Source organism: Cydia strobilella, chromosome 11, assembly GCF_947568885.1.
Source record: "Cydia strobilella chromosome 11, ilCydStro3.1, whole genome shotgun sequence".
Classification (NCBI taxonomy): Eukaryota; Metazoa; Arthropoda; class Insecta; order Lepidoptera; family Tortricidae; genus Cydia; species Cydia strobilella.
The window spans coordinates 5,879,961-6,024,139 of NC_086051.1; the positions used below are offsets into that span (position 1 = coordinate 5,879,961).

Sequence of the window (144,179 nt, forward strand, 5' to 3'; positions counted from 1 at the left end):
GTTGGATATCTTATCTTATCTTATAGTTTCGGGGGCCGTTGCGGATACACTTCGACCCATAGGGATCTTTTGTGCAGTTACCCCCTAGGAAAGATCCGTCCGCTTAGGTTGGATAACGGTCCCAAGGTTTTTAGGGTGCAACTGAAAAAGCGCTATGAGAAGAAATGGATAAGAAAAAACATAACGCTAATCATTAAAGGTTAACTGAAAGCGATCCCTTAAAAGGATATTTCCGTTCGCCTTTATGCTGAGTATTCAGTTCCATATATATGAATTTGAGTGTTCTATGCAATACAGTATTAAAACATACATACACACATATATTATATAATTTAGCTTCATCTTTAATGAGTAACATCTTTAAGTCGCACTCAAACTAGCACTTTTTTACTCACTATTATTTTTAGTCGCTTTTGGCGACATGTTTCGGATTCTTTGGGAATCCTTCCTCACATCTCACCTCAACATCTTTAAGTGTTATAATATTAAAGTAAATATACAAGTATATTGTTGTATCAAACCTTGCCTTTGCATGTAACTGGCATATGCTCAAATACATATTAATTATAATGATATTTTATTAAAACATCCCTAATTAGAACATTATTATTCATATGTTGGCAGTAAAATCCTACTGCCAATTGTACTTTCCATTGTAAAACCCAATGTCTAAGAGTACTTAGTTCGCCTGTCACCTATACTTTTTGTCAAAGTCAGATTAATGGTACTGTATTCTTTAATTGTAACTTAATGTTGTAGAGCAACGTTTAGCTCATGCAGATATCACCGTATATCGCCGTGCTTTTACTAGAAAAAAAACTCGGTTCGCGCACGAAGGGTTCCGTATCATTACGCAAAAAAGGCAAAAAAATCACGTTTGTTGTATGGGAGCCCCACTTTAAATATTTATTTTATTCTGTTTCTAGTATTTGTTTTATAGCGGCAACAGAAATAGATCATGATTGAAAATTTTAACTATCTAGCTATCACGGTTCGTGAGATACAGGCTGGTGGCAGACGGACAGACAGTCCCGTTTTTACCCTTTGGGTACGGAACCCTAAAAATGATTAGAAATGGTTCTAAAGTTGTAAAATGGTTTGAATATTTTGAATTAAGCCACAAACTTATATTGTTATGTACAAAGGGTCCCATTATATAGGTACGACTATGAAGTGAATGGTTTGCGGCTTTTAAACAAAAGGTACCCAAAAACATTTACGTTCTAATATTTGACACATATTTATATACATTGCCCTTGCCAACATGTTTAATAGATGGTGCTATTGGCGGTTTAACCCATACCAAATCAGTATCTGAATGCTGATTGAAACTATTGGAAGTTTTACATAAAGCCAATTACAGGAAGCCAATTCGAACGTACAGGCCAATTCGAGTTTTAGGTATTTGATTTGTTTCCGATATGATACTGATGTGTCAGTGTCATAAGTGACATTTTTTCAAAACGTAATTTTTGACACTGACAGATAAGTAACATATCGGAAACAGATCGAATAACTAAAACTCGAATTGGTCTGTTACACTAACATCAAAATAATATCTAAATGATGTCATTTTAATTATCATTTGCGCGTGCATTCGCTCATACTTGTCCGTACATGTACTGGCGCAAGCTTGACGCACGGGTGAATGATAACAAAATTACATATCTTAGATATTATTTTCATGTCAAAATGTAAATTTGAATTGGCCTCCATGACTAAATCGCGTTTCAATTGTCCTCACGGTCTCAAAGAAATACTAAAACTTGATTATACGCGAATAAGTACCGTTTAAGTAAATAACAATGTGTACAAATTGAGACATTTAAATAATTGTTCTATTGGAAGTTATTGAAATAACTAAACTGCAGAACAATAAAAAAAATTGAAAAATACAGGTACAACTCTAAAGGTTAATTCTGACGTATTTAATAATACTTCTTGCGAAAGACATAACTATATTTTTTACGATTTATTCGTAGGTATCTTCTTTGTGATCCTGGGCGGAATGTTTAAGAAACTTAGGTATCCTTTCTAGAGCTATATTATTCGTTCGTGTCAATCGCGCCATCAGATTCACCGTTTGTAGGAGTTTTTTTAAATATAATAAATAATAAAAAACGGCAGCCATTATAACTAAATAAACTAGCTAAATTAATATAGGCAATTGAAAATATGTTGCGGAATCTAAAGACCAATTAATAATTTCTTTCGTCCTTGATCGATCCAAATAACCAAATAAATATAACGTTTACTAAGAACAAACAAAGGATAAAAATCGTTAAAAATAAACTAACACATTTGGCAAAAATCCGAAAACTGCAATAACGCACCTGCACTGTGCGCTAGTGTTCGGGTCAATGGATATTTAAAATATTTGCTCTACGAGAGAATTGTGAAAAGCTATTTTGGGAGCAATTGAAATGAAATTTTACGTAGAATTTTACAGTAGGTAATATTCATTTCTATTCTAGATAATCTGGCAAAAAGAAATTGACAACAATAAGCATGAGAATCTTTTATGTAAATTTTTACATAATTTATAAGCATTATAGTGCCAAATACCCTACGAAACAAAAATCCGGTAGCAGTATTATTAGGGATCGATCAAACTCCCTCTTTATCTCGTATTAGCGCTTATCCCAGTTCTACCCTCAACTACAGTACTGCATTACAGTCCAGTTGCGTTTCGGTTTTTTGTTATCCACTTCAGCGTCTTTCTTGATAGAACACAAAATAGGTACTATGATTGCACAGCTGATAAAAATGATAAATTCCATTATAATATATATCATATTTTTTCGTTTTGAATTTGTTTTAGAAGAATATTATTTTAGCTGCATTATTTCTATATTTATAATAACGTTCACAAAATTAATTGAGCAAAAGGAGAATAACAAATTTCCCATAAAAAATAATACAACATGTGCTCGAGCGAGCGAAAAATTCGATACAAAGACAACATGGTTCACCCCGTTTACGATTCGTATTATTATTACACGCATATTTCTGTTTTATTACTTCCTGATTGTTATTTGTTTAATGTGGTTTTTATTGTTTTTCAATGGATATAGAAAACAAGCACTGCGTTGTTATTCCCTCATGGAATGATGATTTAATAACCCTGATAAATATTTGATATTTATAGCACCTAATCATGCGATTGAGGTTATCATCATCATCATCATGTCAGCCGATAGACGTCCACTGCTGGACATAGGCCTATCCTTGAGGTTATGCTTATCCGTTAACATTTTTTGATGAAATTTAGTTTCATTTTATCAATTATAAAAATCAATATTCACACATTTTGTTTTTTTAAGTAGGCCTCAAGGACGCTACATAAATCGTTCACCGTTATACATGCGTAACATGCTAGCTATATAATTATGAAACAAGCAAAATTATTTACTTTAAAGACTATAAAAATAAAACAGGTATACCTACACACATACATAATATGTATAAAGCCAGCGTCATTTTGTTTAATGAGCACTAGGTCTTTCTTTAGGTTTTCGTCTTTGTATTTGGCAAAAAATAGCATGAGTAGTTTTAAATAGACATAATACATAAGGCGTAGATTTGAAATCATTATACTAAGGCATTCAACTGGAATAACAAATAATACAAAAGAATATACGGGCAAAGTTAAATAAAGAAAAACTGACAAACGTCGCGCGGTGATATTCCCTAGTTGGTTTTCAAACACGCAAGTACTTCAAATAATACAACTACTTGACACACGCCAGTTATAGGGCTATTGTATATTATTGTTCCTATACCTAGTTATCAAGTGCCTGAAAATCATTGAAATTGTAACTATACACTGAAAAATGTCTAACCTTTGTCTCATTAAATTTTATTAAAAATGACAGCGAGACGAAGACTGTTAAGTAACTGTTAGCTTAGGGAATAACTGCGTATTATAGAAAGTCCAAATACATTATTTATAATCTGAAAATAGAGATTGCGATACTGGATCGCCGATATTTGTTTATCCGCTGTTTATTGAAAAACTTGGGCGTTAAAACTAAAAAGAAACACGATATTTTATTCGGATATATGCCTGGATATGTTAATAATGAATAACAAATGAATAAATGTACTAGTTTTTTACTAATCATAATAAATTTTGTTTTTAAAAAACAAGTAATAGGTGACTGAATATTTTAATTAGCACTACGGAGCACTAAAAATACATTTTTATATCAAAATTTCCACCCATTCCCAAGAGACCCGTTCCCATTGTTTTTAAGTTTGTCTAAAAAAATATCACCTATTTCTTCCAACAGCAATCGATACATAATGACGTAAAGTCAAACAACAATCATTAGTGAATTTTCAACGAGCTATTAAATGAAAGTCCTAGGTAATAATAGTATGCCTACTTACATTAGCTATTATACCTACCTGCGTAAAACCATCCGCATTTCTATAAATATGTAATTATGGCTGTATTTTCAGTTTCTTCTTTCCTTCATAATTTTGTGTAAGATATTTGGCACAAAGACAACGAACAACTAAGCTATATACTAATATTAACGGGTCCTTTGTTTCAAGCTTTAATTTAATATTAGTGTGAAAATGTTCCTATAAAGCTCATAATAATATATAAATATTCACCTAAATTTATAAATATTTGGCAAACGTTTAATATTTAATTCAAATACAAAATGTCAACCAAATAGCCCGTAATTCATGATTCGTCAGTGAAGTATTTTTTATACCACGTCGGTGGCAAATAAGCATACGGCCCACCTGATTAAGATTTTAGGTGAAAATCAGCAACAAGACTGTAGTATGTTTTGTAAAACTGTTTAAGTAATAAACTATTCTATTCATTCTATTCTAAATGACGATGTGTGAACTCTGGGGTCTCTATTGTTTGACATAATTATTGAAAGTCATAATGTAATGATTGTCATATTATCATTAGTCATAATTTGGTTTTTCTCAGAAACGCGTAACTTTTCAGGATTGCCATAAAACAAACCTAACCTAACCTAACCTATATATAGGATAACCCGAGGAAAATCCTGAAAAGTTAACGGTTTCGGAAGTATAACTAATGATAATATGACAATCATTACATTATGAATTTCAATAATAATGTCAAACAAAGGGACCCCGTGCTCTTTTTGATGTTGAGCTCCCTCTTATCGCGAAGTTGCACTTAACGTACTTGCCGTTTGGCACCCTAAGTAGCTCAATAGAATACTGTACGGTGAACGTCTGTATGTTTGGTGTTGATGTTTAAGCATATCTGTTTGTGAGAGGTTTGAAGGGGGTTCGGGTTAAAATAGAAATTTGAGCCTAAAGTTCCCGGTAAGCTCGGCCAAATTTCGTCTTCCCATACAAACGGAGTTTATTTCTCATTTTAAAACTACGTATTGACTGACATGAGGTATATTTAGGTCTGTAATTAGTTTATATAGTTCCAGTTTATAAAACAAACGAAATAGAGCAAAAACAAGTTTTTGTATGAAAAACTTAAATTCGCTGTATTTTTTAACTATGGTATCTGAAGTTACATAAACTAATTACAGACAATAGATATACCTTATCCTATTGTAAGTATAAATTTTCAGAGCAAACTAGCTACTCGTATTAAAATGAGAGCGTAACTGCGTTTGTACGGAGAACCGAGCTTGCCGGGGACCCTTAATGTTTTGATTTGTATCTGGACTGTGTCGCAAAGTAGCAGTAACATAATATTTCCACTATAACGTTAGATCGATTAGATTTTCATTACTTAAAAACTTTATTCTCAAAATACAACTGGACATCATATTATACAATGCTACCATATTTATTGCTAATTTTCCGTTGCAATAATTTATACGATATTGAATGTACCTAAATGTGTATTGTATGTACACAGCCATATTATTATACAGTTGTATTTTATCAAGTGGACCTAACTCCACCCTTCAGAATACAAAATATACATTTCAAGCCGGTTTTTGTTCCCCTCATCCAGTAATATCTGTCACGTAAAACAGATTACACCGCGAATAAACCCGAATGCCTGTCATAATATCCGCGGTTTATAAAAACACACCTCATAACAGTTTAAGGACAGAAATCCGCCAGATTTTCCTGCGAACGACCCTTCAAAGTAAGAACACTGAGTGCTTAATTATTTAACTTTGAGTGCTTTTGACATTTTACTGTTACCGTTTTCTTCGAGATGGTTATTTTATAAGCTTAATGACTGGTGTCGCGTTAGTTACCTGGTCTCTTTTATTCTTTTTTTTGCATTTTTTTTATTTATCTTTATTTTAAAATTAAAGGTAATTTTAAGGTTAAAATGTTTTTAGTACTCTTTTGTTTGCTGCAATAATAATAATATTTTATCAACCGTTAGCCTATTTGATGAGTTGAGTACCTATAGGTCATACTGAGCAACTTTTTTTATGGGACTAACTTCTTAACCGCGAAATAAAATTGTCTGTTTCATACATATGCCTTGTCTGAGCAGAGGTGAGCAGTTTTTCCCTCATGGGGAAACAAAATTTTGTTCACGATTTCAGGATTAATCACATAGCAAGAGAAGGCCTTTACCCGGCAGTGTGATATTAAATCAGGCAAAAAAGAAACCGGAAAATACGATAAGGAGCCGGTAACTTGACCCTGACGTCACTTGTTATGTGTCTCATATAGATTCCATAGAGGCTGATCGTTTTGACGGTCCTAAAAAAATAACTGATTTGACAAGTCAATCAAATACCTTATTCACCTTGCAAAATTTAGCTAAGGATTAAAAATAAACCGAATTATGATACTAAATTGCTATTTTTTTTTTAATTTGATTTGATTTGAACCTAAGCTAATTCTTAAATATTTTTTCTAAATATAAACATGTTATTAAATCCCTCCAGTTTGGTATTTATAAAGGCATCAAGTTTTATTCAGCGGTGAGTCTTTATCACTCGCGGCTAAGTGCAGGATATCCTATCGCGAACTTCGTAAACTTTGAGAGGAAACGTTAGCCGCAAAGTAACTTTGTCTTTCAAATAGAATGGAATCCCGTAATCGGTGTAATAAAATATTTGACACTACGGAAATAAATTATCAGAATAGCTGTTTTTCTTGATTCAAACGTGTGTTTTCAAAAATACAATAAAAAAATTACTAAGCTATTCTATATTTTTAAGGTTGAATTTCATTTTTGACTAAGTAGTAGAATAGAATAGAATATAGAGTATATATAGCAACGGGAACTATAATCCTTCGAATGAAATCCTTTTTAGGGTTCCGTACCCAAAGGGTAAAAACGGGACCCTATTACTAAGACTCCGCTCTGTCTGTCTGTCTGTCCGTCTGTAACCAGGCTGTATCTCATTAATCGTGATAGCTTATATTTTCACAGATGATGTATTTCTGTTGCCGCTATAACAACAAATACTAAAAAGAGAATAAAATAAATATGGGGCTCCCATTTAACAAACGTGATTTTTTTTGCCGTTTTTTGTGTAAGTAATGGTACGGAACCCTTCGTGCGCGAGTCCGACTCGCACTTGGCCGGTTTTTTAAGAAATTAAATATCATTTAAAACAGTATTTACTTTTCCTTGAATTAACGTATTCAACTGTTTCAGTCACAATTATTGCAATAATTAATTGGAATAATCAAATTAACGGCTTTTGATGACAATACTTGCAAAACGTGTAAACCGTGATTAAAGCTACAGGCATTTTATATTGTTATAGATAAAGAATAATAAAAATATTAGTCTGTCTGAAAATGTTATCCGTTTTCGTTGCGCATGACACACGTTTTAGAAAATGATCATTACTCACAAACAACATTATAAATAATAAAATACAAAAATATATTTTATTCTAAAATATATGACGGCGGGACGGCCAAAAGCGGAGGGCGCAGTACCTCGATGTATTAACTTCACAGTTTAAGTGTACGCTAGCAGTTCATGAAATAAGCATTCGGAAATATTAACTAGCAATATCAAGAAAATACTGCTTATAATTTTATTATTGAGGTAAATTCGAACAACTTAATTTTAATCACAAGTCAAGATCAACTAGGTAGTTCTAACGAAACACGGTACAGTTCCTAAGAGACTAACGCACTGTTCCACTGCTGGAAGTAGAATGACCTCTCGCCATTCTCGTGCCCCCTCTCATAGACTCCGTACAACGCCACAGATGGCGCTGGCGTTCCGCAGCAACTTCCGACGAGTCATGAGTACGGACTGATGACCATTTCAGTCATTTGACTATCCGTAATCATGACTAGGATGCGACATATATTTTTTAATTATCATTTTAGTAACATATTATTAAGCTAAACCTATACAGTATTAAGTTAACACGGTAAGCTACTACAGGCTTGCCAGAAAACCTCATGTACTCTATCCGTTACTCGTGCCGTTATTATATCCGTGTTCATCATACATTGACTGGATTGAAAACCCATACTACCAATTAGTATAGGCAGAAAGGAGCACTGCCACTAATAAAACTGGCTGCTAAAGGCAGGGCAAATTTGGGTAGTGGTGGCGTAGTGAAAGTAATTACGCATATAGTTAACGCTATCTCTACTGAACTCGTTCACGTACGTACTAACAATGGCAATCTGTTAAACAAAAGCCATTATTTCTTTTGTGTGAGCGCGTGGCCTTTTTGTGCCTGAGGCTCACAAACAATGGCCACGCGCTCAGGCACAAAGGCCACGCGTTCACTGAAAAGAAATAATGGCTTTTGTTTAACAGAATGCCATTGTTAGTACAGGTAAGTGAACAAGCTCAGTAGAGATAGCGTTAACTTTACCTTATCTTATTTCGCTCAGGAACAACTAGAAATCAATTACAAACGTAGATACCGGTTTTAGAAGCGTTTAACAAGGAATCGCATTAATCATTGCCAAACAGTCCAAACAGAATATAAACTTGGTAAAAACGGACAAAATTCAAGATCTAAATTCACATTACCATCCGCAGCCCTACTCCCAACAATCCGTTCAAAATTTGCATCGTCCAATTCTTCGCGAAAATGCCCCTATTTCCAAGAGAAGCACTCGTAATCCCAAGTACGGATAGCATCCAAGACGCTGGAAGGATCGGGCTAGAGATAAGAAAGTAAATTATAGCCACACTGTTGACCGTAATGATCCTTGCCACCAATCGATTTTCCGAATGGTGTCGAATTTTACGAGTTCCCTGTTTGTGTTGATGACAGTTTTAGGGTCCATGTTGGAGGGTCAGCAATGCTGACACATCGTTTTTGTCTTGTTCAGAGATGTCGTTTTCTTTCGTACCACTTTGCTCAACTAAAAATGTTTAGGATCGACTCAATGTTAGATTATAACTCAGAATTTGTCAAAATAGTTCTTTATAGCATTGTGACCAAATTCAATTTAAAAATAGCTATCTACTTTTCCTTTCAGTTTATCGCCTTTTTTGGCATAGTTTTTGTAATTGCTACGAAACCATAATTTTCTTGTAATAAATATAAAAGCTTCGGTAGCAACTACTATTTTGGAGTTAAAAGTCTAGGTCCATGGGGTCTGGTTGACGTAACTGGTGACCGAAGAGCTTGCGGCACAACGTATCAGCATTGCGATACAACGAGGAAATGCCGCCAGCATCCTTGGTACAATGCCTTAAGGGCCTATTTTAGATTTAAAAGCTAGTTATTAATTTAGTTTATTAATTGTACTGTAGAACCTCTGTATAATTATACCTATTATGTAAATAAATGTTTAATCCATTGTCCTGTTAGTTCTCAGATACAAACGAAATTGTTTCCAACCTTCCTGCAAATCTGATATCTAAAGCCGTGAAAACGGAATAAACAAATGACTAAACTCAAATATAACAGAGGTATTGGCGCACCCAACTAATACCAATTAGTTAGCTCTGCAGCCTACAACCGTGTGCATATACATCGAAGCACACTTAAAATGAATTGTGACATCCGTTTCTACTGTGAACGAATGCGTGCTTTTGAGCCAATATTTTTACAAAAAGTTAATAGGGTAGTCGATTAGGTTTGTTTTGAGGATCAAATGTCTGTATGGGACCCATTGTCTTAAAGCAATACAAAGGCATTGCCACTTGACGAACGCTCCAACACAAATGGCAACACATCGTGACGTCACTGTGTCACTGCTTAGAAACCGTTCTGATGTATGGAAAACAAGGAAATTGCGATTTTGTCGGTGAAATGTTGCGTTTATGTATATTGTTTCTATGTATATATTTTTTTAAATAAAATGTAAGGAATCGAATGGTCCCGTTATTTCTAACCGGAATCTTCTTAAAACTAATTTCACCCGTTTCTTTATAAAGTCTTATTATTGTATGTATACAGTTTGTCTAGCTTTTACTTGAAGAAAGTGTTTTACTATATTTTTTTAGTATGAAACTCGTAAAATTAAGGCTACAGTTTAACTGACGCGGTTAAATTGAAATTATCATAGTCAGCTACGGTACGAGTATAAGTTAAAGGCCTGGATATATTATAAAGCTGTAATATTTAAACTAGTTTCTATTCCAAAAACGAGGTATATTTTACTAGATCTCGCAGCGGAACTTCATGACCAGCCACTTGAGATAAGTGGGAGAGAGGTTTGCTTTAATTTTATTTTAATCCTATGGTGTTTGGACTCTTTTAAAGATAATCTTTTTCATCACATTGGTACAAGGTATGTTGATACAAAAGTTACATGTTTACACAATGCTTACTAATTTCACGGAAATGAATCTTTTAAATTGTTCGTTTCCCTGAATTTCTAGTTCAGGTGGAATTCCTGACGACCAAATCCAATCCACTCTAGAATTTTATTTGGTTTCGTTGTGCAAACAAACAAATAACGGCCAAGTCTATATAAACAACTGTATTCATTGAAGAAAAACGTAGGGTCATGCAATACTATATCGTCCCATATTTTTTCCATTCGAGTTAAAAATATAGTCTTATAAATGCATACATTTATGAGAAACATTGGTATTTGAAACTTATCCTAGTAGACAGTAGCACTACACAGCAAATTACATAAATAAACATACTAGAAAATTTACTCATTATAGATATTTTACGATTGAAACTGCAAAGATAAAATTACTTTTGTAGTAACTTTCTATAATTATAACTACTATTGACGCCCGTGGTCATCACTATCATCAAACATTATAAAGAGCACCTCACGCTTCACATGGATATAGGTAAAAAACGGCTAGACGTGTTAATGTTTTGTAAGTTTATTTTTTTAAATTAATTTATTTATTTAGGGACTTTTAATCTTAAGATTACGCCAGTCCCATCGTAACTTAATCTAAATTACACTCATCTACGGCCTGACGTGTAAAAGTTTGTGATGATAAATATGCTTCATAAGATATAATAATGAAACGTATATTTCATATATATTTACAACTCACATCTTGTATTCAAAACAAGAACAAAGCCGTTAAACAAATACAAAGAACGATTAGGCACTGGTTACAATAAGCCACAAATAAAAAGACGAGACAAAAGAGCAGTAACACCAGCCTAAGTAATACAGAAAGCTATAATAACCACTGCTTATGAAGAAATATTCTCAAAGGCCCCGCTTTATTCTTAATCCCGCGCAAAAACTGTCCTTTATATTTTACTTTACTGTGTTAACGCATGGAACAAGTCGCATAAAATAGATTATGGCGGTGTTTTCATGTTTTTGGGCGTTATTGGATGGCGTGTTTGTCGCTGTAATGTTAGGTACGAGTATTGGGGGCCATGAGCATAGCAGTAGTTACTGTGGTTTTTTTTTATATTCCAATAGAAAAGAAGTTTTTGATACGAAAAAAAAAATCTACAGCCTTTTAAACATATCTTATTGATAGGTACATATTTTAAGGCCTGGTCAAAACGTTATTGACTTAAAGATAAAGAAAGGAACTTTGTATTTGTATTTATTTATTGCGTATGGTAATTCAGGTTACAATAGCAGGTACAATATTGCATATTACAATATTACTTTAAGAAGGCTTGAATTAAATAACGTAGAAAAGCGATACCGCTTATTCAAGCATAGGTACACTTTTATATTTTTATTCATATTTTAAGGCCTTAATAGGCCTTGTTCTATTATTAGGTAACAAATTAGACGCGAGAACTCTAAATTTCATAGTAACCCATTGTAAGAATATTTTTTCTTTACTGTTATTTAGTATAAAATATTTTATTTACCACCATCACGGTAAACAAACAATAAAAAAATACAATGAAAATAAAATTGGGAGTGAAAACACGACGCCTTAATAAAAGTAAACTTAACTGGAAGTAGGTTTCATAAAAGGAAAACAAATGTTTTCTCTCCCTGCAGATTTTTCTAGGGCAATCGGAAGCTGTCTGTGAGCGTTTCAAGTTTTTGCGTTTGCTAAATTATATAAAAATCATGCAGGGATCAGCTAACTTGAAACGCAAACGCAGGTAGGTAATACGCTCCAATGATTTAGCAGCTCAAGTTTGGATTTCCCTGTTTGAAAACGTTTGTAGATTTGAGATTGAGAAGTTACTTAAGGCGGTTCCCTGAGCCAGAAGGTGATAAATCTCCTTATATGATCAAGTTTTTCTAATAGGCGTTGATAATCGTAGACGTGGAAAAAATATATGTTCTTGACTATATTATCTTTAACAACATAGCTTCCGATACACGAATTATGACACTTCGCTCGATACAATTAATTCCCAAAGTAACCTCTAACTCGGACTTTTAATCCTACTTTACTCGGTTATTTATTATGTGATACTATAAACAAAAAAATAAGAAAAAACAATCTTAATTTAAATAGTAATTATATATATATATATTGTAAGGTAACGTTTTTAAAATAAATAAAAATCGACAAAATTCGATCCAAATTGACACTTGGCGCGTATGATCTTTCCCGTTCTTTCTTGCGAAATGTGACAGTGACAGCGCCCAGCGGCAAACCGATGGAACGGCCTTAAGATACTCGTATCTAAGCCGAGTAATCTTGTCATCTCTAAGACCCTCGAAAAGTTTTTAAGCTAATTGTATTTTATTAAAGATGTATGTAAACTAGTTCTCGATTTCAAGTAATGATTGTATACAGGGTGGAAAACATTTATGGGCCCTAGAGGGAAAGTGCCTAAAAACCTTAAGTTAGCTCATTTTTCTTTTGTTTTTCATTTTTAATGCATTTACCAATTTTTTTAATTTGCTTCGCAGTCCACAGTCTAAAAGTATATGACCAAAGAGAATAGATATTATACAGGGTTATTGTCATAGTAAATTTTGTAGCCACGGTAAATGTACTGACATATATCGAAACATGATTAAAACTAATAAAAAGCCGGCCAAGTGCGAGTCGGACTCCGTTTCCGTACTTTTTAGTATTTGTTGTTATAGCGGCAACAGAAATACATCATCTGTGAAAATTTCAACTGTCTAGCTATCACCGTTCATGAGATACAGCCTGGTCACAGACAGACGGACAGCGGAGTCTCAGTAATAGGGTCCCGTTTTTACCCTTTGGGTACGGAACCCTAAAAATCAAAATGTACAAAAATAAAATATAATATATACATATAGTATGGATAAATGTTTTTTTTTTGGAACGCCATATGACTTTGACCCATGTTCTTTCACTGATATGTGTTAAAATTGTTAAATATATCAAAAGGTGTCGACAACGCCATCTACCCGAGTACAGGCCAAAGGTGTGGCGCCATCTATTCGAGTATCACTTTTTCTTGATATTCCGAGGCACGTTTTTTCCTTAGACTTTATTTATCTTATACGGAGTTACATATATCTTTGATATGACTAATCTACGTATATTTTTTGTTATTTTGTTACTCGTGCCTTTGCCATTTTCCAGGTATCAGTGTCGTCACGCGTCATATAATTTCCCGGCCTAATTAGCTTTATTAAGCCCAAGATAACGTTTTGTAAAATCCCTTCTACCGCGATAACATAAACGTACGAGCTCTTTTGAGAATAACATCATACCTATATTATAGGTACCTACATAATATCGATTGGTTGAAGTTATGTTTTCTTAGGAGATAGGTAGCTTAATTCTTCTAATGTTATAAATTATGATGTGTGTTTGCACATTTAAATTAAAATAAGATTAAAAGTGAATACGAGTATTAAACGATTAGATGTAGACGACATTTGTAACATGAATTAATTATTACACGCGGTAGGTACTTTTTATTTCTTATGAGGAATGTTAAAAGTTGCAACGTACAGCCTGATTCTAATTTTAATAAACGTCAAAAATTAGATCTAGATATCGGATCTGTCAGTTCCAAAAGTGGCGTTTTTGTTTGAAGAAACGTCTCTTTTGACAATGGCGGATTCGATCCACATCGTATCTAGATCTAATTTTTGATGTATATTAAAATTAGAATCAGGTTAATAACTTTTACGTGGGAGATGTTTTCAGTTTTACATAAATAGCAGATAACGCTGACGAAATTAGATTAGTACAACAAAATTAAGTATATATGAGTCATTTCGTTCAAAAGCTAAATTTTCATTGAATGTACTTTAATTACTAGTTCCTAAGTTTTTCCTTCACAAATGTAATTATATCTGGAAATTTCAATTTCAACCACACCTTTTAATGGTAAAATTCCTTACTAATCCAACAAAATCCATTGCGAGCCTTCTGTTTTAAATACCTAAACAGTTTTGATACCATTTTACGATTGGGATTTCGTTAAGTTTTTATATAAATATTAATTACAAAAGTAGATAGCGTATTCCTATAAAAAATATAATCCGTTTGCATCTTAGTCCCACTGAAATATTAACCGAACCGAAGCCAATATTATTAAAAAGTTTGTTTCATATTTCAACCTCAGACTCATGGCGTTAATCTACACGTTACGTAAAGCAAAATGAGAAGACTGATAAACCATTATCTATAAAAACGGTCACCCATCCAAGTACTGACCCCGCCCGACGTTGCTTAACTTCGGTTAAAAATCACGTTTGTTGTATGGGAGCCCCACTTAATCTCTATTTTATTCTGTTTTTAGTATTTGTTGTTATAGCGGCAACCGAAATACATCATCTGTGAAAATTTCAGCTGTTTAGCTATCACAGATCACGAGATACAGCCTGCTGACAGACGGACAGACGTACAGACGGACAGAAGGACAGCGGAGTCTTAGTAATAGGGTCCCGTTTTTACCCTTTGGGTACGGAACCCTAACAATTCGTATAATAAAAGTGAAATATTGTATTTCTGTTGAGTGCGACAGCTCAACATTCAATTTTATTAATGAAAGTTAACAAGCGACGCAAATTACACCATCACTATGAGTGAAACAAATCAAAGCAGATGAGGGTTTTCAATTAATCATTTCTCATGAAACCAAAGCGCTTACAGACAATAACACCCCTGTCGACCGAGCTTATGAAATACAATCAGAAACAATGGTTTCTCTTACCAGGGGTTATTATGTATCATACAATTACATCGCATAGAGACGTCTTCTTTGTCACGTTTAAACGCCTATTTACTCTTTATAATGTGTATCTGGGTTATCGTATTTCTTGCTTGCATTCAATAGCTCGACGTCAGCTCTGTCCTTCTTCCGGCCTCCTTTGTATTGGTACGCAAACAGTGAGGTCGTTCAGGACTTTGCATAAAACAATTTAACAGAAATAGAAATAGAACGGGTCATACAAAGTATATAAACAAAAAAAATCCTTCCTGTTCATAGAGGTTATGATCCTTTGATATATTTAGCTTTGAAGTCATCGGCAACTGTCGAAGACAGGAAAACCCCAATAAGAGCAAGGAAGTTTATGCCTTTGTTGTGTATTAGCTTAGAAAAAAAAAGCAGATTATTTAAAATAAAGTAGATAAGTACCTACGGGAAACATTTCAGATGTCTTTAACGGCCTTCGGCCTTTTCAGATGTAATCCTTAGAAAAACAACCAATAAGTGTTCCTTCAAAACAAGTGACCAAAATGCCAAAAACAAAATAGTGCGAACTTAAGTCCCAAGATTGAACTAGAATCAAATAATGACGTTGAGGTGATAAGTGCTCTTCAAAATGGCTATGGTGATATCTCAAGCGACGAAAGCAGCGATTGGGGGGTTTTTGGCGCTGATGGTGTTGGGCGCTGTGCTAGTGGTGGGGGCTGCGTTTGGCTGGTTCGACCCTAGGAGGGAAGATGAGGATTCTCCGGCGAAGATCAGTGCGAGGCTGCAGGGCAGAACATCTTATGTCACGCATCGTGCTGTAAGTATTCATTGTTACTAAGTTTAAAAACTTAAAAGGGCGTTTGAATGATATTAAAGAACGTATTATTCACCAAGATTGACATGAAATTACAGTATGTAAATATGTACGAAATATGTGACGGCTACGTGTTCTTCGTACTGTATCTTAAAAACAGTTAAATATTTGAAAAAATATTTTATTGCAATAGTTGCATTCAAGAAACACGTAGAAACCAGCACTAGCGTCAGTACAACGGACGTTGTAAATGACAAAACTTGAAATTGTGTGGATTTCAAAATGCTGTAAATGCAATGGTTTAAATTATTGAGTTATGTTATCTACTGCGTCTTTGCTGGGTACATTTTAAGAAAAACGAGAAAATTTGTGTTTCTATATTACCCATTTTTCATCGTATGTTCATTGCAGAAAAAATTGGAGATTTCAAAAATGCAATAAAAAAAATATCTTGTGTGGGTTACTACGTATTTGCTTTCCGGCCTCGATATGTACTATAATAATATGTAGGTAACATAATGTACAGATCGGATGATAAAAACACAATCTTAACCCGTGGAGCGCCCCAGTATTTTTCACAGTAGTGTGGAGTATCACACGTATCATATTATACCTGCAAGACTGTATGAGCAAGGCCTCCGCTGCAACTATTTAATTAGTGTTAGATTATTTAATTTTAGTTTAGTTTAGTTTAGAATATTATTTTATATAGATTAGCATGTATAAATGAGATTAATAATAATTATTATCTTAATGTAATGGGTTGATACCTAAATAAATAAAATTTTTATTTATTTATTTTTTATTATAGCGCTCCACAGGTTAAAGATTGATATTTTAAACACAACAATTGCGATTTTATTATAAAATGTGTTTTTCTTGCTTCTTTATGAAAATTATCTCCCAATATTTATTGAATGTCATAATATCTTATATTCGACGTCATTCAAGCTCATGTAACATAAACAACACAAACTGAACTCTTTTGTTTTCACTTCGTCTTTGACAAACAGAAATGCACCATTTAAACCAGCATACGACTTTGTGTGTGTCAAATTACACACTTATTTTTCCGTCACCAACTCTAAACTACGAGCGAGTCTCACTTTGAAAGTAGTGAACCCTTTGAAATGCAGATCTTGCGAAAATAAAGTTGCAAACTATAAAGAGTAATAAAAAATCCAACATGGTACTCCAAGCTGTAGCCACGCTAAGACGAGTGCCTAAGCAACGAAACAAATTCATGTTAGTTTATACCTCTAGTATAACGTGTCTCTTTTTTGCCCACACTTCATTTCCTTTTTGTCGCACCGCGGGAATTTATAGCTTATACTGTTGCTGGAAAAAAGCAGTCTAGGAGAATTTCTGAAATAATTTCAGCTTTCTGCTCAAAGAGAAAAATATGCGTTAGTTTAAGAAGATCAATATTATGCGGCATGATCACGTTTCTGTATTTTAACTAATTTTTATATGAAGATTTGTAGAGTCTCATTACAAAATGTAACAAGTTGAGTCAATTAAAACATTTTACGGTTTAGACTCACTTGTTTTAGTTACTCGCGCGACATGTTTCGGAGTGTACGCAACACACGGTCGTCGTGAATGCTGCTCGCACTGTTAGTGCTTGAGAAAGGAGACCTAGGCTCTCGGAAGCATGTCGCGCGAGTGACTAAAAACAAGTGTCTAAACCGTTAAAATATTTAATGTTAGTATGTCTCAAAACAGTTTAAATTCGAAGTTGAGTCAATAGTTAAAATGTAAATGTATATTTGTTTGTACGACTTTCAGTTACCTAACGGTGGTTGTTTAAAAAAGAACTGTTCCGCCGCAAAAATACTGTCTTGATCAAGGAGCACTTGGCACCTCGTGATAGTCATGATATTCCGAACTTAGTAAACGTTGTAAAGTTCTTTTTGCGTTCGTTATTTCGCTACCATCATTTTATTGCTCATGGCTAGGATATTCTCCTGACCTGACTGACAGCGTAAACAACCAAAAGCAACGAGCCTGGCGGTCTAAAGCGATAAGTTTGCTGCCAAATAATAAACGTTGGCACATTGGCAAGGCATGCAACCCACTGGGATTATGTATTCTGAACATTGATGCTTAAAAATTCGGATGGAATTTTAGCCAGCCGCTGTCTAAAAATTTAACCAGCAGTATGATAGCACAAGAGAAAAAGTATAATGGAAAATGGAGGCCGCGGTATTACGGATATGAATTCAAAGTGGTGTTTTTGTGCTTCCTTTGGCTATTTTTGTGATTATAAATAGCTTATCAACCAATGAAAAGTACAAAATATAGTTGTATTCAACTTTTCTTACTTACATTGGTAATTTAATCTCCGTTTATACTGGGCCTCATTAGAACTGCGTAATTATTTTTTTTATAATTTAATATTATTTAAATTTGTTAATAATGTTTTATTTATGATTTTTTTGGAAATTCTATACAAATAAAACTGCAAAATATATCAAATATCGTTAATTGTTTTTTTTTTTATAGTCGTATTGGCAGAATGTCATTCCGAACCAAAAAGCAAATATTGGTTATAGTTTTTTTTTACGGCTGAATGCCATGATGCTGTGTTACAAATATATGTGAAATGAGATAAGATAAGATAAGATAAGATAAGATAATCTTTATTGGTAGCATACTGATACACGTCAAATACAGTTTTGTACAATAAACATACAAATTCCACATTACAGAGTAGGTACATAAGTACGAAATATACACAGCATAGTAATGTCAGTTTTTCTGAGTAAAAAATAAAATAAAATTATTACATAGTCAGTGGCAATTCCATCATTTCATTAAGAGTATAAAAGGTTTTTGTGAGTAGCCACGATTCCAAATTACTTTTAAAGGATTGGTGAGATGGTGCATCTCTTATGTTATCTGGGAGGCGGTTGTATATCGCTGGGCCTATGACGTACACAGACTGCTCTGACCTTGTGAGTTTGTGAAGCGGTGCGACTAGACGGTCTCGATGTGCGTTGCTTCGTAAGTTATGTGAGGTTACTATGCCTTTGCGTTTAAATTTATTTATATTTGTGTGGGTAAAGGTTGCAATTTGGAGGATTACTAAGCTTGGTAGTGTTAGAATGCGTAGGTTTTTGAAGTGGTCGCGGACTGATTCGTCACTGCGGATACCCAGCATGCCTCGCACTGCGCGCTTCTGCATTCGAAAGGCACGGTCAAAATCTGATGCTCGGCCCCACAGCTCAGTGCCGTATGATAGTATCGAATGAATGGTGGCAAAATAACATGATCTCACTGTGTTTCTGCTGGCCGTCGATGCAAGGCGTCGCAGTGCGTAGCATGCTCGACCTAGTCGTGCACATACACCGTCGATGTGTTCCCGCCAAGATAACGAGTTGTCCAGCACAAAGCCGAGGAGTTTGGTGGTCACAACTTGTTCAATTTTTGTGCCCCCCGCGTGGATCTTAAGGTTGGTGTTAGGGTGGCCATTTAGACTGACTCGTAGGAAGCAGGTTTTTTCGGTGTTAAGCGCTAGACCGTTTTGCGCAAACCAAATATGCAATCGATCAACGGTGTCATTTAAAGCCTCTTCGAGTAATTGTTCGTTCGGAGCTGTGATCACTACGGTCACATCGTCAGCATACATAAACACATCGGCCTCATCGAGGGCCCCCGGTAAATCGTTGAGAAGTATTGTGAACAGTGTATTAGATAAACAGGAGCCCTGCGGGACCCCCATTATGCTGCTTTGTTCTGCAGATCGTACTCTTCCTCGATCCCCTACTACGGTTTGGGTTCTGTTCCTCATGAAGGACACAAGTATACTGAGCGCGGGTCCACGAAAACCGTAGTGATCAAGCTTGGCCTCGACGAGACTGTGGTCCGCGGTGTCGAAGGCGCGCGAGAGGTCGCAGCACAGCACGGCCGTCTGCTGCCCGGCCTCGCGCGCCCTCAACACCGCCCACACCACCTCACGGACCAAGTCCGTTGAATTGCGTCCTCTTTGGTACGCATATTGCCGGTCCGACATCGCGTTTTGGGACAACCAGAAGGACAACATACGCTGGTTGAGACCGACTTCGATAACTTTGCTGAGGGCTGGTACTAAAGAGATCGGACGATACGACTTACTAGCGCTTTTTTGTCCTTTTCCTTTATACAGAGGTGATATTTTCACTTTTTTAAGTGATTCTGGGAAAGTGCCATTTTTAATACAGATGTTAAAGAGATGCGACAGCGGATGGCTAATTATCGGGCTAATAAATTTAAGAATGCTCGGTGATAGTTCGTATATATCCTGACTATTCTTCGGTGCTATCTTAATCTGCATTATCTTGGCTATTTCATCGGGAGTAAACAATTGGAGTCGAGTAAACAAATGGAAATTAAAAAAAGCCACTTCCCGGCCTAGGCCTGCAACTTAGTATGAAATTTCATTATAGATCTCTCGTCTAGCCGCGCCTGAGACGTGATACTTCCCAGCCTAATAATAATAATAAATAATAATAATAAATCATTTATTTCAGACCGAGCTGATCCATAGTTAGTTAGTTACAGAGTATCTTAATAACTATGTTAGTGGCACAATACAAAAACAACAATAATTAAAATTAAACAAATATATAAAGAACGTAATATCAATATTACATAGCATGTTTGAGAAAAAATATTTCACTAATAAGTGCCATGTTTAATTTTACGTTTACTTCAGAACGAAATTAATATTCGTTTGTTATAAAATATAATTTAAGAGTAAAAATATACACTTTAGGGCTTTTAGATTGTAAATGTTACAGCCTAACTCAATTAAAAAGTCTTTGTTTTCCGTTGTAATAAATCACCGTTAAAAACTGATAATACCTGCTTAGTTAAGGTTAATTTTCCTCGAGTCAGTTAGCACGTCAGCCTTTAAGAATGTATTCGAAGTTAAATAAAAGTTTTAACTTTCGTGAAACTGGACTTAAAAATGTACAGGTACTATTTGTATTAAAGTATAAACCAACTTGTTTCAGTTAACTGCTTAAACAGCAGCAAAATGAAGATGCAATTTTATACCAAAATCAAATTGAGCCTTAAGTTTTGAATACAAATAATAAACTTCGTGAGTCCAGTTAATTAAAATACGCTATTACACGAACGAGTTTTACCCAGATTGCGGCCAGCGTACAAATTTTACTTTTTAGGGTTCAACACGAAAGGAAACACTTATTCCGCTTTACCTTATCTTTTTTATAATCTGTGCAATGCCTCGAGAGAAAATTCATGGAAGTTTCTGTGTTTTTAGTTAATATTGCAATTTGTTCAACATCAGGCTAAGTTTGATCATGCAAAAGAAAAGGCTTACAAAATTGTTACGTGGGTTATAAGTTGGTGAAGTGAGTGATATTTTAAATGAGCAGTGGGAGATGAAATGAGTGAAAGTGTCGTTACACAAACAAAATTAAAGGGAGAATTCAAAAAATATATATTTAGTATTGCGTGACAGCATTGACAACAGATTACGGTGGCTAATAAGAGCACTGTGTGATGTGATGTGTGATACACTTAAAGTCAAATTGTTACTATAGGTATGATATAACAGAGGTACACCTAGCTGCAAAACTGTGTGGTAACTATGTGAATGAATTCCATTAATTATAAGTAGGTACTCATTCTTACTAATATTTAAATGCAAAAGTATATGTTCTTTTGGCCTTAATATTTTTATTGTCAGTGTTTTTTCATTTTTGATATCTATCAATGAAACCTAATATTTATAGACGTCACTATCTCAACAGTCGCGGCAAAAGAACGACTTAACACGAGCAAAATCCATTTATATCGGATTTCGGTTAAGATATCCCTTACCACAAGGCGCATTATCTTCGAGAAGGCCATTGAAAGCAGACCTTTCCCAAACTGGCTAGCAGATCGATTATACACTTTATACGTACGCATTGTACAGGGTTGGGCAGAATAAAGTGGCCCACTGATTATCAGTCTGCCGGACGATATCAACCTGTCAGTTAGTACAAAAATTTGACAGTTCCGAACAACTGACAGGCCGATATCGTCCGGCGGACTGGTAACCAGTAAGCCCCTTAAGTGTCCTAGTTTTGTACTGCCATTTTACTTACATATAGAGGAACTCTTTTTAACTAGGTATATTATTTTTTATTAATCGAGAATGTATGCATCTTTATTATTTCTAGAAGTGAGCTTGATTCAATAATTTGAAAAATACAATTGATTTTACGGTACTAATTTTTGTAATACAAATTACACAAAATTCTAATCATTCAAAAACACGTGTACAAAAAGATCATTAACGGTAGAATACTACTAATTTCTTAAAATCAGTGTGATTTTACTAATTTTAGTGTAGCGACTTTCGTGACTGGCATCGTTAAGTTTCCAATAATACCAATCCAAGTACCAATTTTTGTAATACAAATTACACAAAATTCTAATCATTCAAAAACACGTGTACAAAAAAAGATCATTAACGGTAGAATACTACTAATTTATTAAAATCAGTGTGATTTTACTAATTTTAGTGTAGGGACTTTCGTGACTGGCATCGTTAAGTTTCCTTTTTGTGTATCACTCAGAATTGAACGTTGTTCTACGGTCCAAGATATAAGGGGTCGCGACTATTTTAATCTACTTGAAAAGATTATTTGACGTAATGTACCTATATCATTACGCCAAGTGGGTTATTTCTATGATATCTATGATGATGAGAAAATTGGTCACGTAAATGATGATTTATGAAAATAGCGCGCTAAGTTTTAAGCGCTTACCAATTTCAATTTATTTTGAGTTAGTATTGTGTTGATATTGTATTTTTTATATATGATCATATTTAATATATAAGTTGAACAATAAAACAATCATCAACAATTTGATCTTACTTGTTATAAAATATTTGTACAAGTAACGGCAAAAAGTAAACAAATAGACTCATACTTTCGGGCTCAGTTATACATGATTATAAAGAGATTCATTCGTTATAATTTAACGTGATAATTTTATCACGTTGCTCCTTTCAATGAAATATTTACTATTAGCCAAACAAAAATATGGTCAAAACACTATTTAAAGTAACTAAGGTTACGGCCATGTTACGACTCACCCGCCTTGGTTGCCCTGAAAATCAGCGCCATGGCTATCTTAGTCATCGGCATATATTATGCTGAGTGGCATCCATTTTGGTGTTAGAATAGTTATATTAGAATAACATGTAATAGGTTAAGTTTTATATTATACACCAAATAAAGTATTTCTATTTCTATCAAAATGGCGGGCGCCGCATATACTGCTGTCAGATAGCAGGATGCTCTCAGCTAGCCGCCATATGAATATGATGTTGATGATGAAGATGATAAACTTACCTCTTTAGAAAACATTCTACCCTATGAGTTATCGAGTCCTCATAATAGTTAATTGATATCTGATTACCACCACAACGACTATGTACTATTATTCTAAGGTCAGACTTAACCTTACAAAATTTGTAGTTGTTAAGTGTTAAAAGATCTATCTATCAATCTGTCCGTTGGTCAAATATAACAAACTATTTATTTTATACGCTTCCATTTTATCACTCAAATAAAACAGACATCACTTAGTTGCCATAAGCGTTAGAAGGCAATATCTATAGTTTATATTGTTACATCTACAAGGAACTTATAAATAGATGACAAGTGATGAATTATCTATATACACGTATATATAGGTATATAAATGCGTATGTCTGACTGACTCATCAACGCAGAACCGAAACTACAAAAGCTAGAAAGTAAAATTTTGCACATTAGGTTATATTTATAATAAGGAATAGGGAAAGACAATTATTTTAAGTAGCTAAGTAGCTTGAAACTTCGTAAATAAACATATTAGAAAAAAGTAAATTAAAGTGGTTTTAGCGTTTTTTTCATAACTCATATATTCTTGTAGAATATACTCGTACCAACCAAAAGTCTACACAGTTAGTGGTAGTGTTTAATGACAATGACTGAATTGATTAATACTAGCGACAAACTTTTCCAATCATTACGTATTCACGTTTTATACATAATTTCCATCGCTAATTACATACATTTAGTATTGGTAGGTATTTGTTTTATTTATGAGCCTAATATTTATATGTGCTTTACGCCTCTTTCCCTCCACCATTTCATTGCTTGTGCGTGTTAAAGTAGATCTATGAATAATTATATTAGAATAAGATGTAATAGGTGGTGTGTAGAAGTAGTTACTCTACTACGACAAAGAAAATGTTTTTATTTTTGCAATGGATGTACTTAAGTTCGCATTTATATATTATAAGGTGAACTGCAGAATGTGTGAAAAAAATACATTTTGTGTTATAGATTTCTTGCATATAGATACTTATGATTTCTCTGAGATTATGGTTATTTACAGGAAACTATGCTATTTGAAAATCTCGTAAATGAGAGATTGGCTAGTTCATTACACTTGCCGCATAATAAATCAGCCGGAAACGATCCGGCAAACGGCCGGAAGCTAATCAGCATGGTATTTGCAATGCATGTTTATATAGGTGATGTGTATAATTATAATGTTTGTTACATTCATGTATTTCTGATAGTACTCGAAATAGGTACTGGTTTTTCAACATTATCAAGAAAATATTAAAAGTCAGAACATCTGCATAGCTAGCAAATCCCTGACTTGTAACCCTTTTAACCCTTAGGGGTTATTTTAAGAACTTCTTTTGTGCGCAGCTCTTTTTAATAAAAAATATACGTAACTGTGTTTGGAAATTCAGGTGTTTATTAATAAAAGGCTTTACGTTTTCAAATTTAGTAATCTTGGATTGATTACATATTTTATCGTTCTTCAATGATAATGTAAAGCATAAATGTCTTTAACGTCGCTCGATAGTAAGATACGTAAATAGACGGATACTCTTCCTCTTTCTTCTCACACTTCTCTCTTCTGCTATAATTGTTTATGGCTATTTTATATCACGACTGCAGGCATATTTTATCTACCAATAAAAATCGTAGGTGCTATGTGCACCTACGGTGCATTAGATAGACAATTTATTGATTAAAAAAAAATTACATGTCAATTTAACATTCCTATTCTATACTATAGGTACATTATTATTAGGTACATTAGGCAATATCATACAATTACAATAATAGGTACATCACAGATTCGACAATTTTGTAGATGGGTCAGTGACTTGTAGCAGGGAACGAATTCGTCGACACTGTAGCATGTCCAACAATATCTGTAAGTTTTTTCTCGAACATCGAGTCCGAAGTACATTTTAACTGTTTGTCTAGAGCATTGTACACTTGTACAGTTTTATGCCTACTATGTGTAAGGATTTCCGTTGTTAGCATATACACTGTATACCTTCAATAACCATAGATATCCCACTTAAGCTACACAGCCTACACAGAAAAACTCATCCCCCACTTCAAACCGAAGTTGACATAGGAATCTTTTGGCGAAACTTGGTTATCCCTTCAGCCCGAGCATTTTCACGAAAAATAAACAACTATGCTGTATAATGTAATACGGCGTGAAATCGTTGATAGGAAGCAAATGTTTGGGTCTGGGGGATATTCTAGATATTAAAGGGGAGTGCTTAATGTTGGCCTTCCAATAAAGTAGAACGAAAAAATAAGATCGATCACCTCGGTTGGAGATGAATCGTGTGTTCTTGGGGCGTTTGAGTAATTGGATAAGAAAAAAGTGCTACTTCTTATGTTGTATTAAAGGCAACGTCAATTGTGCTAAATGATAAAAATAATAATACTCTTAAATCATAAACAAAAAAAAACAAATCTAGATATGACTAGTACCTAATTTCAAAATATTTAGATCAGTACGGTTTCACTCACTATTATTTTTAGCCGCTTTTGGCGACATGTTTCGGATTCTTTGGGAATCCTTCCTTCTTTTATTTTCTTATTTTGAAATATGTCTCACGATAGTTTAAGTTCGATTAGTTCCTAATTTATTAGTAATAAGTGTAATAGCATATAAGTAGGCATATTTTCTCATTTTTTTGCTTAAACAATTGTATTGTTTGCAAGCTGTTTGTGGAAAGGTAAATAAGGAGGACAACAACAAACGTGAATATCTGTAACTGTACCCTTTTCAAACAAATAAGTGATTTATGATTTAATCTATACGTTTCAGTAAATAGGCCGTTTAAATACCACTTTTATAAAATATATCCAATGAAACGTGGAAATCCAATTCAATTCTATCGATACTCCTTACATGAGAATAAGATCGCTTTCCCGCATATCACGGATTCACTCGCTTCTCCTTAATCCGAAACACCCGAAAAGGCATATTCGAGCGGATTGTTTATATATCGACACGGCCTGAATGAATTATTTATATGTTTCGCGACTATCTAGGCTTGAACAGAGTGCTCGGGAGCGTGTGCCTCGCCTACAAGCCGAGATAAGAATATCAAGAAACTATTCAAATGAGTCTTGCATTAAATATGAAAGCAGGTTCGTTCACCTGCCGCGGAATGATTGAGGCCTGTAGCCAACCCCTCGATGTTATTTGCGGATTGATATCCTATATCAATTTATTGTGAGGAACTCTTACTAAAACTGTTTGGAGAATATAGTTTGGCGTTGCCGAAATGTATGGTAAACTAATACTATTAAATATAATCTAATATTATAATTTGTACCTATAGTATGTTTTTTCACATTTTTATGTCATCTCTTTTACAAGAATAATTTCAATACTGTTCAAAACATGTAAAATTGCTGGGAGTGCATAGTGTAAGCTACAACATGATCAAATATGCAAATATTATTTACTTATAGACTAAAAACTTTATTAAATTTAGTAAATATAAAATCGATACGGTATTTCTCTTAATAATAACTTACCTAGTTAAAAAACGCCAAACACACTCAATGAAAATCTTCAATATTCAACTTTTTCAAAATTGCCGCCATCTTTTTTATAAATGCTTGTAACTTTTTTTAATACAGTTTTGACATCAAATGAGTAATTAATATAAAAATACGTTAGTTTCTCTTTTTGAATCACTTTTAAGACCAAAATAAATATATCTAGTTTTCGAAAATTAATCACTTTTAGTCATGTTGGTTGCATTTTTCATATATTTAATAATTCTGGTTTACCCCAAATTATACTTCCTGCAACCCTGTTAACATTTTAGACAATTTTAATTAAAGTATAGATGGCATCCTCCTTCTTGATTTTCATACAACATTTAAAAAAATAAAATTAAAATATTTGAGAGCTAGAGGTGAAATTGAATTGTAAAATTGAAATGTCCAAGGCTTCACAAATGTAGAAACTGGAATTAAATCCTTTGAAAGCTAAGCCGTACTTAAGCCTAACTTACTACTAAAATGTTTTAACGAAGCACTTACAACTTTTACTCGGATTGGCGAATAAACATTACTTACTTATAGTCATTGTTTTACGAATAGGTACCTAACTGTAGCGCGAAAAGTGCGAAACAACTAACAATATCAAAAACGGCTCTCATTTTCTTAACGTAGTCGCAATTATTTGAAATTATGGGTTTTTGGTTTCTGCATTCTTGCTTTATTTATAGCACAGACTAAACAGACACCGCATTATGAGGCGTTTAATAAAGAGCATTGCTCACAATACAGGATGCTACAATTCGAGCAGCACAACTAAATTGTATTCAACACAATTTTATACTATTTTAATAGCACAGGTACACTCTAAAGTTTAACTTTTGTGATATGATTGTTGGTTACCGAATGCAGTACCATTGTTGTGGTTTGTTTTATGGAGAAAAGGCAGCCGATCTAGACTTAGAGTTATGCCCTTCAACAATACTACTTTTTTTAACTGCTAGCAGAAGGACATATGTCTCAAAGAACAGAGAAACAAAACAAATTTAGCTCACCGGTTAAACTGAAAATATACGAGTTGCTGGAGGTTTTGGTTTCTTATCAAGAAGTAAATACTGTGCGCAAAATACATGCTTTCTTTTGTATCCACGACAGAAACCTTTTAAGCTGCCTGCAGCCGGCATAACAAATTGATTTTTGCCTCTGAGAGCGTACTTTTTGCTGTGGTGGTTTAAACGGGTTAAAACGAGAATATTTAACAGGCAATGGCTATTTATGTTTACACTAAATCAATAGTCTCAGGTACGGTAGTCGGTAGCTTTATTGATGATAATTTAGTTCGGTGCTGCACTACATAAATTAAATATAACACCTCTCTAAACTTAAATAATTTCACGGTTTAGACTCACTTGTTTTTAGCCACTCGCGCGACATGTTTCGGAGAGCCTAGGTCTCTTTTCTCAAGCACTAACAGCGCAGTACGCGATACACGGCCGTCGTAAATGCAGCTCGCACTGTTAGTGCTTGAGAAAGGAGACCTAGGCTCTCGGAAACATGTCGCGCGAGTGACTAAAAACAAGTGTCTAAACCGTTAAAATATTTAATGTTAGTATGTCTCAAAACAGTTTAAATTCGATTACCTCTCTAAACTGTTGATATAATTCATCATATTCAATACACGCCTGCCAGCAATTAACGCTCCGATGATCCGCACACAACACGAATAATCCCAAATATCGATTGTTCTCGCGCCCGTGTCAAATGCTGCAAGTCGACTGCGGAATTGGTTGCACTGCATCGCTTTACAGCCACTTGACTGGAGTGTTATGTGATGTAACGGTGAATGCTACATTGTTTTAAGTGTAACTTCTGCTCTTAGGTATGTTCACGGTATAATATGCGTTGTTATCTTTACAGTTGTAATATGTAATGATTTGGTAGTAATTTTTAGGGTTCCGTACCCAAAGGGTAAAAACGAGGCCCTATTACAAGATTATTGTAAGACTCCAATTTTCGTCTGTGTAACGAAAAGGGCCACGTGCACGTAAACTTTATTCTTTTAGGGTTCTGTAGTACCTCCTCTACAAAGTCTTTACTTGGGGATGAATTATTTTTTTCGCTTTAACCCTATGGTGTGTGGTGTCGTTGGATAGGTCTTTGAAAACGAATGCAGGTACCTAACAACCATTTTTTGATAAAGTGAATATTTTCGGAAATAATCGCTCTGAAATAAAAAGCAAACAATCGGATATGATGCGGTTTTTGAGTTATTTTTTTGTCGGTGGCAAACTAGCATACAGCCCGCGCGATGGTAAGCAGTCCCCGTAGCCTATGTTTTTTTATACGACGTCGGTAGCAAACAAGCATACGGCTCGCCTACAAGGCGCACGATCTCAAGTGAATATAAGATCAAGGCGTGCGCTCGTCTCCCCCCGCTCCCTCACCATAGAGACGGCATTCATCCGTAGCGTGGACAGCGTGGGTCGCAGTCGCAATTTGGGAACTTGGGTAATCGTGGTTGGACCTAAGTAAAGTCATTTTTTGCGTATAACGTGTTCGTTCACTGCTGTGGAAGTATGTGTAGTACCTACATTTTGATACGAAGCGTGTTTGTGTTTTTGCCACAGCTAACTTGGAGTTTCTGGGATCACTCGTTCCTGATAGGCAACCTAATCCCAAGAATTAGCACATGCACTGGTTTCTACGAACGCGACTCGAATTGGTCTTACAGCCAACAGGCTTATTGAGATTATTCCCATTTCTCCACTATGTTTTCCTTTACCAAAATGCGATTGATAAACGTCACATAATATCATAAGTTCTAATAAACTTAAAGAACGAATAATAGAACTAACATTTCGTGTATGGAAGTAGATTATATAGTTTCCTTTTATTTCGTAATAACTACCCTGTACACTATTTTTTAAATTGAAGGTGTACGAGAGTTCAATATTCATTAAAAGAATTTCCAAAGTGAGCATCAATAAAGATATCTCATTTCATTCATTACGACTGGGATCAAAGAAAATTGAGACTTTAAAGCAGCTTCATAATTAATCGTTCAGATTGATTGGAGAGGAATTATGCCTGTTTACTAATACCAACATTTCAAGTAAATATACAGTTATGGAAGTTAAGAAATGAGACAAATATTCTGCTCTTGACGATAGTTAATTATTTAATAACTATACCTATTGCTTTTACTGGTAGATGGGGAGGGGGGAGGTATATCATGAAGAAGTGGGGCACCGAATTAGGGATATGAACGGCCGTTTCTTACCTTATGCAAAGGTCTATATCATCATCCGACTTGGTGATGCAGGAGCTTGATAGGTAATAGTATATTTGCTTCCGTTAAAACTCGTGGGAGCTATTGGACTAACTTATTTATAGAAAATAAGCAAAAAATCAAGGTCAATATAGCCCATAAATAGTTTCAGGCTTAAGCGACAGTGGGCGGGACACGTTTTTCGTAGTAACACATGGTTGCTGAGACTGAAATGAGGAAATGCGCAGAAAAAATCAAGGTCGTTGATATAGCTCAGAAATAGTTTCAGGCTTAAGTGACATTGGATGGGCCACGTATTTTGAAGAACCGATGTCTGTTTGGGCAGAAAACTTCTCGCATTGCAACCTGTATACCGGATAACGAGCCTTATTCTGATTGTAATAACTGGTTATTAATGATCTGTCAACAGTGCCACTGTTAACAGCTAGAAGATCATATCAAAATCAAATCAAAATCAAAATTCATAACCAGTTATTATCGAATTTAAACTGGCTTGAGACATACTAACATTAAACTAATTTTACGGTTTAAACTCGTGTTTTTAGTCACTCGTCGCGCGACATGTTTCGGAGAGCCTAGGTCTCCTTTCTTAAGCACTTAACAGTGCGAGTAGCGTTCGCGACCGGTTATTATAATCAAAATAAGACTCCTATTCGAAATCAAGTAAACTGTTAGGTTTACCTTGTGAATATTCTCAGAGGGAGTCTTTATCTAGAAGTACTAAGTTAAGTCATAGAGTAACTTATACTAGAGCGGTACTGTCATAGTAAATTTTGTAACCCCAGTAAATTCACTGCCATCTGTCGACACACTTTAAAACTAAAAATGAAGATTTATAAAAATACGATAGAATGTATTTAAATATAGATAAATGATTTTTATTATTTGCATTAATTATTTTTATGATTTTCACCAATGTTCTTTCACTGATATGCGTTAAAATTGTTAAATAACAAACGAAACCGTCAACGCCATCTATACGACTATAGGCCAAAACTAGTAGCGCCCTCTGAACGAGAATCAAATTTTCTTGATTTTCGAGGCACGTTTTTTCCTTAGACTGTATCCGTCTATCACGGAGTTATATCTATCTTTGGTTAAGTAGAATGTACTTCTGGTACGAATTGTAACAATATTCAAGAGTATTGATTAGGTTTTTAAGCACAAAAATACCGAGTAAACACACAAATCTATGGTTTAAGTGCCTACGTCTATCATACATAGGTACACACAGTTCTACACGTCTGTGTAGATAGCCTATATAGCACAAGGATATCCCACCTTCTGAGAATCCTTAGCATTATAGTGAGCTTAAGCAAGACAATAGTTCATAGAAACTGTACATCATATTGTACGGTCCATTATGCAGACAATAGGGCTGCATAGTATATGTATTTTGATACGTACATATAGTGTTCAACATGTGACTTGAACTTATATGTAAGTATGTATTTATTCAGAAAATAACTGGGTTATCATTGTATATGTGGCAGGGAGTCTTCTTTTCTTCTTATTATTTTAATGAAATAATCTGTAAAAAGCAGATTTAATTCGACATTATGACCAAAATATTTCCTCAAATTCATGTCTAGTAACATCAAATTGAAATTAAGTATGGACAAGTATGATGGTACTTTTTTCAAAAAAGGTGAATGATTGCTGCACAAAATTTACTCATGCGAGTAGCTAAGACTCCTACGTGTACACATTGTAATTAACATCTACATGTTAATGAATAAAAAATTAATAAGGATTTGTTATTTCACAGGTAAACCCCGATGAAAACCGATTACCCGTCGTATCCCATCCGTCTCCACGTAAGTAAATCGTTTCATTTTTCTATCCACTAAGAATTAGTTACCCCACTCAATCTAACCTGGCATAGCGCGAATAGGTACAAGTTGTACATAAAGTGAAAATAGGCATGAACACAATATGCGACCATATAGACCCATTTAACAGCACGTCAAATCGTTACTGGTGTTCATTTAATATATAAAAGAAAATTATATACCTATACAGGAAGGTATAATTATATCGATCAAAGAAATTGGGTCGAGGGTATTGGTAGAAAGATACATGTAAATATAATTTAATGGATATGTAAAACGTTTCCATCAATAATGTGTCGTTTATTTGAAAATTATTATGCCGCTGTCAAATTACTGCTTGAGCTTTAATAAAATATTTATTTGCTGGGCACACTAATTAAAATCACTCATATTACCTTGAAATATTTACTACTCATATTACCTTATAATAATTCAACTAAAATTATATTTAATTTGTATAGCTGTAGTATTATATATATATTTATTTATTTTATATTTGATTCGTATAGCTGTTGTAATTATATTTAAGTTGTATTTGTTGCGCTCTCTCGGAAGGGTTTTCACGGAAGACCAGCGTCGGGGGCCTCATAGGTTCCTTGACATGAAGCTGAGTGGAGACCATTTCAGGAACGCTATAACCAGCAATCTATGTCAGTGTTATTAGTTAAGATTTAAATTAAGCGTTTTTGAATAAAGCATCTTCTATTCTATTCTAAATAAAATCACATACAATTCTCACGTTAAATGTCATTTATAATACATAATATTATGGAATAGAGTGGAATAGATGCTACCAGCACAGAATCACTAATAGTACTGCTACCAGTCAATGGTTCTAGACTCATTGGCATGTCAGAGCTCCCGCTAGTATGTTATTGGCTTCGTACGTACAGTCAGGTCCGTCAGGTATTTAAGTTGAGCACTTACTGTAGGTGCAGTTAGATTTTTAAGATATTCAAATCATAGGAAGAACTTCTGAGTATCTTTTTAACCTGTTGATTTTTTTTAAATAGACGTGCTACTGACTAGCGTCATTGAGCAGTAGAGTAATGAAATGCCTCCATTGATCGGCATCTTATAAATCAGCCTTTAGACTCAGAAAAAAGAGAGTAATAAAATGCTTCCTCGAATAAAGGATTTATTAATTTTACAGACTTCGTGGAAACCGGGGAGAAAGGAGCTCCTGTAAGTAACAAATTGTAAATACCTATGTAGTATTACTTTCATACAATTCTCTAATATAAATAATATTCAATCTTATCTACACAGAGATCAAAGATGGTTATAATAAACGACGTTACAATTTAATTAATTCTTTTATATCTATTATTAAAAAAAAGAGAAATTGTATTCTAAAATTAGTAACAATTGCGGCAATATAATTGCATTTGTGTATTTGCTTTCCGCTCCCTAGTATACATTTTACAGTAATATATTCTGTCTGTCTATGCATATTAAACTAATCTCCTTTGGACGACCTTAACCCACATAATATATATAACTGTTTCAATGGGTTTCTAGAAATTGTATTGTTATGCTAATTAAATATTATTATTTATTATTATTCAGAGCCCACTGTGTCCCACTGCTGGGCAAAGGCCTCCCCCCTCTTTTTCCACTCGTCTCTGTTTAATGCTATATCCGGCCAGCCTGTCAAGAAGGAGTCCAAGTTATACCGCCATCGCCGACGAGGTCTGCCGGATCCCCGGTTAGACTCGTGGGGCTCCCACTCCGTGGTTAACTTGGCCCACAAGTCATCCGGCATTCGGCAGACATGACCACATGACATGATTAAATATGCTGAACTGAACTGAACATGCTGAACAATTTCCTGGAATGATATAATTATTTACTTTATGAGTAGTTTCTATCCTAAACCTAATCAATTAATTATATTTTCGATCAACATTTTAATAAGAAAGGCAGTAACGACAATAGTTGTTACTTAATAGTGAATAAGAGTACTATCTCTTACTTCTTATATTCTCTTACTAATTATACCTAAAAAAAGGTAGGTACAATTAGTCAACATACATATATTTATTACAATATTCTTTATCCGTTACCGTCCAAACAACAAAATAACTAGTTTGTCTTATGCCAAATATCAAAGACCATTGTAAATATACCACATTATAACCTCGGATAAATAATTTCTTTGGGAAAATGTCCAGTATCTGTGTCCAGTTTAATGTAGTTTAGTATACATACATGTGATTCTTATAATTTTTCAAACATCAGAATAACTAGTTCGTCTTATGCCAAATATATCAAAGACCATTATAAAATATACCACATCATAACCTCGGATAAATATTTTTTGGGAAGATGTCCAGTATAAATATGTGTCAAGTTTAATGTAGTTTAGTATACACACGTACGATCCTTATATATTTTTTTCAATGTCATAATATATTTAAACCAGATCCCCTTGTCCGGCCAATGCAAGTGCACAGTTAATGACCTGTCACTGCTACTGTCGACGGTGCCGGGCCTAAAGGGCGCCCCGGGCCCTCAAGGGCCAACAGGCGTGGATGGCACCACCGGCGCATCGGGTAAAACGGTAAGATTATCATTGATTTATTTGTAATTACTAATACAATTATTACACTATTTATATAAACTTATTTATACGCGATTAATAGCGTACAAATAATCTTTATAATTAGGTACCTTAGTGACAAATGTATTTAATTCCTTGACAGGGACAAATGGGTGATCCAGGTCCTCCCGGCCCAATAGGGCCAAAAGGTGACAGAGGAGAGAGAGGAGACATTGGCACTTCTGGGCCAGAAGGTCAGCCCGGGCCAAAAGGGGAGCCAGGAGTGGATGGAACCGCCGGTCCACAAGGACCCCCTGGCCCTCCTGGACCCCCAGCAGCTATCATGGTAATAAAAATAATATTCGAATTTAAACTGTTGTGAGACATACTAACATTAGCGAGTGACTAAAACAAGTGTCTAAACCGTAAAATAATTTAAAAATAATATGTTATTTATTGATATAGTATTTTCTAATACAAAAATTAAATGTTTAAAACAGTACAACGCATATTTAAATATAAACTTAACTGAAAAAATATTACATAATTTACATTTTTACGGTACCTATTCATTTTTCTAATATTACATCCAGTGTCAATTTTTTATCAGAATAATTCACAAAAGTCACAGTGTCAATTTTTTATCAGAATAATTCACAAAATCGGATAATCACTCTTTTCTTGCGTTGATTGCACTTTTGACAATTCTGTGACCTTACGCAAAAAAAATTAAATCCATATTTTTGGCTTGTGATTTATTCACAATTAGATCTTAGTTAATAATTTCTTTCTTTCTTTGTTAATATTTTCATAATAATTTCTATCCATATTTCACAGGAATCAACTGGATTAACCGTAACCGGTCTACACACCGAGAGAGGGCCTATGGGACCCCCTGGCCCGCAAGGCGACAGGGGTTATCCGGGTAACAAGGGGGAGAGGGGATTACACGGGTCCAAGGGCGACAAAGGAGAACGGGTAAGTGTACTTGTGTGATGATTAAATAATATGAAATCATGTACTTTATGAATACCTGTAGGCTTAACACGAGTACAACACGGGACAATATCTCATGTGCGAGATAGAGTTCCCGTCGTGATTATTACAGGTAGAAAAAAACGGGTAGTCTATCTCGCGCCCGATAACAATACTCTCTCTGTGCACTGGAACGAAGCCTACTGAATAATTGCAGAGCAAACTTTATAAATATTTTTGCAATTAAATTACCGCGGATGTTAAAATAGTGCATTGATGGTATATTATTATTAATCTGTGCACGGATCTCTTGCACTAATACATTATATAATCATACAAAATCAATACAATATAAGTATTAAAAATGCCTAAAATCACAATATTTAATATGTGTTCATCATTAAAATTATGTCAATGAAATGAATTGTATTAACGATGTGATATCACGTAACACTGGTAAATTCTTTTATTTTTTGTTAGGGCTTTGATACAGTAAAATGAAAGCATACCTACTTTTTCAAAAATTTAAATACTTATAGCAATATTATCAAGCTGGCGTTTAGATTCAAGCTCGTAAGAATTCAATAATGTAGCAGTTACTGTTACTTGTGGTACTGTCCATTTACAAGACTACACTTTAATGTCGATTTTGTAAAATAAGATTAACTGGTCCTTCATAAAACACTTTATCACAAGAAGCGAAACCAAAATAAAAATCTCTTACGACCCTCGCTAATTTAGTAGGTACGCGTAGAATAAATTCGGGGCTAACTCAATAAGCGCCGGCTTGACCCTCGTAACAGGACGTTATGTTACTTCAACCCGTGGGCTTATAACTGTGTTACTAGGGTTATGTGGGGCTGAGGGGCCCTCATGGAGCGAAAGGCGAGCGCGGACAGCCCGGTCGCGATGGCACGCCCGGTCTACCTGGCCCTCACGGCCGGCCAGCAGAAAAGGGCGAGAAAGGTAACAAACTAACTCAACCATCAAATTTTATGTTACACTATGACCCTTATTTATGTGTGGAGAACTCGTTTGCAAGATTTTAGGGCTATATTGCAACGATTTGGAAAATCTTTATTTTTTATGCCGGACCTTTTGAAGTGTCAAACGTACAGGTTGCTCGCTTCTTATTGCCTTCGAACGTAATTTTTGCTCTTTTTATTCTACATTTTATTTTTCTGAAAATGAGTTTTGTTATTCCGTAGTTACAAGTTCTATTGCTGTTCGACATAATGTAGTTCACAGGTCGTATTCTTATTCAATTTGTCAAATCTATTTTGCCTTTGTTTACGTTATTTATTTTGAGATTTTTTTTTTACTTGGATGAATTGATAGTACTGTTATTGATATTACTGTTATTTAGTTTACTAGAGTAAATAAACGAGACTGACAATACAACGCCGCAACAATCGTTTTTGATGCAGTAGTCATTAAATATTATTCTTAATTTTAAGTCAGGTATTTGCTGATTAGAAAGATTCCTTTTAATCTACAAGAGCGGCAAAATAACGAGATGCAAATTTTAATTTTAATTAGTTGACTGAATGATTGATATTTAGTATTGTTCATTTGTATTTTTTGTAACATTTTACATTTAGTATTTTCATCGCGTTGGTCTTGTAAACAATTTTGTGTTTCACTCGGTAGCAAAGTTGTTTAACCCTCGTACTTTGAAATCCTCACAACAATCAAGATTTCAATTTTCAAATCTAGCACAAGGATTTTAAAAATAGTTTTTGCCCCCTTATAACTACAAATAACTATTAACATTATAAACTGAAATCGATTTCATAATTATATTACAGAACTGCTCGCCCTTAGAGTGGTCAAAGACACATAGTTTTACTAAAGACTCCGTTTCGAGTCCGGCCTTCGCCACTGGAGGGCTTCGTCACTTTTAATATTTGATAAAAATAATTTTATTTGTTCCCAATTGTGAACTATTAAATTATAAATATTCTTAAATCATTTACTGTTAACAGGTGCCCTTGGAACTCCAGGTCCGCCCGGGCCCCCTGGACCTAGCATTATTGACAATTCAATGGCAACGGGTACTGCAAGTAGTAGTAAGTACATTTACATTTACTTATTCAAGGTGAGAGGAACTTAGCCATGACAAAATTTTCAAAATGTCTGAAAATTGAAAAAAAAAAATGACGGCAACTTCGGCCCACTTAGTTTTAACTAATCAAAATTACTTAAACATGCTATATGCTTAAGTAAAAGATATATTATATTTTTATAGTGTCTAAACTACATAAAAAGCAGATACTCACTAACTTTATTTCCAAAAAAATGTACCATTATATATTAAAACCTATGCAATATTAAATTTTAACAAACATAGGGATGATGGAAATACCTAAATAAGTAAATTATTTGTTGGCTTTATACCTCTTTTCCTTCCATTGATCATGACCATTGATAATCATATCGAATAGAATATAATTAATAATTTGGATAATATAATAGACCAATAGTCGAGCACATTTCACGTGTTATTTACTTATTTGTCAGTTGTAAATCTTTGTTACTATTCAAATATGTAGTAAAGACTCATATACATATATAACAATGAGAGTATCATGAGTCATGACATTCATGACAAATTCATAAAACGGCGGCTTGTATGAATTGTTGATGATTAAAATAAGAGAAAATGTTAATTCGGAACTTTTGTATGACTATCAAATTAGCCCTTTAACTTCAATTGCGTGAAAATTGGATAATAACTACTTATGATTGAATGGAAAATAAATAAATAAAATAAAATGAATTTCCCATCTGTAAATTCTAAGCAAATTTTCACAATAATGTTTACCTACAACCTTATTTTGTCTTTTCTGTGCTCGATGCAATAATGTCCACAGAAAAGTACAATGAATTGTGCAAAAAAACAAGCTAATTTGCGTAAACATAAAAGCATAGGTACTAATAATTCAACTCGTCTACGTCTATGTGCAAAAACAAGTGGAGAGTAGAAAAGCATATTTTTCATAGCATATTTTGTTTCACAGACTGGCAAGAAATGAGAAACTCCTCCCGGTTAACGGCATAACACAACTTGCGCATTTCCTAGATTTTATAAGAGACAAGTTAATTAATATAGTCTGTCTATCTTTAGACAACGAAGTGGTCTTTATACTCGTAACTATTAGCGTAACTACGTAGCAGCGCTTAGCAAAGCTTAGCGTAGTGCTTCTGAGTTTGTAGCAAAATTTTATATCGGTTTGACCTCCCGTTAATATCTAAGTCTATTTATGATACAAAGAAAGAATAAAAATATGTCATTACGTTTTAGGCGCAGGTCAATAGCTTAGCAAAATAGGTATGTAATAAATAAATAAAACTCATAAAATATGATGAATCATTTTCATGATTTTGTGAAGTCCAACTACTAGATATACAAGGATTGCTATATGGGTATTAAAGTATGGTATGTGGTAGCTAGAGGTAACTAATCAAAATGAAACTGATAATAAAGTCGATAGAACATATTACATCTGATAGGCATATCTTTTTACCTTACCTGTCTCTGATTTTATCTTATCTCCTGTTATTGGGTGCATACCGCGTCGTGTAGCCTGCTTTGCAATAGTTTATTTAGTGTCAAAGCTGTCACAGAGTACATATACATAAAAGAGCGCTGGTATGCGAGGCATAGCGATGGATTTACGAGTATTCAAAAGTATGAGGATATTCGGCAAAAATTAAGTCTTCTATTAACTACCTTGAACGTAGCTCAGTTATCTTAACGTAAATTTAATATAACCAATCTATTTATGCTACTTATTTAATATAAATTATGATCGTGATATGAATCGTAAGAACAAGAACGAAATTTGTGATTTCATACCTGACAAGAAACCTTTGAGATAACAGCCAAGCAGGCCATAATTAAGAGGCTTTTCCGTAAAAGATTTTTTTTTTCATTTAGTCTCATTTTACTCAATACAAAATCTTAATTCTGAAATAATTTTGTCAGTTACCGATACAATAGGTTCTTAGGTAACTCTTGTTTATTTAACTAAAACCTTTTTTAGTAAGTCCCGTTTTACTCAATACAAATTCTCATTTTAAAATTCTGAAATAATGATGTCGGTTACCGGTACAATAGGTTCTTAGGTAACTCTTGTTTATGTAACTAATAACTCTCGTTGTATTTTATGCGTTTTCCATAACAGAGCACGACCATTTACTTTGTAAGCCTCTTTTCTTTCTCCATTTTGTTTGTCGGCTGTTTTGTGCTCTGTTTCCACATATTAAGGTTCAATTTTCATTGAAAACATTGAGCACGATACAAGTTTGAGTTTCCTTAGCGGGAATTTCAGATTTCATCTTGATGACTCGTGTTCATACCTTATTAAGTATGCTAGGTTTACTCGTAACTAGCAACGCATTTCAAATACGTCATCTACTTTTACATTCACCTGAATTTATATAAGTAAATAAATGGCGGAACGCGCAAACGTATTAGGACACACATGACTTTTTAACTAAGATCGTCTCAGGAAGTCTTTGCGCATTTCGTGTCAGATTTGATGCCCCCCGTCAATTCTAACTTTTTATTTGTAATTTTCTTATAATTCAACTGCGCGTTTCGCGCGCGCCAATAAACGTACGAACTCGTACGAGCGAAATGCACACGTAAATGATAATATCATGATATCATTATGATATCCTTTGAATTGGCCTCCGTGGCTAATTTATAACCTCTTGAGTTTTACGAATGAGTTTTATATATTATGCACACTGAGTGTTAAACGTTGGCCTTTTGCTATCTAGTGTTAAATAGTGATCTGTGGGCGGAATATAAATTCTTATACGTAATGTTCGCAGGCCCCCGAGAAGTAGCAGCGCTCGTGAAGGCGGTAAAGGGGGAGAGAGGTGAAAAGGTAATTACTTCCTTGTAGATGTAAATATTAGCGTTTTACTAAGTCGTACCAGTTTTATGGTCTTGTATAAAGTAACTAAACCAAAGCAGCTGATGCTAAGTGAGCTCTTAGTATGGATATAAAAACTCCAGATTCTGTGATAACGTAAGTATAAGGTGTTTTTTTTGTCATAGTCACAGGTTAAATAATAATTGTTACGAACAGATACTTTTCTATCAAAGTAAACGCAAATAACTACCGTTTTGATACCTACATAAAAATACAATGCAGTTACTCTCAACACGCCGTTTCCCGCACCGCGCGCGTCGACACAACGCTAGGGTTGCCTACGCTTATTTTAAGTACTTAGGTGTCTTAGATAGATATCTAACTATAAATATGTCGAAAAAAACTTTACCTTCATCTTAAAAAAAATAGTACCTAAGTACGTAGCTCGTAACTATCGTAAACATAATAATAGTAGGTGTATATACCTATATTGAGAATGTCTAGTTACTTTTCCTCATCTGTCGGAAGAGCAAAAAACTATATTTTTTATTTGTTTTGTTGTTTCTACATCAATTACAAGCTGTGTTATTTGTTCGTGGCGAAGTCATTTCTTTCGCATAATGAACGGTGACGTGCGGGCGTGAGTACGTGTGGCAATCACCAGCCAGTGCTGGCTTTTGTACCGCCAGCGGGACGAGATTCGTAGGCATAAATCCAAGCTCGCGCGGGGACAGTTCCATAGGCCTGGCCATAGTGCTGATAAGGTTAACTGAACAACGTTTTGTATAGATTTATAAAAAATGGTAGTTTTTAAAATAAGAAATACCCAATTTCGATTTTACAGGTTTAATAAAATAGTTTAGTATAATTAACCTTACAGAGAAATAGTAACAAGTACCATAACTGATGCGACTACACAATAACTTCAGCAACACAATAACAAGTAATACAGTTTGACGTACTGATTACGTAACTTGACGACAACACCTGACTTATCGGCCTCGGTTCACCTCACCTTGTGAAAATGTGAAACAATGTCGACGGCCTGAACCCCATAATATAAATAAAGCGAAAAGTTACAAATTTTGAGGTGTTAATCGGCTACTTTGACACGATCAACGCACGCAAAAAAGGCTTTTGTTCACTGTTGTTGCCGGAGTAGACTTGTTAAATTGTACAAAATAAAATCGTGTGTGTCTTTATAAAATGAGGCCTTGAACGAGAGCAAGAACCGATAATGTATATTTTGTAGGCAATACAATATATAATTTTATATCACAAGAATAAAATGAAATTCTTAAGTTGTAGGTACCTATATAGGATTCTTTATTTTGCACCACCCGATAACTACCGCTTCGTTCGCCATCGCTCTATCTGAAGGTTGTCTGGAAGAGATCGCTGTTTAGAGCGATAAGTCTGCCTGTTGTTACCTACCAATTTATATCTTTTCTCAATGTCTACAGTGTGCACAATAAAGCATTTTATTATTGTTATTATTGTTTGTATCTCCTTGGATATCACGGGCCTATGCATCCCGGTCTTTTGATAGGCTTGCGTGGGGATATAAATCCAACACGTAGAGGCCCCTTAGAGAGCTTTAATGTCTTGTAGAACGCCTGCTGGAACCCGTTCACAGGCGCAACAATAGACGACCATGAACCGGTCGCAGCAGGCATTGGTACTATTGTAGAAAAAGTGAACAGTATACCGGTCTATGGATATAAGTTTGGGTGGACAATGAGACTGGGCTATTGTAAAGAAGTCCGGACACCTGCCATAACAATGTTAAAACACGTTATCGAGGCAGGTGGTGACTTGCCGCTGACTAGATGGGCCCCTGAAACTGCCGTCGTGAAGACGATCAGGAGCAACACCGGTGTGAGCGGCTCAGGGGTGTCGAGAGGTGTGCGCCGCTTTCTACCCAGTGACTGTTAACAGCCACTGTGCCAACTCGCGTCTTATGCATCTTTCACTTCCACCCCTGGAGCATATAGCTCTTACGACTCCCCTCTGGACGGCCAATGAAGGCAAGCCTGAGCTGAGAGTCCTGCGGGTTCCCTAGGGGTCCACTCCGACCGACGAAGACACGCCGGAGACGGAGACCCTGACCGACTCTCTGGAGCACTCGGGTCCGTGGGGTCGTCACTCCCCAACAGCTCGCCACAAGCTGCCCTGCGGGCTTATTATTATTATTATTATATTTTTATCATCTCGAATAACTGAAATGAAACATTCAATATGCCTCAGTTAAGGTACTGTAGGTATATTATTTCACTTTTATGACTTTTTTTTTGTAATAAGCCATTGCTTTTTATTGCAATTCGTTCACTGAAAGGACTTCCATGTTTAAAGCATTCCAAGCCCTTTAATAAATGAACCCATGCAACTTACGTTTTTATGCCTCTAGTATAATAAAAGTATACAATACCAATAAACTACTTAATGTAGCATTAAAATCCTATTGTTGACAAACAATTGAATTACGTATAACAAACATTTAAAGCGACAGTTTTTTTTTTACAATTATGGACTAAAGCGACAGAAATGTTGGATAGTTTTAACGTCTATGAAAAGTAAAAAAGGAAGAAAGAATATACATTTATTCAACGCCACAACATATTACATATGGAAAAAGGAGACATACAAACATAAAAAAACATTGGACACTAAAATAGAACCCCCCCTGCGGCGCTGGTTTTCAGTGGGGACCTGACTTAAAAATATGAGCTAGTGGCGACACATACGCCAACGACATATAAAAAACAGACATAAATAAGTAAGCACCACACAAACAAAGGAGAAAAAACATACTAATGACATATAAAATACACAATATTGTCAATTTTAATAGTACTTATGACGATTGACGGAAGTCAACAAAGAGTAATAAAATTGTACAAGTAAATAACGCCGCACCAACCCAAGGAACTTCTACAACAGTTGCGCAACATTTGTAAGCACATTACTAAAAATCAAAAACAAAGCGTTATTTTTGCCATCAAATAGTAAAATACGTGTACATGTGTTACTTATATTGCAGTGATGTTTCAATTTGAGTTTGTAATAAGTGTGAACAACATTTTGATTTGAAGCCACTTAATGGCTTTAGCGAACGGATTGGTGGAGGCAGGTCATTCCAACACTTCGTGGCAGCCTACCGAAAACTGCCACAGGCCGCTGAATGGTGAGAAGGGCAAACAAGTTGCAAATACCTGGATGATCTGACCTTTGAGGTTATGAGCCCAGGTTAGCTTCGAATCGAATATATCGAATATATTTGTAAAGATACGAAGGCATGGACCTTTTTATAATGTGGTTTTTATTCAAGTGGGGTGTCACGTGCGAGCGTGGAGGGCTATCAAAACAAAAACGCGCACATGCATTTTGGACTCTCTGTATTAACCTCATAACCGCATAACTTACCCTGAGTTCAACACTAAGGAAATATCTATCTATCTATGGACTGTAGGGTTTAGTGCAAGTGCGTTTGATTGTGACCATCCAGCAATGATGCGCTCGAGATCATCGTTTAACTTACGTATTCCTGAGTCTACGTTACTCGAACTGCACGAAACGTACAACTGTAAGTCGTCAGCATAAATATGGTGATTACAGTGTTTGATTACATGTATTATATCGCTGCTGTATAATATGAATAATATTTGGCCTAAAATGGAACCTTGTGACACGCCTCTAGATACCGGAAAGTGATATCGATTACATCTATTATTTTGTTAGGTCAGCTGTATAAAGCCCGCATTAACAAAAAAACATACGTAACACAAAACAACTATCAGCTCAGGTAGATGATTGTTTTTTAAGTAAAGAGAGTAATTTTCGATGTTATCGGTTTATTCCGGAAAATTATAGCTTAGAACATTGACCTTACAACTGTGTAGGTAACGCGATGACAGCGCATGACTACAAATTTTATATTATGTGCATTATGACTCGCTACGAAATTTACCAAAAAATACATTTTATGAAACTTATCGAGTTTCCAATATTTACATATATTCCCATTAGTAATATTTAGAATTTTTTAACATCATTGTTTTACTTTTTAAGACAAGGTATGGTCAGAACTGATAAGAAGTAGGTTCCCATTTTCTATTTTTCAATCGAGCATACTATGACATCGTGAAAACCTTTAATATTGTCACAAGTTAAAGTTTAGAACTAGTGGTAATATGAAAGAGTAACGCTATAATTTATAGCTCACTTGAAAGAAAATGGAATCAAATATCTTATAACTCCACCTGAATATAACTTGCTTTAAGCTGAGAACAACATATGTTTTATATAAAGTATGAATCGACTATTAAATATTCAAATGTTAGTTCTACATAAAATTAATAATTTGATGGACTATTTGATATTTGGAAATTTTAAATAGGGTGAGAAAGGCACAAGGGGCATGGAAGGCCCACAAGGTTTCCCTGGAAACGACGGGAAACCTGGAGAGCGCGGCGACATCGGACCATCAGGTCTGCCTGGGACGCAAGGACTTCCTGGCCTCTCAGGGCCAAAAGGGGAAAGAGGCGAAGCTGGCCCACCGGGCCCGGTTGCTCTTTCGAAGGAAGAAGCTTCAGTGTGGACAAAGGTAAATAACATCTGGTTTATACCATGTTTCATAGCATTAATTTTTCCAGAATTTTAAATTTGTAATAAATGTTTATTCAGTGAGTTATTCTTTATATACACATTTGATTTACATAGGTTTTTAATTGATATATTTTTTTGAATCAGGCACGGGATTGTATAACATATGATACATTGCCAAATTGTCGCCAAAATAGGTGCGCAAGATTTTTTCGATTTTTATATTTTTATATTTGTAGGGGTCACAAAACATGTTTCAAATATGTCATGTTAGTTACCTATCATATTATTTAGTTATTGAACTTTTTTTTAAGAAGTTCATGTTATTTAACTGTATAATTGTATGATGGTCTTCTTGCTACGCCGTAGATCGTAACTCGGAAAATTATATTTATGGCAAAAAATGCCCCCGAAGTTAAAAAAAAGTTTTTTTTTACTCTTAATTATTTATTTTCTTTTCCTTTCTTACACAACTTTTTATTGACGTGTTTTTTGAACTTCTACGGGATAAATGTTTTCTACCATATGACAGTCATCTCTGATGCTTTAGATTGCGTTTTATTTGCAATCAATGGTGATTTCTGTTGCATTACATGTTTTTTTTTCTACATTTTTCTTTTAAAAAGTAGGTAACTAGTTTGCCGAGGGATTGGCATTGTATCAAATATGATATATATGATTTTCCGAAACTGGAAAACCCTGGATTTTTTTCCTTATTTTTTAATAGTCTAGTATGTTGAATAGGTCACAAAAAACTAAAAAAAATGTTTAAATTAAGGATATTTTGGGCCTTTCCAAGATGAGGGTTAAAAGAGAAGTGAAGGGAGAAATTCTAGGAAGAATCTTTAGAAATCCACAACAGGCGTACACTATTTACTTATTCGAGTTAAAAAATAAATATTTTAAAAGTACTTTCTACTTTTGATAATGTTTTTTATTTTAAATGATACACTTTAATGCTTCTAACACGACATAAAGTTTAGCATTGTAAAAAAAAAACTAATTGAGATAAATTTTAGTACAGCCAACATCAAATAGATAGTAACAGCCACAGTGGCAAATATATCGGAACACATCCTTATTTTTATATTATGTAACAAAAAGTGTTACGATAATATACTTGGGCACTTTGGCCGACTGTAAGTAGTAACGATGTAAACATACCCTTTATGACATCAGGAATGCGCGACTAAAATTATGTTATTAGGTATGTCTCATTGTATATTTGGTACATACATTTAATACGACGTGTTTCATCTCAGGGCGAGAAAGGTGAAACAGGGCCACGAGGCAAGCGAGGACACCCAGGGCCTCCAGGCCCTAGGGGGCCACCGGGAGCCCCAGGGCCTCCGGGTTCTCCCGGCACGGATGGCACCTCAGGCGATATCGGACTACCGGGCTGGACGGTAAGGATAAGAGTAATCAGTCTTTTTGCTGTCCTTATTATTTTCTCTTTTTAAGTATCTCATTTCTTTCATCGTATGGTCCTGTGTATATGTGCTTTAAGGAATAAATGTCTTTCTTCTTCTTCTTCTTCTAATATGGCTTTAGAAATGATGGCATTTAGCACTAGAAAGATAGAAGATAGAAAACAATGGTTAAATTCATGTTTAAAGTAAGATTTTTCTTAGCTCAATTTAAGTATAACATCTTAGTCATGCGTCTGAAATTAAACTTCAACTTTGATATACTAAACGATAAAAAGTTTAGGTACTTTATTCGATAGACAACTTAATCGAATATACCAAAAGTCGCCCTGCGCATATTACGCCGTAAGAGAAATTAATATGCTGCAGGGTACTTCGTTATTAAATTATCTATATTTACTTATGTACACGGCTTAAAGTTCAATACGAGTAATTAAGCATGAAATCATGTTATTTTAAGCTGACCGTGTTGCGCTATAACCTATAACAAATGAATATTTAAATCACTTGCTCATTTCATTATGTTAATTATTATTGTAATCCCTAATAATACTTCAATCATATTGTTATCACTGGAATATTCCCACAGTAGTTATGTACCTATTATGAATTAATTACTAATCTCGCAACATTTTGGTAGATTGAACAATATTAACAGACTAACCGACTCATGCATTAATTTATAGTATTTTTAGGGTTCCGTACCTCAAAAGGAAAAAAACGGAACCCTTATAGGATCACTCGTGCGTCTGTCTGTCCATCTGTCACAGCCTATTTTCTCCGAAACTACTGGACCAATTAAGTTGAAATTTGGTACACATACAGGTTAAGTTTGTGACCCAAAGACGGACATGTAACGTAAACAAATTAATTTTAAACATGGGGGCCACTTTAAAAAAATGAAAATTTGAAAAAATAAAAATTTTCAAACTATATCGTGTTATATATCAAATAAAAGAGCTCATTGTGAGAATCTCAAATATATATTTTTTATAATTTTAGGATAAATAATTTAGAAGTTATTCAAGAAAATAGGCAAAAAATTACCATTCCCCCCCTTTATCCCCGAAACTACTGGTTCTAAAATTTTGAAAAAATACACAAAATAGATCTTTACCTATAGAAAAGAGATTTCTTTACAAGAAAACCTATTAGAAATTGCAGTCAAGCGTGAGTCGGACTTAATTACTTAGTTGAGGTAGATATGTAGGTAGATAATTTATCTCAATTAGTTTTTTTTTTACAATGCTAAACTTTATGTCGTGTTAGAAGCATTAAAGTGTATCATTTAAAATAAAAATCATTATCAAAAGTAGAAAGTACTTTTAAAATATTTATTTTTTAACTCGAATAAGTAACATTTTGGTAGATTGAACAATATTAACAGACTAACCGACTCATGCATTAATTTATAGTATTTTTAGGGTTCCGTACCTCAAAAGGAAAAAAACGGAACCCTTATAGGATCACTCGTGCGTCTGTCTGTCCATCTGTCACAGCCTATTTTCTCCGAAACTACTGGACCAATTAAGTTGAAATTTGGTACACATACAGGTTAAGTTTGTGACCCAAAGACGGACATGTAACGTAAACAAATTAATTTTAAACATGGGGGCCACTTTAAAAAAATGAAAATTTGAAAAAATAAAAATTTTCAAACTATATCGTGTTATATATCAAATAAAAGAGCTCATTGTGAGAATCTCAAATATATATTTTTTATAATTTTAGGATAAATAATTTAGAAGTTATTCAAGAAAATAGGCAAAAAATTACCATTCCCCCCCTTTATCCCCGAAACTACTGGTTCTAAAATTTTGAAAAAATACACAAAATAGATCTTTACCTATAGAAAAGAGATTTCTTTACAAGAAAACCTATTAGAAATTGCAGTCAAGCGTGAGTCGGACTTAATTACTTAGTTTTTGATCCGACCCCTCCGGGTTTTTTAAAGACATTTATTTTCACTCACGTTTCACATAAAAAATACATTGTTTAAATTGTGTAATGTAAGGAACCCCTGGAACGCGAGTCCGACTCGTACGTGACCGGTTTTTTTAGTTTAGTTTTTAACCGATTTAATAAAGAAGGAGTTTCTCAATACGTCGGAATCTTTAATAGTTAATTTTAAAATATTTTCATGCGTATAGGTAGATATAAAATCCTTCGGATTTAGAGAATAACTTCATAATATTACATCGATGGCATTTTCTGTGTTAATAAAATAATTGTAACCGAATTGTTCCGATTAGAACTAGATAACCGTGTCTTAAGAAAACTTTAGAATTTCGCACGGGGTTCAAATTTTAACCAACTTTAAAAAAAGGAGGGCGGTCTGTTTTGTTTTACCTCTCAAATTAATACACTGTTATTTTTTATGAATTTAATGCAATATTCCGGTGTTTCAGGCGTCCATAGGCTACGGTAACTGCTTACCATCAGGCGGGCCGTATGCTTGATTGCCACCGACGTGGTATATAAAAAATATATATATTATTTTTTGGTGAAATTATTCGTAGTTTGCATTATAATTGGCTAGTTGCGACAGATTAATCGCAGAACATAAAACAACAACCTTAAATATTATTTTGATTAATTCGGTATCGGTAAAGCAACGTCCAGCTCTACATTAATGTTAAAACGTCATTTTAGCATCTATGTTATTTATTTTTTATTTTATTAATGGTTTTCGCGGATTAAATGAGGGTTTTTTTCTAATTGTAGAACTTTGTGTCATTTATATATAGGTATAATGTTATAATCTTATATGTGGAATGAATGTATGACTTGTTAATAAATATAAATAAAGTATATTATATGATGTATATATTTATGAGTATAATTATTTTGCCCCGACCTAGAGGGTTAAACAAAAATAAACAGAACAATACTGAGCGGGATAGTGACGCGGACCGTGGCGTTGTACGATCGAGCGACAGAAACCCCGTGATGACTCGGAGGCTAATTATTCTAATATACATTTTGATGCAAAAATTATATCATTTTACGCCTATACATGTACGGACAAGTGCAACATAATGACATTATTTAGGTATAATTTTGACGTCAAAATGTAATTTCGAGTTGGCCTCCGGAAGCTTTGTTGACTCTAAACCGATTTTTATATAATTATGTTACGTACCGTAAAAGCTAGATTTAACTTTACTAGGGAAAACGCATTTTCACTAAAAACGAGTGTTTACGGTAACATATCAGTATATTTACCTAAATGTTCGTATTTGTAAAGCGTTTGTGACCGCCATGTGTTCTGCGCCTCATGTTAGCTTAAATTAGATTCGTCAACCGAGATAATCTTTTCAGGGACCACCTGGCGCCGCGGGCCAGCCAGGACCTCAAGGACAGAAAGGTGAAAAAGGCGACCCTGGCCTCAGCCCGCTCGACCTCGACAAGGTAATCACTCACGACAAATGGCCTAGCGAAACGAAAAACAAAACAATGACGCTCCGCTATTTAGGGACTAAGCCGATTTATGCAACCCTCATATTAAATATTTATTTATTAGTATTTTTGATGGAATTTGTCATCACCACACCTTATAAAACAACGTCCCCCGCCGCGTCTGTATGTCTGTATGTCTGTATGTTCGCGATAAACTCCAAAACTACTGAACGGATTTTCATGCGGTTTTCACCTATCAATTTCTTGAGAAAGGTTTAGCTGTGTATAAATTGTAAACCCGTGCCAAGCCGGGACGGGTCGCTAGACAAATGTAATTTGAAGAAATATACAATTTGGATGATTTTCTTAAGTGAAATGTATACCTACGAGTACCACAATTCCAGAAAATTAAAACTGTTCATCTGCTAAATATACTAACATTTTTATTAGTAACTAATGTATATTAGTTTCAGTTTCCCTGTCACCATAGTACAGTTTAGCATCACGCATTAAACAATTTTACATGCGGTATAAAATTACTTAGAATATCCTGAGCATAATTTGTTTCTAATCTGTGTGTAGAAAATACCAATGCTGCAATTATGTAACCAATCATGCCACATTGTTTTATTTTATTCATATATCCAATAACATATTTCAAATTTCTAAATTTACACAGACATAAAAAACAATCACTAAAAATCCTAAGAACTAAGAAATTTAACCAATTACATCATTAAAGATCAGGCAGGTCCTTATCACTAAAAGTTAAACAAATAAATATAAACTGTTCATGCCAAGCTACAACCTACAACAACCTATTTGTTTTCCTAAAGATAAAAGGTGTAAAAGGCGATCGGGGCTACGACGGGGCCCCTGGCGCGCCGGGCAAAGAGGGTCCGAGAGGTCCAGCGGGGCCCGCCGCCGCGCCGGTCCCTAACACCAAGTACATGCCGGTTCCCGGCCCGCCCGGCCCGCCTGGTCCCCCGGGGCCGCCGGGATATGTGAATGAACTACCTGACATGTTGACCGATAGCCCTGGGATTAATCGCCGGGAACCCGGTACAGGTAAGTGCGATTGCTCTAGAGATGGAATTAGCAATAACGTTCGAATAATTGATGATGATGACGCAATAGGCCTGATATGAACGAAATTAAATGAGGGTTTAATCAAAGATAATAATAGATCGCTCGCTCGCTCTCGCTCGCGATTACTATAGGATTTCTGTGAATTGATCGTAGAAGAAAATTTTATTTCATTGACTGGATTTGATACTTTCTATTCTTTTATTATGGCTCACAACTTCAGCAAGATTTGAATTTATAGTCCCATATAGCAGGAAGCAGGAATCTTAGTACAGTTGTAGCTTTTACACACTTGTCAATGTTCGAAGGCAAGAACCGGTAGGTACAACATATATCGAAAACCAATATAAATAATGGTTTTTGGTATATATTTATTATAGTTTTATAGTTACCGTATTAAAGATATATTAATGGTTATTGGTTAATTATGTCGACGTTGTCTTCAACTAAACTTTTTTACAGGAAAACAGCGTGATTCTCTCCATACACTTAGAATATTGAACCAAATGGGTTTGCAGTACCGGCCAGAGTCATACGGTATGTTATTTAAATTCAAAATTATGATATTATTAAACGCATAATAATAATGTAATAAAAATAATGGATTAGTTTTTAAATTAATAATACTTATTTGATTCTTGCGGATTCCTTTGTGAAACGAAACATCATACACACACATTGAGTAACGTTAGTGTTACACAATAGAATAAAATGAAATTTAGATATGTTTGTGTTTATTTTTGTACATTTTATTTTGAAATCCAGGATGTCCAACCAAATTTAATTGTGTGCTGCATTTTGAAATAAACAGAAAATATAACATGCAACATAGACGTTTTTAAATTTCGCTGTTGTCAAGTAGTATAAAACAACGTACGATATTTACGAGTTTAGAGAAAACATTTTGTACCTCGCAGGCCTTCGTGATGGCTTGGACCCTCTGGGAGACAACGGTGAATTCGAGGACGACGAAGATGGACGAACTATCGTAGGAACTATCATATTTAAGACAACGGAATCTCTTCTGAGAGTAAGTACCTGCAGATTACGATTAACGATACCCTGCTCGTTTTATTAAAATAAAATTTAATTTAAATTAACATATAAATAAAATATTTAAAATATTTTAAATTCATGAAATAAAACTATGAAAACGGATTATATCGCGTATATTGAATTTATAATACATCCCATTATAAATGTATTATAAATTCAATATACGCGATATAATCCGTTTTCATAGTTTTATTTCATGAGTAACTATCGCGGTAACCGAAGACAATATTATTTTAAATTCATTGAAAAATATTGGAAAAAAACTATGAATTTTTATAATGGTTTGGAATCGAATGAAATTAATATTGTTCCATTTTTAGAAAATTTTATGTCGCGTTATCCAATTAATTTTGCTCGTGCCGGCCAGATACATTGCTGTATTTGCTCAAACATCTCGAATATTTCATTTCATTTTCTTTCCTTAATATTGTGAACAAAAGTATTGATAAGAATACAACAGCTAAGAAAGCAGCAGTACCGATATAATAGCTGTGGTTAAGTTTGCTCTAATTGAAGTGATGCATTATTGTGTGAAGTTTAGTCACCCTAAACCCTCACAAGTAGGTATATTAATATCCGTTATATCTAACCTTTAATGTACATAGGCAAACGTGATTGCTTATAGTTTCCTGTCAATTAGGTAAATTAATCAAGGATTTACTTGAGGTTTATTTATAGAAATAATTTGTTATGGCATTACACTAAGTAACAGTAGCGTGTCTTTGATTAGTTTCCATAAACTTTTATTGAAATGTATCACTTTAGTAAATGTTTGTAATGTAAGTAATTTGTTAATTTTTTTCCATTATTGATAGAATTAAAGCGTTAAAATGATTGATGCGCATGCATTATTAATCTGTGAATGAGAGATTGAAATTATGTTCACTAAAAGTTATTTTACCTTTTGCTACAATTTTTCTATATACCTTGAGTATGACCTGACAAATAAAAGAAGAATTTGATTTCAAATATCAATATGGCTCAAAATTGAGTTTCTAGTTTTATTTAAAAGTAGCTGTGACAAATTCCAATTCAAAGCGTATAAAACATGTAACTTTTGAAGCCGTATTTTTAGTGACTGAACCACTGGGCTATTAACTAAGCTTAAACTGCATCACAGCTCTTTTACAAAACATAATCCGTTTTATTTGGTCTCAGTTAGGTAGAAACAGCCAACTGGGCACACTGGCTTACGTCATTCAGGAGCAGGCGTTGCTTGTTCGAGTCAACAATGGATGGCAATATGTAGCGGTAAGTGAGTTTTGACTTGTTAAGAGTCTTAAGAACCTAGCCGATTATAATTATATCGAAGTTACGTTCTGATTTTAAAACGACATGCTGAAATAACATGAAATTTGGTATGAATATTTAAGTAATATTTATATCAGACCTGATGTCTGGTAATTTTAAAACTAACGCGGGACTTAATAGTTTAAAACTTACGTTTATTTATGGCCTGACGTTTCGAATGTGACGTGACGTTCTAAACGTCAGGCCATAAATAAACGTAAGTTATAAGTGAAAATCGTGTTAGTTTAAATCAATATAACTGATGTCTGGTATTAGTAGTCGTTGCTAGACATTTTAATATAACGAAACGAGACAAAATTTTGTATATGAAATATAATTTCTACACGCTGTATTTTCTTTTTTATTACAATTTATTGCAACGAAAAATAGTACTAGACATAGATATGTGTTACTTAAATGTTCATGTCAACTTTTATGTTATTTCAGCATGCCGTTTTAAAATGTGAGCAATCACTGAGCATGGCTTGAGTTGTATGGGAGTGGCCTTTTGGCGACGGGTTCTGGTGACTCTTAATCCACATCACACATGCATTGACATGTTACGACATGTTTTTTGTTATGATTTAGAGTATTAAATGTATTAGTTTATAACTGTTACGATTTCAAGTAATGATCGTTTCACATCGCGTGAATTTCCAGTTCATGCATAACAACTTAGTTTAAATGTTTAAAACCCATTACTACGGTGCTAATACGGTGAAGTGGTAAAAGTGGTTTTAATAAATAGTTAATTAACGCTTGCGGTTATATAATTGGTGAGAGCGGTAGAAATAACGCTGCGACATGTTACATCTACCCTGCTTCATTTCCATTTACAGTAAGCACAAGTAACTCGAACATAATGAAATGTAGAATATCGTAGAAAAAAGTAATAATCACAATTTTGTGAGAATGATGTAAACTATAAGTACATTGAGATTACAGTTCAAATAGTTCAGGGTAATATAAAACAATAAAAATGCACAATTTACTAACACGATGCTGGGCCATGTACGAAAAAGCTTATTCTGACTGTATTATTTTGTGGATAAAAATAAAATAAGAAAAATAATTTTCGGAGGCGGATGCTAAAGGTCCAAATCAGATGTTTTCTATGACTTAATACTTGATAAAAATAGGCTCAATTAGTCGAAACTACACTGAAAAACAAAAAACAACACTTTATTTATTCTATAAAGATCATTATTTCTGTAAGACAATTATCGTAGTATAAAATTGTTTTAGTAACTTGGAATCAGAATAATATAATATAATAATCCACTTTATTTTTAACAATTTTTCCACGTGAATAATTCAAAATTATGGGGTTTGTCAACAGATGGGTTCACTGCTTGCGATACAAGCCCCAATGACGAATGGACCAACCAGAGTGCCACTCCAGAATGTTCTAGAAACATCTAGTTTAGTACACCATAAGAACCCCGCGGGCGAAGGACCAGTTGTGAGTACATATATTTTATGTAGGGAAAATTTGTAGGTATAGTAATTTACTTTATCTTATTTTACCTTACCGTAAGTAAATATGTCAGTAGTGTCCGGAAGGGGAAAAAACTTCGTTGGCAAATCATTTTTGGCACACCATATTTTCAATAGGTATATTCTCAAAAATTCTCATACTCATACTTTATTGGTAATATAAATTACAAGATTTATGTACATTTCGGATATGGATGAATTCAATATTCACCTCACATCCCTGTTTAATGAAGCTTCTAAAGAATAATTAATTGGTTCTTTGCTTTCCGGCTGTTTGGTAAACTATAAAAAAAACATCACAACGGCAGAGTACCTAGGAAGGTATCTTAACCAGGAGTCCTTTTAACCCGAGGTGATTCTTTGGGACAAATTAATAATTACGTTTGTCATTTGAAAAACAATTCTTCAATTCTTAAAATAGTTTTAATTCGTGCTGCTCACTACTCTTGTATGTAATTAGAAACACATGCAAATAATAATATACCTGCCGTTCTTTGAACAAAACGGTCCATTTTTAATTAGAATGGAATATAATTACAATATAGATTGTTAAGGCCGCAATTTAATTTCATGGGAATGAAACGAATGAAGTTATTAAGACAACTACAGAGTATATACATAATTATAAGTATAATAATAATGAGTAACAGAGTATATTAATAATTTTGAATAAAAAATTACACAAACTAATCGTGTTAAAGGCGGGATTCCACCAGTGTGCGGCACTGTGCGGCACAAGCATTTTCAGTGCCGCACGCTGGTGAAATCCCGCCTTAATAAGCCATGCCATTTTGTGCGTGACCTCAACTTACTGCGGGATAGACATTACTAGACATCTAGAAAATAATGTGCTTAATAGGTCATATAATATCATGGACATTGATATAAAAGTGTAATCTTAGCGTAAGATTCAAAATAATCTAAATTCCGTTAAACCGCACTTAAGAGCCCGGTAGCGATTTTGGAGCAAAAAAGTAAAATTGATAAAATTGATTGAAACAGACTCACTAAATTAGTGATGAAAAAAAAACCTTACTAATTTAGTGTGTCTGGTCTGTTTTCAAAAAATTGATGTGTAAAACGGCAAGATGAGAAGACGTGCTAATAGAAACCAGTACTTGTTATTTCTATTATGTATCAAAAGGTGTGAAATTGTACAGCGATTACATCTATCAATTTTACATTTTTGCGACTAAAATCGATAACGGGCTCTTAATCTATGGAAAAAAATATAGAGTTCAGGGTGCGTAGACAAGATGCCAATCGTTCACGCTCCGTAGCGTAGCGTAGTTATCTCTCTCTATCACTTCCCATATTAGTCCGACAGACGTAACTGTTACGTTTCGTTCGCTACGGAGCTTTAACGATTGGCATCTTGTCTACGCACCCAGGTTTGCCACAGACATTAAAATTGAGTGGTTACTTAGCCGCATACGCATAGTACTTTTCATCGTCAACATCAGGGTCGGAAAAACTGTGTAGCGGCGCCAGTGTGTTTTGTAGACATACATAACTCCTTGCGTATATACGACATGTTACGACTTGTTTTGTGACGAGGATAATACAAAAGAACCCTGTTATTTATAATAAGGAAAAAACATCAATAGTAATAATATTGTGAACTTCCTTAGTTGCGACTGGCAGCGCTGAACGAACCTCACACGGGTGACATGCACGGCGTTCGGGGCACCAACTACGAGTGCCTCCGACAAGGCCAGAGGGCCGGGCTCGGCGGCACTTTCACAGCATTCATATCTTCCAGGTATACTAAAATAGTAGATTGTACAAAAAGGGCACAAAGCGATTTATTTTCATACGAGGCAATTTATTGGGCCGAGCGGCAGCGAGGACCAATATAGCCGAGGATAAAAATAGGCGTGTGTGCCTAGTTATACACACTGCTTTTCACTTCGATTGTGAGTAAAATAAAACAATGGCAAACAAATAAAATACATTTTTTCTTTTTTTTTAATTTTTAACACGTCATATTTACCTTAAGCCCACACTCGTGCGCGAATCGCGGCGCAAAGCCGCGAACGCGAACGCGAGTGTGGTGTCGATTTCGCTGATTAGCGAACTAACCACACTCGCGTTCACGGCTTCGCGCCGCAATTCGTTTGGAGGGGGCTTTAAGTCTTTATTCATACTGCCAAATTATAACTACATTTTGTTTTTTTCTATAATAACTATGCTGTATTGAAAGATTTTAATGATTTAGTAATATATAAAACACGGATTATTAAAAAAACGGGCCAAATTAAGTGGAATAATAATATTATCCGATTATGTTTTATTGTGTACTATGGCAGTGATTTGATTGTCTTAGTCTTTAAAAAAATACTTTGTGCACTAGAGCATAAAAGTAGCATTTTGTGCAGCCTACATCTAGCACAAAGGAGAACTTTACGAGCATCAGAAGTGAAAAAATATGTTGTCATGTTTTCTGGCATTTTACCTTCCAATATATAAACTTAAAACAAGATCGAGGAAACCAGTAATAACAAAAAATACTTTGGAATATAAAAACAAGAATCAGCTAAACAGAAAAAAAACTTTAGTAACAATCCCAGCAAATATAAATAATTAAACAATATCTCTATAACAGAAAGCAATTGATACTATTTATAGATTCATTCCAACCGCGGTTAGGGTAACTACAAATCAAGTAGTTAAAACCCCACTGGAAACAATTACACGATTCAATAATTCTGTATCAATTTCACTCGCCGTACGAATATGCAAAATTCTGTAAACGAAAATATTGAATATTCTGAGTTTTGTCCAACATTGTGGCTTCGCTATATAGCCTGTAGGTGTAGTGCTAATGTCTTTTCCACTTTGGATTCGTTTCCTGTCGAAAGAATTAAGGTAGGATAGTAGGCTATATTAATGTTTGTAGGATTTGTTATTCTACAAATCACTTGATTAAGCGTAAATCAGATTAACATAAGTAATATTATTTATTTTGGAATTAAATAATAACAGTAATGGCTCTGTGAGCTGCTTACTTACTTCGTAAGTGCACTTATTGCCGCTTAATTCATTTGGCCAATTTCCGCCATTTTGAATATATTTCAAAAAGTAAAACGACAGAAAAATTATATCTAACTACTGAACCTCCTCGCAAAATTTTACGAGAATCTGTTAAGAAATGCGACTTGCAGAGAGAACATCCGGCCACACGAAAGTATTTTTGCCCAAGTTTTTGACAGTGCACGGACTGGTATTTAATCTATTTATTAATTAATTAATTAATTCATTCATTCATTCATTTACTTATTCACTAACAATATACATTGTGTTTGAATGTCATTCAATTTTACAATCTTAATTAACATTAAATTTTTAAATATAAAAAAATCTAACATACTATTTACAATAAAAAAGTTTTTACAATTCTTACATGTCTAGATTAATGAGATCATCATCATCATTCATAAATCATCATCATCATTTAATAAATTTAATTTCACGAGTAACTATCGCGGTAACCGAAGACAATATTATGAGATCATTTAAGTCATATAGTCAGTTATTATACAAAAAAAAATATTTATGAAATCTATTACGGAATAATAACTTTTTTTAAAGAAACTCCTTGAGTTTTGCATTGAAAACGCGATGGTTGGTAATAGTTTTATATTGTAATGGCAGACTATTTATATTGTTATCAGGAAGACACTGATAACAAGCCGCGCTGCCGTGTCAGACGTATCTCTGCTATCTTTAGATAGCAGAGATACGCCTAACCAGTGCAAAATAAAACTAGACACTATGCTTTATATAATACTTAAACAAAATTTCAAAAAATGTCTTTAGTTACTGAGATATTTCATGTTTTAAGATAGACGTTTTCGAATTTTTGGACATTGAGTTATGCGTATCTCTTCTAACTCAAGTTAGAATAATTATGCGTAACTCTTCGCAGTTTTTTTACGGCAAACTGGATATCTACTATCTCGAGTTATCATAGTTTCGCGTAACCACACGCAGGTAGTACGGCGATAGGCGGCTCGCGGTGAGGCGGGGCGCGGGGCGCGGAGGGAGCGGCTCGTCGCTCCTTGCCACGTGTATTTGTTTATTTGTGTCATTTTCAAGCAAAAGGTACCACATTGTCGCTTATCATAAGGACATTCTGACAGGTTTTTCGTATAAAGATACAAGCAATTTTCGTCCTTATTTTACCTTAATATTTTTACTAGGTATCTTCTAATACCCATAATAAATTTACACCAAACCTGAACCAAAACCTGAGTTCCACTAGGTACAGCCGGGGTTCAGCATCAGCTCTATCTTGGGTACTGCTCTCCCAAGTGCTCATCAAGGCGTGTCGGATGACCAAAACAGCGTTTGCCTACGTTGCACCAAACCTGAGTTCCACTAGGTACAGCCAGGGTTCAGCATCAGCTTTATCTTGGGTACTGCTCCCCCAAGTGCTCATTAAGACGTGTTGGATGACCGAAACAGCGTGTGCCTATGTTACACCAAAACTGAGTTCCACTAGGTACAGCCAGGGTTCAGCATCAGCTCAGCTTTATGTATACTAAAACCTTCTCCAGAATGTAACAAACACTTTTCTGAAAACCGTATCAAAATCGGTTCAGCCAAACGCGAGATAATCGCGGACAAAGATACGGGTCAAACTGAGAACTTTTTTTAAGGCGGTAATTTTTTTTTTGTAACTGACCTGCCGTTAATTCCGCCTTTTACACTTACTGGGATTAAATATTAAATAAAGTACATACAAACAAACACACATTTACATACATACATACATACATACATACATACATACACACTGACATACATACATACATGCAATACATGCATACGCTATTAAACATATTTAAGGCTCTTTCTACCAATCGATTGATCTACTTTATAACCAATGATGTAAGGACTGATGGAAATCGGGCTCCTTGTATGTAATGTGAGTTAGCACATTATAAAATGGATTATCTTGTGTAGTCTGGTTACGCGTTTTACTAGGAGCACTAATACAACGAACTCTTACAACTTAAGATAAAAGAACTACGCGTGACCACCTCAATATTCCCCATGCCCTGGTTACACGTTTTACTAGACGTTGATACAATGTAGTCTTCTAACTTTAGATAAACGAAAACCTCAATAAGCCCGCGAGCCGTGGCCACGCGAAATATTATGAGCGCTCATACAACGAACTCATCTAACTTTAAGTTAACATAGTTACGCGCAACCACCAAATGTATGAAACAGTGGTTACGCCAAACTATGTTTATGCGTTTATTTCAAAAACTATGTACTTTTACAAGAAAAAAGTAAAGAAATATTATTCTTCACGTCTATTGAAACACAAAACACATATTAAAAATGACTTAACTCAATAAACTCACGAAATATATGAGTTTATTAGTTTTCACGCTCACCAAAAACTTTAAAGTCGATTTACTCAAAACTGTGTTTTTTGAGATAGCAGAGATACGTCTGACACGGCAGCGCGTGTTTCCTAATATTTAGTCTTGGCACTATCTTGTTTTGTATGTCTTTCCTTCTAGATGACATTCTGGCTCTATCTGACTTTAGTAGTGTTTTAAGTGCTTGATAAAACCCGTGAGAAGAACAAGAATGTACAAACAGGGCACTGTTAAAATCTTCAGCTGCCTAAAATGTCCCTACAAGACTCATACTGGAATGCGAACTATTGTTCTAATAGCCCTTTTCTGCATTATAAACATAGCTTCCACATTGTATTTGTAGCTGTTTCCCCAGAGTTTTATGCTGTAACGCAACTTAGATTCTACTAATGCATGGTAGACCATCTTTAATTGTTTCGTCTGGACTTCTTCGCGTAGACTGCAAAGCGCATAACAAGCCGAGCCTACTAAATTGCTTAGTTCCTCTCTATCTCATGTATCCAATTGAGTTGGGAGTCTATATATATACACATATATATATATATACCTAGGAATTTGACTACATCTGTTTGTTCTATTTTAACTCCGTTTAAATTGGTATTCAGTGTATCAAACTTGTTTGCGGTCGCTGATAGAAGCATTACATTCGTTTTGGTAGTATTGAGCTTTAGTTGGTTTACCTCAAAGCGTTAACACTGTTGTTGAGATGCATCATGTTATTGGCAGAGATAATGGCATTTGTGTCGTCGGCAAAGACTACTTAACTTGTATTGGGTACAACGTTGTTTATATAAAAAGTCGGGTCATTCAAAAATATAATAAAGAATAATGGACCCAGGATTGATCTCTGGGGCACACCCCGTGTCATAATCCCTAGTCTGGACTTGACAACCTTCTCAACACCGGTTTCACCGATTTAATCTCAATAAACTGTTTAAACCGTAACTGTTTCCTGTTCCTCAAGTATGACTCAAATATTTTCAGGACCTTATTTAGGACTCCATAATGTTCTAGTTTATTTAAAAGAATCGTATGATTAACTGTGTCGAAAGCAGAGCTAAGATCAAGGAATAGGTCTGCTACTTTATTTTTATTATTGATTTCGCTCAGTGTATCATAGATTAATGTGTCAAATGTCAATGGCTTCGCTAGAACTTTGTGCAAATTGAGGTGTCTCTGCACTCATCAATTTTTCAAAAATCTTTGATATTGTTGGTAACAAAGAAATGGGCCTATAATTTCTCGGATCAATTTTATTTCCCTTTTTATATATGGGTAACACGTAACACCTTAGCTATTTTTAATTGTTCTGGGAAAACAATTTGCTCAAAACATTCGTTAACGAAGTTTGCCAAAGGAACCGCTAGCAGATCCCTATTTTCCTTGATTACTGTGATAGCTATTTCATTGTGCCTTACCGATGATTTTGGTGCCATTTCTCTGATTAGCTTTAAAACTTCAAGCGGAGTGACACTTTCGTACTTCATACATTCCTCAGCAACTCTTACTGTGATTTTTTCAAGAAGTTCCGTTGCTGGAAGAAAGTCGCTGGATAAGTTTCCGTTGTTGTGATCGAAGATTTCGGAGAACGTATTCGCCTGCTCTTGTGGATCCGTTATGATTTTATCCAATTTAGGTGCTAAGTATTCTTAAGATTTTGTTTGCACCTTATTTCTGTGTTTGTTGACCACTTTCCAAATTTCCCTACTTGAGTCTCCTGCCCTATTAATCTGTAGCTGTACTGCATTTCTTGTAGCGTTTATTATGACGCGCTTGTAGATTGAAAGGTACTTATTTCTATAATTTTCGATTGATCTGTCACAGTTTCCTTTGTCTATCGTATTTAAGAATTTCTTCATTTTACTCGAGATTCGTATACCATTTGAAATCCAAACAGCAGCTGTTGTATCTCGTTCTCTTATTAGCTTTTTCTTTTTTTTTGAAGCAGGTTCTATAGTTGTCGCTAAATTTCTTAAGAAACGTGTTAATTCCTACGTTGTTACAACTTTGTTCCAGAATCATTTGTCTAAAAGCCGCTTTGTTGGCACTATTCACCACACGACGCTCAACGTAGATCCTCGGTTTATCCCTCCCCCATTTCCTAGTTTCTAAGACCGTGTCGCAAAATATACCCGCATGCTCATCTGCCAGCTCATTGTGGTCAATTTCAATGCCTTTTATACTGTCAGGAGATAAATTAGATTTGTCAATACAAGACTCGGATTGGTTTCTTTTGAAATTACATCGCTAACCAGTGGTTTGACCCTAAAAGGTGGCCAAAATCACTTTTATTTTATTTTAGTTCTTCCCCTTTTTAAGACATTGTTTCTCAATACTAGTATAACCGCTCCAAATATTAACAAAAAAGACATCACGCTAAGGCTATCCAACACGTGTGTAGACTTAGCCGAAAGTTACCGTTCGCCGGGAGTGTCCGTGTGACTGTTTGATGCGCTCAGATTTCATAATTATATTTATTATTCTTTAACTGGACGGTATTGTGTTGGTTTTCACTACGGATTGTTGAGCCCTAGGTATTAAATTTATTTAACACTTAGTTTTAACAAGTTAATCTATTATATTTCTTAATTTGTACCCTTCAGATGTACGCTTTAGAAAGCCTGCTATAAAAAACACATTTTGCAAGATCAAAGGAAGTATAGACCTAGTTTTAGTGACTTTTTGGCACATTCGATACTCCCCCCCCCCCTCTCTAAAAAATTGTGTAACTAAAGCTACTAGCTAGCTAGCTAGAGACTTTCAAGGAAAACTATACAGAATATGATTGGTTGAGTAGTTTTTGCTTTTTTGCAAAAAGTCTATTTTGACGGACGGGTAACTACGGAACCCTACACTGAGAATACGACATGCTCTTGGCTGTTTTTTTTTTACCTTTTCCAAGGTAAAACTAAAATGAAATATTGTTAGGAAGCCATTAGGGCTACAAAATATTTTTGGCCAACTTGCAGTGCATTCATTCTCAATCAATTATGAGAATATTCTGTATGTACATAAAAATGTTGTCAATTTTAGTAAAAATTGTGACATTCATAATATATATAAATACTAGAAATAAATATAAGCTCGCAGTGCCCTTCACTCGGCTCCATAAAATTTAAAAATCATTCATGGGTACGTAAAGCGTAAACTTATTTCTAAAGCTTATTATAGAATAGAATAGAATAGAAATTATTAGGTATGTGATTAATGGTGAGGAAATGGATAATCCAAGCAGCGCTACTCGCTTATAATGGCTACGTAAATTCTCTCTTGCGATATGGACTTGTAGTTTGGGGAAACTGTATTGACAAAGACGCAATATTTATAACACAGAAGCTTTGTATCAGAGCCATATTTGCCTTACACTATATGGGCTCATGTCGCTCTTATTTTATAGAAAACAACATACTCACTTTCCCTAGTATGTACATTTTTGAAGTGTGTGTTTTCGTACACAAATATAAATACTTGTTTGTGGAATTCCAAACAATGGGTCCCCGCGCGACAAGAACACAGTATAAGTTTACGTTACATAGACCTTCTGTTAATTTGGCACTTTCCTCGAGAAACTCTTATATTATGTGCATTCGTATTTATAATAAATTACCTGACATTTTTAAGAATAATAATTTGAATATATTTAAATCACAAGTACATGTTTGGTTAATACAGAGATGTTTTTATAGTATTAGTGAATTTTTAAATAATGAAATAATGATTTAATGAGATTTTATTGTGTTTGACTTCGATTTTATATTATTTTATTTTATTTCATTCTGTTACTGCATGATGTATTAGGTAAGATTTTTGATTATGATTTATGGTTGTATTAATATGAATGCTTGACATCATTCATGTAAGAGTAGCATAGGAAATGTTTGTTTGTACACCTGTAAAGGTAGAGTCTTGGTGAGTCCACATAAAATTGTTACATTAGTAATTACTGTGCAATGTACCCATTTCTCACAGACAATAAAGATTATGATTATGATTATGATTATGTATGTAGTTGTTGTTGTGATTTTTTTGGACATAATTATAAATTTTATTCTAGAAACATTCTAGACTAGTATTTTTTATACATTTTTTTTATATTTAACGATTTTTTTGTGAAATTCTTAGTATTAAACTTGATCTGTATAATAATACAATATTATTATGGAATGATATTAACATAAATAAATTGCTCTGATAATTAGCTTAAGATAACATATATGTACATATTATTCACCATTCATAAGTGCTTGTTCCTAGGCCTACATGAATATAGTATATTTGAACTTTGAACAGGCTGAAACGGAGCTCGCTAACGCTGAGTCAATTAAAAGTTTAGATATCATATTTAAATTATGATTGAATCAAACTTGACTCTTTCGGCGTTGTGGCCCCAGATAAACACTAGTTAAAGTTGACATCAACACTGCACTGTATCTATAACTACGCACCCTTAATACACAATTAAAACAAAATATTTAAATGATGTCAAAAATTAAGCTTTAAATCGTTTCAATATACACATTAAAATGTGTTTTAAATTGATAGAAAACACTAAATGCGTAACTGGAACAAACCTAGTCTATTTTAAAATACATAAAAAGTTCTCTAAATACAAAATTTAATAGCTAATTAATTACTGTTGTTTTCAAACTAAAATAAAACAACAACCCTTAAATAGATGTAGTAAAACAAAGTCCGTTACATCCACACCGTGTAAATATTACTGTCCTTTTTCTCAAACGACATTACGTATGTTACCAATTGGCATATAATACACATGTCGGGCTTTTCGTTTGTTTATGGGCAACAATTTGCCTAATTTCTCTTTTTTTTTGTCAAGGGTTCAAACAATGGATTCGATCGTGAGCTGGGTGGACCGTGGGATCCCAGTAGTGAATACCCGCGGTGACGTGCTCTTCAACTCTTGGGGAGAAATGTTCGACGGCTCTGGTGCTTTGTTTGCCCACGCGCCTAAGATCTACAGCTTCAGTGGAAAAAACGTGCTAATGGACTCTGGCTGGTGAGACTTATAAATATATTTTTATCCAGATCAAGATACATATTTACTGTTCTAAATGCCTTCACCCTGTTTACATTTCAAGCATTCTTTCTTTCCACGTTCATTAAGAATCAAAAGCGGTATTTGAATTGAGAATGCTTTTTTGGCCTGTTCAAATATATTGATTGGCATTTATTCGGTATTCTAAAGCGAGGTTTAGACTAGCAAGAACTTGCATGCAATTTACGTTACATTGCTGACTACTAAGGTAAACTCGACACCCGTCATGGATCTAGCTAGAGACCCTAGAGCTAGACTAACTCGACACTATTACCGAAGATATCCCGGACGTCAGCCTGTACGAGATTAGTATGGCTCTCAAACAGCTTAAGAATGGCAAAGCCCCAGGTGATGACGGAATTACGGCCGAACTCCTGAAGGTGGGTGGTAAACCAGTCCTTAAGGCCCTTCAGACGCTGTTTAGTTCCGTCATGCGCGAAGGAAAAACGCCGCAAGCGTGGAACAGAAGTGTGGTGGTGCTCTTCTTCAAAAAAGGTGATAACAACTTGCTGAAGAATTATAGACCCATCTCACTTCTGAGCCGTTTACAAGCTGTTTTCGAGAGTCATCACGAACCGTCTCGCACGCAGGTTTGACGACTTCCAGCCTCCCGAACAAGCAGATTTCCGTAAAGGCTATAGTACCGTAGACCAAATACATGCGTTGCGGCAGGTTATACAGAAGACTGAGGAGTATAACCTCCCCCTTTGCCTTGCATTTGTGGACTACGAGAAAGCCTTCGATTCGATCGAGACTTGGGCTGTGCTGCAGTCTCTCCAAAGGTGCCAAATTGACTACCGGTATATCGAAGTGCTGAAGTGTTTGTACGAAAACGCCACCATGTCCGTCCGACTACAGGGCCAGAGCTCGAAGCATATTCCATTGCAGCGAGGAGTCAGACAAGGAGATGTAATCTCCCCAAAGCTGTTCACCGCTGCATTGGAGGATGCCTTCAAGGTTCTGCACTGGAAAGGACGAGGCATCAATGTAAATGGCGAGCACATCACTTACCTTCGGTTTGCCGATGATATCGTAGTCATGGCTGAGACCATGGAGGACCTCAGTGCGATGCTCGCTGATCTCAGCAGAGTATCTGAACGTGTTGGTCTGAAAATGAACATGGACAAGACGAAGATCATGTCTAACGTCCATGTTGTGCCAACTTCCGTATTAATCGGAGGCTCTGCGCTCGAAGTTGTTGACGATTATGTATACCTAGGACAAACAGTCCAGTTAGGTAGGTCCAACTTCGAGAAAGAGGTCACTCGTCGAATCCGACTCGGTTGGGCAGCGTTCGGGAAGCTCCACAGTATCTTTTCGTCCAAATTGCCGCAGTGTCTTAAGTCAAAAGTCTTTGACCAGTGTGTGTTGCCAATGATGACATACGGATCTGAGACGTGGACGCTAACGATGGGCCTCATAAGAAGGCTCAAGGTCACACAAAGGGCAATGGAGAGAGCTATGCTCGGGGTTTCTCTGCGTGATAAAGTCAGAAATGATGATATCCGCAGTAGAACTAGGGTCACCGACATATCTCGCAGAATTGCAAACCTTAAGTGGCAGTGGGCGGGGCACATTGCTCGCAGAACTGATGGCCGGTGGGGCCGGAAGGTTCTGGAGTGGCGTCCGCGTACCGGAAGACGAACTGCCGGTAGGCCTCCAACGAGGTGGAGCGACGACCTGGTGAAGGTCGCGGGAATTCGGTGGTTGCGAGCGGCACAGGATCGGTCGGAGTGGCCTTGGGGGAGGCCTATGTCCAGCAGAGGACGTCTATCGGCTGTCATGATGATGATGATGATGATGAGGAAGGTAAACTGCATTCAAAATTTTTATCAGATACCGCAATGTATTGAAAATTGCATGCAAGTTCTTGCTAGTCTAAACCTCGCTTAAGGTTATTCGTTACTTAATTTGTGACTAATATTCAAAATTCAAGAAGAGTAGGCAGAGATTACAACGTTCCACTTGCTAAGATGATTATATATTCTTTGGCTTCATTCTCTTTCAAATATGATCAAAAATATAAATAAATTATTTTTTGTATCTGTAAGTGTATAAGTAGAACAATGTACGTATCATTGTTGATGATAATATGTTAACTAATTTGTGATACTTCATCTCGACGTTTATGTAGATAATTGTACAATTTTATATTGTGCAATTAAGTTAAGGGTTTCTCCTTATGAATCATATTAATGAGCTTGATTTTAGCCAATAATTAAATATAAGAAAAAAAATCACATTCCGTTGCTCTCAGGCCAACCAAAGCTGTGTGGCACGGCGCGAGTCCCAACGGCGAGCCAGCAATGGACGCGTACTGCGACGCCTGGCATAGTGGCAGTCCGGATAAGTTCGGGCTGGCCTCGTCTCTGCGCTCCAACAAACTGCTGGACCAGGAAACGTGAGTTCTTCTAACCTGTCAATGCTCCATATAAGGCCCCTTTCAGACACGGCGGAATTAGCGTGGACGCAAACCGCGCGGAGCTTATTATGATGGCATCATACAACCTAGAATATTTCATACTACACCGCGTCCGTATGACGTATGAATTGCCGTAGTATGAACAATCTAGTGTTGTTGTTGTTTTTCATTGTTCCTTAAAATTGTTTACTTATTGGTTCACATTTTAAAAAAACTGCGAACCATGAGATATGGGGCAAATTAAAAGGAAAATAGGATATCATTACATTACGTAATTTAAGATTTTAATTGCAATTATTCTTAATGAATCAATACCAGGTTACCAATTTCCCTCGATAAACCTTCCAGGACAAGGCATATTGATTCTCTTAATGAACAGTCTGCAATTTCACATTAATGTCTGTACTTCCCTTCCCTGTTGTTGGGGGAATACTTAGCACAGAATCAACTGAAAAATTAAGTTTTTGTATATATTATAATCTTTTTTCTAGTAAAATAACATTTATACCCTTTAATTTTATACTTATACCTACTGAGGTTTACTAATAAGACGAAATCAATATTTTGAATTTTCCTATACTTGCTCTGTATTTTTTATTTCATTAGTATAAATAAAAAAGGGCTTTAATCTTTGTGCTTTGTGTGCTTTGAGATTCAGATTTCAAAAACTTGTTACTCATTTTCAAATGGGTATTAAGTTAACTACTATGAGTAAATACATCTGGCTATCATGCTGAGTAAATTTACGAGCAGGTTGCAAGGGGAAATGTTGTCGAAATAAGATAAAATTGATGGCATTTTTTATGTTCAAATAAGCGCCTACGAAATATTGTTTTGTAAATGCTGCCAGTGTCATGGGAACGTTTGGGCCGGCTACGGTCCGGGGTGGCACCAGTGGGTAGTTTAATTTTGTGGTTAAAATTGACAAAGCCTGTTGCGGATTACATCATTTGTAAGTAGATGACGAAACCTGTTGCTGATTTGCTTTTGTGTCCACTTGACGAAGCCTGCGTTGCCGATCACGATCTATGCATGGACTTTCTATTTACTGTCTTATTTATTGTGACGTGAAAATCTGCATATGCAAGTCATTTTAAATTAGATTCTATGATATAATAATTAAACTAATTTTGAAAATTATAGTAAACATTATAAACAGTCAATGTCACCTTTGTTGACAGATTTACTATTAAAACTGTAAAAATATATTTTAATTGGCCCTTTACAATATTTCAGCGCACCGCTGTTCCTTGTCCTACTTACACAATTTTCTTACAACGCCGCAATATCGTCGTTACTCTTTGTACCTCTCACAATATACCAGAGGCAAACACGAGCTAATTTAATTTTACATCTTCAAACACTTACTATATTTTCGCAACGTAACCTCCCGTCTCGTCTGAAGAGAATTGTAATTTGTAGAACGAAACGATAAGACATATGTACGTATCTTTTGTGAGTCGTTTTCGCTCTTATTTCCGTCATTCGTTCGATACAAGCGAACAGTTGTCTTTTAGGACCCAATAATGTACTTATAGGTTAGTATTACCTACAGGTACATAAACTTTTCTGCTTTTAAAATACTCTCTTAGGGCGGTTATAGACGAGCGTTTTTTTCTGCGTGTATAAGCTCGTTTCGGCGTTATGCGCTTACACGCGCGCTACATTTCGCTACATTTGGTTTCATTTGGAGCCTATAAGCTCATTTTTTGAAGGTACGCGCTTAAAACGCTAGTCTAAAACCGCCCTTTTACCCTTATCTTAGATATCTGAGTTTCATACACATTTTCCGTCTAACACAATGAAGTTCTTCATTTTGAATGCCATACGGAGGTTACCTTATGGGGTAATTTTGATATCAACCGGATTGTATCATTTGGATTTGGAATGAGTGCATCATTTCGCCGTTAAACGCAAGTTTGGCGAACCTAGTATAAGTTTAAAATGTATTATACCTTTTTGAAAAAAAAAAATATTACCTACCTATGTAACGAAAAGAGACTTGTCTCACGCACGTACCTAAAGGTGACAGGTTATTGCAGATATTAGTTAGTTTAAAAAGCTACAATAACGAAAATGTCTAGGACAACACAAAAAAAAATTTAGAATAATTTTACTCAGTCCCATAGTGAGCTCAACAAGGCTAACAAGGCTTGTGTTGTGGGTGGGCATTTTCAATTAACTGGTCGCCCTATAACGGCCGGTTAACAATCGTCACAAAACTGACGGTCAATGTCAAATCCCATACATTTTATCAATGTGACGGTTAGACGTTACTGAAACACGACTTAAGTCGCACTTTAAAATACAAGTTAAAATAAAAATTCCCGGGTACTATACGACGATATAAATATAAAATATAGTAATATATATATAAATACTTACATACATATAAAACATCCATAACTCAGGAACAAATCGAGGGATGGGCGCCGCGGTCAAACCCGATAAGTCTAGATATTTTGTCACATAAATGAGAACTCCACGCACGTCACATATAGTTCTAATTTCAAAAACCCATTTGCACGACTTATCGGGTTACCGTTCACCCCTCGAAATATTTGTGATAAACACAGAAAATAATGCCCTTAACAAGATTCGAACCCTCGAACGTGACTTAGAACTAGGCTAGAAGGCCGTCACAGACACAAAGCTCAACGCAATCTTGCAGGATATAGCTATTATTAAGCATGTGATTTTACGAGACTTTAGTTAAGCCAAAATAATCCGGAAGCATCCGTTTAGTTTTCAGTTTACAATTAACTAATAATATTTTCCTTGCAGTTATTCTTGCAGTTCCAAATTAATCGTGCTGTGTGTCGAGGCAACCCCCGTGGACACGGTGAGAAGAAAAAAACGATCCAAGTAAGTATTAAACATATTTTAAGAAACGATAATCGTAACCGACGGTTAACCACTGGATACTAATCTTGTTTAACCGACCCTGTTATAATGCTACTTAGCAGAAGCGCATGCATGTCTCGTTGCTTATATCTACCCGCTTAGTTTTAACAAATAATATAATAGTTTTCGATTGTTGTATGCTTAGTTGTTTTGGAATTGGCTTTGTATTTATTATTTTGTATAATTATTATTAATTACACTCTCCTTTGTATTAAGTTAAGTGTAAACATGTATTTCTCAGGAAGTGATTATTCTTGTAATCTTTTGAGAAATAAATATCTAAAACCTAAAAAAAACCTAATCTAACGGCCTATATTAACAAACCTGCACCTGTGAGTGCATCGTAATTTTAACTTTACATTGTCGATAATACCTTAATTATATTCAAATTTAGAACATCTCTGAGAAACAAAGAAATTTGATTTGGCTTCTCTAATGTCGAGATGACATTTTATTCGAAATGAAGTGTCATTTGCAAACAATTTTATAATATTTTTCATGTTACTTGATGCCGAACGATATGGCAGTCGACTCTCGACTCTAGTTTGTCATTGAATAATATAAAAACAACGGATGCGCGACATGCGCGAAAAAGTTTGTATTACCGCCATTTGACGTTTAATTAGTTTTACAGTACATATGGTGCTACTTTCTCGCACTAGTGCGTCAAATAGCACTTTTCGTGCATATGTCGAAAGTTTAAAGGGCCATATGTACTGTAAAACGTTGTACGATACACGTGCGAATAGGAAATTCGCAACTCGTGTCGATTTAAAACACTCCCTGCGGTCGTGTTTTAATTTATCGCCACTCGTTTCGAATTTCCTCTTTTCCGCACTTGTATCGTAAATAACTATGTAAGTATAAAATTACTTTGTTTTGTTGAAGCTTATGATATTGATGTAGATAAAGCAGTGTGTGTAACTGTACATAATTAGGCATGAAAATACTCGTGTGATCCTTTTATGAAACTCATTGTATTCGTTTTATAAATCCACACTCGTATGTTAATGCCTTTCATTTTGTAGCAGTCACATAAACTACTATTGTTTACAACTTTTCCCTCTCCCGAAGAATCATCTCTCTTGAAAAGTCAGTATGAAATATGGCTGAAATAAAAATCATTATTTAAGTTCCGCACAGTATGTAGGTACCTATAAAATTGCTCATTTTTACTTTACAAAGCTGAAAAGAATGTTGAATTAAATAACTCGACGCTACAAACATCTGATCCCGACATACCATGTTTACTTTTAAAGTCGACAAACCAACTTTAATTGCTCTACAAAGTTACTCTAAAAAGGTAAAGTCGTTCTTCGTTGAAACTAGAAATTTAGTTAAAGTAAGTTCGTATTTATGTAGCTTCACGAGTACAAAATTCTTGGATACACTTTGTACAAAGTTAAAATTAAATTAGGTAACAGTGTTGTTGTTACATGTTTACTGGTGCTTAGCAGTTTAATAAAATTACAAAAAACATGAAATGTTTATAAGTTTTCTTGTAGAAATAGGGATGTTGATATGAATCGCGAATATATAAAATTTTATGTTTTTACTATAGCAGGGAATATTAGAATGTTGAAAATCATGTTTTGTAATTAATTAAAAATAATTAAAAGTATTTAAAATAATGCCCAGCATCACGTGACTACAAACGCAAATCGGAGCGCGTGACGTCACGGCGTGAGAAACACGCACAGATAAGTTGTTGTCAAACCAGCAGTGGAAGCATGGTTGCATTTTTATCGCCTGTCACTATGCCTGTCACTTTCGCACTTACATACTTGTTAGAACGTGACAGGCATGGTGACAGGCGACAAAAACGCGACCGTGCTTAGCCTGCTGGTGGTCCTCTGGCACCGACAGTCGTTTGTTAATCACCTCGTTTGGAGCTTGGAGCGTTTTTGCGTGATATTTAAACAATAAATTAATTAACGTCGATTTTTAATAGAAAGTTATGAATAAAAATTAAAAAAAAAATGCAATAATTACGTGTCTGTCTATAAAATGAAAACAGTTCTAAAAATAATCAACATCCCTTTGCTGTTAATTTTTTACTCCGTGCATTCGATTTATACTATGGGTAGTGTGTACATAAATCATAGAAGTTTAATTTAGTTATGTATTAGTTAATAAGTTAATAAACGACGTATTATTTTCCATTTAAGATATTTCTGTTGGTTTTAACAAAAATTATATATTGTCCCAGGTACCGAACAGCGGATAAGCTACGATTCCTAAAAGACCTTAACGATCAACGAAACGATACAAGAGCGACATTATAGATAAAGACTCATAGTTTCATATAGAATGTAAGAACAACTGTGAAGACTGTAAATATTTTTAATGTAATAAATGCCAGAGACGTTTCTTGAAGCAATTCCTGTGGAGCATATCGACAATATACGAATATCGAGTAATTACCTTTATATTTAAAAACTACGTCATTTTGCTATAAATATGGCTGTTTTACCGATACACTGATGTATAAATGAGTAAGAGCATAACTTTTTTTGATGAAAGGCAAAGGGCCCTTTTATCGAGGGAGTTTTGCATGTTTCATTTGTGTGCAATTTCTTGTAAAAATGTTATCAATGCCCATATAATGGGCTTGTTTATTGTTTTTTCTTTAACTAGACATTAAAAATTGTGCAAAACCATAAACTGTAACATTATTATTATTAAAACAAAGATTAAATGTAAAATAATATTTAGTTTAGTGTCAAAACTTCAGCCAAAGTTTTATTTTTGGCAAAATGTTTGAGCAGAACTGATTTTGTAGAACAACACGTTTTGTTGATTTTGTTTGTTATTTTGTTACAACTATTTTTGTTTTGTATTTTTCTAGTTTTGTGTTATCGTTTTACGACACAAATGATGGTACGCAAGTTTATGTGTATAATGTGTCATTATCAATATTTAAGAGTTATGCTCTTGTTTGTTTGTTTTTTTTTGCTCTTGTTGGTGAACATTATTTAACCGACTTCTCTTCTTGCCCTTTTTATTGTTTTCATCCTTGCTCATAAAGAGTTTTTGCTCGAAAAGGTACATTGATGTAGTAGCCGATATTACTTCCTAGATAGTATTAGATCTTTATTATTAATTAAGCTATATAAACAAAAAAGGTTTTAATTTTTCGTCAATCACTTATTATAATTATCAGTTACTTTTTTTTTTTATATACATGCATATTATTAATAATAGCTATCGCGGAATTTCATATATAGTTACCGTTACTGCATAGCCCTCCACGGTACCGACAATGACTATGCAGCGGGTTGTAGCTATTGGTTCTATGGAAACTAAGGCCTAATAGATTTTGAAAGGAAATCATACTATCTTGCACTAGTTAGATCTTCAACATCTATATGCAACCTTCACTCATCCATAAAGACGACCATTAGAAGTGGAAAATATATTGATGTGTCAGCAATCTTAAATTTAAGTAGAATTGTAAATATATTGAAATTGAAGTTGGAAGTCTTTATTTCAGGTCTGTCAGCCCATATTTTATATATAGGTTTCTTTAAAAAAAAAATTGCAAACCAGGAATTCAACGTGTAATTATTTAAAGTTGTAAATAATGCCACTTATCAATAGGTAAGACTTACATATTTAAACTACTGAGTTAATTTGACAATCGTCATTAAATGTTTTCCGGATAAAGTTTAATTATATGAAAGATACTTGACATTAGGTATTAAACTGAAAGAGATTTAAAAGCATATTTATAGGAGTTTTATTTATTTGTGTTGTAACCAAAAATATCAAAAATCAAAATAGTTGAAGTAATTTAAGTAACGGTATCTATCCGAGTGCTTCAAATTAAGTTTATTTTTAATAAAACAACTGTGATAATGTTTTGTAAGAATTTTCAACGCATGGCCGGTTTATCTTAGTTTAAATGGATTACAGTTTACAGCATATTTATACATATAATTTATGTTGAAAGAAAAGCGTAACTGTATTATACAATCTGTTAATTTCTTTTCTTAGAAGCTCATTTGTTAAATATTCTTAATTAATTTCTACTGTTTTTTTTATCTGTACAGAAAAATATTCCGTTTACAATTTGGCAACAACTCATGCAAACGCTTTGAAATTTGCATATTTAATTACTTTGTTGATGTTTTATTATTTTCGTAATATTATTATATTCAACAGCTACTTTTGATATTTGGCCGTATGTTAATTGGTTTCTAGCATATCCTTTATCTGGCTGTAGCAAATTAATAGTATAGTAAAACAAACTGAATTATCTGTGAAAGAAGTGGAAAATATATTGATGTGTCAGTAAACTGAATTTTCTGTGAAACTATATATGTCAAAATTTGTTAATGTTTTAGTTTCATCTAAAATGTTATCAGACGTGCGATTGCCGAAATAATTGTAAAATATCTACGTTTTTTTTTTCTTTGTTTAAATTAATCATTTTATCGGAAATAAGTTTCGACTAAGATATTTATAAAGTACGCCCTATTATAGAATCAATTATGTAAAAAATACCTTCTAATTTTTTCATTGTTATAAAATGTGACGTTAGGTGAATTTTATTGTACTTCATGAGTACAGGTTGTTTTGAGAATAAAATGATTTTTTAAGATAAATTATTTTATTTACTAATATCAGACATGGTATCGAGGTACCTATGCGACGGCGAGCGGGTTTCAAACACAGTAATTCTGGTCATTCTAGAGACGTGACATCACAGTTAGTAAGTACCTAAAAGAACTAAGTAATCACAATTAACTATCTTCCACCTGTTTAGGCACTTTAGGTATCTACATTCGACTTTCTAATACAGACTAAGCGACTATATTCGCCTCTTCTTATCCAGGTGAAACCCTGCTACGGATGCCTTCTAGTTTTAAACATAATTAACATAAATCGATTGAATGAAAACTAAGCTTCAAGTATTAAGGGACCCACTGATTACCAGTCCGCTGGACGATATCGGCCTGTGAGTTGTTCGGAACTGTAAATTTTTTGTTCTAACTGACAGGCCCATATCGTCCGGCGGACTGGTAATCAATGGGCACCTCTAAGTAAAGTAAGATCAGATAAAGGCATTTAATTATTTTGCATTATTATTGTTTTACCTTAAAAAAAACTGAAGGTATTGTGGTAAAGTAACTAAAACAGGCCAATGGAGAATGAATCAAAAACTAGTTCATAATATAGTGAAACATTTATCCATAGCGCCGAGTCACCGTACGCCCATTTGTTAAAATAACCCGCAAATATAGATTAAATAATTTTCAAGCGGATAGGTACGCCACTCTTGAAAATATAACATGGTAGATAATGACATAGGCATAGACATTTTTTCATAATACTTTTAAATATTACATGTAATGCATTATTCAGTTCTTAAATAACATTAAAATTTTGTTTGTCCACGACCCGTAACATTAATTGCACGTTTTCGGAAGAAGGAGATTTGTGCTCCCAAATTTGTGATTACGGTCATTTTACGAACTTTTACCACATAAAATCACATAGGTACAAGTAAGACGAATTATAATCCAATATTATGACGTCCTTTTGGCAAATTCGAGATAAAAAATAATTCAGTTCATGATTAAGCAAACAAGATATTTTTTTTAATCTAGTTTTATTATAAAATGGTGTCTAAATAAAACTTTAATTACAGAAGACTGCTGTGCAAATGAGTACAAAGCTTTGAATAATAATAATCACGCACGACGTTACGTCACGATGACGTTAGTTGAATATCTCGTTTCAGATTACACATGGTGAATCTCACATAGTAATATTATAATCTGTGCCGCAACGACAAACAAATAATAAGGAATGACGTATTCGAGGTTATCAAAGAGTTTAATGGTTTGGACGTTTTATTACGTATAAAAATAGGGTTATGGAATTCATTATTTCTTTAGTGCAAATATAGGAAGGTTTTATGAAATCAAATTAGTACCTACATTAGTACATGTGTTAGTAAAGTGATTTCTACTACTACAACTACTAAATTTATTAAGTAGGTACTAATAACTTTGAAATATCTAAGTATGGAGTAATCTGCATAATAGGTAACACACCGTGATTTTTTTGGAACTCCGTTAGTTTTAAAGCTACATTCCCAAGAACATTTTGAATTAAGTTAATTTCTCAAAAATACTGGTATTCTAACTCCGTGTTGAAGATGATCAATAATTAAGTTTTATGTGATAAGACATTTCCGAGTCGCTTTACATAACTCGTATAGTCTAAGATACTGCTACAAAATTCTGCTCTCTTCTATCAATTTATTCAATTAGTCAATACATTTGAAAAGAACATTATAATTTGCTGTTTGCTGCTAGGCAATTTTTAAGCCGCAAAAACATGTTTTATGCATTTTGTTGGTAAGATCTTATGAACAAAAGTCCCTAAGAAGTCTTTTGTGTGGTTATGGAATTGTGGTTTGTTGGTGATACCTAAGTATCTTGAGACTTTATGCATCTAAATGCAAATATATTGTGAGGTGTGTATAAGTTGATACGATATTTTGCCCATAATTTTAGTAACAGCTCTACGTACTGCCTAAAATATTTGAGGAGTAGAGTGTAAGAAAGTAAAACTTCGACTTTCTTCCTCTCTTGTACTGTTATATTATTAGGAGGTCATAAAGTAGAATCTGTCAAATTTTGCATAAATACCGTATTTAGGAGGTAAAAACTTTTTACTTATCCAGAATAAAAGATACAAAGTCCTCGCTAAATTTTAAAAAAAGGCTACAAAGCTCACCTACTTCGTGACGTATTGGCATGCAAGTGTCAATTTTTTTATGGCTCTCCTCTCCTGAAGAGTTAACATTTTCCACATCCGACCTCATGAAAATCTAGGCGACAACTATTACGGTAACCGAAGTGAATATTACAATGACTTTCGTTCATGATTACAATCTCCCGTAAACATTTTTCTTATTTGTTTCTTACTTCTGTAGAAACACAATTTTTATAAAACAAAATAAATAAACTACGCCAACTCATTTTCTCGCTATCTGACTTGTGTTGTTAACTTTAAAGAGACTTAACCTGAAACAAAATGGGTCGTATTGCAGTTTCCCTGTGGTGCCAGTAAACAGTAGACTCTTTTTCTAAAAGAATAAGACTGATATTTAAATGGGAATAATTTCTAGACTGTAATAATTGCAACGGAGAGCCGCGTGTATTAAATTAATAAGCTAGTGTTAAGTATTTGCAAAAGTGTGTAAGTAAGTGATACGTATCTCTGTGTATGAAATGTTTAGGTGTTTATTTATTACAACAATGTTTCATACAAAATAATTAATTGCTCAATCTTCCGCTATTGTAGAACCAACATTACAATTAACTCAATCAAACAATTGAAAATATTTTCCATTCCCCTTATTTCTAGATACTACATTCTAGATACTCAATGGGGAAATATCATGCCATAGAAATAGTCATACAACATACTTAATTTTAAACATGTACACCTAGCCGTATGTAAGCGTTGCCACCCTGTGAAAGCCTATAGCCTAGGAGGTAATTAAAAAAAAAATTACTCTCGCCATTAAACCTAAATACATAAAAGCCACTAAGACCAAATTAGTTCCCTAAAGCTAAAAGCAACATTTAAGTAGGAAAGTCTTATCCTGAAGGGCGTGGCACACGTAGCGTGCAAGCGTAGCCCAGATATGCAGGTTTATGACGAGAATTGAGTAAAAATTATGAGTATAAAAACCTACTGTAAAATTCCAGCTATGTACTTTATGAGTTGATGTAATAATATCTACTATTTCTAGTCTAGAGAGCAGTTTCTTGGTAATCCAATAAGTTTATATTATGTAAATAAGTCTATCATACGGTACTAAAAAGTAAGCGGAGATAGAGATTGCGTCAGCAGTTATCCAGATAGAGGTTTCGTGTGATATTTGATGCAACAAGAATAAGGTTTTATTTTTGTAAAAAAATTAAATTATGTCAATAGCCTCTTACTTAATTTTGCTCGTCAGTTTTATACAACTTATTTCGTGCATTAAATAATTCTTGCCATTAATTTAGTTCACAAAGTAACTAAAAATCTTTAAGCCTAAAAAAAGTTTCTTCTAAAATTAAACAAACCTGGCTGGCAAAAAACTCTAAAAGAACCCTATCCTTTAATCCTAAAATACTAATTACAAAGTAAAATACACCGCACTATAATACCTAAGCCACACGGAATCATTCCAATCTCTAGCCGTCTAACTACTTCAGCCCCTCAGGTTTTAAACTATTTATTGAACCAGGTATTAATTCATTTATTTACTTTGTGGAAATCCCATTTGAATTAAGCGATATTATTTTCTTGTTTTTTTTTTCATAATTATTTTTTAATAAAGAATGGAAAGGTATTTATTAACAAACGAGATTACACACTACATAACATTAACAGTAAACTATAAATAAACTTGTTTTCAATAAGTTAGTTCATGAGGACGCACCAAAAATAGTCATTTAACACGCATTTCTGCTCAGCTCAGGCAGTGGATATTGAAATAAAAAAGTAAAGAAATTAAACAAACAATATTGTTTAAAACAACAGAATAATATTAATAATATTGCTATTGTTTGAAATGAGATAGTATCAAACTTTATACCTAGCGATTGGTTTCTACTTTCATGGCGTAATTCGTGTTTGCATTTTATTTGTGATATTAAGAAAATAAACATTTTGGATAATACGGGCTCATGTGTTGTGGTATAATATACTTATCTGCAATAAGGCGTGCACTATTTAAAAAAAAAACAACACAATTAAAGTAAGTAGACTACAAAATAAGCAATTTACAGGAGTATAACGTATTTTCAGACTGTTTCTCTAGCACACTCATTATCCTGACTAGCTTTAGACTAAGCTATTTACGGCAAAGCAAGTCTATACTTATAGCAAATCGCGGTAGACGTGGCGTGGCGTGCTTTTCAGCAATTTGCAGTTTATGAACTTGTCGTTTTGAGTCTTTATTGCACATTAACATTTTTGTTTTCGTAAATGTCTGCAGTGACGAATTGAAAAATATTGGATGACAAGTGAAAACTTAACCATACGTATACAATTTACTAGAATAAAATATGTATACATTTAATATAAAATACGAATATATACATATAAAAATGTATACGTTAAAAATGCTAACAGATGTTCGATGAATAAGCGGCCTCCTTTTTATTCTACTTTAAAAACTAGAGGCCATTTATTCATCGAACACTTTGTTTTATTAAACATGTTTATGCACTTATAGCATTTTTAACGTATACATTATTTTTATATGTATATATTTAGCAACGCTATAGTCAATGACCTTTATTTTATTAGGCCAGTGGTTGTAATGTAGATTTATAGAGTAGTTTTACCCGAGAATAAACCTGTTTACGTGCTTAGCGCCTTTATTTTCAGAGAATGTGGCATTTGCAGGCATTGTAATCCTTTATGCTGAAAATGGGAGGACGTTTTTATTTTTCTTCCAATAATGGCTGTAAAATAATTCCCAAAGATACCATTTTCGGTCGTAGGGAAAAGAGTAGTAAAAACAGATAGTTCTCTATTTCACATTGTAACTACCACTGACTCACTCTGGAATGTTAGATAGCACAGATAAAGGACGCTTATCGTACAAAGGGCAGGCCGTGTGGTCCTTCGTTTAACGGGTGTGTCGCAGAAATAGAAAAGTAAAGGTGTTTGACCTGATTTTCTTTCTATTTTCATCATGTACCCAATCAGTACCCATTTGAAGACATGCATGCTAATGATTTACGTTCAAACGGTATGGTATTGTTTAATAGTAATGATTTATGATGTTGTTCCTCAATGCATGGCCGTGGGGTATACGCAGACGGGTAAATATCGAATACACGTTTCACATAGTGAATACACTTACTAACAAATCCTGCGAAAGAATCTTATGTAAATGTAAAATTAGAGGACGTCCGTGGCCAGTAGTAGCACCTTAGTATTGCACCTTTTATGGTCTTAGCACCATTTCACCACTTCCATATTTACCTACCCCTAATGGCATTATCTAACAGCAAGGTATATACGCTCCGTTGCATAATCCACTTGTTTTCAACGCCACTTTAATAGGCTAGGAAATTGATTGTAAATAAGTTTAGCCAGGGCGAGCTAGATTATCTGAAATTGCTTGGGGTAGCTTTGATAAATGCGCTGAACACGATCGCAGCGACGTCAAGATGTTTCATGCTCATGTGTAGACGCTAATAAATTATGGTGTCGCGTGAGTGCTGTCTATTGTACCTAAGGGAATATTATGGTAATGAAATTTATTCGAAGGATTTTTAGGTAGGTACCTATTTTAGAAATATCAAACAAGATTTTGAATTTTCTTTTAACAAATCTTGATGAGCGAGTCCACGGTGATTTCTTTGTACCACAAAGAACGATAATAATGTGGCAAAAACACTTATTTCCATAAAAAGGTACTTCCGTGTAAAGGTAGGTTACCACCGACGTTTCAAACAAATAGCCAAAGCCAGATTTGAATTATATATTATACATGGCGAAATAAATAAATATATAATACGAATTTCCCGATATGCACTAATGTCTATTGGCGTTATTCATAAACGCGTTACTGGCCTGAATTAGCTATGAATCGTTTGTCTTTATCTGTCATTTTGACTTATGTATTTGTAAGAATGGGATAAAACATAATTTACCAACTCAAGCCCGTAAAGCTTTATGAATAAGTGGGTATCTATCTATCCACCCTGTCTAATTTTGAAATTTTAACCTCTTCACGATTATACCGCGAAATTTAGTATTACCTAGGGTAGATAAATAGTAGGTATGTACCTAGTAATGAACCCGCGAAATGACATAAGAATAGTTTATATCCAAAATTCATCCCTAAAGAGGGTGAAAAGAGGAGTTATTTACTATGGAATGTGTAAGTATTCTTCGCAGGCGAAGTCGCAAGCAAAAGCTAGTTAAAATAGTATAATTGCGTATCAGTAACATTATTTAACTACCCACATCGACAAAATAAACTTGTAAATATAGATAAGCCAGCTTAACGTAATCAAAATACACGTTTGTGCTGAAAGCCATTTAATGTTAATAAAATTTCGGGTACAATGATAAAATACACTCCGATTTTAGAGCATAAATGGTAAGTTAATCGTTTAAATTGGGCGTAGGCCGCGATAATCTCCTGTAGTTGTAATAGACTTATTGTTGTACAACTATTTACGTTATAAAAATTAAATTAAAAATAGGTAATTGGATTAAAAGCCGATAGACGCTGTTCGCTATAATTGTTATTGTTTGGAGAAATAAGGTTTTTGAGGCGTTCGATTATTGTGTTATTCTGCCAATGGTTTTAAGAGTATACTTTTTAGGTATGTTTAGTGTTAGGTACGTATTTATAATATGATTAATAGTAGGGATGGCATTCAAAATATTTACATTAGTACGGTTTCACTCACTATTATTTTTAGTCGCTTTTGCCTGTGTGCCTGAGGAAGGATTCCCGAAGAATCCGAAACATGTCGCCAAAAGCGACTAAAAATTATAGTGAGTGAAACCGGTAGTGGTCTAAATATTTTGAAATATGTCTCACGATAGTTTAATTTCGAGGGATGACATTGTTTATCTACCTACCTAATATGTAATAATATAGAGATGCTATGTTCTCTAGCATACCGATCACATATCGAGCCGCTGAGTTTCTCATGAGGCATGCCAAGCATCTCGAGTAAACAAGAATTTGTACACATCGCATAGAATATTTTATTTTAAATCACTGACATGGAATCCCACTGATAAAATAATTACTTTGTTCAATATCTTCAATAGCATTTCTGATGAAAAATATTCATATATTGAAGTCAACGTGGATTTTAAAGCATTTACACCTATTCATTTCGATGAATGAAATATGCATACCCAAGATTAATTAAAAGAATACATATTTATATTACTTAGGTATATATTCTGTTAGGATCAGCACTAAATAATATGTATATAAAACATATATCTTTACTTTAATTTAACTAGGTCACAGAATAAATAATAGTACTACGTACAGAAGGCTCACTGTATAACGAAACCCCGTTTAGGTATAGCAAACGGGCTTAAACGTTGCCGATTGGACCTATTATATATACTTATGTGTGGTCAGCATTTTTGTTATTGTTGCCGCAACCAGCTGCGATGCAGTGTTTACTCGCTTTAGACTTCATTGTATGCGACGTCAGATCTGGTGACGGCCAGGCGACGCGGCCGTCACCAGATCGCGTCTAAATTACGCACGGAAGAAAGAATGAGCGCGCCGCGCTAAATTACGAAACTTTCAGGAAAAAGCGCAGTCTATTCTATGCGGTTTTTCCCATGATATCCACAATTTAAAACATTCGCATGTTGCCTTTATATATATGTAACAACAACCACCTATACTTTTAAAATGTTAATTGTTCACTATGATGCGACAGATGCAATGTTACTACATACATTGTATGAGTAAATTATTTTTCATCTCTCCTGTTCGGAAAGTTCACCTTTCATAGGCTGATAGTCGGGTGGAAAATTGCTTTTCGCACCCTAGGGTGGAAAGTAATTCTAACATAAATATGCCTGGCAAAACTTTAAATTTTTCGAATTGTTTAAATTTTACCGTAATCTTCAACTAATTTAATTTCATCGTTGTTATGTATGTGGTTTACCTATAATTTGTGCTAAAAAAATATATGTACTTACCAATAATAAACCTACATTTCTTGTAATGACTTTCCTCATAGTCGAAATAAATAGTAGTGTTTAACTCGGGTAAAAGTAACCATTTCACCCTCGAACTATTGGCGCTCTCACTTCGTTCGAGCGCCAAAATATCTCGGGTCTGAGTAGTTCGCTTTCCACCCTTGGTTAAAAATCTACTATTAGATTTTATGTATTTGACTTCCAAAGTACCATTAGCAACGGGACTTAAAATTGTATTAAGCCTACCTTAGAGAACATCCATAGCGATACTTCACTTTTGTCATCTAGGTATTAGGCGCCAAGAGGCCAAAATGAGAGGCCGGTTGTTGTTTTAAATAGAATACAATACGAGTTTTTCTACAGACACCATAACTATAAAAAAAAGCTCTAATAAAATTTATAGTGAAAAGTATAATTAATAGTGATTGGATTCAGATCAATTAGTTAGATCACATCGACACAAATTTAATCCTTCGTCACCTTTTGTAATCAATGAATCAAGATGGTATTTAATAACGAAGGGTTCGGAGATAAATCCTTTATTCTAGGGGCACAAAATATCCCTTTGTTTGCTGGGAAATATTGTGTCAATTGATAAGATATAAGTTTAGTCATCATTCGCTTGCCCTTGTCCATTCACTTGGGGTCGGCGCAGCATGTCTTTTTCTTCCATACCTCTCTATCGCCCGTCATCTTATCATTCACTTGCGTTCGTTTCATATCATCTCTCGCACAGTTCATCTATTGTATGGTTAATTTAAACACATATTTTATAACAAAATATATCGTAGAGTTTATTAGCACGAGAAACAAGAATCAAAAGTCAACAACCACGTCAATCATATTTGAATGTCATAATAATATGCCGTCGGCCTGGATTACAGTAAGAAGGTTTATATTACTAGACAGAAATTAAACCTCTAACACCTTCCACCTTTCCTCGGTTTTCCTCTCCTCGTACCTCCCTCCACATTCATTAGTAATACTTTTCTCGTCACATGACTTTCATCCCTCCGCATCACATGCCCGTACCACGCTAGGCGATTTGCCCTTACTTTTTCTGTTATGGGTGCAACTTTCAGGCTTCCTCTTATATACTCATACCTTATTCTATTCATTCTCATCACGCTACACATCCATCTTAACATTCTCATCTCCGCTACATGCAATCTATTTTCATCCGTCACCTTTAGGGCCCATCATTCTGATCCATACATGACGACCGGTCTTATGCTTGTATTATAAATTTTACCCTTCAACCGAAGAGGCATTCGGGCATCGCAAATGGTTCCCGTGACATGTCGCCATTTCATCCATCCTGTGCTAGGTTTTCACGTCAATATCGCCATCGCACTGTACGAGCGAACCGAGGTACTTGAAGTCGGAGCAGACCAGCAATGTAACGCCGTCGAGTTCTATGGCAGCAAAATTTTGTTTGTAAGCATGTACCCTTTGTGTAAATAAATAAAAATAAAAAAACTGGAGAGACCGCAGATCATTTGTTTGTTCTGTTTTAGATCTGCTGATTTTCAGGCCAACATTCTCCAATTTTTGCCGCCATTTCTCAAGTCTGCTCTGCAACTCGAATTCGTTTTCACCTACAAGCACAATGTCATCGGCAAACAGCATACACCGGGGTGCCGCCTCCTGTATGTTCGACGACAGAGCGTCCATAACAAGCAGGAAGAGGTAAGGACTTAAAGCCGGTCCCTGGTGCAAGCCTACCATGACATTGAACCTGTCGTTGGTGCCAGCAGCTGACCGGATGCGTGTACAACATCGGTTGTACATTGACCGGATTAGCTCCACATACTTCCCAGGCACGCATTTCTCTTTCAGAGCCCACCACGAAACCTGGCGGAGTACTCAGTCGTATGCTTTTTCGTGGTCAACAAACACCATATGCAGGTTCTTTTTGCCATGTATGTATTTTTCGCACAATTGACGAAGTGCAAAAATGGCGTCTATTGTACCACTCTCCCCGCCATAAACCCGAACTGGTTTTGTGTTATATAACTCTCATCTCTCAGGCGTCTCTCTATCACTTTTTCCCATATTTTTATGCTATGTGACATGAGCTTTATTCCTCTATAGTTGTTGCATTCCTGTACATCCCATTTGTTTTCGAAAATGGGCACCAGCAAACTGTCGCACCATTCGTCGGGGACGGTTTCTTCATGCAACAACTTATTGAAGAATAAAGTCAGCCACTTACATCCATCCTCAAGCTGTAACTTCCATACCTCTCCTGGTATATCATCTGGTCCTACATATTTTCCATTATTAATACTTCTCACAGCCTTTCTTACTTCATCCATAGATATTACTTTCACTGCACCCATATTGCCATATTTATCAGCCTGTGCTGGGGCATTCTATTCCAAACATTTTCTTCATTCATCAACCTTAAGTAGACATTCCAACGTTCTTTTATCTCTTCAATTAGCTTCATCTTTCGTAATAACCTTACCTGCATCATCTTTCACATGCGTTAATTCGACGTTTTCCATACGGCCACACTGGAATTATCGCGATAACTAACGGCGTTTCCCGCCGTTTTCCGTTAGTGTGGCCCCGGCAACACATTTTATATGAGCTATAGCTCGTCGAAGCTTTCTCAACTGGGTAAGTTATGGTAGGCCAAGCTCTGGTCCGCTATACGATGAAATGGTTAGAACCAAAAAATGTTTTAAGAGTAACTTAAAGTACCATCAGAATAACGAGGAACAAACAAGAATGGACAAACTCGTTAATTCTCATAAAGAAAAGAATTTTAAAACTTTTTGGAAAGAGACGAACAATTTGAAGCCTAAGGCGAGCCTCCCGGTGTGCGTGAGTGGCTGTGATAATCATAAAGACATAGCCAACATGTTTCAAAATCATTTTAGGATAAAGCCGAGACTGGCCAGTGATGTGCAGGGTCTTGGTGCTGCAGCCGACGTTGCGAGTAACCCCATTCTTATTACAGCTAAAGATGTTGCCTCTGTAATTAATAAAATGACTCGGGGAAAATCTCCAGGGCACGACGGGCTGAGCATCGAGCACCTGCAGCACGCTGGCCATCACATCCATAGGCTGTTGGCTATGCTTTTTACCCTTGGCTTGAGACACTCCTACTTACCAGACGAGTTTCTGAAAACGATTGTTGTACCGATAGTAAAAAATAGAACCGGCGATGTATCTGACATTGATAATTATAGGCCAATCTCTTTGGCAACAATTGCAGCGAAGGTTCTTGACGGTGTGCTTGAGCGTCACCTCAGTAGATACGCAGTGTTAGATGATAGACAATTCGGTTTTCGTGCTGGTCTGTCTACTGAGAGTGCTATTTATTCTGGTTCTGAAGCACACCGTCAGGTACTACACTGACAGGAGAACCCCCGTGTGCGCTGCTTTTCTCGATCTTTCGAAGGCCTTCGACCTAGTGTCATATGAAAAACTATGGGAGAAGCTGCAGAAGGCGGGTCTTCCTCAAGAACTGATAAGACTGTTAAAATATTGGTACAACAATCAGTATAATTTTGTGAGGTGGGGGATGTCGGTATCGGATGGTTATAGAGCTCAGTGTGGAGTAAGGCAAGGGGGACTTACATCTCCACTACTGTTTAACATTTATGTTAACCAGCTGATTGTCGAGCTCAGCAGCACCATGGTTGGCTGTTCGATCGGTGGTAAAATGGTAAATAACATAAGTTACGCTGACGACATGGTGCTGTTGAGCCCGTCGATCAGTGCTATGAACAAATTGTTAAAGGTGTGTGACACGTATGCGGAGTCTCACGGGCTCATCTATAATATTAAAAAAAGTGAGATACTCATCTTCCGAGCTGGTAACAAGACCCTACCAATAGTTGAGCCGGTGACACTCGGCGGCGTGGCCTTGAACAGAGTATCCAGTTTTAAATACCTGGGACATGTAATCACCGAGGATCTAAAGGACGATGCGGATATTGAGAGGGAACGCAGGGCACTGGCAGTAAGAGCTAATATGTTGATTCGCAGGTTTGCGCGTTATACAGTGGAGGTCAAGAAAACATTGTTCATGTCGTATTGCCAATCATTCTACACGTGCGGCCTGTGGATCAATTATACGAAGCGTGCTTACAGTGCTCTGCGTGTCCAGTTCAATAACGGCTTCAGGATGCTGTTGGGGCTACCACGCTTTTGCAGTGCATCAGGCATGTTTGCACAAGCACGAATGGACGATTTTCATGCCATAATGAGAAAAAGAATCGCCTCTCAAATGTATCGCCTGCGGGGTAGCACCAACAGCTTGCTGGTAGATATAGCCGAGAGGTGGGATTGTCCGTTTTTTAGCCACTGGGCCTCGGCTCATCGTCCTGTTTACCGGGACCCCAAATAAATAAATAAATAAAACTGTAATACCTAGGTTAAGATGTACTAACTCTAATATTATAAGTCTGTATATAACTAACAATCTATGGGCAATCAGGCCTGAAATAAAGAATTTTATTTATTATATCCAGAGAAATAATAATAAACTGACAACATTTTTAAGTTTTAATTGGCCTCCTTAACTCGGACGAAGTCGCTGTCAGAGGCTGGTAAGTATAAGAAATGCGAAAATTTTCAATGCAAAATTCTCGTAACAGCCGGAAAAATTCCAAAAAATTAGTATTTTTGCACTAAGCTAAAGCGACACCGATGCCTCCAATGCCGCAATTCGCTAATTACAGCTGCCGCGTCCGCGAGCCGGTACACAACTAATTGGGCTTGGGGACAAATTCAGACTTATACAAATAAAAATAAATACCAGTTCACTGACACTATAACTAGGTATTACATAATAATTATTGCACTTATTGCATTGTCATCCTATTCAAATACATAAAAAATTATCAAGAATAAAATGAAAGAATAATGAACACTTTTTTAATATAACTAAATGGACAAATAACAGCGATAAATTGACTATTTTCATTTAATAGTTATAGACAGACAACTGGGGCTGGCCTAGCCAAGAAACAAGTATTGATAGACAATTCCAATGGAAACTTAAAAATGTATGAAAATAGTCAAGTGACATTTTGTAGCATCTTATCCCGATACATTTTTTTCTTTTCATGTGACGTTTGACGTTTGACTAGGAACCCTGATATAAGTAACATTAAATAAGTAAGTGTTTGTAATGTAATATGACACAAAATGAATTTCATTGTGTCGTCCATGCGCGCATGTGTCCGTGCTTTAAAGGAAGGCACCGACGGCATCCAACATACATACCTTCTGTCTTTATTCTTTTCTTACACTAGTACTTTCATCCCAAGAAAAGGGATCAGTATGCTATTGACAAAATTGGTTTGCCAGACTACATTTTTATTATCATTTCGTGACGCCAAATTTACGTTTGAGAATAAGGCCTTTGTTTCATTTTGCCCTTTCATTTGCGCCGTAAAACGAGTTTGGATAAAAATTTACGCGCATGATAATGAATCTTGTAAATAATGATTCGATTATGTTGCGTTGAGTGGAACAGCGGGAAAGTGTGCCAACGTCGATACTTGTACGTGAGCAAAATTTGGTCAAGTGTGACTTGAACTTGGACAGCAAAGATCCCGTTTTATATATTTTTTGTTCATATTACTATTTACTCAAAGTAAGGATTCCAATTTCCTTAACTTTTGGGAATAACAAATCACGTTTCTTCTCGGACGGCGTAATATAATTTTTATTTGTATGTAGGACTTAGAAGCGCACACTCTCAAATATTAATTATCGACCTGTGATAGTGTACGTGCCTGATGTTAGACAGACGGACGTAAAGAGAACGAAAAAGGATACTTTTTAATAGGGTTCCATCGGAACCGTTAAGTACGAATCCCTGAAGCGGCGAAATTTATGCTAGGTAATTCTTCTAGGAAATACCGTCAGTGTTACACAGAAACTGGTTTGATTGGTATATTTTTAGTACATATTTGTTTCCTTTTAATTTAATAAACGAAATCTAGGCACTTGAAGAAGGAAATTAACTAGGCGGCTTTATATTTGATCAAATGGTGACTATTATTTTTATTGCTCCGTACAAAACTGTATGACATAAATAATTATCTACGTTCTTCTGTGCTCTATTCTCAGTTTATCCCAAGGAACACTTTTACTTTAAGGTTCCGCGGCCGGCTCCTTACACTGCGGGATTGCGTAACTCATCGCAGCCATAATGCATTTTTTACGTTTTTTATTGTTAAGATACTTTTGTAACATGTATGCTAGTTTTAAGATATTTATTTATGGGCCATTATTTGCCTGAATTAAAGTATTAATTTCGATTCATTTTATTTCATTATGATTCTTCTCCAGAACTTCATAAACCAAAATAGTATCCAAGCTAGTTATTAATTTAGTTTAGTATTTGTACTGTATTAGTACCACTGTTTATGTATATCTATTATGTAAATAAATATATTCATTGATATATGTCCTTGATAGGGAACAATAGGTTTAATGCAGATGTTCCTTTAAAATGCTTTGGAAGGGCAGGACGGAGCTCTCAGACAATGTTACCGATAAGTTTCAATGGGTAAACTTAAGAGGAAAGGGGACGGCCGTTTCTCCATACAAACGTAGTCCCCATTTTTCTCTCTGGATATTGACATTATAGAAAATATACTAAATAATTTGATGTAAGTATATTAACCATAGCTATGCCCTACGTTTAACTTTTTTTAATTTTTTGATTATTGTAAAAATTTGACGCGAAAAACCGCGCAATTTCTTACAAATTTTTACACACTCCAAACTTATAATAATTAAAAATTCGCAAAAAATCAAACGTATTGGCATATGACTGCAGTTGATATACATCAATTATATATCAAAATATTTTCAATAATAATTAATGCCATTAACTGGTCTATCCCGATTTTTCATTATTTTACCTTCCGACCAATATCTCAATTGATATTTTGCTGGGACGTCAGTCTTCTGTGACCTAGTGCAACCTTGCTGAAACGTCGGAATAAAGGTAAAATTATGAAATTTAATTGCACTAGACCCGTTAATGACATTAATTATCTATGTGTACAAAACGCGAGAGCTTAAGGTGTTATATTTTCAATAATGTTAATATCCAGAGAGGAAAATGAGGACTACATTTGTATAAAAAGGTGATTTCGCATGGGTCCTCCACTTTCGTCTCAAGCACTAGGGCAAAATGGACGGTTCACGAGACTCTGGACGGTTCACGAGACTCATTTAGTCTGACCTTTGTTATTTATTTATAATCCATACGCATGCTATTGTTATAGTGCAATTTACTTCGCAAGCGTGATTGGTGTCGTTCAGGGGTATAATTCCAATTGCTTACAGAATACAGGTTAATACAATTTCCACGCAATTAGTCTGGATAGTCTTGTCCTGATATTTTGTAGAAGACAGTCCAAAAGTCATTTCAGTCAGCGGTAAATATTCAATGAAAAATTACAAAAACCATTCACGTGAGAGATGGACTCACGCCCCGACGGTTGCGAATACGAGAGACCTAACGTTATCTTAAGTCCGACTCACACTTGGCCAATTTTAATATCTTTCTTGTTTGGGAACCCCACTCAACTATTAATTTTGTTACTTTTATTATGTGTTGTAGCGGCAACAGAAATACACGGTATATTTATTAATTTTAAATAACGTTAAATTTATCACGGTTCCCGAGATACAACGCTGTGAGACCTGATGTGCAGACAGACGGACACCGTTTGTCAACCTTCGGGCACGGAGCCCTAAAAGATGTTCTTTATTTCCAGCTACATATATCTAAAAGTACTGAACGCATTGGTTTCGCGCAGGTTGCTTTCAGAACTATATTACTAACCTCAGTATATACCTACATAGGTATGTATATGTATAATATTACCTATAAAGGTAAACGTTTACGAACGCAACACGCACCTTAAACCTGATTACAATTTTTGCCCATAAATAAGGCACATAAACAATTCCGATACTTACATAGGCACCTTAATGAGCGCTACAGTTACAGCCTGCGACTCGCCCGTAAAAGCCAAGAACTTAATTAACGTCCCGGAGGCTTTACTTCACATTCATTCGGGTGTGAATTTGGCCGGAGCAATAAAAATAAACAATGAAAGGCGTTCACGTGGATCCCTGGTAAGTTACCATTGCCTGCCGAGCGCAGGCCCTGGATGAAGATCAGTTATCTTCTTCTTTTAAAAAATGGCTTCCATCAAGCTTATGATGATTTCGCAAATGTCAAAAGTGACGTTGTTCGGTAGGTAGTTGCTAAGGAGACTATATAAAGGAGCCAAATCTCTATGTATGAAAAGTGTCCATCAAAAGACAGTAATTAGGCGGCGCCACCATACACCGAAATACTACCAAAAACAACCTACGTAATTTGGTCGGGTTATTTGTTGCCTTATATGGTTCATGTTATACTCATGTCCCAGAGCCTAACTAGCGCCACCGGTGAGATTAGTAACTATTATTTACAGCTGAAAGCTGGTCACTTTTGCAATAGTTCTGCCATAAGAGATTGTCGTCCTTTCTATACCGTCCATAGTAGTTGCTTTTAGTGAAGTGATATCTGGACTTGACTAATACAAAAAAAAAACATTCTCGAGATGGCTTCGCCGTTTTGATATTCACAATTTTGGACATTGGTCCAATCGCGGTGCTTGATTTTTGTATATTTGCGCTTCTGGAAGACCAGCATTATGCTGAGTTGGGTCCATTTCGTGATGCACACTTGATGATCTCTTCTTTTCTTGCTGTTGTTGTCTGTACATGTTCGTACTTGTGTTGTGATCGTCACGAATAAATGTCTTTTATCTTTATCTTTATCTTCTATTGAGAAGCGCACTTATATAAAAATCAAGCAGCGCGCTTCTGATTCAAAACCCCAATTGTCAAATAATTAGAATCATGTCGTACAATATCTGTGCACACTTATCTAATAGATCACCGATAGGCAAGCGACTCGCCGTCGGTATCTTAGTGCTGAATTTGTATATTAACAGCAACTCACTTCAGACTACTGATTTAGACCCTATCTCTTTTCAACAAGGTTTATAATTATTCAGTTAACTGTGTCAGTGGTAAGTTATTGAGGATTTATTCTCCTGTGCGTGGTAAGGAGTAGGAATACCAAGCCTGCTAGTCACGCTCGGGCTGTACGGTACGCTAGAAAATAACACACGTAATTTGTATTTTTGTCAATTCGCACTACCTCTTTCTTGTGCTCAAATTACGTTTGGGCTTTGTGCTGGACAATGATGCGATGAACCAGTCCTTTGTCATTTTACAAATTCCCATTACACAGATTTAAAATTTCGATAGGTGTGTATTTAGCTGCTGGGTTTAGCATGTTTTTTTGCTCACATACATATGAATGCACTCCTTGTTTTGCACAGTCGTGTACAAAATAGGATAGATATGAAGATGAGTCAGCTAAATAAAACCCTGATCATGATGGTATGTCAAAATGACAAATAGTGCGAGATTCCTTACAAATTGATTTATGACGTCACTGTGTCATAATTCATTGACGGCTGAATGTTTTATTTGGTTGGCTAAACTAGTAGAGCCATTTTCTTTTTCTTTGCAATAGTTTTAACATTGTATCATGTTAGCCTCCTGAGTCAAGTCATCTACAATAATATCACCTACAATAATATCTTGCATGACCGGGATATAGACCGTGATTATCTTTTGTATTGTTTTTGAGCTCCCGATATTTCGACGCAGTTACATGCAACTTGTTGTTTTATATCCCTGTCAATAAGTCTAGTGAAACTAACCGTGAAACATTCAAAACTATTAAATCATTCTTATAAAATAAAATAAAAATTGTCTGCGCGGTTTGACTGTTGGCGGTAAGTCCGCCACTTGCACTATCTTATACTGTACAGTAGTAGATGTACACAGTAAGGTAAAATAAATAAATACATTGTGAATAAGTAAATAAATAAATGTTATGTGTGTCTGTATGTATTGTAACCTCCACATACTGTATCAATGCAAATAAATAATTTCGGATTTCGGAATACATAAACAGGATCAACAAAGAGCGTATTTCCACGACATTTTTGGAATTGCAAGCGTCACCAATTGACAATGGGCGTTTGAAAAGATTCCCGCCTACCTGCAGGCGTATTATGGATGGTTTCATCCACGTGATAAAATAACTCTCACTTTTTAACACCTCGGGATTGAAAGTGACGGATACCGTTTTATCACGCTGTCATATAGACAAGAACGACCATCGTATCCGTACTGGCGGCATTGCCAAGATGTCAATCGTTTGCGACGTAGCAAACGAAATGCTACCTTATCTTTATCACTCTTCCTTATTAGTGCGATAGAGAGACAGCGATTCGTTCGCTGCGACGCAAACTGTGAAAAAATTGAGCAGTGTTAAATATAAACGGCTCAGTCTACCAGTTTATATAACAATATTTTCGCCACACCAGCTGGTAAAGGCTCTCTTGATTGTTCAAAAACCGATAACAAAGTTGCATTTTATTCACATGTGAGGCAAAGTAATCTGATGCAAATTTTGAGTTCTTTCCTTATGTTGGCTAGTATAGTAGAATTGACTTTTAAATTATGATTTTGAATGATAAATATTTAATAACGTTCATTTGGATTTGATTTTATTCGATATTTTACGGTGAGTATTTTCCTCTCCAATGGTGGAAAAATGTGTGTTTCACTCGGTGGCAAAATTTATTTAATCTTCAGAATCAGAATCAGAATCATCGCATTTATTCGTGATAAACTATGACATACAAAAGTATAAAAGAACAAAGAAATATAAACATAAAAATAAATAGTTTACCACGAAATGGTCCCGCCTCAGCATAATGCTAACCCAAAAGTCAGCGCTGATCTTCCGGCGAAACCATTTTGAGGGCCACGAACGAACGCAGCTGTACGACACGGCCCTATTTTAAAACACAGAACGCGACTTTGCGGCGGCGAATGGGCGGCGATCAGCGCCATCTAATCTGCCGGTGAGATGTCATGATGACATAGAGGGCCATGTCGTACATGTGCTGATTAATGTATTATTTATATAAAAAAATAATATATAACACTAGTATTTGGTACAAGCAAAAGAAAATCAACGTGATTACATAACAAAAACTAAAAATACAATCTTACAATATAAAATAGTGGATGTGTTTACTTTGCCAAAGTGAAAGTTCGTACATACGACTGACAATGAAAGTCTCCAAGTTTGTTACAATTGTTACACGAGGAAGATGAATTACACATATAGATATAAAAATAACACACAATATTATATATTATATATAGAATTAGGTATAGTGCCGTATGTATAGGTACTACATTCTGTCGATGCAACTGTGTAAAAAAGTAATTTTAATCCGCTTCACAACTTACGACGTCCGTTTCCTTTCCAAAAAATCGAAAAATTAACGACAGTAAAAACTGATACCACCATGAATATTACACTATATTATTATTATATTTTTATTATATAATAATGTGTCACGTGTCACCTAGCAACGGGAAAACACGCACGTTAATCTTTTTTCCCTTAAATAAATATATTTTGGATTATTTCTGATGATTCTTTGGCAAATTGGAAGTGGTGAAATATACACGATCCTCAGATATTGTTATCTCTCCACGGAGACCGCAGGTTGCAGATAAAAACCTGAAAAAGCGCCGTCATCGATAACCCGGCCTACATGACAAGCTGTCATACAGAAAATAAACAAACAAGAAAATATATCTGTGTAAAATATCAACAACAACGGCGAAATTTACAATATCTACAAGTGATTACTATTGTTATTTATACTACTGACCCTCGTGGCACCAAGTCTTGTGAGTACGTCAGCCTTGTCGTTGTGCTGTTTAAGTGCTTCAAGTATATAGCAGTTCTGCAAGGTAACGGCTGTTACTTTGGATGAATCTTCTTCGCTTTTCGGAAACGTTCCAACGAATTAAGACTATATATGTGTTGTAAATAATTCCTTTTCATTTGCTATTGAGGCCTTACGGTGACCAGAGGATCGCACCAGGATCATCGTATTACCTTATATTTATGTAACATTTTTATATCCCTTTTATATTGTGTTGTAAGTTTTATATTTAATTTAATTATAGAATCATAATTTAGCATAATTTTACATTTAAGATGAGTTCCACCTCCCATACATTGATTTGCCCCCACTGCTCCGAATCGTCTCGTAGATTCACGTCACAGGGCCTTAAGACGCACATTACACGCCTACACAAGAACGTGGCTCCTCAGCGCAGCCAGCCTTCATCTGCTCGGGTGGCTCCCCGCGCCATCCAGTCCGTCCCCCACAGCCAGCCCGGGCGCGCCACTACATGCTCACAGGGCTTGCAACCATCTGGGGACACCCTCAGGAGCCTCGGCACTCTTAAAACTTCAGTACGGGTGCTTCGTCACATACCCCGGGGAGCGAGAAACCTGGCGGCGGAAAAACTATGCAACGTTATTAGTAAGTGCATTGAGACCAATGAAACTACCGATTGGTGTGCGCTACTTACTTTTGCATATTCGGCGCTAAGAGCACCCGACGTTGAGGCCCCGGGCAATCTCACGTCTAAAGTGAAGAATAACTTAGTTGCCACCGGATTTTCGTCTACTTCGCTTGAAAATGTAAGTGCCGCGGAAGTTTCCTCCCGTATGCCCTCTGTCCTAAAGACAATAGAATATAAAGTCTTCGAAGGTGATGTGAGGGGCGCCGCTCGCGTGTTAATGTCAGATGACTCTATAGCACCTCCGGGTCCTGAGACTCTTGCCTCCCTACAGACAAAGCACCCGCCCCCGTCCCGCCCTTTAATTTTCCCCCGGGAGCCAGATAGGACTACTCAAGCCTTGACCGTTAACTTAGAGGAAGTAGTCCAAGCGCTTGGGACTTTTCATAATGGGTCAGCCGCGGGCTTGGACGGAATTCGACCAGCTCATTTAAAAGAGTTGACGTCGAGCTCGGCTGCCGACAACGGGCAACGGTTGCTTGAGTGTCTCGTTAAACTCTGTAATTTTTTACTCAGTGGACAACTAAACCCCGAAGTTTGCCCGTATTTGTATGGAGCCTCTCTGTGCGCGTTAACTAAAAAAGAGGGAGGCGTACGGCCAATTGCTGTGGGAAGCACCTTTCGGCGTTTAGTAGCAAAACTGGGGTGTCGTGCGGTAAGGGAACGAATGGCTGGGCATCTCCAGCCACATCAATTAGGCTTTGGCACACAAAGAGGGTGTGAAGCCGCTATCCATGCCACTCGCACATTTGTAGCTGACCCAGCAAACACAGACTGCGTTATCATCAAGTTAGATGTTAAAAATGCCTTCAATTCCGTGGAGAGAGACGTTCTTTTGAGCGAAATAGAACAACATTCACCGTCTCTATACCCTTTTCTGAACCAAGTTTATCATTCCCCGTCTAACCTATTCTACAACGACTCCTTGATCCTTTCCCAGGTGGGTGCGCAGCAGGGAGATCCACTCGGACCGCTCACCTTCAGCCTCGCTATCCATAAGATAATACCGTTTTTAAAGTCACCTCTTAACACATGGTATTTGGACGACGGGACATTGGGAGGAAAACCTGATGTTGTAAAGCAAGACTTGGATTTTCTTCTTCCACGTCTTAAGGAGATGGGTCTGGAGGTGAACGCGACCAAGTGTGAATTTTTCTGCTGCAGCCCCACTTTTTCTTCTTCCTTGTATTCTTTTCAGACTCTGCTTCCCGGTCTCAAAGAACTTTCACGCACCACTTTTTACCTTCTGGGCTGCCCAATATTCCCAGACGCCATCCCGGATGCAATAGAGGCCAGGAAACGGCTCCTTCTGCGCGCCCGGGAGCGCCTCAATAATATAGGTACCCACGTCGCCCTAGTTTTACTTAGAATGTGTTTTGCGGTTCCAAAAATAACGTACCTTTTAAGAACCACCCCGACGTGGTTGTGTCCTGATGAAGTGTCTTCTTTTGACGACACCTTAAAGGATACAACAGAAACCATCTTAAATGTGTCGCTTTCTGATGACCAGTGGACCCAAGCTTCTCTGCCTGTACGTCATGGTGGTCTGGGTTTACGGCGCGCGAGGGATGTAGGCCTGCCAGCCTTTCTAGCGTCAGCGCATGGGGTCGTTGACCTTGTCTCTAAAATGTTACATTCTCATGGAGACAGGGTTACGATTCCCTTTGTTAGCGATGCGCTGGCAATATGGTCAGATCGTTACCCAACTGTGTCCGTGCCTGAGGCTCCACAAGTGCAGAGAGCGTGGGATGACGCGGGTGCCAGAAACACACTTGCCCGTCTCTTGAGTGCTGCTACGGGTGTGGATTTGGCAAGACTCCGGTCGGTGTCAAAGGTAGAAGCGGGAGCGTGGTTACAGGCATTACCTTCCCCTCACCTGGGAACACTCCTCGACAGTGACTCAATGCGTGTGGCTGTAGCTCTTCGCCTGGGCTGCGATGTTTGCATATCTCACAAATGCATCTGCGGCTCCACGGTGGAAGCTAATGGCCATCACGCATTGAGTTGCTGTCGCTGCTCAGGAAGATTTCCCAGACACCACGCGCTTAATGACATCGTCCGGAGAGCCCTAATATCCGCAAACATACCGTGTGTTCTGGAACCACCGGGTCTCTGTCGCACCGATGGCAAAAGGCCGGACGGTTTAACGTTGGTGCCATGGCAGAAGGGGAAGTGCCTACTGTGGGACGCCACGTGCGTCAGCACTTTCGCCGCGTCACATCTCAGCCGGACGGTGCAGACACCTGGCGCTGCGGCAGAGTCGGCAGCTTCAAGAAAGAGAACGAAATATTCCATCCTCGAGGCAAATTATTATTTTGTACCCCTCGCCTTCGAGACAACGGGGTGTTGGGGGTCTGACGCCATATCGTTTATTAGGGAGGTGGGACATAGGATTAGGGAGAGGACCTCTGATGCTCGCGCGGGTTCGTACCTGGTGCAAAGGTTGGCCATCGCTATCCAACGTGGTAACGCGGCAAGTGTGATGGGCACCTTTGCACCCGGTACAGCTCGCGGAGGTCTTTTTGAATAAAATATTTTAGTTAGTTTTGTAGTTTATTGTTTAATTCCATTTGTTTTTATACTTTGAAAATAAGTCACAACAAATATATAGGTAATATACGATCATTTACATACTTTTGCTTTCATAAGTAAAATACACACAATAGTGAAGTAAGAATTGCAAGGCAGCGACAGAGATAGAAATGCCAACAAAACAAAATTATACAGTCTCATTGAGTTAACATAAGGATAGGACAGAAAAAATCAGGTATCTATATTTATATTATTGGTTTGCTCACAAAACAAGTAATAAACCACATAACTACATAACTACAACACTATTGGGATAAAAAATTACATTAAATGAAGCTAGTATCGTGTCTTAAAGTCTCCTGTTGCCGCTGGTGTTGTAGTGTACATAATTTAAGCTTTGCTTTAAAACTTACTACACTTTGTAGGTTCCTGAGAGGTGGAGGAATGTTGTTCCAGCAGCGGCTTGCCATGTACCTAAAGCTCCCACGAAAAGCTGCCGAAGCATGTCGGGGTGTCACCAACTGTACACTGCAATTACGCGCCCCAAGTGACCTACGGGTGGACATCCATGATAACTTCTCGAAGAGATATGATGGGGATTTGTGTTTTATTACGCCAAATAAGAGATATGCCAGATGAAGCTTACGACGGTGTAGCATTTTGAGTATATTATGCTTATTTAGAAATGGAGTCACATGGGCTCTTCGCGGAATGGTAAAGCAAAAACGAGCACAAGCATTTTGAACCCGCTGAATGAGTCGCTTTGTTTTTGCCAGAAGACGTGGACCATAGACCAAATCCATATAGTTTAATTTAGATAGAACAAGTGTTTCAATCAGCTGACAGCGCAAGGTTTCATTAATGAATGGTCGTATGTTATACAAAAGCTTGAGCCTGTAGAAACAGTTTCTCACAGTTTCAGCAACATGCTTCTCAAATCTGAGTTCACTATCCATAATTAAGCCTAAATTCCTAGCCTCATACACTTTTTCAATGGGTTCACCCAATAGCGTTACATCTCTAGCAGCTTCAATGTTGCTCAACTGATTTTTGGTGCCAAAGATCAGATATTTTGTCTTAGCTGGGTTGAGCATTAGACTATTGTCTAGAGCCCAAGATGCTATGTTTGCAAGGTCGATATTAAGTTTTTGTATAGCACTGTCAATTTCAGAAGGTTTACAGGAAATGTATATCTGTATGTCATCTGCATAAATATGATATTTGCAGTGTGTTATGTGAGTTCTGATGTCTGCTGTATATAAAATAAACAGGATTGGGCCGAGTATGGATCCCTGTGGTACACCTCTGGAAAGGGCCATTTTACCTGAGACTTTAGCTGATCCGTCACTTGAGCTCAGTTTTACATACTGTTGCCGCTCATTGAGGTAACTATGAAACCAACGCAGTGCACTATTATCAAAGCAATAGTAACTTAGCTTGGACAGTAGCAGGTCTATATGAATGCAGTCAAATGCCCTAGAAAAATCAAGCAGTACAAGTAGTGTGCACATGCCCCTATCCTGTGAGCTAAGTATGTTGTCTGTGACATCTAGCAAGGCCGTCACAGTACTGCGCCCCTTCCTGAAACCCGATTGTACATCTGGTAAGATACCGTTACTCTCAATGTAGTCATTTAGTTGTTCGCAAACAATCTTTTCCAGTATCATAGACATACATGGTAATATGCTGATAGGCCTCAGGTCCTTTAATTCGGAGGGGTTAGTGGTTTTTGGCAGTGGGCGCACGATGGCCACCTTCCAAGTGTCAGGAAAAGTGGATGTCAAAATAGAGGTGTTAATCACATCAGTTAATAAGTCTATAGTATAAGGAAATGTCATAAGTAGCATTTTTAAATTAATTAGGTCATGCCCTTCTGCATTCGACTTGAGTTTGGATACAATTTTTAGCAACTTACCGGAGCTAACTGGTTCAATATGATTGCTTTGAAACCTTCGTGCTTTGAAACCCTCGCAACGCTCATGATTCCACTTTTCGAACCACTCGCTTTGCTCGTGGTTCAATTTTGGAATCTTTCGCTTGCTCGAACTGTTAAACAACAACTTTGCCCCCGTGTAAAACAAATAACTATTAAAATTAAAACACTATTAAAAGTTAGTATTGATATTGTTAACTCACCTGTGAATTTCCTCATTCAACTTTCACATTAAACACTAAGCGCCACTTGCACCATCCCGCTAACCCTTAACCCAGTGTCAAATTGTACTGGTAACTCCAGGTTTAACCGGTTAACCCCTGGTTAGTGAATGGTGCAAGTGGCGCTTAGGCTTTCGAAGGTAATGCATTGTACACACGGCCCGCATCGCATGCAATTTTAATCACAGTCGATGCAAGCACGTTTGTATGGAGCACGCTGTGACGCTATTCAATTAATGCGCTTTAGAAAATAAATTTGAAGCGAAACTTAATTATGGAAATGGTTTTGACATGTATTATATGTATAAAATACTAGCGACCCACCCCGGCTTCGCACGGGTGCAAATATAGGTACATATAAACCTTCCTCTTGAATCACTATCTATTTAAATAAAACCGCATCAAAATCCGTTGCGTAGTTTTAAAGATCTAAGCATACATGTTAGAGACGGACACACAGCAGGAAGCGACTTTGTTTTATACTATGTATGTAGTGATGTCCATTACTGAATAATCATTACACATTTCACAAAACCTTTATTGTGTTTTCGATCTGAAAACGTTATGCTGACAATACGGCCAGCCTTTTGGGCAGCTTGGCCGTTAATCTGGGACAAATTAATTTATTTTACTACGTTATACATATATACGTGCGGTAGATATTTGGTTATTCTGTTTGATTGTATTTTGCCAAATGTAATTATGAGAATAAAATGTATTACTGACAATTCATAGAACGAAGTCTCACCGAATTGAAATAAATACATATCTAACCTATGTCTAGAGTTCTAGACCATTCTTTATATGACTACCAGTAATTAGTACACATTAGCATATTTTTAATATTGTAACATAAAAGTGAATTAGATTAGGTGCAATTAGATTTTAAATGCTATGCTCAATCTTTTTCTTCCTAGCCTTATATCCCATTTACTTGGGGTCGGCTCTCCTTATACGGCGTCGCCAGGAGCGTCTGTCCTGGGTCGTCTCTGGTGGTATTCTTTTTTCTTTAAGGTTCTTTTTTACAAGAGGGCCTTCCTCGTCCCGTAGGCTTTTCACTCATCTCTAGCACCTTTCTCGTCATGTGGTCTGGTGGGCGCCTCATGACGTGGCCATACTCTCGTAGTCGATTTTCTGTAAGTTTTTCTTCGATTGGCCTTACTCTGAAACTGCCTCTAACGTGGATATTCTTAATATGATCCAACAGCGTTACTCCGCCAGCCCATCTCAGTATCCTCATCTCCGCAGCATGCAGTTTAGCGACTTGTTCTTTTTTGAGTGGCCAACACTCAGAGCCGTATGTCATTGTCGGGCGCACAGCTGCCTTATAAACTTTGCCCTTAATACGAACTGGCATTCGTTTATCGCAGAGAACGCCCGTGAGCTCACGCCACTTCACCCATCCAGTATTGATACGGTTAACGATATCTGCATCTATAGATCCGTCGTTTTGCATATTCGAACCAAGATATTTGAAGCTCGTTACTTCGTTCAGAGGGTTGCAGTCCAAGTAAATTGTGCTGCGGAGGTTGGCGCCACTGAAGTTGCAGTGCATCACTTCGGTCTTCTGTCGGCTTACTCGCAGTCCGCCGTCCTCCAGGGCTACTCTCCGGGTTTCTAGAATGTTTTGCAGCTCTTTTACGTCTTCGCTGATCAAAACTATGTCATCTGCGTAGAGCAAATCCCATGGGGGTTGACGTTGTATATGCGACGTGAGGTGGTCCATCACCAAATTGAATAATAACGGACTGAGAGCTGATTCCTGTTGTTGCTCAGTTGCTCTTGCTGTAAATGTTATGCTCAATGGACAAACAAAAAACATAAATAAATATTAGGGGACTTCTTACACAAATCAACCTAGCCCCAAACTAAGCAAAGCTTGTATTACGGGCGCTAGGCCACGATACACATACATACTTATAAATAGAAGAAAACATTATTTATATACATAGGAAATATGCATGACTCAGGAACAAATATTTGTGAAATGCCCTTACCGGGATTCGAACCCAGGACCATTGGCTTCACATGCAGGGTGACCCTGCACTATCCACTAGGCCAGACCGGTCATGCATGTTGTTATTTTATCTTTTATAATGAGATTGTTACAGTGGTATCAGTGGTGGTGGTGTGGTGGTAGTGGTAGTGGTATAAATCACGAAAACTTTCATCTGTCATAATGAATATACCTAACTGATACGAGAAAATAATGAACATTCGTGAGTCATCGTACAGCTGTTCAAACTATACGAGTGCGAGAAGAAGATACTACGTAGTATAATATGCAATTTGTGTGAAACAACTCAAATACAAACAGTAAATTTTCAATTAGCCCCGGTTCATCAGAACCACAAAAGGCCTTTGGCGCATCAGCAAACGAAAATATAACTCATCAAGAACGCGCAACAACTGCATAATTCATTGCCCCGACAAAACTGAAATTTCCCCAAAGGCGGAACGGCTAATGTTTTTCCTATACTCGCATGTGGCGCGGCAGTTGCTTTTCAATTCGTGACCACTCTGACAGGTGTGTTTATTACGGTGCACGCTTCGTACAAACGTTTCACATTTCGTTGCGAATTAGTTTTTGTTCGCGTTCTTTTGAGGATTTTAGCCGAATTGCCCGATTCCGTAGATACTTTGAGCTTTTTTAAATTTAAATAACTCCATTTTGGATATTCAATAGGTAGGGAGTTAGCAAGTTTTCTGGACTTAAATAGTCATTTAGTGAAAACGTAGCCGAATAACACAGATAGGGTCGGATTCAAGTTAAACGAAACACAGACTTTGACGTGAAAAAGTATGATAGTGCCACAATGTCATACTTAAAACATTTATGGTGATACATGTATGTGGTGGTGTGTATTTGTGGTGTATATAGTGGGGGATGAACTGTCGCCTGCGGTATTTCCGGACCGATACAATCTTCAAACCTTCAAGAAAAGAGCGTACTTCCATCTAAAATATCGGCAACGCACTTATAACCCCTCTGGTGTTGCAAGTGTCCATGTGCGAAGGTAATCGCTTACTGTCAGGCGATTCGTCTGCTTATTTGCCTTCTATATATCCATTAAAAAAGTACACTATTTCATTAGTATATAAAATGCCATACGATAAAATAAAAAGTCTAAATCTTTATTTATTAAGTTCAAAGCCATCTGATACAGCTTTTTAGCTCGGTTTTATAGGTAATTGTTATGACTTTGACGAATGTCGAAGGAAGGTGGCCTAGGTCAAAAGAAAAATAAATCCTAAGCAGTATTTTATTGCTAACTTTCATCTATTAGTTATGCGCAATAATCATATGGCGATTGCTTTGTCTCTTTGCTACAAAAAGTTAACTAGCAATCCACACCAAATCTACCACCATGTTAGATAAAAAAAACCTGCATACAAAAGTACCTATTATTAAGTAGATACCTAATGCCAAGAGTAGAACATGATAGAGATAGAGTGAAACCAAGCGTTGGCAGCTATTTTGATAGCACAAACTGTGAAAGTGTTATTTTAGTTTCTAAACAATTGTTTAAACTTTAGCCGTAAAATTCAAACCATAATCTTCCTTCTGCCCTTTGTAATTTTCCTACCATTGTTATTTTCACGAGCACTGCACATAGCAGAGTCCCAACTTCCACTATAGAAATCCTCGGCATTATAAAGGTTTCCATGGTCAATATAGTTCTCAATTTAAGCCCCGTGAAGCCGTAATTACACCGATTCGAAGTCACGTGAATGTGACATGGGGCTTAAGTTTTTGTTACAGTTCTAATTAAGCTCGGCCTCAAGCGGACTAGAAATGCCGTCTTACTTCACTAGAACGGTTTAATCGAGGGTTAATTTAGATTCTAGTGAAAAATAAGGGAAATGTTATTTTTGTGCTAGTTGTTTTCATTCTTTTAATTTTAGTTTGATATTAGGCGTCTCCATTAGATATATCGGAGCGAACCATATTTACAAATACCTGAACATCATTTTCTGGTCAAGGTATTGCCTTGTTTGAAGAGTTATTTAGTAGTCACATAAAATTAATAGATGTAGATAAAAACTATTATTTATTTAAAGTACTTACTGGATAGACCGTACAAGATAGTCGGGGCAGCATGCAGAACCAAGAAGGAGTTGGCGGGACGGTCTGAACCTTTTTTTAGCGACTAGCAGGAAAAAGCACTAAGCCGTGATGAGTGGCGGGGAAGAGGGGTGGCCTTTACCCAGCAGTGCACAGTGAGACACATTATATTGTACGCTATGGAAAACAATATTCAAAAAATACCTGTAAGCTCCTGAAAAATTGTAGGATTATGTAGCTAGATAGGATTTCATACCCACCCGCGCTCATGCGTGTCCGCTGAGAGCATTTAATCCAACTGGGATTGGCACTAGCGCTGGCGGTGTTGGTTCAATAAATGTATTAGTAAGAATTTAAATAATTAGAATTTAATATTATCTTTATTTATAATTTAAACAATTTCTCAGAAGTAACTCAGTTTGATCAATTAATTATCAATAATACACTTCTTTCTTAATCTCTCGACTGCATTTGGCATGTACATACCAAAAAAAAGTAAGTCATTCTTAATCAGTGTCCTAAAAGTTGGCCCAAACTTACATAATAGTTTACCTAATACCTAAATATTGAGTAACTAGTGAAAACCCAAAATCGAATATCCGCAATATAAATCATTAATTTACCGGTAAAAGTTTCGAATACACAAACTCTCAGCGGGCGCATTAGCACAGATTAGTAGAATCTGTATTACGACCTAGTTTCAAATAGTACTTAGTTATACAAAGCGTTGCGAATTAAGCTTCGTCTAACTTCATTTTATTGCATTTAATTCAGTTTTAGCTGCATTTGTAGCAAGATGTGGATCTTAACTTTGTGTGGTTTAGTTATTGCTTAAAAGTTAAGTGAGACACACGCTAAAGTCTTACTTTGACATCCTTCGAAGATGCATGATGATATAACTGTTATGAAACTAGTATACATAATGTCAAAAACTTCGCTATAGTTGTTGATACTTATTTAAAACTTGTAATTTTTAACGACACTATTAGTCTTAATAATTAGTCTTATCGCGAATGAGCGATCTCTTCGAGATAACCTTTGGATACTATCTTTTAGGAAATTATAAACAGAAATTAAAGTAATAATATTTTATTGTTTCTTATAAATTATAAGACTGCATTTTGTTTACTTCTACTCGTAATCATGTTTTACATATTAATATATTCTGTATTTATCGATATACATATGTATAATCGAAAGTCGATAAACGAGAAGTCCCTATGACAGCTCTAAAATGCTACAAAAATTCCGGGCTCTGCTTATGGAGCTACATATATATAAGGCTGGAATATTAATGTCTAAATATCCGAAGCCCCCAATGTAAAAAGTGGCGAAAATCGTAGCCTAGTCTTGACAGCTAATTTTTTTGTGTGTATCACAAAATAACATTGGATCGCTAACTTTTTTTAAAGCAGCTGATCGTTGGCTGCCACCCTTACTTAAAATTTATATGTACTGAATATAAAGAAACAAATTCAAAAATCTTATTAAGATTTGAATAATTTTTCTATAATTTAGGTAGGTATATTCACTCATAAATACCTGTCATATGTAATTTTTTAATTATTTTGTTTATCTTCTGCATTTGTTACAAGTCAAAGCAACAGACAGACTTTAAGAACAAAACTTCCGTGAAACACATTAATATTTAATGTATGTTAAAACGGGTCACTCACGTTAAGACAAAGACGTTAATATATAAAGACAAAGATCGACTTATATTCAGTATAAATTTTATCTAAAATGCAATATGCGCATTTGCTGCATAAAATAATCATAACAGAAGGTGAATTGTTTTACAGCACTCGGCCCAGTATTTATAATTTACTGCCCAAGAACAGTGTAGTAAATAAATTACATTCGCCGCACAATGAGCCGGTATGACCGTAAATTTAAAGTTCATTACTTTCATTAGTTACGTACGTAGCGGGAACGGTTCTTGGAAAAAATACGTGAGTGTTATAATTATAGGTCTACCATCTCAGGCGGTTGATATGGAAGTTGCGCCGTGATTTTCCAGTAGAAATTATCTGAACTTTGAAGCTAAAAGTGCTTTGTATAAAAAATATTTTAACTGTAGACATTTTTAACTGTACACTAACACAACTTAAGAATGCATTTAAATAGTAAATATCTATAACTAAATTTAAATCTTGTTTAAACGCACTTACAATTTAATTTTGACAAAGGTATCAATTCATTGATTTACATATTTAAAGTATATTTATAGTAATTGTAAAATACAAACTAAGTCTTTCTCTTATGTAGTCTCACGGACCTATTTATACGTTATTTTGTTATGAAACTATAGGTCTGATCTTCTTGTCTTTAAAATAAGTTCATAAACTGTGTACGTCTGTTTGTTTCTGAATAAAAAAAATAAAAAAAACAAATCGGTTTCATGTCGCCTAACTAACTCTCAACCGGGTCGTAGCTGACCATAATAACTTTTTACCAACCGCATCAGTTAAACCTAGAGTCAGTCATCAATAGTAAGTAGCGGATGAATCAACGCTCTAAAAGTATCTGCCACCCTGGAATTATTTTCCAAATAACTAACTATCTACAGTTCGCGTTCTAAAGTATCGCTCATCTAATTGTTTTACATGCAAGGACATATCTTTTAGCGTAGTCTTCGTTACTTTTGACGATGATTGTACAATATAGGTACATAGGTAGGTCTAGGTCTACGTCACCATTTTTTTATTTTTTTATTTAACGTGTCCTTTACGTATCGTACGAGTTCTTTAACTTTTGTTCTCCATTTTCATTTGTTGGACGTTTTTTGTTTTATATTAGATTATAAGTGTTTCAGATCTAGACCTAAGATTAATTGGAGTGCGTTTTTATTACACAACCTGATCAGCGGATGACCTTATTCTTCCTGACGGGGACTAACGTAGAAGCTAAAGACATACATAGTTCATGCACGAAAGTAATATACCTAAATCCGATAATCGTATTTGTCCTGACAAATCCTGATATTAGGTACAATGGAAGCACATTTCTTATTTATAAGGAAAGAAAATAGCAGACATTACTGTTTTTGTTTATTTACAGTCTGATGAGTTTCCATGTTGCTTAATTCTTAAAAAAATATACCCAAAGCGAATTCGTTCTCTCAACTGTTTGCGTGCTCTCAGTTCATAATTAAAATATCACCTTACGTAATAGAATAAAAACTAACATGCCACAAACATAAGCCTATTGATTGAATATGTCAACCGTATAGCTTTTAATGTCCAAAACCACGCCTGTTATACTCGCGTTCGATAGGTAATCTATCTTCCAAGACAAGTGGGGTTGCCTGAGTACAATCAAGAGCTACGTTTGTGCGACAACACAAACACCGATCAACTTAATGAGACGGATGTAGTGATGGGAAAAGGTAATAGTCTCAGCGTTCCCGGGACTTATTGCACTGTAACACTGATTTCCGTTGTTTTAGTGTTGAGGATTTAAAAAAACCGGCCAAGTGCGAGTCAGACTCGCGCACTAAGGGTTCCGTACCATTACGCAAAAACGGCAAAAAAAATCACATTCGTTGTATGGGAGCCCTACTTAAATATTTATTTTATTCTGTTTTTAGTATTTGTTGTTATAGCGGTAACATAAATACATCATCTGTGAAAATTTTAACTATCTAGCTATCACGCTTCATGGGATACAGCCTAGTGACAGACGGACAGACAGACAGCGGAGTCTTAGTAATAGATTCCCGTTTTCACCCTTTGGGTACGGAACCCTAAAAATAACAAAACAAGTTTGTAGGGAAACATAAAAAAAAACGATGCAGACGAGTAAGTCTCGGTAGCTCAGTTGATATAGCGGCAGGCTGGTATCCAGAATTCATGACTCAGTCTTACCGTAAGCTGCTTATGATAGAGACATGGCAAAATCACTGCTGCAGTGATTTTGCCAATGTTGTGATTTAGTTAACAGACGGTTTTGCATAGTACAAACAAATTTTATGTATTTTTTTCATTCCAACATATTTATCAATGATACTTAATACTGTAAGTGTAAAATGTTACAAACGTTTCAACAAATATATCTGATTAAAATCTTTGTGGATCGATATAATAAAAATATTACTTTGTACCAATCTAGTCAAGATTGTAAATAACCACTGTAAAGTACCAGTGCCTTACATTAAGTATAATGTAAATTTATTATGATGAATTCTGGATTTTTTTTGACACTATTGTCTGTACCGTCTTCTCGTTAGCTTGAAATTATATATTATTAATAAACTTTCCAAAGGGAATATTCCCAGATGTATTTCCCACTTCACTAAGCAAGACGCTTGAAAATGACGGATGACCTCCCATGACCTCTTTGGTACCTCTCAGGGAAAAGGACGGTATTCCGCAAAATTAGTAAGGGCTCCTGTTAGGGTCTTGAGAAATTTACCACTTGAATTCCATGGGTAAATATCCCAAAGTAACTTAATCCTGGCACGTGTATGGTTGTTACATGTATGTGACGGGTTCGGATACTTGTATGTGACATGTGACGGGTTAAGACCAAGCAGAATTAACAAACAGAGGATAATTATTAACTAAAACGAAACATAGCCGCTTATAGATCGACTTAAAAAAATCCCGTTTTATTAGAAACGGGTAAAAGTGTAAAAGTTATTAAATACTAGTAAAAACTTAAAATTAGATGAGAAGGTGAATGTATTTGGTATTATGACCTATTTGCTGAATATAAATTAATTACCTATATTGTTTTAATGGTAACAGTTTTACTTAGGCCAGGATTACACTTGTAAGTTTTACTTACGTAAGTAGGGACAAAGCTATTTGCTAGAATGAGATAACGATATTCATATCTCATTCTGTAGTATAGCTGTGTCCCTACTTACGTAAGTAAAACTTACAAGTGTAAAAAAGGTGTAGAAAAGCGATAATATAAATAAATAAATAATGTATTTATTATATTACCATTTTTCTGAGTTCAAAAGTAAAGCAAAAAGCAGGGTTATGTACATATAATTTTTTTATTAAATGTCCTCAAACTTATTTATTAAGATAAACAATCGTCCAAGTTCCCCAACGAATTTGGTCCTACCAAATTCGTTCGGGGAAAAGTAAATTTACCTTATTTTGTGTAGCGTTGGAGATAATTATGTGCTCACCAAGGGCAGACTGGGTTTGGGATAAATGTTTGTAGAGAAAATAACGTTTCCCGAAACTAGCTGGTCAAATTAAATGACATACTCGTGATAATTATATAATAATTTATAAGTTTGCTTATTAATTTCCTTATGTAGATGAATTTGTGGTACCACATAAAAATATAAAGATTGATAAAACCTTTTAAATAACTTTATCGGGTCTTTCGCGAATTTATTTTGTTACCTTAATTTCCCAAGTTACGACGCAGCGCAGGTTATACATGACGTCTTGTAATAATGGTAACAAAATAAATTAGCGAGATACCCAATAATATTATAATTTGATATCTGTTTAAGACACGAAAGTTTTAAACGTTATAGACTTTTAAAAATAAATCAGCTAGGAAATATTTGTTTTCACATAATACATATATGTAGGTAAAATTACGAAAAGTGTCATGACTGTTAATTTTGTATTACAGTAAAGTTCATCTTTAACGTCAAGAAGCAATAAACATAAATTATTTACCAAAAAATTAAAGTAAATAAATTCTAAACTGAGTGCCCTCTACCTACTTACAATTTAATATCTTAAATAAATCAGTAGCAGTTTTCGACGACGAAGTTCTCGTAATCGGGAAGAGAATTTCATTAAATTTTAAATAAAAAAGCTAATTGAAATATAATGAAGACGTAGTAAAACAATCTCGAAGGGGCATTTGTTAGAAACGGACATCGAAGGACCGATGCCTTTTAATTGGATCAGTATTTTATTTCATTCTTTGATGTTCCTTTTAAGTTGAACAAAGTTTAGTAGATAATCTACAATACTGGATATGGCACATGAAAATAACAGTTAGGGAATATAATCGACATTATTTTTTTCGATAAGTATTATTTTCGCTTGTAATTTCCAGTGATACGTGTATAACTATTTTATAAAATGGTAAATAACAGAATTGTAAACGATGAAACCTTTTTGTCAATATTTAGTTTAAGAGGCCGGTGTCGATTTTGGAGCAAAAATGTAAAATTGATAGATTTAGTCCTTGAAATTATACACGTTTTGTTACGTAATATCTAAATAACAAGTATTGGTTTCTATTAGCATGTCTTCTCTCAATTGAAATCAATTAGGTAACAAAAGGTGTACAATTTCACCGACTAAATCTATCAATTTTACATTTTTGTGACTAAAATCGACACCGGCCTCTTAAGTAGATTTATTGAAAGGTGAACCAAACAAACTGTATATTTACCCATTTACTAATTTTTCTTCTTGCGATCAAAAGAAAGTATTAATTTTCAATTAAAAAACTCCATTTGGTAAAGGTAAATACCTATCAAAAGTTTTAAATTATCTAAAACTTTTGAGAAGCCCTACGTTCTTCCCCGTAGGTACTTGTTTAAGTTTCGTGCGGCACAATCAATTTTGTAAAAATGCTTCGGTAATTAAAATTTTTATAAGTAAAAAGTTTTGCTTTTGAATTAAGGCATCTGTTTCAGACGTAAAATTCCCTGCGTACCAATTACCAGAGTTACGAAGAACTTTTTTAATAGAAATGAGCAAATTTCATCGAATGAGTCGGTGGAATTACTTCAATGAAAAAGTTAGAGTTTCGTTCGTTCAACTTTAATAAGGGAAATGATTACTGATGCCTGACACTGCCAAAACGATGGCTTGGAACAATAAAAACCGGCCAAGTGCGAGTCGGACTCGCGCACGAAGGGTTCCGTACCATTACGCAAAAAACGGCAAAAAAATCACGTTTGTTATATGGGAGCCCAATTGAAATATTTATTATATTCTGTTTTTAATATTTGTTGTTATAGCGGCAACAGAAATACATCATCTGTGAAAATTTCAACTGTCTAGGTATCACGGTTCATGAGATACCTACGTACCTGGTGACAGACAGACAGACAGACGGACGGACAGCGGAGTCTTAGTAATAGGGTCCCGTTTTTACCCTTTGGGTACATACAAGGAAAAGCAATAAACATTATGTTTAATGAAAAGGTTAAGTACTAAATTTATAAATACTTACAATTACTTTTATAATTATTTAAGTCTATATTAACCTACTTTATATATCCAGAACATGTTAACGAAATAAATGCAAATACATTTAAAAAGTAGAAAAAATATTTACATGGTGTACCTATTTTCGGTAATTGTAATCTATAAACAAATCAGAGGAGTCGTAGCACGCACGCTTATCACCATGCCTGTCACGTTCTAACAAGTATGTGAGTGCGAAAGTGACGGACTTAGTGATAGGGGAAACCATGCTGCGCGGGCAGATCATAAGAATTGTAACTCTCCTTTATATAATCTTATACTACATATGTTTTTACGTCCAATGGGTACTTACTCCCCTTAGAAGTTATATATTTTTGTACTATATTAAAGAAAGAGAAACGATGTTTACCGTACAAAAGCCCGAACCACGACGACAAAATAAACCGTATTAAGCCATTGTCGACGAATATAATAATACCAAGGAAATAATACAGCATTGTACGACGGTTTATCGTGCTAAATTACACCTAGAAGGTTCCTGTATAGAGAACGTGAAATTATGCATCGCAATCACCTTTATGCACAGGTAAATCGCCGCTCCTAACTACCTATTTGTGTCTTTCAGAAGAAAATGGCTCGGTTAACCTAATGGGGACATTGTTTCGAGGGTAGAGAACGCGGCGCAATTATTAAAGTAATTGTACAACTTTTTCATGGTTGGAATAACAATGCTTTTTATTGTAGTAAGAAGTCTTAATTTGAGTTGCCTCTGTATGAGGATTTTATTTATAAATTAAGTGATATGTATGGTAAATAATAATATATTTGCTCTGTTGAAAAGACGATCGTTTAAAAGATATCTAAAATATATTTTAAATGATGGCTATAAAATATCTGTGTAACTAAGTTTTCAAAATAGAATAGTGACAAACTTAGTGTTCAAACGTTTAAGGGCGAACAGATATCTTGGCCCTTTAGTTACGTTTGCTGAAGTACCTAACTTATAATCTTATCTGAACTTTGCGTAAATCATTTTGATGGAGTGGTGAAGATAAATTATAACCCTACTAGTAGGTAAGGGACTGCTAGACATTTGTAATGGTTAGTGCTATTATCTCCATTTGTTTAACCCTTTACCAGGCCGAGGGAGATATATTTCCCACATACGGCACTACAAACTTATGTTCTATATTCAATGAGGAAGACTGACATCTGATTGTCATTTTTGAACTTTACTGTCAGCCTGGTAAAGGGTTAATATAAGGGTTAGCGCCTCTAACTGCTTCAACTTTACAAATCAATCAACTAAAGATGATCATCATCAGTATATATTAAACAAATATTCACACCAATCAATAGAAATCCACCTAAACCACTCGCTTACAACTATTGCAATAAATCAGTAACTGTCCGGCAGTTAAAGAAATTCTTAAAAACATTCTTTTATACCAAAATTCGGAAACTCTTACCTGAAAGAAGGATAAAACTGTCCCAGACAATTCACAGATAAATTACGCCCGCCTTAAAAACGTTGCCGTGAGCGGAAGAGCAGATGTGTAAAAGAAAGAGAGAAAGGATCGCACCCGACATTTATCATTAAGGGCAACAATGCTTTTTGTGGGATTTCCTTCAAGAATCCAAGAGATTAATGAAGGTGGCAATAACGCCCGACCATCCGATAAATAACAAAATAACGCACGAGGCCCTTAACGTACAAGAGATTAATAAGCAACATTAGGCGGTAAGGGTCAAATGTGAGTAATAAGTATTTACTGCATTGTGAATTGGTTTAAGATTGGAAATATTTAACATTATGTTAGATTTCTATAGATTGCAAATTTATTATTTCTGGGAACGTAGGCGTAGGTCTCAGCCAAATAGTAAAAGTTCGCTAATACGATTTTGCTAATTTTGATTAGGTAGGTACGAGTATTCTCGTATTTTACAGAAGGTTTGCTTGCAACAGACGCCAATCTCATTTATAATAACTCATACTTCGAAAAATAAAAATAAACTTGTATCTTGTTCTGTCAATCAAATGAAAAATGTGGTATCTAGGTATAGGATGCATGCCTTTCAACTTTGAGTTAGATTTTTACAAATACGAGATTTTTTTAAAGTAGTGCCGATGTTTAACACAACCATATAAATATTAAGATAAGGAAAGGCAGTATTTACTTCCATTCTAACTTCCAATTACCAACATATATTTTTGGCATACCCGGATAACCTTCACAAAACCAAGCCATGTTTAATTGCCAATGATTTTCCTTAAGCACATTTTGAACCTTCGTTAATGACAAAATTGCCTGCAATCAGCCTAATGACAAAGTTACGGGTGAATCGACAACAAAGAGAAATTTGTCTCAAACAAGCTGTTACTCTGCTATTTATAATGGACCCCTATAAATTATTTTAAACAATGTTTTACTGCTCGGGTGAAATATTTGGGAGCAGGTTGAGAACTGTTGACGCATTACGGGAGCAACCATTTAATATATTTAAAAGGGTCAATCATGTTTGATGCGTTATGCGTAGGCGTTATGGAGCGAAACACGTAGAGCAATCATTAACGAAAAACACGTAAGTGACGTAAGTAATATACATTAAATATGTCTATGTCTCACGGAAATTTTGTTGAGGAGTAATCGTACCCGTGGTTACCGTAGGTACCCACGTAGCGTATAATTGTTATACTAAAATAATGTAAGTTTTTCAAAGGCAAAGCGAATGGATTTTGATTTAAAAATCCGATTATCAGTACTAAACTGTCATAAAAATTACAGCACTAGCACAAGTAAACACGTATGAATCAATACAATTATGTACTACCTATTATACGAGTTGTAAGGAGAACAAACATAATATTTACAGAGAATAGAGTTTATCAATACTTTACCAAACATGCCTTATTTGAACAGAGTAATTTGTGATATTTAGTTACAAATTCTTGAAAATGTTAGTAATATATATGATATTATTTTCTTCAGTACTTTATTAAGAATGTTTGTTTAATATTTTAACGTTACTGGAAGTTAATACGGTCAATTACAAATGCGTATGTAATAAAATGAAACAAATTAATTTAAAACCAGAAAGCTAGAGATTCATTAGAAAGCAGTACAATAAACAAACTTATTCGCAACTGTATTTGGAATGATAAGTAATTCGAAATGAAATTTTTAAGGGCGTGTATGTAACCGGTGAACTAATTAATCGGATTTCGGTAGCTTAAGAAAATAGAAATAGGTACTAAAATTAATAGATTCGCAACTAAAGCAGAGCCTCAAATTATTCAATATGAGTAGTATTGTAATGCTTTGTTACAGCTTTTGTTTATTTAAAGGCAAATACCAATTATTTATTTGGCAACTGAATTATTATATTGGAGACTATTTGTGAAGCATATTTTAAAAAGAAAACAACTATCTATTCATTTAAAAATAAAGTTCTTTTAAAATATTTAGATTAAAGTTAATGCACACTTACGTATTTCGACCATCATTACCTGAGCTGTAATTTTGATATAAAAACTTAAAAACGGATCCTTAAAAAGTTATTGGGGTCATATAAACATCGAACCTAGGTTTTTGATTATGTCGTGGTGAATATAATGTTTATGGAATAGTAACGGAATGTTAAAGTGTGTACATACAACACTTTTATAATTTTGTTAGGCTACTAGTGCGCCGCGACAGTTTCAAGCGCGTAAGATAGACTAGGTACAGTCTAGTTCATAAATATGTTCCTATACTTTTTTTACAAAATAGTATGCATTATTAAAAAAAAAGTATGCAAATTTATGAACACGAATGATTCCGCCTATTTCTTACTGTACTTATTAAAGAGGGAGGGGTAATCTATCTTATGCACGAGATACTGTATAAGTGTCTATTCAAGTTTACAAGGTCAAGTGACCTTTAATACAATTTTTTTTTTGTAGATGTAGGATTAAAAAAAACTGCACCAGTCTTTTATTATTTCTACAAAAAGACTTAATAATATTTTTCGTAACATGTCATAAACGTAAACAGCTACGAAAAGTAGCACTTTTTGAGTATAATTGTAATAAAAATCGAATTACCTACTTAATGAAATACCTATGCTCGAAATATCAAATTTAAAAAAACCTTATGATCATTTAAACTATATAACACCCATGGAACGAATTACCTAGGGTAAATTCGCATTATTTGGTGACACGCCTAATTCGGTGATACACGTTTTAATTGGGCCTCACGGCAAAGCCGTCGAAGCCGTGAAGCCGTGAGGTCCCATTTAAAAGGCCCTAATTCACTAGCTTTCCTGGATGTCATGCTTCAAAACTTGTATCACCGAATTAGGTGTGTCACCAAATAATGTTGTTTGCGTTGTTACCCGTTTTCAGAAACGAATGATGTTATTACAAAAAATAAACCAATATTCATAAATCTAGCTGCTTCCGCAATTTAAATACTGCCTGAAACGATGTGCTCAATATGATTACTTAGATGTAAACAACTATTTATATTATGACAACAAATAGTAAAAATCATACGCTAAACAATAATAGATGCCAATTTATTATTTAGCCGCCAAACTATTATTTCAACCTCCCTATTCATAATTTTGGTGGCTTGAATTTGCTGCCAGTTGTTTTAATAATATGATGGTATATTTGGAGCTAATATTAATTTGTTGGCTCTAAAATATTAATACATGGCCAAATTATATAATTATGCGCCCAATGAAAGTTCCTGTTTAATATTTTAGTTGTCCGAATAAATAATAAACCATTTGTAAGTAACAAGTTTAGAAGTTTCAATACTGTCTCACAATTTCATAAGTTTACTTACATATTTATTAGTGAATTAAGTTGTTTTTAGTTGAAAGTCTTAAATGCGATATCACTGTTTTGGCTCTCTTAAGAAGAATATAATAATATTTATACAGGTCAAGTTTCAAATCCAAAGAAGGCCTTTTATACCTTGTCAGCTGCTTTATGAAGCCCAAATATAGTTTCCATTTACGGTGCAGTTAAGGGAGACCTTGATAATTTAAATACGCACCCACGCTCATAAAGTTATTGTAAGAAGTAATAAAGTCATATTTATAATTCTAAATTGGATACAAAATCTAAACCTTTTTACAAACCACAGGTCCGCCTAATGATAACTACGTTTACTTTACGTTTACTTTATTGTAGTTTCTATGTTATTACCTTACCGAATTAAATATATATATGTGACGTTCTCAATCAAAAGGTACCTCATTGTCGATTGCCATAAGGACGCTATGACACTAAGTCCGACATGGCATTAAGTCCGCATTTTGTACTGTAAGGTTTTCTTTTGCGCAATAAAGGTTAAATAAATAAATAGACATAGCGAAACTAAAGAGTTCTTAATTTATTATGGAACCATAAAAACTGTTTCTCTTTGTAGTGAAATGAAGAATATTCACTAGGTTACTAATAATAATATATAACAAGCACAGGTAAGGTAGAGTGAGTGTTTCCTGAAACACAGTAAGCTCGCCACCTGTCACGTCGGGTTTGAATAATGCTTGGCGTGTGAATTCTGATGCGAAGTTTTATCTATTATTTACGTATGGTAACAATCTTTCTTTAAGCTTAATGTAAGTAAGTTTTTTCTAGTCATTAATTGTTTAAAAAATTGCGTAAAGTATTTTTTTACAGGCGCATTTTTCATGAGTTGTACTTAACCTAATCCCACAATCATCTTATCTACACGAGCTGAAATTTAATGAAATTGCGTTTTAATATCCGATATAATAACTCAGCTGGGCAAAACCTCCTGTAGAGGTAGAAAAGAATTTTAGGTACGTTACGTACGTGTTTTACGAAGAGCCTAAGAAAATTTAAAAAAAACCGGCCAAGTGCGAGTCGGACTCGCGCACGAAGGGATCCGTACCATTACGAAAAAAAACAGCAAAAAAATCACGTTTGTTGTATGGGAGCCCCACTTAAATATGTATATTATTCTGTTTTTAGTATTTGTTGTTATAGCGGCAACATAAATACATCATCTATCACGGTTCATGAGGTACAGCCTGGTGAAAGACAGACAGACGGACAGACGGACAGCGGAGTCTTAGTAATAGGGTTCCGTACCCAAAGGGTAATAACGGGACCCTAGTATAATGACAAAAAATTATTATCTGTTGTTCACCATTGGCCTACTGTATAATAAAATTGCCACTGAGAAATCTCCTGGTCAACGCTAGAAAAACTGTGATAGTGAAACTGATAAAAATACACCAAAGGTCAAACTCCATTAGAACCGTCCAAGAAACTTAATGATATCCTTACAATAGAAAGAAAAGATTTGTTACGGTGTTTCTATACCAGCTGGCGCTCATAAATCATAACTTACATATTCATGATTGATTACTTTCACCGCGTGCAAGAAATTAACCCCTTTTTCTTTTACCGTGGTAATGCAATCGGTGTTACGTGAACGGTTCAAAGCCATGTTTGTAACGAATTATTGTTATGCTGTTAACATGGCTTGATATAGCTTCCAGGAAACTATTAATGGGATTAAATCAGGCATCATTTTTTACTTCGAATTTTTATGCATTTTAAATAGCACCGTACCCGAGACTCGGGTATGTCCTTAATCTACGTCCAAGAGGTATGGGCACTGTGAATGTCATTTCGCTTTGCGTGGTAGGAAATAGCACAGCGGATGTCATTCCAGATCTAGAACAGAGCCCAACTGGGGAAGTAACTCCACCTTACAGAAAACCGCAGCCAAAAAACACTAGACCCTACTCATAGTGTTGTGTTCAAAATTTAATTGGTTCCGACAGGCGGCCGGCGGGGCGCCGGCGCCCTTCAGTCCTTGTTGTAAAATCTACTCGACCAATTTAAGAAGGCTCCGTTTCCATACATATTATTAACAATCAGTTACCTTCTTAAGTCAGTCGGATTAGCATTCATTACCTAGTAAGTGCTATAATATAATAAAAGGCACCCCCGTGTTTAATATCTAGGATTATGAGTCTAAAAGCAGTTCAATAACTTCCACGTTACGAGCAAGTGTTTTGAAATAGTAGATTGTTAACCAAGGGAGGAAAGGTACCCATTTCTGCCGAGGTAGTTTAGTAAGTCCGAGTTTGGTAGGTAGTCCGAGGCTGAAATAGTCGATTGGACAACAAGGGCATAAAACGATCCATTTTTATACGAGGCAATTTATTGGTTCGAGCGCAGCGAGGATCAATCTTCTTCATCTTCTTCTTCGTCGTTCCCTCATGACTGAGGATCGTAACCAAGAACTATATCCCTCCATTTAACGCGATCAAGGGCTATGTGGGCTGCCCTCTGCATGGAACCACAAGCTTGTCTAATGGAATCCGATCATCTTGCCGGGGCTCTTCCTCTAGCGCGCTTGCCTTCAACTTGCCCCAGTATGATGTCACGTTCAAGGCTGTGGTGTGGCGATCGCATTATGTGCCCAAAGAATCTGAGAGCCCTCTCCTGGCAGATTGTTGAGAGTCGTTTGGTGATTTTTAGTTCTCTCAGAATGGACTCATTCGTTCTCATTGCGGTCCATGGCATTCTTAGCATCTTTCTCAAACACCACATCTCGAAAGCATCGATTTTGCTCTTGTCCAAGCTTTTGATGCACCAGGTTTCTGCACCGTACATAAAGATGGAAAATACCAGCGCCCGCAATAATCGTACCTTGGTAACAAGGCCTATACCTCGATTCTTCCATAACTTTTTGAGGTTAGTCATAGCATTTTTAGCCATTCCAGCACGTCGGCGAATCTCTTGCGTGCAGCCACCACCATTTGTTATTAAGGACCCTAGGTATACAAACTGGTCCACTTTCTCATAGCCATCTAGAGCATTGGATTGGGGAAGGACTTGTGCTCTGTCCACAACCATGATTTTGGTTTTACTGTGATTGATTTTCAATCCAAGTTTGATGCTCTCTGCTTCCACTTTCTTCAGCAGAAAGGCCATCTCTACCTCGTTAGATGCTGCAATAGTGGTATCATCTGCATATCTCAGGTTGGTGATCTTACGGCCGCCTATTGTGATGCCGACCTCGACGTCCTCCAGTGCTTTCCTCATGATGTACTCGCCATACAAGTTAAATACTTGGAGACAAAATGCAACCCTGACGAACACCTCGTTCTGTATGAAACGGTTTCGACTTCTTGTCATCTAACTTAACAAAGCTTGTACCATCTAGATAAAGATTTTATGTCAAAAATACAAGGTGTTCAGGCACTCCCATCTCTATGAGCACATCCAGCATTGTACTCCACTGCACGCAATCAAATGCTTTAGCATAGTCTATGAAGCACAGGATCACAGGTTTATTGAATTCTCGGCATTTCTCAATGAGCACACGAACATTCATAACTTGATCTCTGGTCCCCTTACCAGCCACAAAACCAGCTTGTTCACAAGGGATCTGCTGATTTGTGAATGCGGATAGTCTAGCATTAATTATGTGCAAAAGGATTTTACTAGCATGAAATCAACGATAGTGTGCGGTAGTCTTCACACTTCCTTGTAGACCCCTTCTTGTGGAGAGGGATGACGGCGGATTGTGTCCAGTCCTGTGGCCATTGACCAGTTTTCCAATCAATCTAGGTGAGGATAAAAATGGGCATTTATACCTGATGCCTGAGTTATACACTCTACTTTTCACTTCGATTGTGAGTATACAAAAATATCCAATATTGTAGGTTATTTTACCGTATTTATTCAAGACTATAGAAAATTGTACTCGGGCCGGCCGGGGGCGCGGGGCACGCCGGTCGGGGGCGCGCCGGCAGAGCTGCCAGTTTGTATGGCAGATTTTGGACTTTATTGCTAAGTAATTAAGAGTCTTAATAGATGATTTTACTTTATGATCATAATAAGCAACTTTATGTCGTCTACGCACGACTTAAAGTCGAACTTTACGAGCATGAGAAGTGAAAAAATCAATTCACCCGAGCTAAACACTTTACTTTTCATATCGAATACGAGGAAAGTAAAACACGTGTTTTAAAGACAGCATATTTTTATAGCATTTCTTGAGGGTACTTTCGATTAACCATTTAGGTAAAAGTATCGTTATTTATAATAATAACAATAAATTAATTTATTTACGACCAACTTGGATCAATTTCCTTCTTTTTTATATTTTAGGACTTTGACTTCCTTAGTTAGCAAACCTGCGGGCTATCATATTCGCTCTGATGGCAAACGCTCTGCGCTCACGCTCAATATCGGCATCATCTTTAAGGTCAGCTTTCACCAAATATCCTAACATATTTCAATTGGCCGATTTAATTTAACTGGTGGAAACGCCGGCGGGCATTTACCCTTGACCTTAAAAATAACGCATTCGCTCTTGCTGACGTTGTAAACCAACCCATGGCTCGCCGCGTATTGTTCACAGATAGAGTTAAGTTTGGCGAGCCCACACGCCGAGGCGCTGAGCAGCACTATGTCGTCGGCGTAGCTTATTGACGCACACCCCATCTATGAGACAACCGACACGGGTGCTGCTCAGCTCCTCTATTAGGGCGATTGCGTATAGGCTAAACAGTTTAGGCGCATTCAGCTCGCCCTGCCTCACGCCGCATTCGAGCCCGTACGGTTGCTAATATGCGTCCGACCATCTCACGACATTGACCTGGTAATGGTACCAGTATTTAAATATACCTTGCACATCAGCTGGCATTTTTAGCTCATCCAGCTTTTGGCATAGAATGTCATAATGAACCAGGTCAAATGCCTTGGATAGGTCTAGGAAGCACGCATAAATCGCCGTCCGTCGCCCCATTTATGGAATGGGGAGTTTAATATCAGAATGAGTTGTATAACAAGGCCATTTAAGAGTTTTGAATAAGAGTTTATTAGTCTAGTGAAGGCCATTTAAAATCGTACACATTGGTACGATTGCGTACTTTCGTCTTAGAACAACAATGACCCTCTTTCAGTACATGAGAAATGAAAAATTGGTACCTAAGTTGTTGTTTTATTTTAACCACGTACCAACTACTGACGTTTAAATTTTACTTCCGTCGAAGGAAATTGCTCGTTCATTTAATAGTTAGAGCCCCCAGCGTAGCGCATACAGCCGTAGTTTTACGTGATGTCTCGTTTGAAATAGCAAAGTCTATCTCATCTATTCTAGGTCAATTATATTTGCTGCACTTACGACTGCTGTATACTAACAAGCACAGGAGAGATAGTGTCTATTTCTGAGACACTGTAAGCTGGCCACCTGTCACGTCTATCACGGCAAGGACTATCTCATATATTGTATTGTAGGCTGTATACTGTGCTTTTTGCAAGTAAAAATGTTTTTTACATCTAGAAATGAATTCAACGTCCGCCAACAATGTTACATTACTATCAAAAATTACCAGCGTATATCTGGAACAAATATGATATTTAAAATTTAAGTATTTTTTATAAAGTTACATAGTAAAGACAAGTTTAATATGCAGTTCCTAGCTATTATTGACTAATTACTTAATTAATTCATTAACTTCATTTTTAGAACGTGACCACGAATATCTGTTGTATACAACAGTTGCAAGCTAAATAAAGAATGTTCGTTAATTATGAGTTCAAAATTAGTAACATAGGTACTTATAGCATTATCAGGAAGAATTAATAAATATAATTTTTTTAATGTATACAATTTTGCATGACCTTATAAAATCAAATAAAGAACTGAAACTGAAATACACGCTGACAAATAACGAACTATACTTAATTATGTATACGACTATTGGAAAGTTTTAGGTGCGACGACATTAAGCTAGCAGTCTGCTAGCAACCTAAAAGATATTTTTTTGTACCGGTATGGCAAATCCAGCTGACTGATCAGCTGTCTAAAAATCTTTCGCTGATAAACCTTTTTATTATGATAAAATACCAACCAGTGCTAACATTTTCGAGCTATAGGTATTGTACGCTCTCTTACACTTTCTCACTGCCCTACTACGCGCAATTGCACGATAAATTTAATATTATCCTCTTGAATGCCCTCATCCAAGTGGGGCAAAGGTTGGAGGTGGATTTATTTCGAGCGCGGTTTAGGAAAATATAATTCTCTAGGTTTGAACCTCAAAATATATGAGGTTTATGAGGCATGGGTCTCGTTCGACCTCGCCGCACACCGACTAGCTCCAAGCACCGGCGCCGGCTCATGCATTTTTCACGCCCATGCTCACTGGAAACCAGGAAATATTCTAAATTTAAAGGATAACAACTTTACCTGTACACTTCCTCAACCTAATTTGAACTCAAGCACCGAGCGCTAAGACCAGAGATTGTAAAAGCAATAGAAAGTTATATTTGGTTTGAGGTACGTTCTGTGGTAACAAAATTTTCTTGAATGTAGTAACGGAGACTGTAAAAGAGGAGTTTTTGGATTGTTATAGAATTGATTCCCATAAATAAAGTTCCTCTTGTAAGTAAACACTTTATTGTACGAAAAGAAAGGAATGTTGGTGACATCAGTTAAAACATAAATGTGTAGTACAAAGGCAAACTTATCCCTAAAAGGGATCTCTTCCAGTTAACCCATACCTTCAGGAGAAATTAAAAGCTATAGCTAAAATAATTATATAATATTCAATAAATGTTTTTACATAAATACATAAATTTAATAAAAAGAAATATGTATTATGACCACACATCTTCCTACCTGTCAGTAGGTTCTACGTCTGAGCAAAGAGTATATAATCACTACGTTCGTCTGAGAGTCATAGTTATTTTAGTTTATATTTTAGGGATGCCACTGTTTCACGCTGTCTCAAAGGAGGTGGTAGCACGTTCCAAAGCTTAACAGAATATACGGTGAATGATTTGTTATATGATCGGTGTTTGTGATTCGCGATAGAGAGGGAAATATCGGTGCCAGTCTAGAGCGTAGTCGGGGGTCACTAGTTATCGTCTGCCAGGAACTTGAATCGATCAGGGAGGGTGAGGAAGAGGGAATGCATGTCTCTACGGCGGCAGATAGGTAACCACTTAAGCTGATCACGAAATGATGAAATATGGTCAAATGTGCGGAGACCAAAAACATACCTTATACATACATTTAGTTGACGCTCCATCTTGCTGAAAAGTTCCTCGTTAAGGTCAAAGGTCGCGAATACCCCGTAGTCCAGGAGAGGAAGCAGAAGTGAACGGGTAAGGATGGCTTTCGTATTAAACGGTAGGAAATTTCGTAATAGTCGTAGCGAATGTAAAGAGGAAAATATTTTCTTGCTGATATTAGAAATATGAGTCGACCAGGAATCAGTCTGGTCCATGATTTAAGCTGCCTATAATCTTAATAGTAGAGGAGAACGGATTCTCTTGTAACCTGATTGTTTGATTATGACTAAAAAATGTAATGTAACTATTCGTCGGCCATGTTTTATATTATTATTATTATTATTTTCTTTATTTATTATTTTTCTTACGTTAGGTTTTTTATAATATGCATATAAAAGTAAAATATAAAAACACTTACAAAACAATACAAAATACATATAAACAAATTATAAAAAACCTAACCTAGGGTGCCGCCAGCAGCGGGGCAGGGCCCAAGCTGCCGGTGGTCAGGGCCGCAGAGAGAGGAACCGGCGGACTATCCGCGCCGTGTCCAAGATCACCGCCTTCTGCATCTGACCCTTGATCCAACCACCTAGCGAGAGTCTCTCAAGGTGTTGGTCGAGACTCTTCGCTATGAGACCGTTCGCTGAAACGACTATCGGGACAATGATCGTCGAATCAACATCCCACATGGCGGTTATCTCGTGAGCCAAGTCTAGGTACTTACTGGACTTGTCCTTCTCGGCTTTCACGAGATTCTCATCATGGGGGATGGTGATGTCGACGAGCACGGCCCGGCGCTGCGATCGATCTATTATCACAATGTCAGGCTTATTGGCTACAATAGTCCTGTCAGTGATAATAGATCGATCCCAATAGAGCGTGGCACGACCATTCTCGATAACTGGCACAGGTAAATACTTGTAGTACGGTACTTCGCAGTCCACAAGGCCGTATAGAAGAGCAAGCTGCTGGTGAATAATCCTGGCTACGAGATTATGTCTGTGCAAGTACTCGCCGTTAGCAAGATGAGAACAACCGGAAATGATATGCCTGAGTGACTCTCCGGGACGGCGGCATGCCCGACAAATGTCGACCGTACCGTCCTTCAGGATATATTTCCGATAGTTGTTCGTCATCATAACTTCGTCCGCAATTGCACAGGCAAAACCCTCGGTTTCTCCGAAGAGGTCCCCGAATCGTAACCAGTTCACCGACGCGAGCAGGTCCACATCGGGTCCCATGAGGGCCTTGTAGAACCGCCCGTGTAGCACCTTACTCTCCCATACCGCCTTGCGGCCCGCAGCACTTTGTACCACAGGTTTGTGCCAGTTCTCGTTTGCCAAGGAGAGCGGCGTGAAGTGCCTGTCCACTGCCACCACATCACGATGCATCCCACACTCGTTGTTAAGGAAATAATTCCTGAGATTGCACACCTCGCGGTTGTGGAGATCTTTGGCGTTAAGGAAGCCTCGACCTCCACACTTCCGTGAGATTTACAATCTCATAACTGACGAGCGTGGGTGTAGCATACGGTGTGCGGTGAGTAGTAGACGGACCCTCCGATCCAGGGCGTCCAGCTCGGTCTGAGTCCACCTTAGTATGCCAAAGGAGTATATGAGTATGGGCATTACCCAGGCGTTGAAGGCGCGCACTTTATTGCCTCCTGACAAAAGACTGTTAAGGACTTTTGTGAGCCGACTGAAAAAGCGCTCCTTCACCGACCGTCTAATACCCTCGCCCTCAATACCCAACGACTGTGACATACCAAGGTATTTATAGGTTTCTGATTCAGAGATAGATCTGAAAGACATTGTCTCAGAAAGTTGTAAATTTGTTGAATTTACAACCTCCCCCAGCTGTACATGCATAACCGCACACTTATCGACACCAAACTCCATTCTGATGGCGGTACTGAAAACTTCTGTGGTTTTTAATAGCACCATCAAGTCTTGGTTATTTGGCGCAAATAGCTTGAGGTCATCCATGTACAGAAGGTGAGAAATGACTTCACCCTCTCTCCGAAGCTGGCAACCTAACCCTGAATCCTTCAGCAGGGTGCTGAGGGGATTCAGAGCTAGGCAGAACCACAGGGGACTCAGACTGTCACCCTGAAATATTCCTCGCTCGATCCTTATAAAGTCCTGCGGGCCAGGGCGGTCATCTCCACCTCCTGGTTGACGAAGGACTGTGATCCACTGGCTCATACACGCACTTAGGAAGGATATTAAAGATGCATCAAGTTTATACAGCTCCAATACCCTTCTCAGCCATGAGTGAGGCACCGAATCATAGGCCTTCTTATAGTCAATCCAGGCGGCCGAGAGGGCCCCCCTGTTCCGCCGAACTTGCTGGCATATGGTCATGTCTATGAGGAGGAGCTCTTTAGTACCACGGGACCCAACCCTACATCCATTTTGAGCGGAGGCCAAAATGTTGTTAGCGACAATGTGCGCGTTAATTTTTGCTCTCAAAATGGATGTAAGGAGCTTGTAAAGTGTAGGCAAGCACGTGATGGGTCTGTAGTTCTTTGCTTCCGTGCTACTACCGGACTTGTAGAGCAGGAAGGTTACACCATTTGTTAGGGAAGGTGGGAGGGAACCGAGCTCTAGGGCTTGTTGGAACTGCGTTACCAACCGTGCGTGCGAGCATCGAAACCATTTTAGCCAGAAGTTGTGCAATCCGTCCGGTCCAGGACTTTTCCAGTTCTGGGTCGTACGAATGGCACAACTTACGTCATCGGGGCTGATGGTGATAGCCCCCATAGGTTCGATGTTCTCGCACTCACGTTCGACAACGTCTATCCAACCGCCCTCCGTGTGTTCCACAGGCACTGACCAGATGCTACGCCAGAAATCAGTCATGGCAGTAGCATCCGGTAGCCGCACGTCGGACACACAAGAGTCGGCTTCCTCCCACCTTCGGTACACCTTCCTTTGGTCACTTTGAAAAAGACGATTCTGCTGGAATCGATCCACACGCTTTCTGTAGCGGCGAATACGGTTTGCCCATGCATAGACTTTCTGCTTTAGAAAGTCGATGCGCTCTGTGACATTGGCCATGTAGTCGCGGGGCCTGACATCCGTCCCCGCGAACGCCTGGTTCACAAAGCGCATTACTCGGGGGCGGTTGTTGCCCCCCCTAAAGCAGATCAGCTTTGCAATGAGAGTCCTAAACGAGCTGATACGTCGCTCAATCCGCGCTTGCCATGCAGGGACACCTCCGGCGGTCCTAGGTGCACGTTCAGCGTCCGGAAACTTGACTCGAGCAACACGGCACGCCGCGATGGCTCCGCAGTACATGATCGAGTGCGTATCATCTAAATCTTTACTAGTCCGTAAATGTGGCTCTAGTAAAGCGTTTAGGGCTCCCACTAGCGCTAGATTGCGTCTATTTATAGGCAGACGTGGTAATCGTGGCCTAGAGTTGGTTGTGGCGCGATACTGCGTAATCGTCTCTTCCAAAGTCCTCCTCAGTTGCTCATTGGCAGATGTACTCACGCTCTGACTCGCAAAATCCCCCTCGTCGGTACTAAAATCAACCCGCGGCGCCCCCGGTGCCAGGTCGGGTGCGGGCACCGGATCCGGCGACGTGGCGGGCAGATCTCGCACCGAGGCGGAGGCTGCGCGAGCAGAGAGAGCCTCCAGGCGAAGCCGATCAAGTGTCGCATCATCCAAACGCTTTAGCCGCTGAATGACGCGCACCTGATAATCGTTGCTCCGACACGGTGATGGTGGGTTCAAGAACCTGAAACAGTGGCAGTATTCTTGAACGATACGCGGATAGCTGTGTTCCCCCCTCTGTAGCCCCATAATAGGCGCGCATGACATTCTCATTAATGGATTGAGACCATCTCATGCGACGCACTATACCACCGGCAGCGGGAGCCGTGGGCGGGGCAGGATGTCCCGCAGGCCCCAAGCGTGCCGGCAGCGGTGGCCGCCCTCGTCGCGCAGGTGGTCGTGGCGGCGGCGGCGGCGGCGGCCCGCTCTCGTCACTGGACCCATCTGTGTCAGGCGCCGTTGCAAACTCGTCGCCTGACGACGATGTGGACGAGGAACTGGACGAGGCGGGCGGGGGTGGTGGTCGTGCGCTTGATGTTACCGCTTTAGTTCGACTCCTTGTTATCATTTCTAATAATTTTGTAGTTTTGCCGGTGAAGTATGGCAAATGTCAACACGGTTGTAATGCGACTGCGACCCATGGTCGCGGTGTCTACAATGAAAAATATCAATTGTCCGCATGGTTTAGTAATAACTCGGTTCACACATGAGTATTTATCACTATTTTAGGGCAAAAACCACATTTAAAATATATTTTATCAAAAGAAATGTAAAAGGACGTCTGTCAGTGTCTCACTTAGCACAGTTAGCATAGTTTGTTGTTTGTTTGTGTGTTTGTTATATGCATTAATAATTAAGAATAAAGAACCGCAAAAACATTGTCAAGTCCGAGTATAGTATTGGGAACACAACAATAAAGAAGGTAAATCAGTGTCGTGACTTGGGCGTATTATATGATGATAAGCTGCATTTTAATGTTCATGTTGATAATATTGTCTCCAAAGCTATGCAAATGTTAGGATTTGTATTACGTTCAACAAAACCTTTTAAGACTGCTTCGTCTTATCTCAAGCTTTATAAGGCACTCGTAAGGCCATATCTCGAGTACGCTTCCGTAATTTGGAACCCCAAATATAATAAATATTCCAATGCAAATGGTGCAAAAGCGGTTCCTGAGGTCAATGCACCGTAGACTGACAGGTAAAAAAATGTCCTACATTGCTCTTCTTAAAAAATATAACCTTCCAACTCTTGAAGCTCGACGTAAACTGGCTGACGCGACAACGCTATTTAATATTTGTACGGGCTGTTATAAAAGCTCCGAACTTCTTGAGCAACTTCACTTTAGAGTCCCTACACGCAGTGCGCGCTCACTACGATCCCTCGCCTCTTTTGCCGTCCCGCTATCCTCAAGCCACGCTGGCGCTCGCGCACCTTTGCACCGTATTTGTGATGAGTACAATAAGTTCTGGGTTTCAGTCGATATCTTTAATAACAGTAAACTGCAATTCAAGAAAAAAGTACTGAAATTGGCAATGGATAGTTAATAAGAGATCATAGGCATAATACCTACATAGTAGCTATTATTGTGAAATAGTATTGTTAGTCGTTACTGCTTTGTTTATTTTTGTTTTTGGTTTTTTTTTTTTTACTTTGGCTCTTTCTCCCTTAGTAGTCATAATTTTGTTTGATGAGCTTGCACCTAGTGTTAGTAAATTGGTAACTGTATTTAGTACCCTAAGAGTTAAGTAGTTTAAGTGTAGTATATTTCCATTACATGTTTTAGTGAGAGCTGTTAAGGGAATAAGTGAATGTCCTTAATGTGTATTTGTAAACTCATCTCCTGCTCACTTATTTCTGTTTGCTTTCCAAATAAATAAAATAAAATAAAATAAAATAAACGTCGTAAGCCTTTTTCTTCTTATCGTAACATGAAAATAGGTAAGTATGTCATTTACTTACACAAAATTGCAAGAAAGTTATGATAAGTCAAACAAAAATAATTATCGATAAAATTGGTTACATATAAATGAATGAAATGAAAAATGAAGTTTAAAAGGAAATGTAAGAAATAAAACAAATAAAAAATATGAAGATTTGTGGAACCAAAATGTTTAATTGCTTCTTATAATTTCACGGATACCTAATTAAAACTAGAAGGTAGCCTTAAGGGTCCCGGCAAGCTCGATTCTCCATACAAACGTAGTTCCGCTCTCATTTTAAAAGGGCTAGCTAGATTGCTCTGAAACTATGTACTTACAATAGGATAAGTATATCTGTGTCTGTAATTAGTTTATGTAGCTTCAGATACCATAGTTAAAACAATACAGCGAATTTAAGTTTTTCATACAAAACTTGTTTTTGCTCTATTTCGTTTGTTTTATAAACTGGAGCTATATAAACTAATTACCTATACATATATATCTCATGTCATTGTATGTGCAAAGTTTCATTACAATTCTACACGTGTAGTTTTAAAATGAGAGCGGAACTAGGTACGTTTGTATGGGAAGGTGCAATTCGGCCGAGCTTGCCGGGGACTCTTAAAACCACTGTATTTACGGCAAAGCTCGGTGCCCTGATATTTTCCATTTAACTAGGGATGAAAAGTGCAGAAGAGCGTGAGGATTGTCTGCGAACGCGGCTTTAAGCTCGGAACTTATTCTCATTGGTCTCGTTCGATTATAAAAACCAGTATAAAAGTGATATTTGATCATGTACAGTCGTTACAGACTAAAAGCCTCAGGTATACTAGTCGCAGGCTCAGACGTGTACGCGGGAATACGAACCCAGACAAACCTAATTAACCAGAACCGCGGGTAGTTGCATTTTTAATTCGCCTGTGAGGTTGCGCATAATTGTGAACTAAACACTGCACTGGCCAATTGTTTTCTCGTTTATTGTTATGAAGAATAAAAGGTCGGACTGTCCGAACGTGACCTGACCACCTGAGGTGGTATTTTTGTCTTACTACTACATATATCACGGATTTTAGACTATGATTTTTAACATGTTTATGTTTAAATATTTCAATAAAAGTTTTCGGCAATTTCAAGCTTAATTTGTAGCAGGTTTGTACCAGCGGTGGTCGTACAAATACGATGTCAATTATTTATACTAACTAGGTTGTCAAACGTGAACCTTTACGTTATATCAAACAGCAAATTAAAAGTGTGCGCACCATGAAATGCTTGCTTTTCAATAAGCTAATTGCGGAGATTAGCTATTAATATAGCTAACATCAACCATACTCAATTAACGGGGCGCGAGTTAATAAATCAGTTAACATAAGGATTCTACAGTTGCTCAAAGTAATTGGGTACCTACCTGGCAAGTATTTCAGTTAAATATACGCGATATAATCCGATTTCATACTTTTATTTCATGAGTAACTATCTCGGTAACCGAGGATATTATTATATTTTATCTTGTTATAATAATGTAAGTATTTGTAGAGCCAGCACCAACAGTAGCGGATGAGACTTCGTATCTATCAAGTTATGTTTCTACATGTAGGAATTAGAGTGTAACAGAGACTTGCAAGTGTACTGTGGAGATATATGAGCCTTTCTATTTATAATGATATGCCCCACTTTTGTGTAAATAATTAGGAATTTTCAATTTACTCTACTCAGAAACAAGATTTTCTCTTTCCATCCTTACCGAGAAAAAAAACGATGTCCTTTTGTAAAAACTCATTAAATAATGGCTAACCCGATAATGTTTCAAAAATTTTTTTCGTACGCCTCATACGTTAGAGCCACACACATTTTTTTGGACTTTCAAAGCGGTTATTTTCAAAAGTACCTACTCAACTAATCTCAAATTCTTTTTAAAACTTTAAAAGGCCTATCCAATAATATGCCCCACGCTGATTTTTACTAAGAAAAAAAATTGTTTTACTTTTTGTTAATACACGAGTATAGCGATTGCTATATTGGCTTCGGAATCCTAAAAAAATATGTAATTTTGAGAACACTTGTTTTCTTGTATTAGGATCGAAACAGCTCGTGATTTTGGATGTAATAATTATAAAAATCCTAACTCTAACATGCAACTTCGGGGGTACCTACCCCTACCCCCGAGTTTACTAAAACTTTTTTACTCTGTGGCGTAAAGCCAAGTGGACTGTATTGGTTGTGTGCTATACTAACCCAAATTAAACTAACTTGGCTTACCGGTGGTTTCGGGTCTGCTGCTGGCAGAGGCCTCTGCTGGTGGTGGCTGCTTCCTGGTTCTTTCTTGATATAATTATAATTAGGTAACACTTAATAAGTTTAGTTTTTACTGAATATTATTGGTAATTGTGATACAATTACTCGCGCGATTCGAATGACACTGAAGTATTGTCATTTATTGTTTCTTATAGACCTTTTGTGTCACCGGCCAGTAGCCGCGATACTTCAGATGAGTTAGCATAGCAATTAGTTTGAATACTAAACATACTTTGTTTACTTAAAATAGAATATAAAGCCTGACCAGAAATATATGATCATTGGCAAGAGGGCGCTGTTATTCTCATGTATAGAGTGACAGTTCAGTATAGTATGAAAAAAATAGTTCCAGTGTAATTCCGCAACATGGCGCGTGATCATATATTCCTGGTCAGGCTTTACCTATCTCTATATGTGTACAATTATTAGAATGTGGCATATACATTAAACGTTTTGATCTATTCATTAGGTACTATGTCCTCATCTTAATGTAGGGATAAGACGGTTTTGGCAGCTCCCGTGCTAGCCCAATGCGAAATTGGGATTGGGGACCTTTCACCTATCGTGTAGTAGATGGCATAATAGTGGCAATTTCGGCTGCATTACTGTTTTGACCGCCGCGGCGTAGATGCCGGCACCTGTATCTGTCAATTTGCTTGATAAAACGAGTGACGGATTAGATATAATAAACGCAAAGAAAATTTAAAAAAAGAAAACAGCGGCGGCATCAACGCCGCAGCAATAATGTGGCAATAACAATGCCGCTGCAGTACCCCATCGGAATGTCACCTTTAGCTGCAAAATATAATATTATTAAGTGTTGCATTGCATCTAATCTAGCTACCGGTAAAGCGTCAATATTTTAGGAGGTATTGTTAAACTGGCCTGGAAATAGCATAGTAGGTAAGTATATGTCGAGCTGTCATTAAAGAGTTTTGTGTTGTAATCCTCAACAAAAAATCTTTCTGGTAACAAAATTAACAGGTCGACCCTTAAATCCCTTATCGATCGCAAATATTAACACAATTTCCAATAAGACCCAAATCTGTTATTAATTAGGGATCATATCCCGCCCCATAGCCTTAGGGACGGATACACGGGTTAAGTAATACTTGCTACGTACTTACACATAATATACTAAAATTCCGTAGCAAAGGTGGAAAGCGTTAATGAATTCCTTTGTGGTAACGGTAACGACATTGGACGCGTTACTGTGTAACTTAGTTACGGAGCTCGTGTAATTAAGTAAATATCTATAAACAACGCGTGTTTAACAGGTAATTCGTTTACTCGAATGATATACTTATCGATTAATTTATTGTGGGCGAGTTATTCACGCATGCGATTTTCAAACCGGGAGGCAAATTCAAACTTTTAATTTTGACATCGAAATGATATCTTAATGATGTTATTTTGTTATCATTCGCCTGTGAGTCTCGCTCGCGCTAAGATATGTACGGACAAGTACTAGGGAAATAGATGCGCGAATGATAACACGACCTCAGCTGGTTATGGCGCGGGTTCGGATTTTGGCTCATACGAATGGGTTTTTAAAGTACACTTTTTACCATTTTTGTTACATAATATTATACATTTGTCTGATTAGCTAAATTTGTACATAAAAGATTTTTTGTGTCAAAATTAAGAATAAGAAAGTCAATGTTAGTTAAGCTATGACTGTTAACGATATATCGAACCTAAGTATTGGTTTAGCGCCATAAAGAGTCTACAACCTGCGCGGTGTCTACTTTTGAAATGTTAAATTTGAACATATCATTATTCTGAAAACAATACTATTACTTTTTCTATATTACATGTAAAATTACAATTAATATAGTTTATTTATTATATACAATTCGTTTTCATATATCTATAATATACAAAAGTCAAGAAGCGCGTGAACAATGACTGAGATATGATTTTGAATGATTAATTTTTTGAGTTTGAATGACTAAGCGATCCGACGATTTTACTTGGTTCATAGATACGGCTATATTCTATTACGACAGCATATACCGATCTTGTGACTTTCACGGCCCACGATCGAGGTAAAAAGTTGCTCGGAAAAGTTACCCGCAAAGTAAGCTTTTACCCCCAAACTTCCAGGTATTCACGTATTGTGGACGCAATGTAGCTAAATCTTTTGAAAGTAGTTTACCAAAATGTTCGCAGGTTATTCAAAATGGAACAGATAGGTCCACAGATAGGTAAACTGGAGACGGTCGTCTCCTTTATAAACAATTAGGCTTTTAGAAAACCTTTTGCGCAAAATAGCCAATATTATTTTTATTTCAATATAAACACAGGAAACTCGTTCATTAATAGTACTATCGATAGACGTCAAAGTGACATGATGAACGTACCTAATTAACATAATAAAATTATACTCATATCTTACTAGAAACTTGTCGATTAAACATTTTCTCAATCATTCACAGCTGAATACCGACCAAAACTGTTAACAGTCTGTGTGAAAAAGTCAAAAATCTGGACGAGAATGGTGTAGGCTTTTACAACGGGGCAATGGATTGAGAATAGAATTTAATTCTAGTTTGCAATAATATAATATGATTTCAAAGTGACCCAGAACTATTAATTAATCGGTCAAGTGCGTATCAGGCCATGCATTATGTAGGGTTGCAATTCCAGCCTTTCATAATATAAAAAAAAATATATAAAAGCCTTACAAGATAGCTAGCAATAGCCTATGCAGATAGCTAGTAAAAAAACCGATTAAATGTTATGAGAACCTGCTGCGCATTTTTTAAGTAAAATATAATTGTCTACAACATCGAATGCCTTTTTAAAACCAAAATATGCCGCATCTACCTAACTACGATTAATTATGAAATAAACACTTTTTTTTTATCCACGATTCGTCCACCTACAAGATACTCGATCTTACGACGAATTACCTCTCTATTTTACATAACGTAAGAGTATAAAGCGATTGTCTTCAGTTTTTTACCTACAAATTCAAGTTAGACAGTTAATAGTTGTTTAATGATTTCGATATTATTATTATTTCCTTAATTTATTTTTAGTCTTAGGTTAGGGTTTTATAACATGCATATAAAAGTAAAATACCAAAACACTTACAAAACATTACAAAAAATATATAAACACATTATAAAATACCTAACCTAGGGTGCCGCCGGCAGCGGGGTAGGGCCCAAGCTGCCGGTGGTCAGGGCTGCAGAGAGAGGAACCGGCGGACTATCCGCACCGTGTCCAAGATCACCGCCTTTATTATTATTATTATTACGAGCCTATTGTGTCCCACTGCTGGGCAAAGGCCTCCCCCCTCTTCTTCCACTCCTCCCGGTTTTGAGCTACATCTGGCCAGTCGCTCAAAAAGGAGTCCAAGTTATCCCGCCATCGCCGACGAGGTCTGCCGGATCCCCGGTTTGACTCATGGGGCACCCACTCTGTGGTTATTTTGGCCCACATGGCATTCGGCATGCGGTAGACATGACCAGCCCAGTCCCATTCCCAGTCCCAGTCCCATTTCGATAACATTGTAGTAATAAGTTTTAGTATACCTCTTGAGTCTAGTAACGACCGATATAACCTTCAGTCGTCTATCTATATATATGTACACAAATTTACGAGCAAATTTGATATGTAACTCGATACGACCACCCTTGTCTACAACGTAGTATTAGATTATAATCTGGCACTAAAATGTTGGTAAATTTCTAAGGGTAATAAATATGATTTAAATTTTAGTTTGTATATTTGTTTGAATCTAGAATGGTAGTTACTAAAACGTTTTAATAGGCACTATGACAAATTAAAATACAGCTTTGCTAATAGAAATTTAATGTTAACTTCTTTGTCCATACATAATAATTATGTATGTATGGACACAGAAGTTATTTGAAATTAAAAGTGCCGGATTTGCGTCTTGCGGCCTTAACAATTTCGAATATCTTTGAAGCTGCGGTGCAATAGAAAACACACATATAATATATTTCAAATGTATTACATCCCTTTCTTCGTCGACAGCCGGTTTCTTGAAGTAATGATATAAATATTTGTCTCTATGTAGGATTGTAGGGACCAACACCCACGGGTGCCTTATATATTGGCACAACTCCATACGCTTCATGAGATAATGATGAAATACCCTTCTGGGCATTATTGATGATCGAGTTAGGGAATAAGCAATACACGCCGGTCATAAAACTTGTATCTATTTGAGGTCCAACACATGTGGCCCAGCATTAAGTCGTAATAATAAAAGTTGGAGACCCTCATAACTCATAGGTCGCTAGTCAGTAAAATTAATAAGTACGAAGGAAATGAATATAGAAATCGGATGCAATTTCAGAAGGTCCGTCCGTAAAATGGCTTAAGTATGTCGTAAATGGGAGGCAAGCTTGCATTGTGGATGGTTTAACTGTGCAGAATTTGCAATAGAATACATATCACAACCGTACTTGGATGCACAGCTAGATAAATAAATCAATAAATATATATATAAAAATAAAGAAATATTATAGGACATTCTTACACAAATTGACTAAGTCCCACAGTAAGCTCAAGAAGGCTTGTGTTATGGGTACTTGGACGACGACGACGGTATATATATATATATATATATAACATACAAAGACATAGAAAACACCCAAGACTCAGGAACAAATATCTGTGTTCATCACACAAATAAATGCCCTTACCGGGATTCGAACCCAGGACCATCAGCTTCACAGGCAGGCTCACTACCCACTAGGCCAGACAGGTCGTCAGGTCTTTTATATTATGATAGTTTTTACGTTGCTGGATTCGTCAGTCTATGCGTCCAAAGTTAAAACGGCCGTTTTTGTTTTGAATTCATGCCCCTTTTTCTAAATATCTATCGTTAAATTTAAATAATCACAATTATTAAGCAGTGGCGTTAGTGAGCACGTTGATGGGCTCTTAATTATTTTTAGGGTTCCGTACCCAAAGGGTAAAAACAGGACCCTATTACTAAGACTCCGCTGTCCGTCTGTCCGTCTGTCCTTCTGTCACCAGGCTGTATCTCATGAACCGTGATAGATAGACAGTTCAAATTTTCACAGATGGTGTATTTCTGTTGCCCCTATAACAACAAATACTAAAAACAAAATAAAATGAATATTTAAGGGGGCTCCCATACAACAAACGTGATTTTTTTGCCGTTTTTTGCGTAATGGTACGGAACCCTTCGTGCGCGAGTCCGACTCGCACTTGGCCGGTTTTTTAAATTTTACTTTATGACAAGATTTATTGATTTATTTATCTAGCTGTGCATCCAAGTACGGTTAAGTAATATGTATTCTATTGCAAATTCTGCACAGTTAAACCATCTATTATATAACCAACTTACCTGAGTCTCTGTAACCGTGAAATCGCGGGAGGTATGGGAAATAGAATTCCATGTGGCATCACTTTAGTAAATTCCCATGTCAGGTTGTTACTAGCGACGTCGCGTCGCTTAGACGCAGATTCTTGGAGAATATTCAGAATTGTGAGTAGTGATTGGCCTTCGCCAAACATATTTTGACGTACCTTGTATTTTTTTATACCACGATGGTGTCAAACAATAACAAGCGTGCGGCCCGCCTGATGACAAGCAGCCACCACAGCCTATGGGTGTTTGCAAGTTGCAACTAGCGGAATTACAGGCGTTGCAGGCCCTACAAGCTTACAAGGATTCATTCTTGGGAGCGCTAGAAACCTTACTCATCACCCGGAACACAACACTACAATACAAACCTACAGAGTACGTAGTAGTGTTACTAGTGTGTGGTCTTCGGTAAATTATTTATTTATTTATTTATCATTAAAAACTATCTATTATCGCTAATCTTCCAAATATTTCCGGTAATGTTTCCACTATAAACAAAAAAAATGTACCGACCATCAACAAGGTTCACTTTGATTTGTAAACGATAAATTTGAGCACAAAACTGGTAACGTTTTCTAGGTTTATACCTGGAAATCTGCACATCACTACTCGTGGCGGTATGTCAGAAGAATCTTTAAGTTGGGGATCGCACGACTTACTTACAGCTTTAAGAATTCAAGCTTTAAATCTATGAATAAAATAATGGATTATGTGAGCACCGGGTGCTGGAATTTCTTAGTGCTGTAGGAATATTTTGTGACGACCGGCGTACGGCGTACTAATAATACTACGGCGCACATAATCAATTTAAGAGTTAAATAACTGGTAAATATGAAGATTCAGTTTTAAGACTTCTAAGGAGGTATAAAAAGATCTTATTCGTACACTACAGCGAAGTACAATTTTTTATCAAGGCGTATGTAGCATATTTTTGCAACTAGAATAAAGCTAGAGAAAAAGAAAGGTTGTAATATTATAGGTTTGATAAAATAACAGATATTTAAGTGTCCCCTTCGTGCCTGATACAGATATTTGTTATGGTTTTGAACCGATGGAATTTAAGAAAACGTCGTTTTTTCGTAGTTGTTCATCATAAATCAAATTTTAGTTTTAGTAAAAAGGTATTATATCGTAGGTAATTGGGCTCCTGGTAGGTTACTCGTAAGTTGGTCCGATCAAATTAAATACCACCCTGGTCAATCCGTACCTATAGCTGCTGCAGACAGAACAGCATCGGAATCCATTATCAAGAATATAACAAAGTTAAATAACTAGTGACGAAAAAAAATAACAGAGGTAAAAAATAAACAGAACACTCGCACGAGAATAGTAAAAGAAAATAAAAGCTTTTCTTTTATTCACTTAAAATTTAATAATCTCGGGTCTAAAAACAAATAGGTTTTTCATCACGCGTAACTAAATAAATATTTCATTTGATTTGCTTAATCTGCTTAGGCTTAGATGGGCAAAGCTTTGAAAGTCACGTATTGACATTGTAACTTTTACTAAAACCGAATTGTCTGATTTTATTTTAATAAGTTAAAGTAATGGCAAACAAATCTTTTGACTTATTTTTATGAAAAAGAAAGAATACGCTATTAGACGCTGTTTTTTATACCTTTAATACACGAAGTTTGATGAGTGGGTGTAAGGTTTATATTAATCGCAAGAAAAGGAGAATATTTTGCCTTTATTTTGAAATTAAAATAAAACTGACCAAGTGCGTGTTGGGCCACACATAATGGAAGGTTAACTAAGTATTACCTTTAAGAGCCATACCAGCAAAAGGGCGTATTTTTCCGGCAGTTCCGTCCTTTTAATAAGAAGAAAAGTTTTTTTTGGAAATAACTAATTAATAGGTCATATCATACCTATCATAATCAAAATCATTTTCTTGAAAAAGTATTAATTAAGCTTTACTTTATCGATTTTAATATTTTCTATACCTACGCCCGGTTCAAAAGTTAGAGGGGGGGGGACATAATTTTTTACATTCGATGCGATTAAATAATCCCTTTAATGTGTGTGTGTGTGTGCGTATGTGTTTAAAATTAAAAGGTATTTGCTTACCCAAAATAGTTGTTTACGATACAAGTACGGAAAAGAGGAAATTCGAAACGAGTGGCGATAAATTAAAACACGACCGCAGGGAGTGTTTTAAATCGACACGAGTTGCGAATTACCTATTCGCACGTGTATCGTACAACGTTTTACAGTACATATGGCCCTTTAAACTTTCGACATATGCACGAAAAGTGCTATTTGACGCACTAGTGCGAGAAAGTAGCATCATATGTACTGTAAACTTTTTTTAGCAACCTTAACTTTTAAAGACCTATCAAATGATATGTCACACTTTGATATTAATTGTTTTTTTATCCACTTTTAGATACATGTATAGAGTGCCCCCCTTAAAAAACATATATATTTTTATTTTAACTTCTAAACTTAGGTACGTACTTGATATTTAGTGGAACAGGTCGAAGAATCGAGAGTGTACTAAAAGATTCACCGGTGAAAAAACTATAGTTTTACAGCCTTTATTTATTTACATAATTATTATTTAAATTTTAAATCAAGCAACAAGGACCATATTACAGATACCTTACAGACTAACATATGATATATATTATGTATTTTATAAACTTAAAACTAAACTCTTTTCACCTATGCGACAAACAGCAGTCGAGCAGTGGTCGTCCGCTGATACGCGTAACTTTCTTCTAAAGAACGCCTTTGATATTCTCAGTTTCGTTATAAACCTGGAGGCCAATTCTAATTTAACAATTTGTTATGACATTTTAATGGTTTTGACACGACCTTGCCGATCGTCTTTGTAATTGGCGCGCATCTCATGCACGATTTTCACTTTATTTCGCATGCACTAATCAGCGTAAGCGATATCCAAGGTCGTATTAAAATATGATTACAATTGTAACAATTTGTTTAATTCTCATAACATTCGGTTATCTTTTATTCTTACTGCATTAAAACGGTTATTCTCGTAACAATGTATGTTATGGAAATCACCAAAACAGCGGGTTGAGTCTCATTACTCATGCTACCGCAGTGCTCAAACTTTTCGATCCCAGCATTTGGTATGCAGAACTTATGCCAACTTATCTTACGGGCGCTATATATCCGCTGTTTAGGGACAAGTCACGTGAGGTCTTAGTTATAGGGTAAGTTTCTAATAAATAACACTGGAGTCAATTTAGAAACTGAAAGAATAAAACCTACCAAACGTGTTACTTTGGTACCTATAAATATAGGTACTCAAAATAGCAATTAGACACTATTGATAACAATGCACTTTAGATGTGCGAGAATCATACACCTGTTAAAAAAATTAACTTTTCTTAATGCTTTTCGAAAAAAATATTATTATAATTTAATTTAAAAATATAATTATACCCACGTATTTGTATATATTTAAATTTTTAATTTAATTTACAATGCCAAAAAGAAGACCAGCTAGATGAAGCTTACGACGGTGCCGCATTTTAAGAATATTGTGCTTATTCAGAAAAGGAGTGACATGGGCTCTTGGCGGAATACACGCATTTTGTACCCTCTGAATAAGCCGTTTTGTTTTTCCCAGGAGACTTGAACCATAAACTAGGTCCATGTAATTTAATTTGGACAGGACAAGTATTTCAACTAACTGAGTGCGTAAGGATTCGTTAATAAACGGTCGTATGTCACTATAAATGTTGTATTATACTTGAAAAAGGCCTACTTGCAGAATAAAATTTTAAATTTGAATTTTTGAGCCCTGCTAGAGGCATTTTCTCGACAAGCACCTGGGCGAATACCATCAGTCCTTGGACATTATTCATCCAATCGTGTATTCTATTCTATTTATACTGGATACGTACGGCGGAATCCATCTTTTGAATGATAGGTGCAGGAGCGGCAATTCTTGCATTCAACCGACTGTACGACTCTGTTTACATCTATTTCAGAATTGAAATCAAATTGCTTTCAATATGCAAAAATATCACGTTAAGTTTAGACTGAGCAATTTTCTTTTGCCTCAATTTTATTGTATGGAATGTGCAAGAAAGTTGTATAATGTAAATACTAATAGATTGTTTACAATATAATGCTGCCTAGGTACGTGTTAGTTAAGATAGACAACACTTCAATGTATTAGCTTCCCAAAAATATTTTTATTTTATTATTTATGAAAAGTAACGCAGCAGATCATATTGTCCCTGGTTTTGTAGAAACAATTTTTTTTTATCTTGCATTACCGGTTACATAATCGGTACCCATGTTGAGTAATTTATATACAATAGAACTTTTGTTACGAAAAACTTTTTTATGTGACATTCATGACTATGTATTATTATATTTGTCCAATATTTTCAGAAATTTATAAGAAAACCTACCAGTGCATCATTATGTTATTTATGAAACTGGGATCATCGTAAAACAACAAAATATGAACTTCCTTCACCAAGTAAAATATCGTATATGCCTACCCACTGCCCTTTACTGGCCCTGAACACACAGAGATAAACCAATAATGTTATGATTTATTTTTCTGAGCTGCGCTATAAATGGGTTATAAATACATATCTTATTGTATGCTTAACTCGCTTGCGTCTTTCCTGTATACATCGCAAAGTTAAGAAAATCAATTACTAATTTTTACCGCGCCCTTACAGGTAAGATAATTATTTTCAGGACTTGAGACTCAAATAAAAAATACGTATTCGCATATTGGTCGTTAACATTTATTGTATTATAAATTAATTTTTAACAAGCAGAAACGTCTGCGATCGATGCTATTAAGCTTGGAATAAATTTAAAAGTGGAAAAATTACTGCCTTGGTCTTGGTGGCTCAGTTGGCAGAGCGCTGGAGTATCGATCCAGAGGCCGTGAGTTCAAGTCTCACCCAAGGCAGTAATTTTTCCACTTTTAAATTTATTGTATTATCTTCAGAAAAACGCTGTTTCTAAAATGTTTTTGAGCGAAATACAATATGGACCGTTTTTTCTTGTAATTTTTTATTTCAGACACATTTTACACTAGAATAAAGTTCGATTGCTAAATATTACAAAATTATATATTAGTTTTTCTGAGTTACCTATTCACGGCTAAACTATTTAATTAATTTCAATAAAATTTATCATTAAAGGAAGCTAAAGCTCTTTGCGTATTAATACTAACCTTACTTTTTGCTGAAATTCATCTCTTCAAAACATACAAACCTGATTGCTTACGAGCGGAGCTGCAGGCACAGCTAGTGTGTAGATATTTGTTGGCAATATTATTTAAAATCGCTATACGGAAGGTTAAGATGCTTACTCTTGACTATATTCTTAATTAAAAGTCACTTTGTGCTTCATTTTCAAGTGTCTGAAGTCTCCTTTGTCACAAGCATTGTTTCGAAAAACCTAGTTAATCTGATAGCGGCCTCTTAAGTCCACAAAAATAATCTTTTCATTTCTCATGCTCTGAAAGAGGGTCATTGTTGTTCTAAAAGGTGTGCAGAAAATGATACGTGTCTGCACTAGAGCATTTTACGTTCGAAGTACGATTTTTTGAATTTTTTTACGATAAGCAATTGAAATTTGAATTTAAATGTATTTGTTATACAATTTCCATTCTGATATTTGACTCTCCATTCTATAAATAGAGACACTTTTGCCTAAATTGTTAACTGAAGGTAGGGTACCTAAAAATACTATAAAAAATTATACTTGGTCATGTTTTAAAAAAGACATGCATTTTACTTTCCTCGTATTCGAAATGAAAAGTAGAGTGTTTAACTCGGGTGAAAGGCATCATTTCAGCCTCGGACTATTGGCGCTCTCACTGCGTTCGAGCGCCAAAAATACCTCAGCAGAAATGACTGCCTTTCATCCCTTGGTTAACAATCTACTATTAATTTAAAACGCGTTCAAACCGTTTCAATGAGAAGGGTGGTAATGTCTTTTCATTAATGTCAAATTAAATACATTGGTTGTGATTGTTATGAACTATTTTCTAAAACTCAACTGATAGAATCTAATCCGGCCTTCACCACTGGAGGGCTTCGTAATTTTTTCTAAATATATGACATCTATTATAGTCTATTATAGATAAAATCTACTCAAATTTTATCTTTGTAGTATCAAAAATTAAAATTCGTCGGATTATTACGGCACACTATGTATGTACTTACCCACACATAAAATTATCTGATACAACAAATTATTATGAATAAGTATTTAAAACTGCGAAAGTAAGTAGGTAAGTAAATGCTGTCTGTGTGTTTCTTTTACCTTTTTACTGATAAACTAAGTTATTACGAGTACTAAGATTTAAATACTTGGACATGTAGAAAATTTTGTCTTTATTATTTCGGTAATTTTTTTAATCTATCCCATAAATGGAAGGAAAATCCTATGCGGGCACAACTTTACTACTAGTAGGTACCTACAGAAATATAGTCAAAAAGGAAATTTTACATTTTTTTTAACCACCATTTTTTAAACCATCCAAAAGTCTATCGATGTTTTTAACGCTTGTTTCAGTTAGCATTGAACCAATACTACCATTGTTCTCAAGCTATACGGTTTTACATTCATGACTCCAGCGTTGTTGATTTTCTAGTATTTGTGTGAGAATATCTTTTATTCAGTCGGTACAGTATTCTATTTACATAAGCAAATTGATCGCAAGGACTCAAAGGTTAGAGGCATTCTTTTTTGCGCTGTTCGGTTAAGTTTGACAAAGGGTTTGTGGTTATGCTACACAGATGTCGATGACACATGCACGATCGCACGGTCTTATATCGTAAATTTATTAGTTTCCAGGGTTTACCACTATTGAACATTCAATTTTTCTTTAATTTACTGCCTCAACATTTTGAAAAACACTTCAACTCGCCTAGTTGCGAGTAGATCTTACTAATATTTATATAAATGTGAAATTTATTTGCTTCCGGTGAATTTTTGATAAAGAAATAAACAATTTTAATGAAATTTGCAAATCAGCGTCCGTTATTATTTATACGATTATACGTTATATTTTACCTCGCAAATAATGTCATAAAGTGGTAAAATTGAAGGAGACAAATATTATTAAATTATATGATATAA

The 144,179-nt window shown here is 35.9% G+C and overlaps 1 protein-coding gene across 1 annotated transcript; it reads left to right on the top strand.

The window, feature by feature from the left end:
* The first annotated feature begins 15,993 nt into the window (after nucleotides 1–15,993).
* Nucleotides 15,994–73,157, top strand: LOC134745465 (collagen alpha-1(X) chain-like). The gene is made up of 22 exons (XM_063679509.1): nucleotides 15,994–16,239; nucleotides 32,132–32,180; nucleotides 33,349–33,380; nucleotides 34,621–34,758; nucleotides 34,901–35,083; nucleotides 35,575–35,715; nucleotides 36,561–36,678; nucleotides 37,698–37,781; nucleotides 40,555–40,610; nucleotides 44,995–45,201; nucleotides 46,463–46,606; nucleotides 49,949–50,038; nucleotides 50,863–51,094; nucleotides 51,575–51,649; nucleotides 52,030–52,142; nucleotides 53,327–53,419; nucleotides 54,798–54,920; nucleotides 56,587–56,717; nucleotides 65,189–65,368; nucleotides 67,665–67,808; nucleotides 70,614–70,694; nucleotides 72,943–73,157. Exons 1-22 carry the CDS (start codon nucleotides 16,051–16,053, stop codon nucleotides 73,016–73,018), a joined length of 2,679 nt encoding a protein of 892 aa, XP_063535579.1. The 5' UTR covers nucleotides 15,994–16,050; the 3' UTR covers nucleotides 73,019–73,157.
* Nucleotides 73,158–144,179: the final 71,022 nt, after the last annotated feature.

Coding starts and splice junctions, on each gene's coding strand:
- LOC134745465 (XM_063679509.1), top strand. CDS start 16,051: ATGGCTATGGTGATATCTCAAGCGACGAAAGCAGCGATTGGGGGGTTT. Junction 16,240..32,131: donor CTTATGTCACGCATCGTGCT/GTAAGTATTCAT, acceptor GTTATTTCACAG/GTAAACCCCGATGAAAACCG. Junction 53,420..54,797: donor ATGGATGGCAATATGTAGCG/GTAAGTGAGTTT, acceptor GTTTGTCAACAG/ATGGGTTCACTGCTTGCGAT.